General features: G+C 44.0%; 1 protein-coding gene across 2 annotated transcripts; it reads right to left on the reverse strand.

Moving 5' to 3' along the window:
* Positions 1–36,625: 36,625 nt before the first annotated feature.
* ATOH8 (atonal bHLH transcription factor 8) lies at positions 36,626–105,483 on the reverse strand. 2 transcript variants are annotated; one of them, XM_053307344.1, is made up of 4 exons: positions 104,247–105,483; positions 59,058–59,249; positions 42,977–43,138; positions 36,626–39,744 (listed from the first exon to the last, which is right to left on the reverse strand). In XM_053307344.1, the coding sequence occupies exons 1-3, from the start codon at positions 104,955–104,957 to the stop codon at positions 42,989–42,991; spliced, it is 1,053 nt and encodes a 350-aa protein (XP_053163319.1). In that variant the 5' UTR covers positions 104,958–105,483; the 3' UTR covers positions 36,626–39,744; positions 42,977–42,988. The 2 variants fall into 2 exon arrangements, with proteins under 2 accessions (XP_053163319.1, XP_053163320.1); XM_053307345.1 differs by lacking the exon at positions 42,977–43,138 and having other exon boundaries at positions 104,247–105,474.
* Between the last annotated feature and the right edge of the window lie 14,355 nt (positions 105,484–119,838).

Genomic DNA, 119,838 nt, shown 5'->3' on the forward strand with positions numbered 1-119,838 from the left:
AAAGAACACGGACCCCCAGCTCCTGAGAGCCCTCCAGCTCCACTCCTCCCTATTTTCTTCATTATCTCCCTCACTCTGGGGGGCCGCCAGAGAAAGGGATGAACACGGGCCCCCTCTCCCCTAGCTACGCCCCTGGTTAGAGGGCACACTGCTGCTAACCACCTTTCCCCATGAGCTGTGGCCCCAATCAAAATTAACCTCCTCCTCCCCGCTTGCCTGCTTTGTACTTAATGAGGCAATTCTGATTTTAAGCATGTTAAACAATGGGTTTAGCCAAATATTTAGTAAAACCCTAAGCCGTTATGTGGGATGCATTTGCCATTCTATATCTCCAGGCCTGTAGCCAGCCTTCCTTGTTAGGGCAATCACATTTTTTAGGCAGGCTTTTTTCTTTGCTGGCACATAGAACTGGGCAAGGTTTTCTTCCCCTTTAGCTGCTGGACAAGGATGTGATGCAGAAGCGAAAAGCAACAACCTCCCTTCCCTCCTCCATGCAGAGATGGACTATGTAAAAGTCAACAGAAAAGACATTGTGAACACCAGGAATTAAATAACTGTGTTTTGTTTCATAAGAAATAAGGATGTCAAGCTTGTCTTTTGACCCTGGACCAAGTATCTCAGTTTCAGATTCCATCTGAACTAGAGTTGCCATGCCCCCTGGAATTCTGGGTTTCACCCAGATTTTAAGCACCTCACCCAGATTCGCCTGGATTTCAGCTTTCATTTTTAAAAAGAAAGAAGCTAGCCCTTGTAGAAGCAGAGTTATGGAGCAAAATGTGCAGTCACTCTTGTGCTCAACCACTGGACTTGGATTAAGAGAGGAAGAGCACAGGATGCTAGCTGGAAGGGTTTCACTTTCACAAATACAGTAATCCCCTGAGGAATGTTGCCTTGTTTGTTATCAGCAGGAGGTTTCTTTTGGGCAGTTGAGAGGATAGGTTGCTTTTGGTATGAATCACTACCTGCCTACCAGGCTGTGTATGGTAATGTTTAAGGACTTGGCTTTACGTTCAATGCATGCCTACTTAGAAGTAAACACCATTGGTTTCAATCAAATCTTCTCTCAAATAAGTGTGTCCAGAATTGCAGCCTTAATTAAAAAGCTGTGCTCTTTTTTTGTTTTTTGTTGTTGTTCTATTGCTGCTGTTAATATGCTAAGGAAAATGGTCAGGCAAAGATATCTTCCCCAACTATTGTTGGCGGATAGCCAGAGCACATACAAATAAACTGGAAAGTGCAGCTATTAATCTGCATATTCAAAATTATTTTCAAGACAATTTACATAATATGCAAATTAGGCACCCGGATTTGGAAAGCCAAAATATGGCAACCCTAATCTGAACTGACTTGTTTAAACTTGAACAAACTCATCCAAGCTACAGCTCCAAATAAGTTTTGGAAGGACAGAGTGGAAATGAAGATCTTGGGATGGTGTGTCTTAAGGCCCACTCCTTCTAGTCTTGTTCCTGACTTCTCTTTAGATTTTCCTTCCTGTCAGACAACCGGGAAAATGTTCTAATGGGTTGCTATGTGAACAGGATTAGTTCAGCAATTGCAAACTAATTGTGGAAAGCAATTGGATTTTTATTGTTGTTGTTGCTGCTGCTGGGTAGATCTTTTTACCCCCAAACCCTGAAAAGACTCCATGTACATATTCAGGGGAAATCCCCCCCCCCCCGCCCCTGATCCTAGAAGCCATTGTCCAGAAATGACAGTCTCTTCCTTGAGTCCTTGCCAAAGGCATGCTGGGCCTGGGCGAAAATGTTAACTGGGCTATCCCACAGTTACAAGGAGGATGCTTGCTCATGGTTTGGAAAGCTGATTGCGAGAACCTGTATGCCTCTTCTGAGCGTAAATTGAATTGTTTCCTATTTTAAATCAGAAAAAACTCTTGTGTCCTGGGTATCCTATGCTTAGAAAACACTGCTCTACTCCTTGTGGAAGGAGACAACCAAGGACTGAGATACTGATTTTAGAATGTGTTTGGGACTGCTGGAAGGACCAGTTTCTGGAGCTGTTCAGAAACATTGTAGCAGAAAAGATGAGGGAACATTTTTAAAGTTGATTAAAATGTTCCTGAAATAGTTGTGGGAGATGAGGGTGGTGGTGGTGAGGGGAAACTAGGGATGACTCCAAAAAGGAAGCAGAATGCAGAAGTATTTGGAGTGCCGCTGTCTTCCTGGCACCCATTCAGAGTGGCACCCACTTTGGCTCTGTTTTTATATTTATGAATACAGTAAAGACACCTTACATTTCTAGTGCTCTCTTACGTAACGGGATCATGCTGTCCTTGGAATTAATTGTCACTTGAGGAAGTGGGGGAGTGTGTAACAATGGCTGGCAAAGTACATCCACCCATAGGCGGAACTGGGGTGGGGGGCAGGCAGGGCACGTGCCCTAGGCGCCACTGAGGTGGGGGTACCACGCCAGTTCCTGCCACCCCCACCCCATTGCCCACCTGCCCAGCCCCAGGGCCCCTCAGCCACTTGCCTCCAGCTCAGGCCTAGGATCGGAGCAGCCTGCAAACTGCAGAGCTCTTCTCTCCCTGCCTCTCAGCTGATCGGCGGGTGGGCGGGGCTTCCAGAGAGGCCTCCTGCAGGCCTCCCTGAAGCCTGAACTCGGCAGGCCCCAAGAAAGGCAGGAAGGAGGCTGGCAGAGCTCCCTGCAGCAGACCAGACCATCCAGCACAGCTTTTGCAAGGTAGGCTGTGAATTCCTTTTTGTGGTTACCCCACCTCCCCACAATATAAGGATCTGCTTTCCATAGGGCTTTGATATGGGTGGTGGGGCGAGACTGAGAAGTCTCTGAATATTTAATTTAAAACAGACTGAAAAATGTGCTGGCTTTAAAAACAAAAACTATCCAAGGCTATAAGTGGCTTGTTTCATGTCAGGAAATTACAAAAACTTCTGGAACAAATATTTATTTATTCATTCATTCATTTATAAATGCACTTATGTTCAAGTTGTTTTGCAACCCAGAAGGTCTGAGTGAGAACTATGAAGCATGTGTTGTGCTTTTATTTTATTTTATTTTTCTTGTGTGTGAACTGCTCTCCAATAACTCACAGGGACTTCAGGGTAAATCTGGCCAACATGTGAATGCAGCACCTCCATTACAGAGGAGATGTGTGTTAAAGGGCTTTAAAAGCCTCGTGTGAAAAACCTCCTGGAATCAAACTTTACTGAATTTGTTCAGAATTCTGAGAAAACAAACATAGGCTCACCCTGCATGGTTGAAAGTCTCCTTTGCTAATCTGCAGCGAGGGGGCCATTTTAATAATTAGCGTTGCTAGTGTGTTCTAGGCATTAAAAGTAGCACAAATATATAGTACTCAATGTATATCACTATATACTGTGAAGTGTGCATGTGTGTATTCAGTGAAATGTATTTCCAGGCAGCATACTTATTTTGAAAGATCAGACTTAAATCAGACTTAAATCCTTGGGGGCCTGGGGTGCGTGGAGGCCCTGGACTTTGAGGGGCTGGGGGCCCATTTTAAAATCTCATCTTGGCCCATTCCAACCTTGCTATGCCCCTGGCGGTCACTACACATGGGTTTCTGCACAACACTATTTGGGCAGGTGATCCTCTAGGACAAAGTCATGTTTTTTAAAAAGAATGAGATGAGACAGAGAAAATGACACTTGGAATCCTCGCATAACTCCTGACTGTTGTTCTAAGTCTTTTACAGCGATGGCTCATGTTTTCAGGTTTTGATCAACAACCATGTCTAGATGGTACAGTGTTCCTTTTAACAAGGATTTCCAGATATTGTTGACTACAAGTCCCATCATTCCTGTTTGGACAGGGGCGCAATTTCAGTGCTTGCCCTAGGCGCTATTTTCCCTAGTTACGCCTCTTTATCCACCTGAAGTATTCTCCTGACTATTAGCATTACTAGGAGGAACAGAGAAAACACATTTTTTCTGGAAGGCACACCTTCCATAGCACTTTGAAACAATAGGGGTTAATCATGTGTATAACCTGGTGAGCAGGCAGCGAAGCGGGAAAATGAGCCCGCAACTCTTATAGTACTGGCAAAAACACATACTTAGAGGAATTTCACCATCCCAAAAAGAGGGAAATTCGCCCCAAACACTTTGGAATAATGCAGAAAAAGGGTGAGGTAGGACCCTTTACAATGTACTTGAGACTTGATTGATGCAGTAGTGTCTTGCCAACATTAAAGTAAGTGTGTGTGTGTGTGTGTGTGTGTGTGAGAGAGAGAGAGAGAGAGAGAGAGAGATCCTTTTGCTAAATAATTAGGTTGTGGGACCCAGATAATGAAAGAGGGAGGAGTTAGAGGCAATCCACCCTCCTCTCTTAACTTTCTGGTGCTGCTCATGAAATTAAGGGAAAGCAAGCTTGTAATTTGGGGCAGGGTGCGGTTTGTGTTTGGATGCTTATTTTATATCTTGATTTTCATTAGCTTGCGTCATTTCATTTTGGTTTCTCTTGACCAATGACCAATGAGCGAAGGAAAAAACCAGTTACATTGGTGTGGGTGGGCTTACCGGTTTTCTTTTTCCTTGTTATCAGGAAAGTGGTGAGAGGAAAACAGCATAGAGTAGGAAGGCATGGCATCCTTCTGATCAGCTGGCTGGTCTCCACTTCTAGTTTGCAAAGATTTCCTTCTGAAATATCTCAGCAAATATGGGACAAGACAGCAGAACTAATGAGGTAATGGAGGAGGTGGGAAAGAGGCTGAGAAAGGGATGGTGAGAACAGGTAGGGCTGCCAAGAGGTAACCTTTGGCAAAACATAGTTTTGGGGCCCTCCTTCTGCACCCTATCAATGCTCTCAGTAGTTAACAGTAATATTATGTTGGAGAACTGCCACCTTTTGGGTCCCTCCAGGATGCTTCCAGATGGAATGTTTGGTCTTGGACCGCCACACCTTGCACACTTACTCTTTATGGGAGGGGGAGTTCACATTATGTTGCTTGTCATCCACCTCTTGTTCACCCGTTCCCTGCACTTAAATCATTGCATTTATTAATACAGAAAATCTGAGCTTTTTTGAGAACAGCGGTACAGTAGAAGAATGATTGAGCTGCATTTCCTCCCGACCGCTCCCCTCCCCCGGCAAATGAAGACCATATCCCTCTAAAACCTCTACCAATATTTTGTGTCAGCTTTGAGCCATTTTATGCACAAACCCTGAGTTTTGTGCTGCTTTGTTTGTTTAATTCTGTGCTGCTTCGTTTTACACCAACAGACATTTCAAACTGGAAATGCTCCAAAAATGAACATTTTCATATCATCATCATATCAATGGCAACACATCAACTGAAGTTAGTGCTACTGTTTCATCTGTTATCAAGGGTGTGGTAAAAAGGGGAGGGACAGCCTGTGTCCCAGTGATGTTCTGCTGTGCACTGCCCACTAGTGTGGATGGGACACAACACAATCCAAGACAATTGCATCTACTGTGGTATGGAAGAAACACTGCAATTCTGCATGTGACTGTAAGTGGAAAAACAACAACTGGGTGGTGCCAAAAAGAGCACATGTGGAAATGTTCACAGGCAGAGGGGGAAATCAAGATCCAGAGGCTGCAACCAGGAGGGACAGCAGAAGAAGGACCAGCAGAGTTGGGAGTTTGCATTGTTGAGCTGCTGCAAGAAGGCCCAGGACCCTCCAAAGGCCTACTGTTGGCCCCTGAGACCATCTCTGTGCCCATGCCTTGAGGGGGTGGTGGTGGAGTGGCAGGGCTCACCTATGTGGGGAACAGAGAGGGCAGTTTGTCTAAGCTGGCCCCTGAGCAGTGGAGCAGAAGCACCACCATCTGAAGGTTACACAGAAGAACACAAATTTATTATTTGTGTGTGTGCAGGGGCTGTATTTCCCCCCTTCAGATAGTGGGCAAGAACTGATGCTCCAGCATTGTTCCAGTAGGGGTGTGCAATTTGGGTTTTTGGGTGATTCGGCTCGGACCCGAACCGAATCACCCCTGTTCTGTTTTGTGCCCGAATCTGGGTCACCCGAATCACCCTTGATTCGGTTCGGATTCGGATTTAATCCGAATCCGAATCGATTCGGGGGGGTAAAAAGAGGCCCAGGGGCAAAATTTTGGGGTGGGGTGGTAGTGCCCAATGGGTAGAGTCTACCACCCCAATTTCAGGGGGATTGGGCAAAGTCCTGAGGTGTGAATTCTGAGGTGTGAATTCTCATTCTATCATAGCAAATGAGATTTTTTTCAATTAAACAGCTCTCATTACCCCACTTTCACTTTTTCACACTTTCCTTTACTATGAATAATACGAGGAAGTAATCAATTTAGCACACTTCACCTTATGAAGACAAACCTCATAAAAATAAATTCACCAAAATTCACCCCCTGCCCAATCACTCTTAAATTGGGCATGGGTGGTAGCCTCCACCCATTAGACACTATCTACCAGCCCACCCCACTCCTTTGGGGCAGATCCACTTTCTGCCCCCAATCTGCCCCAAAGACACCCAAACTTCAAAAATTCTCAAAAAATCAGCCCTCTGCCCAATCCCCCTAAAATTGGGGTGGTAGCCTCCACCCATTAGCTACTACCACCCACCCCATTATTTTGGGGCAGATCCACTTTCTGCCCCCAAACTGCCCCAAAGTCACTAAAACTTGAAAAATTCTCAAAAAATCACCCCTTTGTCCAAACCCCCTGAAATTGGGGTGGTAGCCTCCACCCATTAGGCACTACCACCCCACCCCACTACTTTGGGGCAGATCCACTTTCTGCCCCCAAACTGCCCCAAAGTCACTAAAACTTCAAAAATTCTCAAAAAATCACCCCTTTGTCCAATCCCCCTGAAATTGGGGTGTTAGCCTGCACCCATTAGGAACTACCACCCCACACCACTCCTTTTGCCCAGATCCCATGCTATGCCCCCGAACTGCTCCAAAGTCACTAAAACTTTAAAAATTCACCAAAAATCAACCATGAACCGAATCACCCGAATTTTTCAGGTCCAAAATTCGGGTGATTCGGCTCGTGCCCGAAAAATATCGGGGGACATCGGGGGTGATTCGGTTCGGCCCCAAATCACCCGAAATTGTTTGTTTCGGGCACAGATCGTTCTGTGCCAGAAATTTTTTGTACATCCCTAGGTTCCAGTGCACTGACACAAAAGCACAGATGGGCAGGCGAGAAGCCAACCTCATCTTATTTGAGAGTTAGTGCCACATGGATGCTTGCACCCTGGGCAAACTATAGAGGACATGACTGCGTGGACACCAGTGACAAAATCTGAGATCATGAGCCTTGATGCCCAACTGAGATCTGTGAAGGCCCTGGGGGAGGACCTGATTCCACTAGAGTCCATTAAAAACAATCTGGACTGGTGGACCCCCATTCTGGCTTCACTATTTACCTTCCTTATTTCACATGGCCATATCCCCAAGGACTGGGGGACAGCGATTAATGTCTTGATTTTCAAAAAGGGCAGAAAGAATGACCCTGCCAACTACAGACCCATTAGCCTGCTCAACACAATTAGCAAGCTCTATATAAGACATCTGCATTGGAAATTACAGGATTGGCTGGAGCAGGAAAATTTTCTGGAGGAGGAACAGGCTAGCTTCAGGGAAGCTCAATACACAATCAACCAGCGCCTAGTACTCCAGCACCTTATTGAAAAATACTCTTCCTGCAACACAACCTCCCTTTATGTAGCCTTTGTAGACCTTAAAGCAGCTTTTGATTCTATCTCGTGAGCCAAATTATGGGAGAAGTTGGAAGCCTCCTCGATTGACTGGCGATTGTAATACTTAATACACATGTTACATACTGGCACATCACTCAAGGTAAGGTGCAACCCATGGGGACATTTTACAAGTGCCATCGAAACACGGAAGAGTGTAGAGCAAGGCTGCATACTGGCCACACTATTATTTAACTTTTACATTAACACCATGGTGGGCCAACTCAACAACCTAGATTTCCACCCTGCTAAACTTGCAGGAGCCCATATCTCCACCCTAATATATGCTGATGATGCAGCTATACTCTCAAGGACTCCCATTGACCTTAAACGAGCATTGAGGACCTTAGCACAGTATTGCAAGGAAGATCTGCTGGGACTTAGTTATCATAAAACCAAAACTATGGCCTTTGCTAAAAGGTCCAAGATCCACACTTGGTCTATAGATGGGCACAAGGTTGAACAGGTTCCTTGCTTTAAATACCTGGGGGTAGTCCTTCACTCCACAGGCACTAGGAAGACACATGGGGACTACGCTGCATTAAATGTACAGAGGACTAATTCTGCTATCCTGAAGTTTCTCTGGACAAGAGGGGGGCATTATATACCCGCAGCGCTTAAATTGTATGAAGCCAGGCCACTAGCACAGCTATTCTACAGTGCTCAACTGCCCCCTCCCTCGGATTACCATACTTAACTATTGGCTTAGACTATCTTTCTGTCCCAAAGGTCTTGCCCCCCTAATCCTGAGTGATGATTTTCAATCCAGCTGGAAACAGTCAAGTTATTACTAAAATGCTGTCCCTGGGCCTATCCCCACCCCTCTTAGTTAACATGGGCTACGACCCGGCCAAGGCAGAGAAAGGGAGCACTTTGATGAGAAGCTGGTCAATCAATAGCCACCTGTGTCACCACAAGCCAGCCTCTGGGACTCACCCCTCTTCCAGGATCCGTGTCCATGAAGTGCAAGGCTATATCCGAACTTCCTCATAAGTCCCAAAGCACAGGAGGGCCTTCACACTGGAGCGTTGCCATGTTCTTCCCTCAGCCATGCTTGAGGGACGATATAGGAAGATCCCACTCTTGGAATGTCAATCCCCTTGTGACTCTGGGCAGGTAGAACAAGGCACATCCTCCTTCAGTGTTTGTACTACAGGGACATTTGCTCCACCTTCATTCTACCATTATTACATAAGTATCCTGCTCATACAGACCAATTTTACACCTCTTTACTGCTATCTGATAACAACCCTGCCACCACTTACAGTGTTGCCAGGTTCTGCACAGCATCGATTAAAGTCAGGCGGATTATGACCTCTGACTCGTGCCCAGCGCCCAACTTTATGGACTAACTCCAGTACATCCTCTGCCTGCTGCCTCAAAGCACTTCATGGCAGCCCTTCACTCCTATAGTTCTATAGTTCCACAGCTTCTTGGCTTTTTAGTAAAGTGTGCCGTCGAGTCGATTTTGACTCCTGGCGCCCACAGAGCCCTGTGGTTTTCTTTGGTAGAACACAGGAGGGGGTTACCATTGCCTCCTCCCATGCAGTATGTGATGATGCCTTTCAGCATCTTCCTATATTGCTGCTGCCCGATATAGGTGTTTCCCATAGTCTGGGAAACTTACCAGCGGGGATTCGAACTGGCAACCTTCTGCTTGTTAATTAAGCATTTCCCTGCTGCTCCACTTAAGGTGGATTTTTACCTTGCCTTAAATTGATAAAACTCTTACTATGTCTATGGTTGCCCTTGTATGATTTTATATGTCCTTTTATACCCACACATTTTTCATATAACCTTTGAATGTGTTTTTGCTTCTCTCTTTTATGTTTTTTTTTTTTAAATGATGCTTTTAACTACTGTTAACTGCAATTTTCAGATCTCGGCCATCAAAGGTCATTTAGTCTGCGGTCTTGCTTTGTTTTAGACAACCATAGTTTTATTTTAAATTTTACTTCTACCTTTGATTATTATAGTCTTTTATCATATGCTTGTATTATGTTACGCACCCCTAGGCTTTTAATATCTATTTTTACTTTTAATATGTAATCACCCCTTATACTTTATGCTGGTCTATGACTGTAATAAAGATTGATTGATTGGATGATTGCACTTCATGGACACGGATCCTGGAAGAGGGGCGAGTCCCAGAGGCTGGCTTGTGGTGACACAGGTGGCTATTGATTGACCAGCTTCTCATCAAAGTGCTCCCTTTCTCTGCCACTTCTCCCTCTCCAAGGCTGCTGCTGCTGCTGCTTCTTCTTCTTCTTCTTCTTCTTCTTATTATTATTATTATTATTATTATTATTAATTAATTATTTTAAAAGGAGGCATTGTGGTTCTAATCCATGTTTGTGTAGAACATGTAGTCATTCATTTGCCTCCCTCCAGTCAGTGATATAAAAGTATTAGGTAGCTTTCAAGACTGAAGTGATGCTGTTGGAGTCTATCTCCTCTTTTGTGAATTAAACCACCATCTGGAGGATTGGTTCAGGGAAGAAGATGAATTGAGTTGAGTATAGAAAGTTCAAACAGTCCAGTTCACCTCCCTCCTCTCCCAACCATCTTTGCTGGACTGTAATTCTGTCATTTCTCTTGTGGTTAACAAAAGATAGGGTTGCTATAACACCACGGTCACACCTGGATTTTGAGTAACCACACAGTTCCTGCAGAGGAATTCCTGCCGTTCATCCTCACAGGTGGAAGAAATTAACAGATATAATAGCTGGGCTTTTGTTTTCCTGAACAAATATATTTTCTAGTGTTACAGGGCCCCAGAGAGGGCAAATGTTTCCCACTTATGAGGAGCAGGCAAATTGTGATGATAAACTAGGAAACACAAATACCTGGAGTTATTTCTATATGACCTTTCTTGAAAAATGGAGTTTCTGTGAGCTTCTTGTATTGTGTTCCACAGTGCATTTTACTCAGATGACTAGAACAAGGATATTGGTGGGGGGGGAGGGGGACGACGACCAAGTGAGCCACAAATGTACAATTTAGAGAACTTCTAGGTGATAAAAACAACTGGCTAGAACTAGCATATTTAATACTGGAATGTGAGGAAATCTTTGAGGCTGTTCTCTCGAGCAGCCTAGTCTGGGCTAAGGCAGCCTAGCCTGGGCTAGGGTGCTAGTGTGGAGCTCTGGGATCCACATGGACCCTGGCGCTTCCGCCTAGCCTAACCCCACTCCTATGCCTGGCTCTTAGCTGAGATTAAAGGAGCAAGCGCCCCCTTAACCTGGCTGCTGGGCTCATGTGTCTATTCTGCTCCATGGAGCTGAGGAGATACAGAGATGGGCACCTAGAGCAGCCATCTGATGAGGAATCCCCCAAGGTACTGCATTCATTGCATGATGACTGGTGGGATTTTACAGAGGCTGGGAAAACGGGTCCTGGCCTCTGTTGCGATAGACATCCATGTTCCTCCTGGCAGCGCAGGTCATGTGGATGGATGAAGAGGGATTGTCTGCGGGAAGGTAGGATGAACCCTTCCTCTCCCCTGCCCTGGCCGCCCACCCTGCTGCCACCTGGTCATGTGAATGGACTCTTTGTCTTTGGGGATAAATAGGCTGGGTAGAATTAAGCTGGAGGCAAACAATACATTTTTAAGATACATGAAAGTGGTTTCAGAGAGGATTTGCTCCTCGTGTTATACACATTTCTTTTGTCCCACTGGTATTCTTTGCTAAGCAGACTGCAAGCAATGCAAATCCTTACCAATCATGTTTACCAGAGGTTCAGGCTGTGGGCAATCATTCTTCTTTCACAGGGCCAGCTCCAGGTATGTGGGTAGCAAGGTGACCTCGGTGTCCCTTCTCTTCCTGTGGCAGGAGACATCAAATTAATTTATTTTAAGTGGGCCAGCAGCAGCAACAGCACTATTCCAGCAAACAGCAACTGCCTGCAATCCTCCCTTCCATACAATGCCCCATTTTTGTTTCTGTTGCTGGCAGAGGCGTATCTAGGGAAAACAGCGCCTAGGGCAAGCACTGAAATTGTGCCCCCTGTCCAAACATTTGACACCCATATTTCAGATAACTTTACCATATCAGCTCAAAAATACAAGTCAAGCTAGTTAATCTTTTAATATCAAAAACTATTTAGTTGTGGATGTAGCCAGACCAAAAAGTGCTGGAAAACTACAAATTTCAGTATGGTGGGGCTCATGAAATACCCTCCTATGTGGAGGTGTACTTGGAAAACTAATGTCTAATTCTCTACTATGCATTGTAGTATCACTATTGCATAAGTTTTAAAAATAAATTGAGAATTTGGCTTTTCCCAGATACTCTGAAAATAATTAAAGGATATGCAGAGTAAACTGTGTCACTGCCTGGAATATATTCTAATATTCCAGAAAGACAGTTAAAATGAGAGAAAGAGAGCAAGAAACTCCCAGTGGGCCTTAATACTAAGGATTTCACACTGATTCAAAGACAAACTCACCATTAATAGCCATATTATTAAGACATCACATTTAACTCACTTATCACAAGAAGCAAAGTAAGAGCAAATGAATACAATCCTAGCTCATAAGCTTCAGCTATTATTCACAAGCCCTGATTGTCTGTACATAGTGCCAAACTGAATATGTGTACAGTGACTTATATTATATTAAATTAAAAAAAAATACCTATAGCCCCTTCGGGAGCTTCCTAAAAGCTGTGGGGTGGGTCTGAAAAGGTTCCCCCTCTGCTCATTGGCCTCTAGGGCTTTGCAGGGACCATTTGAGCATGTGCAGTGGCCATATATATATATATATATATATATATAGAGAGAGAGAGAGAGAGAGAGAGAGAGAGAGAGAGAGAGAGAGAGATAGCCACTGAAAATAAAATGGCTGCCATGCATGCTCAAATGGCCTCTGTGAGGCATGGCATGGCCTAGGGCCTCACAGAGACCATCTGAGCATGCACAGTGACCATTTTGTTTTCGGTGGCCATTGTTTTTTAAAATTTTAATTTAAAAAAATGGCGCCCCCTTCAAGTGGCGCCCGGGGCACGTGCCCTGCCTGCCCTACCCTAGATATGCCCCTGGTTGCTGGCCCACTAAGAATTAAAAAAACCAACACCCCACTTTGGCAGCCATGGTGAGGTGAAGGGAGGGTACCCAGGCAGTGGCCACTGGCTGCTGGCTAGTCTCAATCCTCTCCGGAAGGCTAGGGTACTAGAAGGCTCTGGGCCCTGGGCAGCTGCCCAAGGGTGCCTTGTGCTAGTGCTGACCCTGCTTTTTTAAACTACCACTAGCAATCTAATCTAGTTACCTATGTGGAAATGTTGCTGTAAACTGTCCAGCCAGTAGGTGGCACTAGCATTTGCTAGTAGTGATCGTAATTGGAGGCAGAGTCTCTTCCTACTTCCTGTTGAACTTGTCTCTTCCTGTAAGTAACTCAATAAAGTAGTCTTAGCCTATAATGGCTATTGGCTACCTTCTTCTGAACTCTCATGACATGGTTTCAGAAGTCTGTTTGAATCCACCAGACCTAGAAAATGGTTTACTTTCTTTCACCAGAAGCATTCAGCTTTGACAATCCTGTTGCCTGGCCAAAATGGAAAGAAAGATTTGCTTCCTTCAGACTAGCTACAAAGCTCCACAAAGAAGAAGGCATTGTGTAAGTAAGTTCCCTTCTTTATGCCATGGGCAAGGAAGCAAACAGCATCTATAAATCCTTTACCTTTGCTGAAGAGGGTCAAAAGAATGACTGCAAAGCTGTCTTGGCTAAATTTGATGCCAATTTCATTCCAAAATGGAATGTGCTCTATGAGAGGGCTTGCTTTTATCAAAGGACACAGCAGTCTGGGGTAAATGTTGAGTCATTGGTTAGAGGGCTGTATGAACTCTGAGCACTGTGATTTTGCAGACAGGAAGCGAGAACATCTCAGAGACAGGCTTGTCCTTGGAATTTTGGATAAAAGGCAAATGTAACTCACAGGAAAATCTAACTCTTCATAAAGCCATTGAAATGGCAAGGCAATTGGAGTTAATAAAAGCACAGTGCAGGGCGCAGAGGAAACCTGAAACCAGTTTGCAAGAAATAGCCCTTTCTCCACATAACACTAACAGCAGAAAGAGCAGCTCCATTGAAAATGAAAATTTTAAGTCTGTAGCTGCAAGAGCTTAGCAAAAGAAACCTCAAGCAAAGCAGTCCAGCCATTTCAAAAGCACACTGTAGCAAAAAGGCATACACTCCCAGTCTGCATGCATAAGTTGTGGGAGGATGCACAACATTAGAGAAATTTGTCCTGCTAGAGGAGCTTAGTGCAATAAATGTTTTAAAATAGGGCACTTTGCAATTGCATGTCATACACAGATGGTACAAGAAGTTACCACAGAAGTGGAGGATCAGTTTTTGTTAGGCTCAATTTTTTGCAAAGACTCTGAACTTGCATGGAGGATTGATTGAATGATTAATGGCAAGACTGTACATTTCAAAATAGATTCAGGTGCAGATGTCTCAGTTATCTCAGAGGAGACCTGTGTTAGCCTCCAGGATCATCCGCCACTACACAAAGCAGAGACTGTTCTGCAGTGCACAGCCCAGGCCAGGAGGTCCCTTAGACTGTATTCGGCACTTTATAACACAAACCAGTCATAAAGGCAAACAATATGAGTTTTCCGTGTATGTGATTAGAGTCCATGGCCTGGACAATCTAGCAGTCTCATCTAGTTACCCATCTCCAACTTCCAGCTGCTCTTTTGGGGCAGCTTTGCCTACTCTTTTTGACATCTTTCTTCTAGGGATGTCAACTTTTTTGTGGCAGGGCACAAAAAGAAGATTGAACGTTCGTTCATTGAACAATAGAACATTTGCATAACATCTAACAGAAAAGCAGCAGGTGAACATTCTTGCATGGCAAAAGGTTCTGCTGTTGAATTGCTGCTTGTAATGTGATGGCAGTTTTGCACTAGTTGTAGTTTTTGACCCTTTATCAAGGGTAGTCCTCTAAAACGTGCATTACAGTAATAAAGATTGGAGTTTAGAAAACTGTTACTGATGCTAGAATAGTGTTACTGATCCCCCAAATCCCACCTTTTAAATAAGGCCATATTTGCTGGATCAGGCAGTTAGTAAAACACCTCTTTTGTGGTGTGTGACCTTCTGTACATCCAAGAGCAGACCAAAATCAAAATTACACATAGACTACAGACCTGGTCTCTTAGAACTGGACAATCTACTTCAATATATGCACCCAGGAACTCACCTCTGGTGAGCAATGATTGCCAAGCAACATCACTTCTGTCTTGTTTGGACTCTTTATCTTAAAATTGAGAGGGCTATGTGGTGTTCTGACTCCTTCTATAGTGTTGTGAATATAATCCCCATTCCCTCTGTATATGAGAACCCTTCCCCGACTCCATCATGAAATACTATCAAAATTGTACAACAGTTCCCTGGAGAGTCAAGAATCCTGTTTAACAAATATAATTGAAAGGGTTTTTTCTGGGGGGGGGGTAAATTAGTGTGTGAGTAAGGGGGGAGGGGGAGAAAGAGAGAGGTATGACATTCTGCAGTCTGTAGTGGCAAATATGGTGCCTACCTTGAATGAGTACTGCAGATGAGACAACTATCCTGAAATAATATTACATCTATATTTGGCACATGGGGGGGGGGAGGGTGTATCTGAAATTGTAGCCTTGATGACACCCCCCCATGCTATATGCTCATATGGGTGGCTGGCTTCTGTGCTGCCACTCACTGAAGCACATCAGAATGCTTCATATTTCTAGTGGTTAGAGCTCTGATGCTTCAGTTCCTTTTTGACTGCTGCATTAGCAGGACCAGGCGGAACTTTGCTCCTTTTGGAGACTTTTTATCTATGGAAAAATACAGTGAGAACATTCAGCATTATATTTCAGACTTTGTGGGTAGTTCCTTTTAGAACTTTCTGTCTTGTTTTCTTGCTATTGGACTCTAAAAAGGCCAGTCACTCAATCAATATTTATAGTTCACTCCTCCAGTGCAATACTGCTTGGTACAGTTCACAAAATTAGACTCAGGGCAGCTCAAAATTTAGGCTGGGGCAGCTCACAATTTTTAAAGGTATATTAGGATTTACACCTTTAAAATGTCTAAATCCTGTGAAGCAAAGATCCCCTCAATGGATGGTCATGATCTTTGTTTGCTTCTTTGGAGGCCCACCTCCGGATGCCCTGCCGAATGAGGGGAGGCAGGTGGCTACCTGGGAGAGGGCCTTTTTGGTGGTTGCACCCCGTTTATGGAATAGCCTCCCCATGACTTCTTCACTTTGCTCTTTTAGATGCCAGGTGAAGACCTTTTGTTCACCCAGGCCTTTTAAACTTTGGTTTTCAATTTGATCTGATTTTTAACTAATTTTAAAATGAATTTTAAGCTGTTTTGTATCATATTTTGTATTTTCTTTTTTTCTTTTGTCTGTTATGATTTAATGTGTTATGTGTTTTTATTGTATGTTTTAATTCTCTGTTGTGAGCCACCCAGAGAACAATTTATTATGAGGCGGCTAACAAAGTTTATTACTATTATTTATGATGGTGATGATGATGATGCCTGGGAGAGGATCACATGGTTAATTCCTGCAGTGACTACTTTCACTATTGACCTTCAGTACCATCACATCATCATTGGCATTTTAGAAGCCCCACGGCTCCATCAGTGAGGGGTAGGGAAATCCAATCCCATGCTGGATGTGATGCGAGACTTATGCAACCCTATTCCCCTACTTCATTATTGGTGGCTGTCACATCAGCTAGGAGAGTTGGTGAACTCAGCATTTGATTTGCCCTTTCTTCAATTGTGCTCCCTACCATTTCTCCACAACCAGAGTCCAAGGTAAACAGACAACTGCACACTCTGGATATGCAAGGGGGCTGGTATTTTATCTGGACAGGGCTAAGCAGACAAGGCCTTACTGATCTACTAAGGAATGAACAAGGGTGAGGGAATGTCTAAGCAGAGACTTTCACACTGGATTGTTGATGAAACAGACAGCCAATCAAGCTACAAATCCGCTTTGAAGATAAAGGCTTCGGTGGTGGGCAGCAGTGGTGGGTCCACTGTAACCAGTTTGTTATGGTCCTCTGCATTTATTATGCAGTGTGCATTGGATGACTTATTAGCAGCTGCACCCTTTGGACAAGGGGCATCTAAACAGAATAGGGAACTACCCTTCCTCTATGTAACTAGTCCCCTGTTAATGCTAACTAGTCCCCTGTTGATATGAATGCACAAAGGACTACAACAAAGATATATGAGTTACTGCCTATAAAAGCAATGATCTCTGTGTGCGGCTTGTGCTTTCATATAACCCACCCACTGACCCCAGTGCAGGTGACTGACATTTACCTTTGTTCTCATTTACCTTTCACAGATCCTTAGTGCTTCAGGTGATTGTTGGGCTAGGGGCAGCTGTCCAGGTCCTGAGGAGCTAGTGCTCTTTCCTTTATGGCCATGCTGCCCATGTGAGGGCAATGTCAGAGAGTCTCAAGGAGCTAGATAAATTTAAGAATATAAGAACATAAGAACAGCCCTGCTGGATCAGGCCCAAGGCCCATCTAGTCCAGCATCCTGTTTCACACAGTGGCCTACCAGAGGCTGCTGGAAGCCACAGGCAGGAGTTGAGGGCGTGCCCTTTCTCCTGCCATTACTCTCCTGCAACTGGGACTCAGAGGCATCCTGCCTTTGAGGCTGGAGATGGCCTTTAGCCTTCTAACTAGTAGCCGATGATAGACCTCTCCTCCATGAAGTTATCCAAACCCTTCTTAAAGCCATCCAGGTTGTTGGCTGTCACCACATCTCATGGCAGAGAATTCTACAAGTTGATTATGCATTGTGTGAAAAAGTACTTCCGTTTGATGGTCCTAGATTTCCTGGCAATCAGTTTCATGGGATGACCCCTGGTTCTAGTGTTATGTGAGAGGGAGAAGAATTTCTCTCTATCCACTTTCTCCGCACCATGCATGATTTTATAGACCTCTATCATATCTCCCCGCAGCTGTCTGAAATTTCCTGAAGGAAATAAAGTTCTTGAAGGACACTGACTGCACAGGCACAATCCCACTAATCTGAATGCATGACGGCAACTCAGAGATAATTACTTACAGGGAAGCAATACATTTTCCCCAGGCAATTCCTCATCTCACTGAGAAGATCAGACCTACTTTGTTTCAGCAAGCTTGTGCTGTTTATCTTCAGACCAGACCCTGGGATGCTCATTGATGCAGAGACTGAAGATAATGGCACAAATCAGAAAGGACTGGGAAGAAGGCTATCTGTATGGTATACCTGTAGCATGAAGAATATACAACCACATACCTTATAGTAAAGGCTTTTCCTATGGTGAGATTAGCACTATGTTTTGAAAACCATAATATGTGAAGCAGCCCTAAAATTGCTCCAGGATTGTACACATGTGTGTTGGTGGTCTCATGTTGCCCATTGTCCATTTAGCAGGAGTGCTTTTAGTTGTATTTAGCAGGCACCACAAGATGGTGCTGTAACACACCATCTAACCATGAAGCATCAAGACTGTTGAAAAAAGCGCAGCATTTTTATTTTTAATTTTTATGTCTTATAATTTTGGAATATTTTGTAAAAAAATACAATAGATTTTACAAATATTCTGTTTAAAAAAGACAAAGAATTGACCTTCTTTTTAATCATAAAAATGCATAACTTAAAAAAACCCAAAACCTTCCCAGAACTTTTGTGGTACAAAGCACTAAAAGTCTAATATTTTTATTGTGGTATAAGCTTGGATCAAATAATTCAATCCTCTTGCAGCAAAATGGAACATGATAGATACACTATCATGTGTTCTTATATGCTTAAAAAAATTAAAAAGTAACACAAAACTATATTTAAGAGTGTTTAACAAAGGAACCCTTACCTGAGATAACTCTAGTGCTTCAGCAGTTGTAGTTTGTCCATTGACCCATTTTAAAAAACGGTCTTCATTATACACCTTCCATAACTGAGCAAAATGAAGCTACAGAAATTGAAGCATCACTGCAGCTACTAATTTCATTGTACAACTTTAATCACAACCACAGTTACAGTTATCTTAATTTTGGTAGAACATGGATTTTAGAACAGGGGAGACAAATGCAAAAGGGTGTGTGTGTGTGTGTGTGTTTACAGCTTATGACTAATACACATTTTAAAAAAGCAAGTTGGAAGTTCAGCACAAGCTACTGAAAAGGAACCCATTGCCAATGTGCAAGCAATTTTTCTCCCAAGCTTCCCTGTCAACAGCTTGAAGGAGCTTCAATGTAGCAGCTGATGGATGTAAAGGCCATAACATGTGAACAGATTGCAAGGTATCCTTCTGATCATTTAAGGGAGATCTGTCATTCTTTAACAATTAAGAAGTTCTAAATATACACTTGACTTTCAGTGGACTGCAGAGCTTCTGCTTATGGTTTTGGTTTTGAAAAAAGTCCACCAAGCAAGAGTGATTAGCCCCACTCAACTATAGATCAGTCCTAAGGATATCAGAACAGCCCTGCTGGCTCAGGCCCAAGGCCTGAGTTGAGGGCATGGCTTCACTCCTGCTCTTACTCCCTTGCAACTGGCACTCAGAGCCATCCTGCCTTTCAGGCTGGAGGTGGCCTATAGCCCACCCACTATTAGCCCTTGAGAGACCTCTCCTCCATCAAGTGATCCAAGTCCCTCTTGAAGAGATGCTTCTATAGAAGGGGCACGGGGCATCTTGGGGCCCTCTTTAGTGCCTCCCCAATCTGCTGCCTTATGCTACCACCTCACCTGGCTTCATGTCCAGGGCTCCTCCAAGACACAGCTGGCACATCTACAAAGCCTTTTCTCCTCAGAGAACCCCTCCAGAGCTACCTCAGAAGGCCAACTGCCAAAAACCAAACCATTCTCTCCCCTCCACTCCTCCAGGTTCTCTTTGTATCAGGGACCCTTCTTCTGACTGGAAGTGATTCATTCAAGAAACCGAAGCACGAGCTGAGTCTTGTGGTAGCAAGCATGACTTGTCCCCTTAGCTAAACAGGGTTCACCCTGGTTGCATATGACTTGATGTGTAAGCACTGTTAGATATTCCTCACAGGAGATGGAGCCGCTCTGGGACAAGCAGAAGGTTGCAAGTTCCCTCCCTGGCTTCTCCAAGAGAGGGCAGAGAGATTCCTGCCTGCATCCTTGGAGAAGCCACTGCCAGTCTGTGAAGACAATGCTGAGCTAGATAGACCAATGGTCCTACTCAGAATAAGTACATTTGAGATAGGAAAGGCCTATCCTAACTATGAGCTACATAGTGAATGGGGGGGGGTAGAGAGATGCTCCCATCTGCTTTCCAAGGAGAAAGCAAATAGAACTGACTCGCTACAGGAGATACCTGAGGAGTCAAGGTGAGGATCATGGAGACGCAAAGCAGGGACAGGTAAGGGGACCCTAACTAACTACCTCTACTCCCAATGCCCCTAGTGGTCATTAGGATAGTTGGTGCGAAAGGTTGATGCACTGGAACTCCATCTCCAACACTCAGCAAATAGACAATTGAATACATCAACTCTGGAAATACTGGACTACATTCTGCACAGTCCCCTGTAGATGGTAGCGCCCCCCTGGGGCCGCTGTGGAACTTCAGAGGCTGTGTAGTGACAGGGCTGTTGGGGAATGCCTCTAAAATGCTTCTTGGCAGCAGCACAGCAGCACTCTTTCTTTGGCTTCCAATGGAAACGGGTGCTGCACTGTTGCCCAGAAGTACTAGCACATCATTCCTCAGCCAGTCATGACACTGTCAGGGCTGCCTTTGAGGTTGTGCAACAGCACCGGCAGTTTGCTACTATCGACAGGAGACTGTGCAGAATCTAGCCCACTGGCTGATATCCTTATTAAATCACTCAGTAGTACTATTTTATTCATTCATTCATTCATTCATTCATTCATTTTATTACATTTCTATACTGCCCAAAACGCAAGTTCTCTGGGTGGTTTACAAAACAATAAAAACAGCCAATAAAAGATTAAAACATTTCAACAATTAAAATTAAAAAGTTAAAACTATTAAAGCCTGGGTGAACAAATGCATCTTGACTGCCCTTTTAAAAGTTGTAAGAGATGGGGAGGCTCTTATTTCAGCAGGAAGTGTGTTCCAAAGCCTCAGGGCAGCAATGGAGAAGGCCCGTCCCCGAGTAGCCACCAGGTGAGCTGGTGGCAACTGCAGACGAACCTCTCCAGATGATCTCAAGTGTACTACTCAGAAGTTACTCTAAAGGGCTACTAAATTTCAATAAGACTTCTAGTAAATTTACTTAGAATGTCAGCCATTGGGCGGAAAATAGCACTTTCTGATGCAGGAGGGGGGAAAGATCCTCTATTTAGCGAGTCAAGTGCCCATAGTATTACATTTTGCATTTCATCTAATGCTGGAGGAGGGAAAGGCTGTTTTTATAAATATTTAATCATTTGTTGACTTGCATATGTCACACATTAATCGTCACAAATATAACATTCATATCCCTGATGTCATATCATACACCATAGTTTTCAGTAGAGGCATCTTACTTGACTGGGAGTTAACGAGTGATGAGATATTTTAAAAATGCTTGTGTGAACTAGCCCCAAGACAGTTATGCCCAGGTAACACTATTGCTAGCAGGAAGTACAGCAGGAAGCATCCCAAGGGACTGAGTTGTCTGACATCGGAACTGGAAGCTTTTCCAGCTGCATCACTCCGCTAGAAAGCACTGTGCCCCCACAGTGATGTCTATGAGTACAGAGTCTGTAGAGACAAATGCTGTACTTGTGGACAGTGTGGGGGCAAAACTACAGAGCGCATTAGCATGTGTACGTAGCTTGGGAGTGCTCCTGGACCCAAAGCTCTCCCTGATTTCTCAGGGTGAGGCAATGGCCAGGAGCGTTTTATCAGCTTTGGCTGATACGACAGCTACATCCATTTCTGGAGATAAATGACCTAAAAACAGTGGTTCATATGCTGGTAACCTCGAGGCCTGACTACTGTAATGCACTCTACTTGGGGCTGCCTTTGTACATAGTCCGGAAACGACAATTGGTATAGAATGCAGCAGCCAGATTGGTCTCTTCGGACAACTCGAAGGGACCACATAACACCGGTTTTAAGGGAACTGCACTGGCTACCGATATGTTCCCAGGTGAAATACAAAGTGCTGGTTCTAACCTATAAAGCCCTTAAGAGCTTTGGTCCAGGCTATTTAAGAGAGTGCCTCCATTGTCATGAACCCTGCTGACTGTTACGATCTTCTGGAGAGTTCCAGTTTCCACCGGCTCATTTGGTGGCCACCTGGGACAGGGCCTTCTCTGTGGCTACCCCGGGGCTTTGGAATATGCCTGCTCCCTGCTGAAATAAGAGCATCTTCTTCTCTGTTTGTTTTCAGGAAGACCCTCAAGACTCACCTGTTCTCACAGGCTTTTAATTAGAAATAATTTTAATAATTTGTTTTAATAATTGTTTTATGTTACTGTTTTAATTGTGTTGTATTTTAATCTGTGCTGATTTTTAAATATTATTTTAAATTTTGTAGAGATGTACATATCAGGTGGTATAAAAATATGATAAATAAATAAGTGTGTGGGGGGCGGGGGGAGGTCTTGCTGGCCTGCTCCTGTTTCTCCTGCACCTGGCTACAGTCCCTGAATGATATGTTTTCTTAAGAGCATAATCAAGTACTCCATATACTACCGCTTGTGGTTCTTCTGTTAAACTGAAAACCCTCTAGCTGTCTCTTCAGATAACTTTGGGACAGAGTGGAAAATTCTGTGGAAAATGGCCCTGTGAAACCTCTGTTGGGTTCCCAGTCAATCCAACACATGTGCAAAATGGCCCTGCTGTAGCTCTCTTCTGCCCCTACCCCCAAAGTGATTGGAACAATGCTTAGTATGGCCCATTATTTCTTGCAGCTAAGTAAATGTGAGTTCTGAAAATAAGGAGCAAGGTAACAGACTAGTCCTGTTGATTTCAGAATGTTAACTGAACATATATAGTCCATGCCATTTGCAATTAAATTGGCTTTATTCTCTTAAGCAAAAACTCATGGAAGGGACTAGCCTTTATAAGCACTGTAGGCTCATGTAATAATTAAATATTTGTTTTAAAATAAACCCTGTATAACCTATCAGCTCAGGCTTCAATATTGTTTAAAGGTCCTAGATTATATTGTATAAGAATGCAATTGTTTCTTGCAGGAAGAAAGAAACAACCCCCTACCCTTTAAATGGGATATAACTTTATCCATCACTGAGTTCTTAATTTTCATGGAATTTCTCTCTCCCTCACAGACAGAAGTTGTATGTACAGGATTTTAGTATTTCCTCTCTGGCTCCAACCTCAATTTGAAGGACTGTAAAAGTTTGACTGGATTCCAGTAGTGTGTGGTTTGCATGGCCTCTGCTCTGCAGCAGAGTCAAAGTAGGCTGCACAGTAACAGGCATGCAGTAAATCTTCAAGGGGAGTGTTTCCTTTCTTTGCACACTCATAAGACTGAATTGTAGTTTCAAACTATTGAAGTCTCCAAGAAAGAGAGCTGCTTAATGTTCCATGGAAACCAGAGACCCTTGCATATGAACAATGTACAGCTTGCTCACCCTCCTAGATAATGAGCTTAATATGCCCAGCATTAGCTGAGCCCTACATGGGTGCTTTCATCCATAAAAATGGATGCTTTCAAGGCTCGAAAGGCGGATGAGGTGGATAAAGATCAGGGTGGCCAAATTGGTGAACAGTGTGCTGCACAAACTCATTGCCTTTTGCCACTTGAGGTGAATGAAAATGAACTCCCAGCCCTCCCTCACCAGCCCCACGCCCTGGGCTGGAGTTGGTGCTGATGCTGCCCGCCCTCCCTCCCTCCCTCCTCGCTCTTCCGCTACCACTGGCTTCAACTTCCAGGGCACACTGTTGCTTGGCTGGAGGGGCAGCATGGACGGAGCTTGTGTGCAGACAGGGCCGCTTCACCCACTGGCCTCTCCTTCTTGCTGGTGCGGGCACAGCTTGATTACATGTGCTCTCTTTCTTTCCCCCGGGGTCCTGATGCAGCAGCAGAGACAAGGAAAGGTTGGCAGGTGAAGCTGCCGATGCTGCAGGCAAACTCTATCCCTGCAGCTTCATTAGCCAGAAGGAAGTTCAAGCTGGCGAGGAGGGGCTGCATCTCGGCCTGCAACGTGGGGTGGGGCCTATGAGGGAGGTGGGGCCAATGAGGGGTTGGGGCTGGACAAAAAGAAACTGTGACGTGGGGGCAGTGGCAGCAAGCAAGTACGGTGACACTTGGGGCACTGGGTGGGATGCCTGCACTTGCCACCCGATCATACATTCACTGCCCAAGGCTACCAGCTCACTTGGCCTCCTAAGGGAGCCACCCCAGATATCATGCTTTGTGTGCCACAGGAGGATGTGGGACTCGGGAAGTGTGTGGAGATCGGGGAAGGGGTGACTTGTGACGGGGCCAGGAGATAGGAAAAGATTCCTGCATGGAGCACTTTGTGCACGGCACAGGGGTACAACTTGCCAAGTTGCCTCAGGCATTGGGTGGTCTTGGGACAGGCCTGCCTTGTGTGAAATTGGCGTGGGAGTGAATGTTGAGGGTTGAGCCTCGACTGCCATATGTCTTATGATAAACTGGATTTAAAAAAACACTCCCATTTTTGCCATTGGGCACCAAACATGAGCACTTTTTAAAAAGGCTCTTTGAAAGCATCCAGCAGCTTCCTTTCTCCTAAGAAACCAACTATAGAAAATTAGAAACTTTTAAAAAGGTCTGGAGGTGAAATATTAGAGACCAATCCCACTCAAATTAAGCACACGAAACTTTTACAGGAGCATTTATCTTTCATTCACTGAAATCAATGCAACTGGCTGGCCTTCCAGAGTTTTAAATGATTAATTGTTTTAAACTGTTTTAAACTGTTGCCCTGATTTTCAGGGCTTTTAGCTGTTTTATTGGTTTTATTGTGTTTTAATAGTTTGATTTTAATTGTTAATTTGTTTTAAATTGTTTTTATCATGTTGTGAACCTCCCTGAGCCGTTTTGGAGGACGGTATATAAATCTAATAAATAAATAATTAAATTAAATTAAATTAAATTAACTTGGTGCTTAACTTTGGCTGGTTGAGGCCTTGGTCTCCATACATTATATGAGAATTAAGTTACAGTGTATATAAGTCACATGGAAGTGTGCATAGGACCACAGTGTTACTAGATAATTGCCTGTTAGTCTGATAGGTGAATGTTGAACATTGGGAAAGAGAAGGCCCATAGCACTCCAAACTGCTAGAAGGAGTAGGACCTTACTGAGTGAGTCAGGCCCGGGTGCCAATATCATCTAGCTGCGCCCCTGCCTGCAGGTTGTATGCATGCAATTTAAAATGACTACCTGGACTGCCATTTCCCTCCTAATCCCAGACAGTGTCAAGTAGCAACTGAGGAAGGTCATTTAATGATGTTTCCTCCAGTGTGAATGGTGGTGATGATGTCAGTGTCAGGGACCGGGAGGAAAGGAGGAGGTAGTAGTGGCAAATGGGCCATGTTGCATCTTGGCCCAGGCAGCTGGTAGGGCTGCTTCTGGCAATGGCAGCAGCAATCCTGCCTTAGCAAATCAATCCCTATATGCCCTGAGCTTGCTGCCAGCCTCTAATAGATGCTCTAATTTCTAAGTGTCAGGTAAAGTCTGTGCTGTTTACTCTTGGCTACTGGTGGTTCACTGTGGTGTTAATTTCAATCAGTTGTATTCCACCCCCTAAAATTAGGAATATATTTGGTTTGGCGCAGTGACAGCCGTTGAGGGCACTGCTGCGGGGTGCCAGGAGGTACCTTTACAATTAAATTGGATAGTGCTTATCAGCATTACCGCCGTACTTGCAAGGTGCGACGAACAGCAGCACTGCACCTGGCATCCCGTGTGGTGTTGTAGTGGCTCCAAAACTCATCTGGCCTCTCCGCATGTGCGGAGGCCATTTGTGTGGTCAGCATGGTATTGCTCAAGGCAGTTTACAAAACATTTAAAACTATATAAAACAGTTAAACAATAAAAATATTAAATTGGAATATAGAAATACAAATCTAATAAAAAGTTTAAAAACATATACAATGAGACCATACAATACCGAGCAGCAGCAACAAAAATAACACTCCTATAAAAGCCTGAGTAAAAAGCCAAGATTCCACTTGCTTTCTAAAAACTGTGATGGAGACTGAGGAGCAGATGCCAGCCAGGAGAGGATTCCAAAGTCTGGGGGCAGTAACTGAGAAGGCCCTGTCCTTTGTGTTCAACACTTTATGCCCAACACTTGTTCAGTCTTGTACAGTGTACATAGATACAGATATTCACATGTTACATTGAACACATGCATAACAGTCTACTTCCTATCTGCACCATGCATTTGAGGGGCCTGTACCAAGGTTCAGTTTTCATATAAACACAGGTATAGTCCTTAACACAAAAACATGTACATGTGTACAAACATCTAAGTACAGATACAAGATAATGTCCTTGCATCCTACATAGGGCTATTGTTTCATTCTCTTTTACAGATTCCTATTTTTGGGGAGTGGTTCACTGATGGATAAAGTTCAAACTGAGTAAATCAACCATGTGATTAGGTGGCATGTGCTATCTCCATCCCTCTGTGTGAATACAGGGATAGCTAAGGAAGAGATGTGAATGATACACTAGATGGACCACACCTCCTCCTCCTCCTCCTCCTCCTCCTCCTCCTCACACAACTGGCTGGAACTGGGAAGAAAACTGTCTGATCTGGCTCTTTCTCTCTCTTCATACCTACACCTATGCAGCAACTGCTCACAAATATTTGCACAGGACAAACTGACTCAGTTGCCTAGATGAAGACCTACTGAAATTTAGTAGTCCTTGAGAGTGACTCTTGAGTAGTACGATTGAGTAATTCAGTCAGGATGTCCACTCCTTGCACCTGCTGGCTTCTGTTACTGTAGATCTCCTCAGTTTGTTGGTCATTTTTCTTTGGAAAGCAGGTTGCAAGAGGGTAATCTGTCAAACATTGATGTTCCTAAACTGCCCTTAGTTAAATCATTGATTAAAATGGGAGTTTGTACTCTCATAACTTTAGGAATACTCAGTGGATTTCACCAAACTAGCCAAAGGGAGTCTCTGGAAATATTCTTGATTTTTTTTAAAAAAAATCTAAATCAGGGCTGCACAATATTGGCTCTCCAGCTGTTGTTAGACTGCACCTCCCATCATCCCTGATTATTGGCCACTGTGGCTGGGGATGATGGGAGTTGTAGTCCAACAATAGCTGGAGAGCTGAAGTTGTACAGTCCTGATCCAAACTATCAAAAGAAGGAACCAAAAGTAATTTTGCGGTGGACACAAAAATGGTAGGAAATAGGCAGCTATTTTTCAATGAAAAATAAAAATAAACAATCAGTAATAATTCAGCCAGTCTTCACTGGATTTCTCTCAAATTTTGCTAGAGTATATCTCCCATCACACACGTTTTTCATGTTAAATTTCATACTGAGAGGACAAATTGTCTTAAATTTATAATGAATAGAAATGCCAGGTTTTATCATGATAAAAAGCCAGTTGCCTTAACAATACAGCTGCTCCTGCAGTTGTATAAATACACAAATGTGTGTGTTTGTGTGTGTGTTTACACACACACACACACACACGGATAAATAAAATATGTGTGCATACATACACAGTTCTGTACTGATGTATACATATATGTACCTAATTATAAAGCAGCACAATGAAAACTGTTGCAAAGGCTGCAAAACTGTTCAGCCTTCACAAGCAGAAAATTCACAAACTGCATTCTACATGAGTGCAACATTTTAGTGTGATGGACCAAATATTGACTATAGACAAGAGTGGCAAAACCTTGGCACAATGCACACTGCTGCAATTACTGGCAGAGTAGGTGTTTCCATCACTGAAGTGCTAGATGGCACAGTGCTGCAATTATCTACAGACTAGCACTTGCCCTGAGAATTAGGTCACCCCAGTGCTGCAACTGACAGAACTGGAAGTTTTCTGAGAATTGGATTGCACAGTACTGCAGGTACGAGGACCCGCCCTAGGCCAAATTGGGAGGGGCAGTATAAAAATGCAATAAATAAATAATAAATTTCCCTGTGAATTAGGCTGTACAGGGCTGCGATTATGTTATCACAGGAGGAAGGAAGGAAGAAAAGCCAAGATTCAGAGTCAGACTATAAGAGCAAACAAGAACCAGGAGGATGACAAATCATAGAAATCCATGGATTAAAAGGAATAAAGAAACAGACATCATGAACTTTAAAACCAGAGAAGGGATAAGAGAAAGAAAATTCTAGAGAAGAAATAAGTGAAGGAATGGACGGAAAAGAACTTGGAACTGACAGGAATAGGCGAAGAAGAGTTCACCTGGACATTTCAACAAGGTGTGCAAGGTAAAATGTAGAAATCTCAGATCAAGTAATTATTGAATTTATTTTGAATAGTCTGCCAGAAAAAAAATCCAAGTGATATGTTGTTTTGGAATAAAGGGAGGAGATTTATCTGGGATTTTTGATTTCAAGACTTCAGGACTTTGATATGAGAGATGCAGCCTCTAGTGAGCAATCTGACCAAAAGAGTCAGGTTACAGCATTTCAGACCAAACAAAAGAACAAGGTGTGTTGGCTGTGTAGGAAGCCAGGGCATTTGCAAGTCAATTGTTCTCAGAACAAAAGACCTGGCTACAGCAAAAGGGATGACTCATCAACCTGAATCTCTCCAAACCAGAAACACAGGGCTAAAATAGTTTAAAGGAAACAGCAGAAAAGGGATATGGGGTGAACTCACAAAGTTTTCAAATTGTTAAATCTGCTGAAAGTGATGATGGTGATTTGCAAAAATGACTATGGGAATATAGTTGTTGATAGTGGTGCAACAGCAAATCTGATTAAAGATAAGGAACTGTTCAATGAGCTGGACTTGAATTATAAAACCTCAGTAAGCCTGGTCAATGGCAGAAAGATCGCTGCAGAGGGCAAGTAAAAATCAGATGCAAGCTGCCAAACAGAACAAACATAACCTTGAGAACTGAAGAAGCTCTTTATGTATCTGCACTTGAAAGCTGTTTAATTTCAGTCAAATATGCCACACACAGAGGCTGTTGAGTAGAGTTCAAAGGTTATTACTGTTACATCAGAGACAAACAGGAGTTCTTAATGAGAGGTTCTTTAAAGGAAAGTGGCCTGTATGAGACTGATTGCATTAATGAAAAAGCCAGTGTTGCAAAGGGATGTCTGCATTAACAATGTGAAAAAATGTACCACCAAAGATTTGCACTTAGAGACGTTAAAGTAATTTCTCAGCTTGAGAAGGGGGATTTATCAAGAGGCTTGAAAGTTCAGCCCTGCAAAGACCATGTGTCTGTTGTCTGAAATGCAAGGGAACTAAAAGCTTTCGCCAGAAAACAGAGAGTCACAGTGCTCTCTAGAGGTGATTCATAATGCCTGTGGACCAATGCAAGTTGAATCATCAGGAGGAAACAGATATTTCTTGACTTTCATTCATGACTACTCCAGATACACTTTTACTTATATACTAAAAGAGAAAAGTCAAGTTCTGGAGAAATTTAAGGAGTTTGTTGCAATAGTGAGCAACACGTTTGGCAGAAACCCTCAGAGACTAAGATGGGATAAAGGAGGTGAATTTACATCAAAGGAAATGACCAAGGAAGGCATTGAACATGAATGCACGATGCTTTACACCCCCCCGACAGAATGGCATAGCATAAAGAAAGAATTGTTCCCTATTAAAGATGACAAGGTGACATCTACATGGAGCAGCCACTAGGATCTGAAGAATATGGAAAAGAGAGGCTTGTATGCAAACTCCAGAAAAGCATCTGTGACTTGGAGCAAGCTGCTAAAACATGGATTGAGAAGTTGAACCAGATGTTACACAAGGAAAAGCTGACCGCTGCCTATACTCAGGATTTCGAAAACTGACAGATGGATTTAAATTTTGACTTATGCTGATGACTTGATTATTTGCCAAGAAAAGAAACAAGACAGTCAAGAGATTGTGGAGAACCTGAACAAAGAACTAGAAGTGAAAGAATTAGTAAGCATTTCCTCTTATCTAGGAAATCAAATAGAAAGAGAAGATGGAAGTTACCTGCCCAATCAGAAAAAGAAGATAAAGGATCTTCTAGAATGCCTGAAACTGACAGAAGCCAAAGAGGTCAGTACACCAATGGAGACAAGCCTCCTGAAGTAAGATCAGGACAGTGAGCCATTGCAGACAAACAGAAGAGCAATTGGGAAGCTTCTGTACATAGCACCAATCACAAGACCAGACATAGCTGCAGCAATTCTGAGTAGGAGTGCACCAACTGAGAATGACTGGACTGCAGTCAAAAGGCTGAGAAGGTACCTGAAGGTTAGAGCACACTTCAAGTTCTTGATATCAGCAAACAGCAAGACTAGTGGGATACATGGATGCAGATTGGGTCGAGGACAGAACTGATCGCAAGTCAACAAGCGGGAATCTGTTTTTCTATGGAGTCAGAGCGATCAGTTGGACTAGCCAGAAGCAGTCAATTGTTGCATTTTCATCCACAGAAGCGGAGTACATATCAGCTGGCCAAGCATGTCAAGAAGCCATATGGCTACACAAGTTACTGTCAAACTTTGGAATTGATGAGCCAAAGCCAACTGAGATGTTTGAGGACAACCAAAGGGGCATCTAACTCTCTCTGATGGAAAAGACCATACTTCGAACAAAACACATAGATGCAAAGCACCACTATGTTCAAGAGGCACAAGAGAGTGGGCTAGTTAAGCTGAAGGACTGCCCAACTCAAAACATAGTAGCAGATGGGCTTTGCTACCAAGAGATCAGTTCCAGAATCTAAGAGAGAAGATGGGAGTCATAGATCGGTGCATGAGGCAATAAGAAGAGGTGTTGGAGATACAGCTCCTGATGGAATCCTGTTGACCACTATTGATGGAACCCTATTGACCACTAGGAACATTAGGGGTAGAGATAGCCGGTAAGGGCATTCCCTCTCTGACCATGCTTTCTCTACTCTGATTCCCCTTTGTTAGACTGATAGTCTCAGGTTTCATTCTCTCACCTGAGAGAGAGACTTCCTTTTTCTCCTTCCTCCACTTCCTGTATGAAGCTAGCAACCAAGCTTGTAGGTCTTATCTCCCTGTTGGATTTCCTACATAAACTACTTTATTTGGAACTTTAACCCCATCTCTCCAAACAATATTAATTAGCGGTGCTCCCTTACCCGTGCACTTCTGCTGTAGCTGGGGCAAATAAAGAATATCTCCTCCCCCTGCCCCTGAGCTCTCTAACAATCCGAATATTTGTTTGAGACCTTGGATAGCATAGGAAAGATTTGGCTAGATAGACCAACTGGTCTGTCTAGCCAAGTCTTTTCTATGCTGTCCAAGGTCTCAGACAAATATTGACTGATGCCATTTGTCCAAGGCCTGTAGCATCTCCCTAGCCATCTTCTTATGTAATTTGCCCTCTTTCTCCCTCTGCTTGTTTTAGGTTCCCATATACTCTTTTCCAGTCTTCTCAAATATTTCTCATTCTTACTGATGCAAGTCCTTCATAGTGTGTTCCTTGACTTTATTAGCCTTTCCTGAAAATGCAAGAAGCTTGAGAGTAGTTTCTATTCAAAGTTTTAAAGTGCATTCATGCCTCACATGCATTTGCTTACAGTGACACAGAAGGACCTGGCTCACTTTCATCAACATCTGGAGATAATAAATAAGCAGAGATAATTTATAAAAAAAATGGAGCCAATAGAGCAAGCTTTGCAAGAAATAGCAACAGTTGTGTCACATACTATGCAGGGTAAAAATGAATACAAGACATTTCTGCCCCCATTCTTGGACTGAAACCCTTCAGACTGCTGGTTAGGGAATGCATAATGGAAGAAGGCTCCACCAGGCCACATACAAAATGTCTGGAACATTGAAAACCAAAAGGGAAGGTTATACTGCAACTCTTCTCCTTGCCAGCTATAATTAATTATGTTCAATGAATGTTTTGACATGGAGGAGGAGCATTCTGTCATCCATTTCCTAACTTGCAGTCTGAAGTGCAGAAGAGGTCAATTGTGGGGGGGGGGGAGGAAACCCATATTACACATAGAAATACGCTGGAGTAATTTAAATGGAATAGACCTAAGATCTATCTGAGTATTCCAATCATCAGCCAATCTAATGCTCCTTTAAATCTGGAGCAATATTAATGCAAAAATATAACATTTTAAAACTGATTAATTTCCATTATCATGGCTCAAAGTATTATTTACATCCATTATTGTTCAAAGCCTAGAACAGTGTTCACTGCAAGGCCCAGGAGCCCATCTATGGTGGCTCCCATTGACCTATAATGCACTTCCTTGACAGTTTATTAAGCCTGTACAAAGTTTCAGCTGAAGCCAAATATTCTGCATAGTTCCTCCTGGCACCCCACATAGACGACCATACCCAGTGTGCAGTGCTGCACTTTCCCCAGTGCTCCTTTAAGGGACAGAGAGCCTTCTTAAGCCCCGGTACCATTTTGGAAGGTATGCATGGAGTACATGACAAGTGTATAGTCCTCACCAAGACTTCCCCCTTAGAGCTCTGTGGTGCTAGGGCTTCTAAGATGGTGCTAGGGCTTGACAGAGCTTTGTTTATCTTGAAGCGCTGGGGAAAGTGTGGCATTCGCAGAGGTCAGATTACTGGCCTAGAAAAGAGGGAAAGGTCCTCACCTGCATGCCACCCTTGCTCTCTGTCTTTTTACCATCTGTACCTTCAGTAGGATCTGCCTTTCCATCTCCAGTTTCATTTGCAGATTCAACCTCATAATCCCTGCTGGAAATCTCTTATAACGTGGTTAGAGCCATGTTATACCTTTCCGTCATTGTCAGGGAAAGATATATGGTTTAGAGTAAGAGACTGGTCGGTTGAGGAGGATTCATAACAGCTGGGATTGTACATTGAAGTGTAGAGGTGGATGCTGCAGCAATTACACAGCAGAATACTTGGCAGTTTCACTCCACTGTTATTCTCCCCCATTCAGTTCATCGTTTCTGTGACACCTGAGCCATATGCTTTATTGTAGACAATTCCCCTGAATAAGGACAACAGCTGGTCAGCCATTTGGGGGATATGGCCAGATTTGCTACTGCCCAGCTTAGTTAGCATGTGTGTGACAGTTCTGTGCACCACTGTCAGGGTACCCTGACTCATGCATTCTCTTTGCTGTTCAAGAGAAAAATTCTGTGTTTCTTCATGGGTGGACACAATGTGAAGAGCAGTCATTCCAGCCACCTGTAACCCAGGCTGTATACTGAGATCTCAGTGGTATTAGGGGGAAAGCAATAGTGCACTTTACATTTTCAGCATGTTGAATACTTTCACCCAAGATACCAAATTATTACATTGCATGCTTCTGATTTAACTCACTGGCCTGATCATTGCACATGTTCTAATGCAACCATGCATTTTGCACCCTGCATTGGTCACCCAAATGGACTTTTGAAGAGAGATCCATGAAAAGGCTACTAGGTTCATATGGACTCTTGCTCATTATACGTGGATTGCGAGTTCTAAAGTAAGCCTTTTCATACACGTATGTGCAAAGGAGTAATTCCAAAAGCCGAAAATGCCACATTGGACAGGGCCCCTGCCAGCAAAGGTTTTACTCCTTGATGCAAAGGAGTTGCCTTTAGGTGGACATCTGTGTAGTCTGATGGATTGCTAGCATTTTTGGACTTGGATGGGGTGGTTGGCAGAAGGTAAGAACTCTTGAGTATTGCTGCTTGTAAAACCACATCTTGCATAAGTAGGTGCACAACATCTTCCCCCTCTGAATCCCTGCAGACTATCTGTCAGAAGCAGAAGTATTTACTTTGGTACTACTGATACCAAACCACCATGTTTGTACATGCCTTTTCATCACTGAGATGCAATAATGTGCTCTTTGTGAGAAGAAATGAATACACACAATATTATGCAGCAGCCAGCAACGCTGCTAGAGAGAGGGAGCCAGGGTACGCAATATCCGTGCACAGTGGTCAAACAGGCTCAGACAAATGGTTTGTGCAGTAGTGTACAGAGTACTAATATGAACAAGGGAGGAAGATGGGAATTTTCTATACGATCTCTTCTTTGTATCCTTTTGAGGATGCTGTTGCATACCAATATGCAAGTTGCATGGATCCTGCTGCACGAAGAACTGGCCATTATATTGCAACTGCACAACCTTTGCCCTATCATGGCCAGTTTCAGTAAAGACAGTTAAAGCAAGATATGTTATGTTACATAAAAAGGATTGTGTGAATGGATGCACTGCAGCAGTAGTTTCCTGGGAAATGGCACAGGGTTGTATTTGGCAATTTATCAGCCAGTCAGATTTAGTGTGAGATTGTGAACCAAGAAAAGTGTCATGTGGGTGTATTCACATATCTGCTTATATACTTTAAAAAAAAGTTCTCTGCACTTTACCCAGAAAATCCCCCTCCCCTAAATGCACTATTCCGCTTAAGACTGAAATGGCTATTCTGGGTAACTAAATTTCTCACCTGTTGGCCTGGGTATGTGCTCCTGGCCATTCTATAAAGCAATCTGTGACTTGCTAAGATTCCCTTTTGCTGCTGTCTTCAAATGAAGTACGCAAACAATTGAAAAATTGTGCTGACAAAGGCTGTGGGTGGGCAGAGGAATTCAAAAGTTAAACTGCTTATCTCCAGCTTTGCCTGTAGTAATTATGCAGACATAACAAACGGAGAGCAGTTAGAGCTTTGTCCCTAGTTCCTCTTACTCTTCCTTTCAAGAGAGAAGGAGAGCTGACTTGTAACTTCTTGCTCCCTTCTCAGCTCAATTTGTGCTACTGCCACACATAATGCCTGGGGGATGGTGAAGTTGAATTTGGTGCACACCGCTCAAAACATAGATCATACTCCCTCAAGTCCAAGACATTCTTGTGCCAAATTGAGGTGAATTCCTTCACTACTGGAGGAAGTAGAGTGGATTTTGGTGGAGTGCTTGTGCTCTGAATTGATGCTGAGATCAGGAGATAGTTTGGGGACAAGCCAGATGATTACAGTGGGATAGTCAATCCTTACGATTATACTGTCTAAGCCAGATGATTATACTGGAGTGGTCCACATATATACAAATAATTCTTCTACACTTGATGACTGGCAGCTATGTGAACAGCTTCCATGGATGACGTTTGAAGAGGTGTGTGATAAGCACAGCTGTGATATATCTGTAGTCACGAAGGCATGACTGTGTACACATGACTCAGCTCTCAGTGGCTAACATTCTGCACAGGGGCATGCAGAGGAGAGGCCACTTACCAGGCTCTGCTTAGTTCTCCACTCACCAGGCTCCTCTAATCCTCTTTCCATCAGCTGGCAGCCTGGCCAATGGGAGGACTATAGGTAGAGCCCAGTGAGCCACTGAAGAAGGCAGCTAGTGGCACCCACTGCTGCCCGCCCCGCTCTGCCCAACCTCCTTCCATCGGCTGGGCTCCTGGTGATGGAAGAACAATGAGCAGAGTCAGGCAAGCTGCGGTGGGTGTTGCCAGCTGCCACCTCTGTTGGCTCACCTGGCTCTGCCCATCATCCTTCCTTCAGATGGATGAGCAGAGCTGGGCCAGCAGGGTAACCGCCGCCAACTGCCTCGTTTGGTGGCTCACCTGGCTCTGCTCATTGTCATTCCAGCCAATGGAATGAGGATGAGAAGAGTCACTCAAGCCTCCAAGGGAGGTGTCTGGTGACACATGCCCTAGCCAAGAGATGGGGTGGGGGGAGCTCAGTGGCTCCTCTCGGAGGCTTGGTGGCTCCTAAAGGCAGGGCCCGGCAGGTTCTTTAAATCCATACACACTTTTACAGCTCTGCCCCTGATAATGCACAAGTGAATGCTGGTCTTCCCAATTGGCTGGCACTGCTGTGCATGTGGAGCCAGCCGCAATGGTGTTGCACACGAACACAGTTGCACAATTACTTAAAACAGCATGCACACTTGCATATCACTTCTTACATTGGGAACAATGTAAGTTCACTGTACAAGTACAGGTGCACTGTTTTAAGTAGCTGTGCAGGTGCATTCGTGTGCAACAGTGCTGAGGTTAGCTTCCATGTACAACGCAGCACCGGCCTACTGGGAATGCTGGCAGTGCCTTGTGCAACCCGTGGGTGGGAGCTGCAGGAAAAACACAGCCTATGCCAGAAACCTGGTTGTCTGAAGCTGATATCACATGCTGAACATGGCACAAATCAGTTTTTGACACCTGACTGATCATGTGACATGGCACTAAGTAGGTCATGATGAGTCATAATCAACATTGTGACTGATTTTAAAAAATCAGAAGAAGAAGAGCTAGTAAGCTGATTCAATCTCAGAGTTCAATCTCAGGGAAAACAATTGGTCTGTTCCCCTATTGACAACCTGCAGATTTAAGGCCTTTATTTCATCCACAGCAGAACCCATGTTTTTACTTAACGTTTTGTGAAAAGAATCCTTCATTTGGAGCTTTCTGTCTTGTATGGGATAAAGAGTACATAATGGCTAACATACTGCAAAAACTTCTGCCTGCATTATAACGAAACGTGCAATTGCACAGTAGTGCTTTTCTGCAAATGTGCAAATTTGCACAACACCGTTGCACGATGGATAGTCATTCTTTCTGATGGCCGTGCCTCATGCAACTCTGCTTCCAAAATGTTATATATTTGCATAACAGCACTCTTCTGAGATTGCACACACATTTCATCACAACATAGGCAGAAGTTTGCACAATGATGTCAGCCAGTATTTTTATAGTTGTCTCCAGAATGTGCTGTTATACACAAAATGTCAAAGAATTTCTCCTTGACACCTTCTTTTCAAACTTCTGTCTGAATATTTAGGTTGAGAGACCTGGAGAAAGGGATTGGCATTGGCTGCTTAATAACCACAGTGCCAGGCCTCCAAACATGTGAGTTTTGCAGGTTAGTTTTATTGCATTTCAATAATAGAAATCAGTTAACCATTTCTCATTCATTGAGAGGTTCTTTAGGAAGAATGTACTGACCCCATTTGGAAAAGCCATGATTTGTCATTATATGCATGAGCATGTGGGAACCTTGGGCTTGTGCCTCAACTTTCCGCTTTCTTCACATGCAATCAGAAGGTGGTTTGCCAGAAACTGCAGTTTCCTGTGTCACCTGAATACAGCAAACTGGTTTGCACAAACCTAATCAAACCAGGATAGCAAACCAGGATCTGTTTGATATTCTGAGGAGAGTCTCACGATCAGCAAAAAGCGGGCTAAGGGAGCCCAGCCCACTTTTTGCTGATTGTCTGCTGCCACGGGAGCCTCTCCTAATTCCCCCTCCCCTTAGCTGAGGTTAGCAGAGTGAGTGCTCCGCTAACTCCGTCTTTTTGATCGTGTATTGCCGCGGTGCAGCTCCGCGGCAACACACGTGGAGACCCCCGGCTGAAACAAGCCTCCTGATCCCGGGAGTCTCTCCAGGATGCCCTGCGTGCTTGCGTGGGGCATCTTGGAACTTCCATGGGCCACATGGCCCCCGATCCCCACAGCCCCCGCCAACTTCGTGACAGAGCCAGCAGTCATGTGGGCAGCCTATCCAGCCGCCCTGGGCTGTCTGAGGATCGTCTGTGGGGAGAGTGGGCTAAGCCCACTCTCCCCGCAAACCCTTTAAAGGCGGGTCTCACCGATCGTGAGACTCGCCTCTCTGTGTTTTAATTAACTGTGATTTGTACAAACCACAGTTCTCCAAATTCAGCTGAAATGGAAAACTGCAGTTTATTACACAGAAACTTCTAATTGTGTGTGAAGAAGGAGAAAAGTGGGTATGGAGCACATGTGGGTATGGAGTGGGTATGGAGAAAAGTGGGTATGGAGAAAAGTGGGTATGGAGCAAGCTCACACTTGCTTGTGCACATAACAGCAAAACTTAACTGCACCAACGTTTTCAACTTATCTTTCCCATGCTAAAGAGAGAACTGAAACCAGTTTGGAGCCCTTTAGTTCTCTAAAAGCAGTGGATGGCAACTGAATAGTGAATTCTGTATTTAGGATTAGGCTTAACATTTAAAAGAATATGAACATGCTGCCCTCAATACATATAACAAAAGGTACAGATTTGTGATGTCTCCCAATCCAATAGGCATAAAGGGCTAGATTCAAATCTATTACACTTGTGTAAATTAAGCACGAATATACCTAATTTGTACAGAAATAACAGAGAGCCACATTTAATTACAATAGGTTGGTTCAGACATCACACAAAGCCAAGATTAAACATTGGTTTTGCGAGCCATCTCTCAGCCTCGGGAGTACATGCTCTCCCCTCCCCTGCCCATGTGCAAGCTGGAAGAATTCTACTTCCAACTGTGGTTAGAAACAAGCCAAAATTGGTCATGATGTCTGAACCAACCAATCCTGGCTTATTCTGACCAAAGTGCTTGAAATAAATCATGATCTGAATCCAATAAATCATGATCTGAACCACTTAAAGTTGGATTCTGATTGTGGTTTATTTCAAGCACTTTGATTAGAATATGCCAGGATTGGTCGGTTCGGATGTGATGACCAATCCTGGCTCATTTATAAACACAGTTGGAAGTTGCATTCTTCCAACTTCTGCATGGGCCGGGGAGATGGCAACGTGTGCTCCCAAGGCTAAGAGACAGTGTGTGAAGCCAAGGTTTCATCTGAATTGGCCCACTGTATAGCCATTATACTTACCATTTGAGTGAAATATGTTAATTTCTTTTCTTCAAAAGGCCATCTTACTTTACTGTAACACTGAATTATATTCTTCATTATTAGCAGATGTCTTACATATGACATGCATTATTTATGCAGCTTACTTACTCCAAGCGAGTTTCTCCATACTTTTTTTACTTCAATTTGAAGTGAAAGATACAATATAGAATTCAAATGCCTTTGCATTACATGGGTTCAAAACATTTCTAAACTCTAAAATGTGACTTTAAAAACTGTTTTGGAATAGTTCAGTTACTTTACATTCGGCCCATTCATTCATTCTTTCTTAATATGCTTCTTTAATTAGTTGGGTTAAATGGCACTTTTTTAAAAATCTGAAAAAAAGCATATCCCGTTACAGCACAGTTCACTTTGTTTCACTATTTTATCCTCTATAGGTGTGAGTGTGTGTTTGTGAGAGAAATCCAGCTCCTGCCAAATTGGACAGAACAATAAGCTTGCTGAAAAGAAAAGAAAAATCATCAACTGCGGAACAAATTTTAGTATGACTTGACTGCTTCCTGTTTCAAATCCTGCTTTCAGTGCTTCAGGCAGATCTGTACAAATGGATGGAATAATAATAATAAAAAAATACAGAAGGATTCACAAGTTCTGATTTGTGACTCCTAATGACACTACTGAAGGGAATGCTGGAGATTTCTCAGCTCCAGAATGGTGACACTTAAGGCAAAAAAAAAAAAAAAAAAAAAAAAGTACACTGCTGCCCCAATCCAAAACAGACTTCCACACACATATGGGGAACTATGAGAGAAAGATCAGAAGTGCACCTGGCTGCTCATCTAACCTTGCTGCATTATTTTCAGTGGGATGCCTTCCCCATTCACCTCCAAATGTAGATCGGAATATGCATTTGACTGGAAGGGGCCAGTGACTTCCACACTGGGATGAGCATTTGGATGTTCACCTGATTTATGCTGGCAGCTCCTAATACACGCAGAAGATTGCTTCTGCTAGCAGCTAATCTCCTCTGGATTGGGATGACAGTATAGAAACTCCATCAGATCTTTGGTATTAACAACAATATTGCAGTATACTATGAGTGGAGAGTAATATTTCCTATGGAAGCAAAGGGGGAAAGTGCTTAATACATTGCACATACTAAAGTGTGGTTGGCTTAAAAAAAATAAAGAAGAAAACATCCACATCTTCTCAGGCAGGTTTCTCACATCTTGAAAGTTCCCATTGCCAGTATCCACCTTGAAGAAAGATGTCTTCAAAAAGTTGATTTATTCATTTCAAATGAGCAATGTGTGCTTTGACAACATCAGGAGTCCTGCTGATCCACCTTGTCCGTAATCACTCCTGCAAATAAATTATATATTATCAGATTCTTTGAAACCTCTTTCTGATTATTCTAGTGATGGGGTGGGTGGGGGGCACCTCTGTTTCCTAAGAGAAGAATCAGGAATTTAGAACATGTCTCTGAATGCTCTTTGGCCATGTATCTGAGATTTTGATGGTGACTTGGGAAGAAAAGGAAAAACGATTAGCTTCACATTCTTTAGTATACTTACTTGGGATCATAGTAACATGAAAGAACTACATCTTTTAAGAAGCATGGGGCTGCAGCAGAAAATGGCAACCCCACCTCAAGCTCTCTCCTTTCCACACTGCAGTGGATACCCCTCCTTGCCCTGCTGTCATTTTGTTAAACATTTCCTTGGTGCTGCCAGCTAATGATACACAGTAGGCAGAAGGAAGTGTCTAATAACAATGTGCAATAAGAGAATTTAAAGTAGGCATATTAACTGAACTAAATTGTATTGCCATTCATATGGCAGGGAAATGGAACATGAGCAGGATACATTTACTTACTAATTTGAGGGCCTTACAAGGGGTATTCAAGGAATCTAGAACTGGCCATAGTTCCTATACTATTTAATGTCTGAGATTATGAGGTGATTCTCACAACTGCCAAAAAGCGGGCTAAGGGAGCCTAGCCCACTTTTTGGTGGCCATGTGCTGCAACGGGAACCGCACAGCTCCCAGCAGCTAGCCCTCTTAATTACCCCTCCCCTTAGCCCAGGTTAGCAGAGCGACTGCTCCGCTAACCCGGGTTTCTGGATCGTGTGCCGCCACAGCATGGCTCTGCGCTGTGGCAACACACGAGTAGACCCCCGCTGGGAGGCTGCAAGCAGCCTCCTGGGCTCAGGGGTCTCTCCAGGATGCCCCAAGCACTCGCATGGGGCATCCTGGAACTTCTTGGGGCCGCCTGGCCTCCAGTCTCCACAGCCCCCACCAGCTCCATCATGGAGCCGGCAGTCATGTGGAGAGCTGATCTGGCCGCCCAGGGCTCCGCTAGTGATCGTCTGTGGGGAGAGCAGGCTGAGCCCGCTCTCCCCGCAGACCTCATTTCGGTGAGTCTCACTGATTGTGAGACTCGCCTCTATATATCTTAACTTGCCGAGTTAAGGCTATTGTGCCGATTAGTGTGGACAGAAATGGCTCTCGTTTGTACTTTCTCATGTTAGGTATTTAAATGATCCTAACTGTGTTTTATGTTTGCATTTAACAGATGGCAGTGGGTAGAGTCCCCTCGCCCCCCCAACAACACCACCACAGTTCTACTAAAACCAAGGAACTCTCCATAAGAAGCTCATTACTGAATCACAGCCCACTTGAACCTTTCTGAAACATGAAATGTTATTCTGATTCTAACACAAGAAAACAATGTTTGGTATCAACTTTTGAATTTCAAAATCAGAAACTATCTGGGATCTAATAACAGTGACTTACATATCCAGCAGTGTAAATGGGGGTTGCAGAACCCCCTTGTGCTGCTGGGGGGCAGGGCGGCTCTAACACATGTGGCAATGTTACTGTACAAGAGTGCAGTGCCAGAACTACTGACCTCTTATGCGATATCACACTATGTACAACTTCCATTATTCCCAATGGAATTTGTGTGCAATGTGCAATTATGCAAGAAGTCAGTACCAGTACTGCCATCTTGCACAGCACTATTGCTGTGTGTGTTCTAACAGTGCCCTACAGTGACACAGGTGGTTTTGCAGTGCCTGCATCACATTGTGGGACATGTAAGTCATTGACTGGCCACAGGCAATGTGTATGTTCATTCCTGTTGTTCGGAACAGATTTTAGCTTAATTTTGACTATATTCAATCATCAGATGAATTAATTCAGTTTTCCTGCATATACACATTTCCTTCTTACAAGGGAAAACAAAGGATATATCTCAATGCAAATATTAGGAAATCATGCAGTCAAAACATCATTGTTGTACAGACAAAATACTGGTATACACATAATTTTCCAGACCTTTCCATTCCCTATCCCCAAGATTTTCTAAAACAGGAATTAACATACAAGGCTTCCAATGAAAGAAATCATCTAGCACATGTCCATATTTGCATGCATTCGTGCATGTTCATCATACAGGATACCTGTAGAAGAGTCACCATGAAAGGCAATAGTGGGTGGCTATTGCCTTTCGTGGTGACACCTCCACAGGCATCCTGCGTCCAAAGTTTGGTCTTTGACATATAGAGAGGTCTCTCCCTCACATATATTTCCATTTCTCCATTTTTTTTTCTGGAACATGAGACTGACATGAGTATTGGTGAAGTGAGGAGCTGGGGGAACAGGAAAAAGTACAAACTTCCTGTAGGTTTGAGTAACCATTTCTTGCTCTCCCTCTCTTTCATAACTTGATCAGGAATTACAATATCCTCATTAGCATAGACATCCTATCTGTGAAAGCCTATGTCGAGTCATTATTGCCGAAAACTATTCTTCGCTTCAACGACACCAGAAATCTGTGCAGAGAACTTCTCAAATGCTTGACAGGTGACAACCTGTAAGGAACCCCCAGAGCTATATGTAGGAGCTCTCAGAAGGACACTAGGACAGCAGTTTGGAGCAGTAAAATGTTCCAGGGTTATAGCTGGCCCCACCCACCCTGGCTGGCCACTTGGCCCTCCTAGATGGGAAGAGCTATATAAGACTTACTTTGGATTTTGCCATGGCAATAGTCTTCCACTCTTCCTGGTACTGTGCTGACACCAGAGTAAGAAAACAAAGAAACCAGCCCTCTGGCAAGTGTGGCTGGCTATTGTCTGCAGAGGTTATTTCCCCTCCCTCCGCTGACACCTCAGCTGGCATCACAGTGTGCCTGAAGTTGATACTAGGCTGTGTGTGGATCTGGACCATGGTGGGGGCATTTCCTGCTTTACAAGTTCAGCTTCAAGTCTTCTTGGCTGTGGTGGTTCACATGGTTGGTGGCTGTGTTTGTGTTCATAGATCACACATTTTGTTGGCCTGCTTTAGTGCATGTGTGACTGTGAGCCTCAGTGAACATGAGATCACAAAGGGAGATAGATTTCCTCCTCCCTTCTTGCTGCTATCATCAAGTACTTTTTACATCTGATCTAAATCTGATTCCCTTTCAGATGGCAGACATTTTAGAAAACACTTGTGACATTTGTGTAATTTCTGAACCTGAAAGCTATCCTATAAACCTGGAGGATTGGCAATGGTGGCGAATGTTTCACATGAATTCAGTTGGATTACTAACCCTTTGTGTTTTTTAGTGTTCAGTATTCTGCCTCTCAAGTCCTGTTTCCTGCTGAATATAGTTACGGGATTTTGGCAAGGCACAGCTTTCTCTTTCCCATTGCCATGGATGGATTTGTGGAGAGGGCACAATCCACTTAGATGTCATCCTGTAGAACCCCCACTGAAATGAAATCAGGCTTAAATATAATTAAGAACAGAAACCAGGCTTAAATATAATTAAGAACTGCCTCACCCCTAGATATACCTATATAAAAGTAATTTAATCATCATTGACCAATGGCTGCTCATATTCTTTTTCTTACATTGGTTGCTGGCTCAGCTTTTTGCAACGTCAGCACAATGACTCGGTAGTGTTGGTGCAATGTCAAGGTGACTGATACTGTGCCATCATAGCAGTACTCCATCTGAAGGATGTGTAGCAAAATATAATGAAATGCTTTTTTTAAAAAAAGGAAACCTAAACATTTATATAATTAGTGAAAATGGGAATCTGCTTCTCAGAATTGCTTCACACATTATGAACAAACTGAAACTCTTCTCATGATCGGTGAGAAGAGCTTCTTCCGGGTCTGTGGGGAGAGTGGGCTTAGCCCGCTCTCCCCGTAGACGATCAAAAGGCAGTCCTGGGCAGCCGGATTGGCTGTCCACATGACTATTGGCTCCATCATCGAGCCGGCGGGGGCTGCGGGGATCGGGGGGCCAAACAACCCCTGGAAGTTCCAGGATGCCTCATGTGAATGCGCAGGGCATCGTGGAGAGACCCCCGAGCCTGGGACGCTGCTTGCAGCCTCCCGGTTGGGGGTCTACTCATGTGTTACCGCGCACTGCAGTGACACGAGCAAAAAAATGAAGTTAATGGAGCACTCACTCCGTTAACCTCATTTAAGGGGAGAGGGAATCAGGCAGGCTAGCTGCCTTGGGAGCACTGGGCTCGCCTGTGAGCCCGGTGGTTCCCACAATCCCTGGAAAGTGGGCTAAGCTCCCTTAGCCCGCTTTCCAGTGATCGTGGGAATAGCCTCACTGGCTGACATAGCACACAGCACATCCCCCATTGAAGAAGGGCATGTGTGGCTTGCAAGCCAGCCAAGAGCCCATCCTTGCTGGTATGGAGGCTCCGTGCACAATTCAGCTAGGAGTAATTGAGAATAATGGCAGTAGCAGCACAACACCGATTATAAGTAGTAGATTGTGCATGGAGTCTCCCCCACCTCTGTTGCCAGTGAGGATGGGTTCTTGGCTGGCTCACAAGCTGTGCACATGCCTCTTTGATGGATGGTGTGTGCTGTGCACTATGTCAGCCACTGACTGAGCCAAACCTGAGCAGTTTAGATTCCACTGATCTCAGCAGAAATATCAATGGGGGCTGAAATGTTAATTTTAACACAAAAAACTGTTTTGCATGCATGTAGTATTACACTTTAATATATTTACATGTAACATCTTTACAAATGTATCACCAGGGGCGTAACTATAATAGGGCAAGGGGAGACAGTTGTCTGGGGGTCCACTGCCTTGGGCCCCCCCCCGAGGCAAGTCATATGACTGACTCCCCCAGCCACGCACCCACTAGGGATGGGCCCAGACCAGGCCATTGAAAAGGCCTCCGGACCGGTCCAGACCTGGGTGGTTCGTTTCGGGGGTGGGGGGTACCTTTAAGAGCGGCGGGAGGGTTTACTTACCCCTCCCGCTGCTTTCCCGCTCTGGCGCCGTAAAGTTACGAGTAATTGGGGCGGCAGGATACCTCCCTGCCGCCCCTTCCCCGATGTTGCTCTAAAAAAACCTCCCAGTAGTCCTTTGCGTCTCTGACGTGCGCGCGCGCAAAGGACGACTGGGAGTTTTTTAATAGCAGCATCGGGGAAGGGGTGGCAGGGAGGTATCCTGCCGCCCCAATTACTCGTAACTTTATGGTGCCAGAGCGGGAAAGTGGCGGGAGGGGTAAGTAAACCCTCCCGCCGCTCTTAAAAGTACCCCCCACCCCAGTGCCGGACCGCAGTGTGGCGGTTCTGTGCACACCCCTAGCACCCACCCGGGCTTCCTTCAGTTGTATCCATCCTCCGAAATTGATGTGAGTGTTAAGACCTGGAGCTACCAGAACAGCATGTCTTTCTCTAGTACCACTAAATGACTTGCATCATCCACAATTTACAAAACCTTTAAAAAATTAATTTAGGATGATGGTATATTGTGGAGGAGGGGGCCCATTTTAAAATCTTGTCTCTGGGCCCACTCCAACCTTGCTACGCCCCTGTGTATCACACATGTATCAGAAAGTGAGGATATTCCCACTGCTTGTATATTTGTTAGTAAGCATGCATTTACTACCATGCTAATGTGGCCTAGCAACCATATTGTGACGGATCCTAACCCAATCCAGCAAATGTTAGTTGTGATGAAGAACCTTCTCACGTGAGGCTTAAATCACTTCTCTTACATGCCATGTACCTGACCATCTGAACACTGCTCATGTTGAATGAGAATAATGTAAATTACAAACGAGCCAATGCAATTTTATTCTCACCACAAAGAAGTTTAAAACAAGAGTCATGTTTAGCTTCATGAGGGAAAGCTCTATGAAATCATACCTGCCAACCTGTCCCTATTTCCCCATTCACCTAAATGGGAAAATGGGGACAGGTTGGCAGGTATGTGAGAGCCTAACTGGACTTTACACACAAACACTGGTAACAAAATGCTAATCACCATTAAAGAAAGAAAGAAAGAAAGAACGAGGACACCTCTTTTAGGAAGAGGCATTTTGGGATAGAGAAGCTGAGGGCACACGCAGGATCAGACTCCATACAAGCTGTTGCACTGCAACAAGAGTTCTTTCCCCAATAAAACACCACTTTGGAGCTCCAAATCAACCCCCAGCCACTTCCCTCCCATAGGGATCCCATTCAAGCATATATTTGGGAGGGGAAATATGTTTGGAAGCCTTGTGAGGAAAAGTGGCTGGGGGTAATTTGGAACTAAGAGGGGGTGGGTGAGGCAGGGTCATGCAGCCCGCCCCCCTCCAACATTGGAGAGGAGAGCTGGGTCTTGTGGTAGCAAGCATGACTTGTCCCCATAGCTAAGCAGGCTCTGCCCTGGTTGCATATGAATGGGAGACTTGATGTGTGAGCACTGCAAGATATTCCCCTCAGGGGTTGAAGCCACTCTGGGAAGAGCAGAAGGTTTCAAGTTCCCTCCTTGGCTTCTTCAAGATAGGGCTGAGAGAGATTCCTGCCTGCAACCTTGGAGAAGCCGCTGCCAGTCTGTGAAGACAATACTGAGCTAGATAGACCAATGGTCTGATTCAGTATATGGCAGCTTCCTATGTTCCTATTGAAAAGACCTACTAAAATTGCTGGAACAAATGACACATTTAAATGCTTAAATTGCATTTAACCCTAATGGGATTTCATCCCAATGAATTCTGCCAGATTTGTCCCATTCTTGTCAAAGTAGGATCCCCTGAAATCAGTGGGGCTTGTCTCTGTGTAATATTTTTGGGACGTGTGTAAATAGGATTTGATTAGCTTCTAACATTTAGTAGTGTGGCTCTTGTGGTATTGCCACATATACCAATGAAAGCTATCATCTGACAGTTTTAATTTGAAAGGCTCTTAAACTGCTCAACCAGTCCGCACAAACAAGCTATAATTTCAAAGCTTGTGGAGTACAGGCAAGGTAACAGTTATTGTAAATTATAGTTAAGTTTACAAAAATGGTTTCTAGGCTTGAGAATTTGAATTCAGAAATCTTTCAAGCAAGACCCCCTTAGTACATAGTATGTAGTCCCTACACATCCTTACTTGGAAGTAAGCCCTATTAAACTCAGTGGGTCTTGCTTCTAAGTAAGTATGTACAGGCTGCAGGGCCATAGCTGTAACATGTGAGTTTGTTTTGAACCGAAGGCTTTGTGAAAATGATTATAAATCACAACTTCAACTAACTACAGCGGAATTTAGGAAATATATCTACACCAAAAATATCATTGCCAAAAGAAATTTCTCATGTTATACTCTTCTTTTGTATCATAAAAGTAAATGTTTCCATTCTTAAAAAACAGCTTTAAGGAAACCCTGATTGAAAAACTAGGTTTTATTATTTATGTTTTATTTTCGGTCAATGCAGCCTCTGAAGAGGAACAACAAAGTAATGGTTGTTATTCAGCATTACCATACTATTATTCTCCAATATAGTATCTTTACTTTTAATTCTTTACAAATGCTTGTGTGCGTAATTAAAAAACAGAAACAAATTCTAGCAGAACACTTTTTATTGAGCCTCAACTATTCTGCTGTTATTTATAAGCCAGCTTCCTCTCTCACAAAGAGACCTTTTGGAGGGTTTTTCCCCTCCTGCCTCCCTAACAGCTGCTCTCAATGTTGTATCCTGAGTGATGATGAGGTTCTGAAAGTGTTTTTTTGGAACAGATGGCTAGGAGAGTGCTGGGGAATGTGCCAGCAAAAAGCTGGGGATGTGCCAAATCCTGCAGTGACTGAGTGCTTTGGGTTCCAGCTCGCGTGCCTTTCCCCTGCCCTCTGCCCTGAGTGGCGCCAGCAGGACTTCCCAACTAGCACTCTGAACATCTGGAGTCTGCGACTGCCAGGAGAGCAAGGGGGGGATGGGGGGGAGAGGAAAACCCTCCTTGCTTCAGCTCAGCTTCCATCTACTCAACAATGTTACTCACTAGCAGAACAACTAATCAAAACCAAAAAGGAACACACACACACACACACACACACACACACACACACACACACACACACGGACACGGACACGGACACACACACACACACACCCTAACCAGCTGCAGGTCATCAACCTCCCCCAACTGCTAGTCAATGTTATGTTCAGAAAACTAATGAAGCAAGCAATATTATCTTTCAAATACTGGAGTCAGAGTGGCTGGGTGCTGTGGAGGAGGGGGAAGGACAACCACACAAAATGCATTCTCTCTATTCTTCTAAAGGTATATCCTCACCAGATGAATAATTGCAACTTACATGAGACACTTTCTGAGGGACAAATTCTGCTCTCTTATTTCTCGGGTCCAAAAAAAGAGAAGGCCAAGGCAATTCCTAGCATGTTTCAAAGCTGACTCAAAACCATACAAGACCTATACCATATTTATTATCATTTGTTTATTAAAACCATTTATTAGTCCAATATTCAAGGTGGCATATAGTAAATAAATGAAAACAAGTGTATTGTACTGCAGTACACTTTGTTCGTTCTCTCTCTCTCTCTCTCTCTCTCTCTCTCTCTCTCTCACACACACACACACACACACACACACACACACACACCATGAGGCTCTACACACGACCAGTGTGTAGAGCCTAACTGGGCTATGCAGGGAGAGCAGGCTCAGCCCGCTCTCCCCACAGATGAGCAAGGGACCCATCCCTGGAGCTGGTAGGGGCAGAAGGGATCGAGGGGCCACTAGACCACTAGGCACTAGGAAGTCCCAGGATGCCCTGCGTGAGTGCACAAGGCATCCTGGGGAGACCCCCAAGGCCGGGAAGCTTGCTATAGCCTCCTGGTCGGGGGTCTACTTGTGTGTTGCAGCACCGTGCGGTGGCAGCACACAGTCAGTAAAACATGGTTAGCGGAGCGCTCGCTCTGCTAACCTCGTTTTAGGGGAGGGGTTCTAGGTGGGCTAGCCGCCACTGAACCACCGGGCTTGCCTCTGGTCTTAGGACTGCTACAGGAAACACCCAAGTTTACACCAGCAGCAAATTTGTGGAATTAATGTGTGTCTGGGCATCTTTCAATATCTGTGTACACGTATCTGGGAACCCAAGCAAGATTCCCAGATCTGCCTACATAGGGGAGTCTGTACTTACGATCAGCCAAAACCGGGCTAAGGAAGCCAAGCCCAGTCTTGGCGGATCGTAAGAACCACTGGGAGCTGCATGGCTCACGGTGGCAGCAAACCCACCAAAGAGGCCAGCAACTTAGTCAGGGTTAAGGGTGTGAGCTAACCCGGGCTAAATGATTGTGTGTCGACACAGCAGCAGCCTGCTGGCCAGTGCCAGGGAAATCCTCATAATTCGTGGGATTAATAACTCATAATAATGCACCCATAACCCATTATGGGAGTTCCAGGGGCTGAGGCAATACATCTAGGCCCCTGACCCTCTGTGCTGCCAGAGGAGGCAGATGCATGTCTGTGCATGATTTCCATGCCCAGACCCAGACCAGGGATCATCTGCAAGGGAGGTAAACTTTTCCAGGCTTCCTCCCCTTGTACCCTCAAGACCTTTCTCACCGATTGTGAGAAAAGGCTTACGTGTTTAAAGATGTGTTATGTCTATGGAGGTGTTAGGGGATGCAACCATAGCTTAGTGGTAGAACATTTGCTTTGCATATCAAAGGTCCCAGGTTCAGTCCCTGACATCTCCAGGTAAGGCTGGGAGAGAGACTCCTGCCTGAAACCTTGAAGAGCCACTGCCAGTCAGTGTAGACAATTCTGAGCTAGATGGACCAAGGTCTCTTGACCATATAGGGCAGCTTCCTATGTTCCCTGATGTGGACAAGTATTTATTACACCCACACTTGGCAGGTTTGTTATGGGTAACAGCACCACAATATTTGAGATGTCCTGGAGCAATCCTACGGTGAAAACACGGTAAGGGTGTTTGCCTGTCCGTACATGAAATTATGAATTGTCTGTGAGTGTGCCTGAAAAGGTTCAGACAGAGAATCAACATTTAGAGGGGGAGGGAATGCTGTAAGCTGGTCTGAGCCCATGGGACAGAGCAGAATATACATCAAATAAATAATGAAATAAACATTTGCAGGGAGGAGAGAGCAAGATCATATCTGGAAATGAATAGCCGTAAGCATGTTATGATTGCAATCCTATGCACACACCACCTGGGGGGAAGCCTTGGCTTCTTTCTGTCAGTCTCTACTGGGGGGCGGGGTAGGTGGGTATCAGGTATGACTGGATTGTTCTCAGCAGAGAGAAGCAGACACATTTCTCTGCCCTCAGAGGGGGCTTGTTGAATCTCTGCATGAGCAGCCGGGCTTGCCTCCTGCCAATCAGGAAGCACACCAAAAACAGTGTTACATGCAGAAATGCTGGGCTGGGCTCTCTTCTGAGAGCAAGTAATTTGTATTCTTTCATTCTCAAAAATAAATGTTTTGGGACATAAGAGTGAAGGAAATTCCTATTTTTTTAAAAAACAACAACAACCCTGTTTCTTGTCATCCCAAATGTGGGAAATGCTCCTCTAATCATTTTTCTATTGCCATCTCTGTTGTTCATCTCTGACAACTTTTTAAAAGTCCTTAAAGACTTATTTTTTTTCTCAAGCTTTTTAACTTGACTGTGGTTTTAAATTGTTTTAAGGTTTTTATTTTTGTCTTAATTTGTTGTGTTGTGAACCACCCAGAGATGGAAGTTGAGGCAATCTATAAATTTGGTAGATGGATGGATAGATAGATAGATAGATAGAGCTATATATTATCCAGTACTGGAGGAGGGCATGTAATCAAGGTAAGGTCATGTTTGTCCAAGCTGGCTAAAAGGTGGCCCACTAACATTGAGGTCATTCACACAAACAAAAACTGTGTTCTACCCAGGTTTGGGAGATGTACATGCACCCAGTTTTAGGTTGTGTGGAAGCAAGGTAGGAGGAAAACCTGAGTAACTTTTCCTCCTACCTTGCTTCCACACAATCACTTCTACCCAGGTTTTCCTCTTACCTTGTTTCCCACACAACGGAAAATTGAGAGCACAGACAGCTCCTAAATCCAGTTAGAACACAGTGAGCCGGGTCTCACGATCAGTGAGACCCGGTTTCTGCAGCAGAGCGGGGAGAGCGGCTAAGCCTGTTCTCCCCACGCACGTTCAGAGCGGGAGCCCTGGGCGGCCGAATTGGCCACCCACACAATTGCCGGCTCCGTGATGGTGCTGGCAGGGGCTGGGGAGCTCGGGGGTCGCGCAAATGCGCAGGACATACTAGGGAGAACCCCGGAGCCGAGAGGCAGCTTTTCCCCTCCCCTCTGGGGGTCTACTCGTGAGTAGCCGCAGGGTGGAGCTGCGCCGCAGCTACTCATGATCGGGAAGCCCAGGTTTGCAGAGCACTCGCTCCGCAAACCCGGGCTTAGAGGAGGGCTACAAAAGCGGGCTAGCCGCTTGTAAGCCACCGGGCTTGCCTGCGAGCCCAGTGGTTTACATGAGCAGCAAAAATCGGGCTAGGCTCTCCTAGCCCGATTTTTGCTGCTCGTGAGAATAGCCTGATTGTGTGAATGACCTTGTTGTTTAAAAGTGGCTTATTAAGTCCTTATTTTTTATTCCCTGATTAGTGTTATGTCAAATGATCCACTCAAATTGTGATAAAATTTGGCATTTTAATTTTGGAAGAAGTGGGGGAGGAAGCACAACATTTCCCCATTGTTTCCTACTATATTAGCAATTGGGGGGGGGCAGCAGAGGTAAAGATATCCAGTCTTGATGTCAGGAACAGCAGCATCAAAAACAAAACAAAACAAAAGGTCATGCACAAGCCGGTAAATGTAACATCTGGAGAGACTGCCTGCCAGAACAAGCTTCAACCAGCTACTTTTTGAGAGTGTAAAAAGCTTGAAATGCCATGGAAAACTAGAACAAGTTCAAAAGAGACAGAGGGAGGGAGGGAGAGGGAGTAGACAGTGGGGCTACATACTTGAGTCGGGTGGGCTTGATGGAGACTGATCATGTTGGCTCACTGAATCTTTCAAGAGTACAGAAGAAAACTTCACAAAATATAATTTCCTGGGACTACTTAGAGAATAGCAGCATAAAAAGTGATTTTATCCATCCAAACCTCAGAAAACCTGCTAGTTACAAGAGAGGAAAGAGAGTGGTTTTGTTCATACTGTTTCAGGATCAAACATTTGGGGCAATGGTGTTTGTGTTACAGTAAATATGTGCTTGCCCCATTCATTCAGGGAGGATGGGTGGGAGAGGGGCTACTTTTGGCTACTTTTGAATGCCAAAAAGAACATGTGAGGGCTGGGAACTAGCCCCTTACTTTGCTGTGCTCATCTGCTTTCAGCTGTTTTCTCCCTGCTTAGCTCACTTCTTATACTGGAGCCAGGCTGGGGGGAAACTGCTGATTGAAATCAATTAGTTACATGATTACATGCATTTCTATCCTGTCCTTCCACAAAGGAGCTCATGGTAGAGTACAAGGCTCTCTCCCCATTTCATCCTCTCAACAACCCATGAGATGAGATTAGGCTGAGAAAGAAGCCCTTTTCACATGTTATGTTCAACACTCATAATCCGTGTGCAGCATACAGGTAGAGTTCAGAGGTGGCCAGTGCGGGTAGCAATGGTGCTGCTGCCCCTGCTATGGCTCTCCACTCACCTGGCCTCTGTGCACACATGGCAGCCATTCACATGGTCAGCAACACCATGCTGACTATGCAAATGGCCACTTCACATGTGCAGAGGCCAGGTGAGTGCCATGTGGGGGCAGATGTCACGTGGGATGCTGGGTGGGACACTGCTGCTCCCAAAGGCTTGTGGGTGCTAGAGTTATAGTCGGTAATGGCTTTTTAAAGGTACCTCTTGTGCCCCCCCCCCAGCACCACTCTCACCAGCCACCTCTGGTAGAGTTGTTCATGCTGGACATGGGCAGCAGTACACTTCCTATCTGTGCCCTCCCCTTAAACTGATTTTGCAGAGCGAGCGCTCCGCAAACCCGGTATTTAAAATCGTGAGTGGGCTTACTGGAGCTTCCGGGGGCCGCGCTGCCCCTGAACTCCTCAGCCCCTGCTGGCTCCGTCACGGAGCCGGCAGTCATGTGGGCGGCCAATCTGGCTGCCCAGGGCTCCCGCCCTGATCGTCTGCAGGGAGAGTGTGCTTAGCCCGCTCTCCCCGCTTCTCCTTTACAAACCGGGTCTCACTGATCGTGAGACTCGGCTCAATGACTACTAGTCATGATGACTATATGCCACCTGCCAGGTTCAGAGGCAGCATGGCTCTGTGTGCCCATTGCAGGGGAGCAACAGTAGGATTGTCATCAAATGACAACAATGACATAGCAGCAGAACAAACCAGCATGGCATCAACAGGAACACGAGTAAATGAAAAACAAATCAATTGAAGATAATAAAGGTTTAGTCACGATCAGGTCATGCTGCTAATCATGTTGCTGTCCTTTCCATTCTCTTCCCCAAAACTAAACTGGACTAGATGGCTTTACACAGTGAGGAAGTTCACAATCATCAAGGAAGTGTAACAAGATTGCATTTAAAGAAGTTCAGGCGGCAATCCTATGCACAGTTATTTGAGCTCAGTGGGATGTATTTTTGCGTAAACATGCATAGGACTGGGCTGCACAAAAAGGTTTATGGAAATCGCTGGGCAATGCAGAGGAAAAAAGGGTAATTTGCTGCCTTTCAGACTTAAAAACACTAACAGCAACCACCAAAAGTACAGATGAACCCTGTTTTAGTTAGAGTTGGCAAATGCTAGGCACAACCCACTAGGAGGTCCCACTTAGCCAAAGACTCTGGTGATCAGTAACAACCAACCATCTCGCCCTTAGGTCTTGCAAGACATGTGAGAATAAAGGGCTACCGTATGACTTTGAGACCTTTTGCCCTCTGGTGCTGAGGCACTCTTACCACTCGACTTCTGGGCCCAAGTCCAGGGCCTCCATAAGCCCTGCGGGCCCCCAAATCCTCTTTAGTCTCTCCTGGGTGGTGCGGTTGCCCGGCCGAGCAAGATGATGCTTAATTTGCAGGAGAGGGGGAGGGCCTCCAAAGGCCTTTCAGTCCAGGCTCCAAAATTACCTAGGTGCACCTCTGCCCACACACCCCTAGAGATTGCTCAGCGTGGCGTTAAGTGTGGTCACTGGATGCCTGGAGAGAAGGCACGTTTGCACTGTTTGATGGCTGTTATTTGCCCCAGTCAACAAACCTATGAGGTAGGTTAGGCAGAAAGCTTTGGACACAGGAACAGCCCCAGGTATTGCAGTGCCTAAGGCAAGGCACCAGATGTTTCCTCGCTGCACAACTTGGTCAGCACCCTTTCAAAACCAACCCTTGTGAGCTTTGAAAGTGGTGCAGAGGTGGGGAGAAGGGAAGATCCTACAAGCTTTGAAAGGAGTGTGAGGCAAGGCACTCCTTGCAAAGCTTACAAGGGTCAGGTCAATCCCAAAGAGCTCCCCTGGTGGCAGTGGTGGGGAGCATCTTACTGCCCTGCTGAAACTCCAATAATGAAACTCTGCCACCTGAGGCAACTGCCTTGCCGTGCCTCATGAAAGCACTGCTCCTCTTCTGACATGTACTCCTCCCCACCCCATAACAGCAGCAGACAGTTCCTGAGTCAAGGCCTCCTGCCCTTTCTCTCCATTCAGTCCAGTCTCTCCAATCCCAGGTAGATTGTCTCCTTCCTCTGACAGTGCTGCTGAAATGGTGGAGTGGGAAAAGCCAAGCTTGTTTTGACAAGAGAACAAATGGTGGGGGTGGGGAGGAGGGAGAAGAGAAAACCTGCACTGCTTTCCACTAGGATGGGTGTGAGGGGCAGCAGAAATGTCTGGCATTACTGCTCCCAGGCTCTTGCTTTAGCTGAAGTGGGCCCAGGGAGCTAGGAAGCTGCTCCGGGTGTTCCTTACCCTGCCTGCTGACTTGATTGCCTCCTCAGCCCTGGCTTGCTGAACCCAGAAAGTCCATGGCACTGATCAATTTTATACTCCTTAGCTGTGCCTGTATCTCTGAAACTGTCTCTTTTATTCTCTTCCTGCCCTCTTCTCTCCATTGCTGTCCCTGTCCCTTTGGTTAGTTTCTTTCTCAAGTCTGAATCCTGCTTCACCCTGCCTGGCTGCCATCCCCCTGCCTGCTTGCCCTGAGATATTCTGACCATCGCCCTATTCAAATTCATCTCCTCAACCCCCTAATCCAATTATGCCACATACACAGTGGTGAACTCCTGAAATAAGGAAGACAGGGTGTGTGGGTGGAAGAGAGGATTGATGTGTTTATCTGTAAACTGGATTCCTACAAAGTATTTGCTGGGTCAACAGGAAGAATATTGCTGTGCAGAAGAGGTTGTTCATAGTAGAGTAGAAGATGAAACGTTTTCCTTAGCTTAGCTATCCATTTATCCATTACAAACCAGCTGATTTATTATCTTGCATCACAACTGGGTCCTGAGTGCAGACGGGAAGTTCACTTGAAGTTTATAGATCCCTCTTTGTCATAAAACTCTGAACAAAGACATCAATCTCTCTTCTAATTCACCCATGTCACTTTCCGGGCGGAAAACTGGCAGAATGCTTAGCTTCCTCTCTAGCACAGCTTGATGATGATTTCAGCTAATTGGCTCAGGGTTTAAGAAACCCAAAGAAATGCAGTACATGATTAGTTTGGTTGTTGTTTCTTTAAGGTACTCCACTGGTTTCTCAGGTCATCTACTTGTGGAGCTTCAAGGGCCTATTCACATGATTTCCCAAGTCCCCACATGATTTCTTCAGGCTTGCTTGAGACTGTTCTCCATCTCTCTAAAGCAGCTTCCTTAGGGCAGAATTGTGGCCACACATAAGGACAACCCAGTTCACACATAATTTTTCTTATGTGACTGCAGTTTCCAGCAGGCCAGCTATGATCACATGGGTGAGCAAACATAGGAAGAAGCTGCAGCTCTAGGATTAGGGGCTGAAGGGTGGAGCCCTCCCTGAACAGAGGGGAGGCAGGAAGAAAAAATACAATGGAAGACAAATGTATCACTTTGTTTATAGCTTTGGCTCTCCAAACTAAATTTAGGTCATAAGAGTAGTTAGGCAGTGGGAGGGTAGCCTGCAGAGCAGATCACATGATGACTCAGGCTGCTGCATCTTTCTCTGAAATGGTACCATGACAAGTCCTCCACCACCCACCAGGAAACTGTGCTGCATAAATGATGGCTGATGTTTTTGAGCCCAAGCTGTGCAGCTATTCCTGTTAGCTCCTCCTCTTCTTACTGCCAAGGAAAACACGCTGCCTTCCATACCGCGCAGTCTACCATTGATCTAAGTGAGATGTCCACACGCTGCTGCATTCTGTTAAAATAACACACCATGGCTGCTTGCAAATGCACAGAGCCTCCATGGCTCCTGAGCCCAGCAGCATTGCGGTAGCAATGCAGATCCCATTGGGAATCATGGGAGCATTGTCACTGAAGTGATGCTGCTGTGCTTAGGAACCATGGAGGCTCTGTGGGTTTGCAAGCAGCAGCAGCAGCAGCAGCAGCATGCTTTTGAGTGGAATGCAGCAGTTTGTGGGCATCTGCTGCTTCCCCTGCTAGCTTGGCAATGGAACCCCTGCTAACTCGGCAAAGAGGCACCTTTTATCGTGGCGATTCTCTTTATTTAGCAGGAGGAGAGTAACTGGCCCTCTCCACCCCCAGCACAGTACCTCCAGTTGTTGGCTGTTGCTGGTGTCTATCTTGTGTTTCTTTTTAGACTGTGTGCCCTTTGGGGACAGGGATCCATTTTGTTTATCTTATTTATTATTTCTCTGTGTAAACCACCCTGAGCCATTTTTGGAAGGGCAGTATAGAAATCTAATTTTCTAGATTTCTATAGGGGTTAGCAGACCCCTGCTAACTTGGCAAATAGGCACCTTTTAATATGGTGATTCTCTTTATTTAGCAGGAGGAGAGTAACTGGCCCTATCCACCACCAGCACAGTACTTCCAGTGACTGTTGCTGGTGTCTGTCTTACATTTCTTTTTAGATTGTGAGCCCTTTGGGGACAGGGATCCATTTTGTTTATCTTATTTATTTGTTATTTCTCTGTGTGAACTGACCTGAGCCATTTTTGGAAGGGCAGTATAGAAATCAAATAAATAAATAAATAAATAAATAAATTAAAAAATGGGATTTCCGACTACAAACAAACATCTGCCACACAATACACCAGATATAACTGTAGTTGAGAAGAAAGAAAAACAAGTTAAAATAATTGTCATAGCAATACCAGGGGATAGCAGAATAGAAGAAAAAGAAACAGAAAAAATCTCAAAATACAAAGATCTACAAATTGAAATTGAAAGGCTGTGGCAGAAAAAGACCAAAATAATCCCAGTGGTAATTGGCGCCCTGGGTGCAATTCCAAAACACCTTGAAGAGCACCTCAACACCATAGGGGTCACAGAAATCACCATCAGCCAATTACAAAAAGCAACTTTACTGGGAACAGCCTATATTCTGCAACGATATCTATAACAACAGCAACAACACTGACAATAAAATTCAGCCATCTCAGGTCCTTCTGAAGGACTCAATGTCTGGAAAAAACAAACCAGTCAATAACACCTGTCTGACTGTGTGAATAAATAATAATTTTGCTTAGAACAATGGTAGACTGTGCAGAATGTAAGTCAATATCTGCTTCTTGGGCAGACATCAAAATCTTAGTTTGTGGCAGTGGTGGGCTTACCTGGCTGCATTTCAGTGAGAAATGAGGTAGGACTAAACACGCTCATGCCCTCTTGCATGCAAGTCCCATGGAGAAGAACAGAGGAGACCATGGCACTCTGTCCATGTTAAAGGCTTTTTTGTTTTGTTTTGTTAGTATAAATAGTGCAACTTCCTGGATTTGGGAAGCTCTCAAGCAGGGCATCCTCAGCAAGTCCCCTTAGTGTACAAGAGATGGAATGCACAAAGCAAGAATCCTTTCACACTGCCTCTGACCTTCTTGGGTACTCCACGTAAAGTGAGCAAGAGCAGCACCATGGGGTTGGTGATATCTTTTGCTGATCTTGGGGCCCTAACCAATGCCTAGCCATGTCACCCTCTGTAACCAGATGTGTGTGCAAGAGCATGTGTTTGTGCGTGTGTGAAAAACTGCACCCCCACCAAATGCAAAATAGCAATAGCAATAGCACTTACATTTATATACCGCTCTATAGCTGGAAGTTCTCTAAGCGGTTTACAATGATTTAGCATATTGCCCCCAACATTCTGGGTACTCATTTTACCGACCTCGGAAGGATGGAAGGCTGAGTCAACCTTGAGCCCCTGGTCAGGATTGAACTTGTAACCTGCTGGTTACAGGGCGGCAGTTTTACCACTGTGCCACCAGGGGCTCATCAAAAGTCAATGTTTGGCATATCATGCAGAAAACCATAGCTCAAAGAGGCACCCATGCTGTTGTAATGCACTCTCAAAAGCACACCTGCCCTGCTGTGGAGGCAACACTGCTCTGTGCCTACTAAGCGTTGCCTAATCGCAGTTGGAAAAGATGGGAGTAGCATCACAACTGTGATTAGTAAGCATGGAGCAGAATGCTTTAGAGTACATCGCAACAGCATAGGTGCTTCTCTCTTTGATCTACAACTCTCTGCATGGTATGTAAGCCGCTGCTGGTAAGGAAGGATGGTTCAGATGTGGGATGGCCCCACCTTGTTATCTGTTGCTTCCTCTCAAAAAGATATGGAGGCTATTCACACGCATGTGCAAACCCCAGCTAACTTTGTGTGTGTGTGGTGGTGGTGGTGATCTGCACTAGGGGGCTTTAGCTCTTTGCTCCACCACAATCCTGATCTGGATGGTAGAGCTGGTAGATGCAAATGGAAAGCTTCTCTCCTGTGGGAATCAGCAGCCATGTTGGGGTGAGGAGTACCAAGCCGGACTATGGTAGGAGCACAGGGTTAAAATTCTCGTGCCCTGGCCCCAATAGGGATCCTGCTCTGTCTGCTGTTTATCAAGCATGCCATTCACAATGTTAATAAAACATGCAGTTTGGTCCTTAGATTAAACAAAATGGAAGACATGGCTGAATAGCTGTGTTTGTATGGTTTGTAAATGGTAGCCAAGATATGGCTGCTTAAAAAGGATTACAGCACGAATTCAGAATCCGTTAAGTTAAGAAAAGAAAAGAAAAGAAAAGAAAAGAAAAGAAAAGAAAAGAAAAGAAAAGAAGGCTCAGTGTGGACAAAGCGAGAGATAGGGAAAAAAAGAAAGGATACAAAAATATGGACTGGAGAAAGACCTAAATGAAGGGGGGGGGGGAAGGACAGCAAGAACAAGCCAGTGTTCAGAAGATCTAAAGGAGTTGCCCATTCATTTACAACTGGCTGTTGTTTTCACCTCTTCTCTGAAACATACCTTCCTTTTTTTAGACCTTCCTTCGGCTTGCAAGGTCCTAGTGCACTGCTCCACACATTCCGAGAAGCTCATGTTACTGTGGTCAGCGCTGTAATCCAGGTCGGCTAGTCTGGCCAAGGAGAGGATATAGTTACATGCTATCCTCAGGATGGCCAGTTTGGATAACTTCTGTCCATAGGAATAGCAGGGAACCTGTAAAGGGCAACGAAAGCACATTAGACTGGATCATCAAAACTCAGTGCTTGAAAGGGTAACTAAAGCCTTACTGTGATTTTACTTGCTCATTAGCTTGTACAGTATTAAGTATGAATTGTACTGAAAGGCACACAAAGCCTTTACACATTGATCCCAGCAGCAGTGGGACTGCATATATATAAAATATATTTGCAGTAAAGGGACTTGTGTGGCTCAGCGGAACCATTTTTGCTGTTGCTACCTTGCTCAAGAGATGATCAACAAATATCACTGATGATGTAGAACAAACCTTCAGTGTATGAGCTCTGTATATCCTGGCTAGTGTATGAAACTCTAGCTATACGTCTAAAGCTCAAAGCAGTCTGCTACAGAAACCACTTACTTACTGACCCCTTCATTCCTAGCCTGCAGCTGCAGACATCTGGTGATTGCTGCAGAAACTTCCATGGTAAAGATCAAAGTATCTTTTAGATGAGCTGGTGCCATTGTGAGAACAGAAGCAGCAGAAACTTTCAAGCATATGCTCACCTCTGGCTAATCGGTGTACTGCAACTTTCTTAGTCTGTATGTGTGGAGGAATCAAAACATACAGTAGCTATGAACCAAGGCTGGAGAGGGACATTAGTTTCCCCCCACCACCACAGTGTTGAAGGCTTGAAAGAGGAATCATTCTTATAGTATGTACATTCATCCCATTTTTGCCTCCAATAAACATATTTTGCAGATTTTTAATGCTTCAAAAGCCTGCAGAACCTGTTTGACCAGAGACATTGGGATGAAAGACATATATGGGAAGCATAATTTATCTTATACCACTTTCAACTCTCTTAAAAACTACTGAGGCTATTCACACAATTGCAGAAAATCGGGCTAGAGGCTAGCCCGATTTTCTGCAATCGTGAGAACCACCGGGCTCGGCTGCGAGCCCAGTGGTTCTTGAACGGGTAACCCGCTCAAGTAGCCTGCCCCTAAAACCAGGTTTGCAGAGCGAGTGCTCCGCAAACCTGTGTTTTTTAAATTGTGAGTAGCCGCAATGCAGCTCCGTGCCGCGGCTACTCATGAGGAGACCCCCGGAGGGAAGGCGAAAAGCCGCCTCCTGGCTCCGGGGGGCTCACCAGCATGCCCTGCGTGCTCGTGCAGGGCATGCTGGGGCTTCTGGGAGCTGAGCTTCCGGGAGCCATCACAGAGCCGGCAATTGTGTGGGCGGCCGATGCCCGTGTGTGGGGAAAGCGGGCTTATCCCGCTCTCCCCACTCACTCTTGCAAACTGGGTCTCACGGATCGAGAGACCCGGCTCGTTGTCTATCTTCAGCCTACATTTGTGTGTTAGCAGTTCTGATCTTGCCTGTTGTGTTTTGCTCTGCCCTATATATGCAGAGGTATGCTTTATTAAAAAACAACTAAAGACACACTTTTTAAGGAGGCTTTTTATTGCTCCATCTCTGGTTATATCTGGTAGGTTCTTTAGGTTTTATAATTTTCAGTTTTTAGCTTTTAAAATAACTTTTAATTTGAACTTAATACTGATTATGGCTTTTAACCTGACTTTTAACTTGTTTACTCAATTTGGTTAATTTTATTACTTTTATTACTATATTGTATCTATTTTATTGTTGTGAGCCACCCAAAGCAGTAGTGTACTGGAGGGGCGGGGTATAAATATTTCAAACAAACAAACAAACAAACATTCCTGAAGCCTTTCTTTGTAGGATTATCCACAAGGCAATTCTTTGTAAATTATGGGTGGGGGGGATTGTTTGGGGATAAATAATCAATTATTATAAAATGATGTACTATTTAATCTGTCAGCTCAGACAATATTGAATATTCTGTATTTGAGGAAGATGCACCTATATATTTTAATATTTCTGTAAATTTATCTTTTGTATGTTTTCATGTCATCAAGACCAATGGCAAGCTCAACAACAACTAAGGAAATAAATCTGCTTTCTGTACTTATTGTACAAAATTGGTGCTAGGAAGGGACGAGGACAAGTAAAAAGGAGAGTTTGGATAGGACAAACTATTTCAGGATCACCTTACACAAAGAGTTAGTTCCAGCATCTGCCGGGTGGCTTTTGTAAAAGTTTCTCATGTGTGCATACTGGAGCTGACTCTGACAGGAGGGTTTTTTTGGTGAATTGCATGTGCAATGGCAGGGTTAAAGATCCCCTACCCGTCTAACATCAGACCTCCTGTCCCTGTACATATGATTTACAGGGGAAATCATCTGCCAGGCCAAACATGCAATTCAATTTTCATCTAGCTTGGCCCTTAGCCATGCAGGTAACTGGAGATAAGACTATGAACTGTCTCAATCCATATACACCAGCAGCTCTTAGAATAAAGTGCAGAAGAAATCTTATTTACTTTTGTAATTTCCTTCTCTGTGTTTTCAATAATAAATTATTTACAAACACCTATAAATTGCTTAATCGAAAGTTGATGTGCACAGCTCCCACTGATATACCTGGGCCTAATCTTGAATGGGTTGTGGCTTATAGCTTTAGAAACAGTGTGCTAGCCAACTTCTTTCCCTTTCTGCTTCTCTGAGGTCTCTATGTTATATAACAAACTACTTCTGAAACTCCCCACAGGTTCAAAAGCAGTTTGTCATGCAGCGGGAAGGGAAGCAGTATTGTTTGAGAAAAACAACTCTAAAGCTCACTTAGACTCATGGAACAACTTCCACAGTTCTTTGAATCCTGGCCAGTAAACTTGCAAATTCAAAACCAAGAGAAATCATCCCATGGTGCAGAAGACATTTACATGCCATTTTATTTAGAAGCAAAAGACTGGGAACAAATGAAACCCTTGAAATTAACATAAGTGAACATTAGCTTTTCAAGGACAACAATAATGGGATAATGATGAGGGAAGGTGGTTGTTTTTAATTCACCACATTAGTAACTGTTTCCCAGGAATACCTCCCATCTTGGCTGAGTTCCTGCCATTTTAGTGCTTCCTTTATAATAAAAATGGGAAACTGAAAGGAAAAAAAATCTGGTTTAATTATTAAAAGGGATGCACTCAAGGCACACAATTCATATTTGGATCAATGTTTTCCCAGACTGGGAATGTTCAGGTTACACTTTTGGATAAACAGTCATAATAAGATATAGAAAGATAGCAAGGAAAAATTAGTTTAGTCCTGGCAATAAGAAAAATAATAACTTAAAAAACTGATTCAGTGTACTTCTAACTTTTAGAGGCTTGCGGTCTGATATTGAATTAACATGATACAGTAGTATGTGTGGTATGTCTGCTGTCTGTTTGAGGTATATTATGGTCTTCATTAGCAATCTCATCTTGAAGTAAGGGTTTACTTCTGAGCGTAGGATTGTACTGCACTGATTAAAATTCTATACTGATGTCTTCACAGTTCTGCCTGCAGTTAAGGGTTTGGACAATGGCATTCTGACCCCTTCTAAACCTTTCCATGAGGCAGGTCTCACAATCAGTGAGACCTGCTTTGTAAGGGTGAGTGGGGAGAGCGGGCTTAGCCCGCTCTCCCCGCACACGAGCAGACAGTTTGCTCTGGGTGGCCAAACCGGCCGCCCACACAACTGCAAGCTCCCTAATGGAGCCGGCGGGTGCTGGGGGGAGCGGGGGCTGATAGGCCCCCAGAAGCTTCAGCATGCCCTGCGCGAGCACGCAGGGAATCCTGGAGAGACCCTTGGAGCTGGGAGATGGCTTTTTGCCTCTCCTCTGGGGGTCTACTCGTGAGGAGCCGTGCTACAGCAACTCACAATCAGGAAGCCTGGGTTAGCAGAGTGCTCGTTCTGCTAACCTGGGCTTAGGGGAGGGCTACAAAAGCGGATGACCTGCTTTGACTCAACTGGGCTTGGCTGTGAGCTTGGTGAGTCTCACAATGGGTGGAAAGCGGGCTAAGCACCCTCAGCCCGCTTTCCACTGATCGTCAGAATAGCTCCTATGTCTTTTATCTAGACAGGGCTTATATGTGGATGTGACAGAGTTCTAGGGAGGCCAGGGTTGTAGAACATGGGGAAAGTTCCCCATGTTCAGCACTTTCCTTTGCAAACCAGTGCTGAATGCATGGAGCCCGGAGGGTGTGGCCAGGAAGTGCATTGGCATGGGTGTATGGCTAGTCAGTGAGCTACATTCAATTAATGTAGGATAGTAATATATTGAGGTAATTCACACAATCAAAAATTGTGTTCTATCCAGGTTTGGGAACTGTGTGTACTCCCAATTTTTGATTGTGTGGAAGCAAGGCTAGAGGAAACCTGGGTAGAAGTGATTGTGGGGAAGCAAAGTAGGAGGAGAAGCTACAGTTTTTCCTCCGACCTTGCTTCCACACAATGAGGCTATTCTCATGATGGGGGGAAACTGGGCTAAGGGAGCCCAACCCAGTGTCCCATTCTGAGAATCACCGGGCTCGTGGACGAGCCCGGTGGTTCCACAGCAGCGAGCCTGCCAAAGTAGCCCTCCTCTAAAATGAAATTAGCAGAACAAGTGCTCTGCTAACCCCATTTTTCCAATCGTGAGACACCACTGTGTGGCTCCGTGCCATGGCGACTCATGGGTAGACCCCCGACCAGGAGGCTGCAGCAAGCCTCTGGGTGTCCGGGGTCCCCCCAGCAGGCTCTGCACACTCCTGTGGGGCATGCTGGAACTTCCAGGGGCAGGAAGGCCCCCGATCCCCAATGTCCCTACTGGCTCTGTGACGGAGCTGGTAATCATGTGGGTGGCTGGGGGGGGGGCAGAATGCTTGTGTGCGGGGGAGAGTGGGTCAGCCTGCTCTCCCCGCACAAGCCCTGCAGGCTCTTCAAACTGTTCGTGTGGAGAGCCTCAATCATTTCTATCCAGGTTTTCCTCCTACCTTGTTTCCACACAACTGAGAATTGGGAGCACACACAGCTCCGAAACCCAGGTAGAACACTGATTTTGATTGGGTGAATGACCTCAATGTATAATGAATGAAGAGGGGTTTTGTATGGTTGTAAGATTAAGAAATGGAAAACAATGTAAAGGTAACACTATTTAAGCATGACATCCTTTAAGTTTTAGAAATCTAATATTGATATCAATGCATAAATTTTTTTTGATACTGTAAATAAATACTGTAAATTTTCTATTTTTGCATGAAACTTTTAATAATAAAAAAAGAAAAGAGTGATACCTCAAATTAAAGCACAGAAAATATAGATTTGATGGAAAATAGTTTTGTCAGTTTGCTGAAAGTATTCATAGGAACTTCTCTGAGGCTACAGCTTAGTGTGCAGAAGTTCCAGAGACCTAAGGAACAGCTATGAAGATTCAACTTCTTACTTAATTGCCAAACTTGTCCCCATTGAACAAGGTATAGGATTTGTTCTTAAAGTCTGAATGTTTGCTTTTTTCTCATCTCATCAGGTTTCAAAATGACTGGCTGAGAACTTTCTTCATGATATCGGTTAGATATTTGCCAATGATTTGCTGAATAAGAAGACTGGATCCATGTAGGTGTATCTTGGAAGGTCCTTCTGGAATGGAGAATTATTATTTCTATTTTTAATTCATTATTATTTATTATTATTATTTCTTATTTTTCCCATATCCCTGAAGAATGCTGTGATGTGAGGTCAGAGGGTGATGTGGAGGAGAGTGATTGAGGAATTGTCTGGGGAATCCAAGAAAGATAGAATCAGCTGGTGTTGATAATTGACTTCAATGAGGCTGAGCTGATTTATACCAGCTCAAATTCTCTCCTCACAGTTCACTCTAGATTAGCAATAGGAACATTCAATAAACCTCAAAATCCCAAAGATTTCTCTTTTGACATCTGCAACCAGCTATTAGTATTTCCATCAGTACTGGCATACAAAAAGAAGCTTTTGCATCCGCTTTTGAATATTGGTGGGAATCAGAATAGATCTTATTAGTAAAGTCTGAAAGATAACACAGTAGTTAAGCCCAAGTGCTTACCGTGTAGCACAAAACAAGATCTCCTCCACATTAGGCCTCAAGACACTGCTGAATTTGCCTGTTTTCTAAGGAATCTGGTTTATTTTTTTGTGCAGGGAGTTAAAGTATTTTAAAGCCCCACTGGGAAACTAGTTGGCCAGCTATGTAATGAATCTTTTTAGAACACAGGGTGAAATGTAAATATCTCATTGTTTGCCCTCAGAAACGTGCCAAAATTTTTCCAGAAGGTGCGTGTAAATACTGAGGGCTTAAGACGGCTTTGTAATATCACATCTTCCAAACTTCTGAGACCAATCTGGCTTTTTTTCCTTCCCCTTCAGATAGCAACGAGTCACCTGAGGGTTAATGCAGATCTTCAATGAGAAGTGTGTTTTTTTAGCCCAATTGTTAGACTCAGTGGTGAGTTAAAACTTTCTCTAGAGGAAAACATCCCTCCCCATCCACCACCATGCCATGGCCTCAGGGGTTATCCCACTTTATCTTCACAACAAACATGTTAGCTAAGAGACAGCTGTTAGTGTAAGGTCACCTAGTGAATTTCATGGCTAAGTTAGAATCTGAACTCAGGCCTCCCATTTTATGTTATTGTTATTTTATTTTTTAGAGGTCAAGTCCCTTCACTACAGTAATGCTTGTGTAGCCTTTTAAAATAGAGGGGGGAAATCTAGACATCCCAGCAAATCTCTCCCCTCTCAGCAGTATCCCCCTTTATTTTTTCCATGGAAATATTTTTATATCTAGATTTTATACTCTCTCTGTCCAGTCCTGGGCCATGCATCTTCCTTGTGAAAAAAAGATAGAGAAATGAATAATCTATCTCCCTACACCATAGCTAACCTCATCCACAGCATAAGCACAGGACACAGTGTTATTAGCCCTGTGTTTCTAAGGGAGTGTAGTGGAAAGAGTGCTGGGAAGAAACTTTGGTTCACTCAGCTATGAAACTCCCTAGGTGATTACTCCAATGATGATTTCAAAGATAGACAATAATTATCCCGGAAATTGCTGGAAGTGTATAAATCCGCCAGGAACCTTTTATCACATGTGGCGGACATGCACTAAAGCTCAGAAATTTTGGAAGTTAATTCACAGTAAGATGCAACAAGTGTTAAGACTAGATTTTCACTTTTCACCAGATATTTTTATGTTAAATATTACCAAGCCTCACATACCTGCAGAATATACGGAGTTGTCTTTATACATGATAACTGCTGCTAGAATTCTTTATGCTTCTTGCTGGAAAACCTATTCATTAGGAAGTGATGGTCCTACCCAGCATTTTTATGATGTAGGAGGAAAAGCAATCCTACTCAGCACAGCACTTGTCTAGGATCATGTGAAGTGGCTTAATCTATCAGGGAATGGGGAGGAGGAAGAAATCAGTTACCCACTTATTTAAATGGCATATTGAGCGCTCTTGAATTGATCCACTTCGGTACGCCATGCTTTTGGTTTCAAAAAGATGTTGGAGTTAAAATAAAAACGCAATTTGCTTTGATTACAAGTTCCCAAATGTGTGTGGAGTAGACTTCATGTGAGTGTTCATGGAAGCAAACAACTCATTTCAGATATTGGAAATCTTGCTTCTTTCAAGATTATCTTGTAGAGGCATGATAAATTATAAGCAGGGTCTGCCCTGGTTGCATATGAATGGGAGACTAGAAGTGTGAGCACTGTAAGATATTCCCCTTAATGGATGGAGCCATTCTGGGAAGAACAAAAGGTTCCAAGTTCCCTCCCTGGCTACTCCAGAATAGGGCTGAGAGAGATTCCTGCCTGCAACCTTGAAGAAGCTGCTGCCAGTCTGTGAAGAGCTAGAGCTAGATAGACCAATGGTCTGATTCAGTATATGGCAGCTTCCTATGTTCCTATGATACCAGAGGAGTGACATCTTAAACTTTGGGAGTATGCTTCAATGGCTAGGAGTGCTTCATATATAAAAAATAAATCAGAAGATAAATTTGGCTTTACATGGGAACCTTTCATACGTTACAATTTGTCACAGGGTCGGATACCTCATCCAAGATTTGGATTTTCTCTGCTATTGAATCCTTGAGTGAGTCCCTTTTAATTTCAGCATTGCTTAACTTTGATATTTAGTTATTCAGTTGGATGTTTTGCTTGAACATTTTAGATTGGTGGCAGAAAGTTCTAACTGGAATCTTTGTGGTTAGAAGGACATATTGACATGAAAGAGAGTTGTTTCCTGGTTTGATGTACAAAATATTTATGAGATGTTATTTGCTGCACTTGTGTACTTTTCTTTTTCTGTGTTCTTTTCTCTTTATATATCAATAAAAAAAAATAAAAAGCAAAAGAAAGAAAAGAAAAGAAAAGAAAAAAGAAAAGAAAAACTCACTAGGTGAACTTGGGCCATGGCCAGCCTGCTAATGGTGTAGGGGAGGCAGCCAATGTGTTGCCTGGCCCCCTCTGTTGATCTATCTCCTTTGACCACCACACTCAGTCCTGGGCCCGCCCCCTCAAACTTTCCCAGTGGTTTCTTTACCGCCCTGTCCCACAGACAAGAGCACATGAAGTCTGGAAGGTGGCGAGGCAAGGCAGGTTGTAACACCATGGACAACTCTGTGGGACAAGTTGCTCCAACAGCAGTTAGAGGTAGGTTCTGCCTCTTTGAGCAAAGAGTGGAAGATTTAAACAGACACCTTCTGACCCTTCATCCTCTCCCTCTGATCCTGTTTTGCCTGCTGCCAGCACAAGTGTGCAAATATGAGAAAGTGCAATACTGTGGACTGGGCCAGATCCCCAGGGGACTCATTCCAAGAATGTCGCTTTGGAGAGTGGGGCTCAGGCTTTGCAGCTGCTGCTTTGAGGGCTCCAACACTGAGGCTCTCTCTGGCTCTGGCCCAGTGCCAGTCCTGCCTCCTCAGAGTCATCTCAGAGTTACTACTGAGGGTGGAGGTTATGACAGTGACCATCAGTTGCATTATGACCAAGCAGTGACATGCCAGCCATGACCATACTGCTCCTCCCTGTTCCTGGTTCCAGTGGCATCTCACCCTGCCTTTTGAAAAAGCAGAGGAGAGAGAATCACTTCCTGCTGCTCCAGTGTTCTTGCCCTCTGGGAACTGGGAACAAGAACAGGGAGAAGCAGGAAAAGAACAAGGCTAGTGACAGCAATCACTAGCTAAGGGGAAACTGCAAGGAGAAAGATAAATTAGTGGGGTGTGGGGAACACTGAAAGACTTTAAAGGGGGCAAGAAATGAGGTTGCCACACCTCCCTCCTTGCACCCTTCCTTCACCTTGCCTTGTGACCCACTGCTTGAGAGAATCAGATCGGGAACAGAACCTTGCAGGCTTTGCAAGGGGTAAGGAGGGAGGTTAGTGACAGTCCTCTCTCCTCCTCATGCCTCCTTTAAACCTGTGAGGGTTGGATTGGGAGCTCCCAGTCTAATCCTGGCAGGCTTTACAAGGAGCAAGAGTTTGCAAGGCTGAGGAAGGAGGTAACCAGGGGCTTTCCTTCCTTGCTTGCCCCTTTAAAATCTAAAAAGGGGGCAGGCACACCTGACAGTGGGGCAGAGAAAGGCAGAATTTGACACCTCACCTCAGTACCACCTTAGGCTGCCCCTAACTTTAGCCAGTCCTGGTGTTTCAGTTCAACCTACCTCATAAGGCCATTCTGAGGATAAATGGTGTGTGTATGTGCGTGCGTGTGTGTGTGCGCGCGCAATGCCCTGAATTCTTTGAATAATGGGATTAAAATGTAATAAGGAGATTAAACTTCCAGGGAGATGCTGCTCTTTGCTCTACTGCCGAGGGCAAGATAACCAGAGCCACCACTAACATCAGTGAGGAAGGAGAACATCTTCATCAAGCCCTCTCCTGTGAGGCTTCTAATTTCCATCAAGCCAGCCCAGCTGTCTCTGGGAAGAACTGTGTGGTGAGAGCAGTCCTAACATTACTACCCCTATTATGAATATATTGTGTTATATATTGTGCCTGAAATCCTCAGGCACAGATTTCAGCAAGCCGGCTTGCACCATCATCTTCCTTTTGTGCATGCTGCAGAACTAAGGCTCACCATTAGGAGCACCCAGCACAAGGCAGGCATCTGATGCCACAAAGGGAGAGACATTATCTTGAAATGGATCAGATGGCCCTGGCATGCAGAAGCTGAGCAGATAGAATGTCCACCTGGAGACAGATTTATCTTCTGCTTGAGTCAGGTGCATCCTTGAGGAAGCATAAGTTAGCATGAGTTTCTGATGGACAAAATAAATGTTAACAGGTAGAGAGTATGCAAGGCCATAGTGGGCTTTAACCCACTCAGACTCCCTGGAGTGCAATCAAGGCCAGGGACATGAACCTCAGAATGCAGTTTACAGACAAAAGATCCTTTTGTTCTGGCCATTCTCTGAATAAATGACATGCACCCATAGCTCATTCAAGCCCTCTGTCACCCGAACAGGGGCTTTAAACGAAGAATGTTCCCACCTTTGAGGGATTTGAAACTAGACAAATCCTATAAAAGGTGCTGTCTCTCACAGTCAGTTGTTTGATTGCTCTGTTCCCAGGAAGAAGATTCCTGAGAGACAGCAAGGCCTGCTCTCGCTGCAGGGAAATCACTGCTCCAGAGGATTCATAGATGAATGCTGGCATTTGTGTCCACCCCTTTCCCCTTTTGAGCTGAAATCAGAGGTCTGCTGAGCCCTAATCCGGCACAGTAGATCATGGGATCCAGAATTGCAAAGCTGAATTCTCTAGAATTCACTGAATGCAAAACTGCTGTATTGTGCCTCAGCTGCACTCAGCAACTGAGTCTATGGGATACTCTCTGTGTTGGGCTTACAGAGGGTTCTTCTGCTTTAAGTGCCTGAGAGTCCCCAGATCCCCAGAGTAGAAAACCTGGAGAGCTTTCTGAGCTGAACCCCTAGACAGAAGCCTTTGAGGCAGAGTCCTTCCCAAAGTGGGCCTGCCACGAGCTTATCTTTGTCCTTAACTACCTGGAAACCTCAGTGCTACCCTTGCTTGCTTGTTATGGGCTTGTGCACAGCCACAGCCTTGAGTACTCTGCCAGCACCCTTCTGCCCATCCTTGCCCTCCACCAGCCAAACCTAGCAAAAGAACCTAGTTTTCATTTTCCCCTGTGGGTGGGAAGTACTCCTTGGCATCACACATAAAATAGCAGACTAAAGAAAGGTAATTGAACCTCCTCTCCTCTTCCAATCTGTGTTCTTTATTTCTCTCTCCCCCCCTTCCTCTTTTTTTTTGTCTGCATGGTTTCAGGGAACTGTTTGTATTCCTGCCACTACCAACTTTGCCAAATATTTCTGTTTCCATTGTGGTTCTCTTATATAAATAAATTTTATTTCTTTGCCTTGTCAGAGAGAACTCTTGTCTCTTATATACAGCCTCAAGAGCGAAATACTGGAGAGCATTCTGTATGATTGTGTCAGCCAGTTCTAGTGGGAACTCCTCCAAGCTGGGGTGTTACATCTTGGTGGACACCTGGGTGACAAATTTTAAGACCCTTTACTTGGCCAATTATACCAGGGATATGCCCCTTTTGCTTCATTTACACTCTCTCCCTGTTTGGTCTCCTGTCACCACCCCAAAAATTGTTGGCTTAGTGTCCCAGTAAAAATCAGGCAAGGCACCTGGACTAGATCTGATTCTTGCGGAGCTATTAAAAGCAAACACTGAGTGGTGGGCCCCAGTATTGGCACATCTTTCCTCTTATATTGAGCGGGTTGCTCGCATACCAGAAGAAGGGGGTACTGCAGTTATTGTCCCTATCTATAAGAAAGTCAATCCATCTAACTATTGTCCAATAAGCTTGCTGAGCTTAGTTAGTAAAATGTATGCCAGACATCTCTGCAACAAGCTAATTGATTGGGTGGAGCAAGATAATACCTTTAAGGATGAACAGGCTGGGTTCTAAGTTGGACAAGGCCCTGGCTTTATGGTGTCTAAATGAAAAGTATGCCAGGAAACCCTCCTCCTCTCTGTATGTAGCATTTATTGATTTTAAAGCCGCTTTCAACTCCATCTCTAGATCGCGACTCTGGAACAAACTGGCCAACACCTCCATAGACCCAAGATTACTCCTGCTCATCTATATGCTATATGAAAACACTTCACTGAGAGTAAAGTGCAATAATAAAGGTCATCTGTCCGAACCGGTAGCCACATGGAAGGGGATTAAGCAAGGATGTATCCTTGCTTCTTTTCTGTTTAATTTCTACTGTATATTATAATTTTTAATTCCCCTTCTAGATAATCCCAACCTTCATCCGCCTAAGCTAGCAGACAGACCCATCTCAATCCTACTTTATGCCGACAATGCAGTTATACTATTGTGGACATTGGCTGGCATGAGGAGAGCACTACAAAGACTTACAAAGTTCTGCGAAGATGAGTCCCTAGTCATAAATACTCAAAAGATTGAGGTTATGGTATTTGCTAAAAGACTGGAAGAACACAAATGGCAAATTAACAGGAGTAGGGTTGAGCAGGTTAGGAACTACAAGTACTTGGGCATAGTTTTCCATGCAAATGGTACATGGGGTACACAATGCGAACATCTTGCAGCAAGTACACAGAGGAGTGCAACTGCTATATTAAAAAAAAATTCATACTAGAGGGGGCTATTTTATCCCAGCAGCTGTCAAGGTATACCAGGCCAAAACATTGGCACTAATGCTATACGGGGTCCAGATCTGTTCCACCTGCAACTTCAAACCCATGAAAGTTGTTCAGTCTAAATTCCTTCGTGCCATATTCCAGGTGTCTAGATGTGTTTCAAATGCCATCCTACACTTAGAAGTGGGTTTAACCAGTCAAGGCCCAGGGGTGGCTTCACACATTTAATTACTGGCTCAAATTAGATTCTTGCCATCAGAGCCTGGCCCCCCTGGTATTGAAAGATGAGTTCCATTCTAGTTGGTGTAAGAACCTTCATGATAAATTGGGCAGATATGGCCTCTCTCCACAATATCTACTTTCATTGGGACATGACACTGCCATAGAAATTACTAAACAATGTATTGTGGATATTGAGAAGTAATCTGATTTAAGTCTTGTTAACCTAGGTAGCATTCCAGGTGGTTTCTTATACTATCCTCAGCTGGCAGCATACTTTACAAATTTGACCACTCTAAACCAGAGGAAAGTGTTCTCGCTGGCACGGTTTAATTAATTTATTTTAATGCTCTGCCTTCTGCCATACTGGCTGGCAGATTTAAGAGAATACTGCTCAGGAACCGACTATATCCAAGCGGGTGGGGCAATATCGAGTCCATCTTGCATGCGCTTTTATACTGTTTATATTATAGGGATATTTACATTGCCTGGATTAAACCACTTATAAAAAACATGCCAGGTGGATCAGAAGAATATTATACTTCTTTTCTTCTGGTAGACCAGTAAACAGCAATTACAGCTGAGGTAGCAACATTCTTTGTGGCAACATGCAAACTGAGAAGGGAGAAGTTGATTTATTGTAATTGAGACCTCCACATGTATATGTTTTGATACTCTATTACCCAATCCTGTTTTTTATTTATTTTATTTTACTTTAATTTTATTTTCCATTTTATTTTCCATTTTATTTTTTGATTGCTGGTCACTGACTGTAATTAATTAATTAATTAATCTCTTGTCTCTGAGTCTATTGTTCCTCTAGAAGTACTCTTAACATTTACATTCCCCTGAGTCCAGACCACAATTTTTGTTATGCAAGATTGTTTTTTAGAGCTAATTCCACCAACTCTAGTAAATGCATAGATACAGACATGGTAGTGTACATGTGTCTGAGCAACTGTGGTTACAGCACTGTCATCTTCCCTGCTCCCACATGCAGTCTGGAGGGCAGATGCTTCCAGGGAGGGCTTGCTCTTTGCCCTACTGCTGGGATCAAGGTTTCTATAGTCTTAACTTTATTCTAACATATTTGTAATCTCATGTCAGCTATTAACTCAATGGCTGACCATGAGCAAGTTGCTCTTTCTTTGCATCAGGCTCCCAATGGGATAATAATGTGGGCCTATTTTAGGGCCATATTACACTTTACAGGGCATGAGTGGCTGTTGCCATCCCATGTCCACCCTTAATCTCCCAATATTTGGTAAAAGAAACAGGTAACATGCCATCAATGCATTCCGTGGATGGATAGTTATAGGCCGGTCTCCAATCTCCCTTGGTTGGGCAAGATGATTGAGAGTGGTGGCTAACCATCTCCAGGCAGTTTTGGAGGAAACCAGTTATCTAGATCCATTTCAAACAGGCTTTAGATCGGGCTATGGGGTTGAGTCTGCCTTGGTCGGCCTGATGGATGACCTTTACCGGGGAATTGACAGAGGGAGTATGACTCTGTTGGTTCTTTTGGATTTCTTGGCAGCATTCGATACTATCGACCATGGTACCCTTTGGGATTGCCTGAGGGAATTGGGGATAGGAGGCACTGCTTTGCAGTGGTTCTGCTCCTATCTCTCAGATTAGGTGAACAATCTCAAAACGGTGGTGCATCAGCTGGTAATCTGCAGGCTTGACTATTGCAATGCACTCTACGTGGGACTGCCTTTGTACGTAGTTCGGAAACTTCAGTTAATTCAAAATGCGGCAGCCAGACTGGTCTCTGGAGTAACCTGGAGAAACCATATTATGCCAGTTTTAAAACAGTTGCACTGGCTGCCGATATGTTTCCGGGTGAAATACAAAGTGCTGGTTATTAATTTTAAAGCCCTGAACGGCTTGGGTCCGTGCTACCTTAGAGAGCACCTTCTTTTGTATGTTCCCCATTGCACATTGAGGTCATCTGGAGAAGTCCATATCCAGTTACCACCAGTATGTCTAGTGGCGACTCAGAAGCAGGCCTTTTCTGTAGCTGCACCTGGCCTACGGAATGCACTTCTGGCAGATATCTGCAGTTTAGGCTTGCTGTTGGCCTTTAAGAGAGCCCTAAAAACTTATTTGTTTGGCCTAGCCTTCCAATGTTTTAAAAATGTTTTTAAAGTATTTTAATTGGTTTTAAATGGTTTTGAATTGTTTTTATATTGTTTTGAGCACTGTGTTAGTGTGTGTTTTTGTGTGTTTTTCAACTGGTTGTACACCGCCCAGACCCTTTGGATGGGGTGCTTTCTAAATGTAACAAATAAATAAAATAAATAGATAAATAGATAGATAAATAGATAATTCAGTGTTTTTCTCAGTCTTTGCAAGTGTCAGCCAAAGAATTGGAGCAGTGGCCAGGAAATGCTGAATGCAGAGTTCACAGACATTACTGAGATAATCTATGTGAAGCAATTAGAAAGTACTTAGGAAAATCACTCTGTAAATATTGAATCAGATACAATGCAGCATTCCGTGGGCATTTTGTGCACTCTGGGCATTGCTGTGACTTCAAATGCAAGTTGCACTAAAGCACATTTACGCAAATGCTGAAACTGTCCAAGGCAGAGTTGTGCAATCGTACAACCATTATTTCCAATGGCTGTGTGATTGTGCAATTGTCTAATGCAATTGGACATTTGCACAAGTGCAATGTGGTGCAACTTGCATTTGAAAGCCACAGCAACACTGGCAGTGTGCAAAATGCCCATGGAAAGCTACCTGGTATGAGTGCCATGAATAATTATTAATAATACTAAAAATAAGATAAAATCTGGTGCAGTTCTTTCAATCTGAAAAGATTCTAAGACTTTTTAATGAGATTGTAAAGCTTAAGAAAGTGTCTGTGTTTTAATCATTGTTTTTGCATATGACCTAATTGCTGTCATTATTGTTATTATCAATTATTAATTATTAATTATTATAAATAATTATAATTATAAATTATTTATAATTATAATTATAAATAATTATATTATTATAAGTAACAGCCAGAACAAAAGAGTGGTACAGGGTCTCAGACTTGCCTGAAAGGTACAGCTAATCCTCGGTGTGAGAAACCAGCTATGGTTATTCACTAGGGAGGAAAAAATCACTTTGCTGAGTGTATAGAAGGCCCTGCAGAACCTTTCCAGGCCGGCTAAGAGTGTAGAAAAAGAAATACAGCCAATAAGTAACATGGAAGATGGTAATGAAATCAAGTTATAGATTCAGGTCTGGTGATCCCTGCCTCAGATTAAGCCTTGACCATGTCCATGGCAAGTACAAGTTTAAGAACTTATTCCAAATATTACAATTTTAAGAAAGTTTTATCGAAAGGAAAATGTTATTCTAAAATAGTCTTAACAGGACAAATCTATTTAGGTCTGGTTGTGTATGACTGCAGTTTTGTCTCTCCCAGAGATCATCAGCCAGGAAATAATCACTACTTTCCTGCTGATTCTGTTGCCTTTTGCTATAGACTTCTTTTGCTGTATATTTATGATTGTTGACTGCCTTGAGCATCCAGTTTGATGCAGAGAATGGTATTCACATTGGTTCCAGAAAATTAAGCGTTTGTATTTTTGTTTATGTAAGGTATTTTCCACTGCTTCTATTTTCAAAATACACAAAGCAGTGACAAAAACTGGGACGGGGGGGGGGGTTTAAAATGTCAAACACCAACAATTAGGCACACCAGTTTAAAACAGCACGACAAAAATAGAAAAAAATATAAGAAAAAAGATCACTGCCCCCAAAGTATTTTCCAGAAGAAATATCTTTTCAGCCTATGCTGGCAGAACCAATGCTGAGTACGTGGCAGAATGTGCTCAAGGCAGAGCAAAATGTTATTTGTTGAATGAATGACTGAATAAATAATATATCTGTTGATGAAAGGGATTTCCATCCTATGTTTCTTGTTAAGCAGACTGTTTAAAGCTGCTTCTCTCATAAACTCAAACCAATCAGATATTGGTTTAACTAAGCTTTATTCAGAAACAACTCCATTTTTCTCCTCCTCCCTTTTTCCTCTCTTTTCTTTCTGACTCCTCCCCCACACTCTCTACAGCATCCGCACTGGGGCAAACATCCAAACAACAAAATACAAAAGATTATTGTATAGAATACAACACATCCCTCTCCTTTATAAACAACCAAAATTGAATTGATTTAAAATTTAGTGACAAAGTCTTGAAGTCTTTTTAGATGGTCTCCTGTCATGCACACTTCTTGTAAGTCCTGGGTTCTGTGGCACAGTTGCTGATTGTTCTTTGAGTACTGAGGATTGTCCATCAGTTTCATCAGCCTCATTTGTGAGGTCAGCACTGAAGGCAAGATCAAATTCCTCTCCATTTCCTCTCTGAAGATGAGACTTCCCTTCCCTCTTGTCCCATAGTATGCATACTGGAAAGTCTCAAACTGTTCCATTTCTTTCCATCATCCACTATGACAGATCTCCTCATATTTTGATTATTGATTATTTGATCTCCTCATATTTTGATTATTTGTTTTGGTCCAGAATATCAAGAATGTCCCTTTCTCACATTATAAGGCAGCCGTATTGAACAAAGTCCCCCACCTGAAATGTTTGTGTTTCACCTCCCATTTCTGATCTACACACAATTTATATTTTTGTTACTTCCTTTATCTGATCATGAATCTCTGCACCCTCAGGGTGAGAAGGCATGGAAAGCACTATCAGTTGTTGCCATTGGATAGGTTTGGTGGTAGCTTTGCATCCTTTCAGTAGTTCAAAAGCTCGTTTTCTTGCAGTAGAATGAGGAGTAGTTCAATAAGCTGGTGCCTCCATCCAGGGTTGTTGTTGCATAGTAGCCAGTTGTAAACTTTCCTTCACTATACTGTTCATTCTTTCCACTAAGCCATTCCCTCAAGGATGGTACAACAAAACAGTCTCGTATTTTATCCCATGGTTATGCAAATATTCCTTCATTTCAAATTAGGTAAGCTATGTCCCACTGTCAGTCACTAGTTCTTTAGGAAGACCTTCTCTCACAAAAACTGCAGCCATGAACTGGAACACCTTGTTTGTAGTAATGTTGTCAGCAAATGAAACTTCTGGCCACCTGAAATAGTAATCCACCATCACTATAACAAACATCTGGTTTGTGGGTGTGTTATCAAAAGGCCACATTATACCCAGAGCAAGTTTTCCCCAGGGACCATAGGGATACTCTACAAAAGGGTGGTAAAAGTCTTCTATGATTTGTCACATACAGCACAAGTCATACAGTACCTGATTACATTGGCCATACCTGGCCACAAAGAACTTTCTTTGATTCACCTTTTAGTCAAGCTCATGCCCAAGTGACCTTCATGGGCAATTTTGATCACTTTTGCTTTTAAGGAGGCTGGCAGCACTGAACGATCTGTCCTCAGCACCAGCTCACTGAGAAGGGACAGCTCATTCGCTATGTGCATGTATGGTTGAAGATGTTCAGGTACCCCTTTTTTGCATGGCCAACCATTAGTTATGTAAGGTTTCTGTTCAGTAAGCACTTGATCAGCACTGAGGCTGCTTTCCACTAAGAAGACATGATCACTCCATGAGTGGATGAAGCTATTTGTGCAATTACTGCTCCTTCATCCTCTTCTTCTGTGATCTCCTCTTGGCCTGGAAGTTGAGATAAACAATCTGCAGATATTCCACCTGGAACTCAAAGTCCATAAGTCTGGTGATCGCTTTGGCTACATCTTCTTTGATGAAGTAAACACTAGGAAAGTAAAGACAACTGTAACCTTTCTGTCCCCTTTTTGCTGGGTCAAGACAGCACCAAAATAATATGCAGAAGCTTCAGTGGTTTCAATAGTGTGCCTGTTGATGTCAAAAGAAGTGAGCTTTCAGCAATGGCTGATTTGATAGTCTGAAAACTAGCATGCAGAATGCAATCCCGGTTAAATGCTACATTCTTTTTAAAAAGAAGATGCAATGGAGCAGCTTTTGAGGAAAATTGTCTAACAAATTTAGAGTAATACAGAATCCTAAAAATGATTGAAATGCATGCTTGTTGTGTAGCTCTGGTGCTTCCCAAATAGCTTCCACCAAGTCAGTCTTGGGATGTACATCACTCTGAGATATCATGTGTCCCAAGTATGTCACTGAGTGTATGCAAAACTGACATTTCTTTGCGAAGATAGTAAGTCCTAGGGGTGTGCATGGAACCGGCTGCCCGGTTCAGTTCGAGTCCAGACCAGACTCGAACCCGACTGGGCCAGTTTGGTCTGGCACCCCATCGAACCCACCCCTGTTTGGTTCGGTTCAGGGGGGTTTGCGAACATTTTAACGTTTTCTTTTTAAAAATATTTTTACCTTACTCCCCTCGGGGGAGTTGCTGGAGGCGGGGGGGGGCTTTCTGTGGAGGCTCCCCCTCTCCCCCGCCAGCTTTAATTATGCCCCCTCCGGCCATTTCAGCGGGCTCTTAATTGGCCACGTTCTTCCTGCTTCCTCTGGTGCTTCTGTGTAACCATAGAGTTGCTGGTGGCCAGAGAAGACAGCCCTGCCTTGTTGCCAATGCCCCCACCTCCTGCGGTGCTCTCGCTCACTGCTCAGCTAGCTTAGCTATGCCAACTCCAGCCCCATGAACCCCTTCCTTAATGGCTTCCACCTTGGTGGCAGGGGGGTCTACTCCAACCCGGTCCCGGACTTGGTCTTTGCCGAGGCCATCTCACACTTGCCCAACTCTGCTGCTGTCTCTTGAACCAAGGGTTAACTCGGTAGAAGCAGCTTCCTATGTTCATCATGTATTTAGATAGAGAAGTGGCTAATTGTAGCTGAGACTGTGCCTTTTACTCAATTAGCTGATCTGCACATTTCACAGTTAATTCTTCCTGTGAGACTGTCACCTCCTTATATACTATCACTCTCCCTTGACATTCGCATGACTTTTAGCCACGGGATTCTGAACTCTTTTAGGTGGAAACAGTCAAAGGACACGGGGCGCTGAAAAGCTCTACTCTTGACCCCCTGACGCCCCCCCAAGTGTCCTTAGGATTGCAGTCTAAACAGAATGAATTGCTAAAGAAAAACAAAGACTGTTAACTAGGGGCGAGTGGGAAGGGCGGGCGGGGATGAGGTCAGAATCCCTTCTGCAAACAGAAGAATCTGCATTGATCTGAGTGGGAACCTGCCCATGTGCTGATGATGTGCCAATTAGGCAGACATTTAATGCTCTGGAATTGCGCAACCTCCATTGCGCATTTGGATCTACCCACGAGAGAAGAAAAGACAGCAGGGCTGTCTTCTCTGGCCACCAGCAACTCTATGGTTACACGGAAGCACCAGCGGAAGCAGGAAGAACGTGGCCGATTAAGAGCCTGCCGAAATGGCTGGAGGGGGCATAATTAAAACCGGCGGGGGGGGGAGCCTCCACAGAACCCCCCGCTGCCTCCAGCAACTCCCCCAAGGGGAGTAAGGTTAAAAAAAAATTAAATGTTAAAATGTTCGCGGTCCGGACCACACTGGGAGGAGTTTGGTTCGACCCCGAGCTGTCGAATCAGAATGGTTCGACATTGAACTGGTTCAGGGTCGAACCAGTTCGCACATCCCTACTAAGTCCATGTTGTCAGAATTGTCTTTTGACTTCTGTCAGTTTAGCATCGTGCTCCTCAATGGTTTTGCCATACACTAAAATGTCATCCTGAAAGCAAGTGATGCCATCCGTAATCCCAAAAATTGCATGCATCATTCTATAAAATACTGAAGCTGCAGCGGCTAATCCAAAGGGTAGTCTTTTGAACTGAAAAAGACCCTGTGGGGTAATGAAGGCTGTGTATTTGTGAGAACCTTTGAGCAGAAGAATTTGACAATATGCCGAAGACAAGTCCAAAGTTGTGAACACAGAGGCCTCTTTCAGAGTAAGAAGCATTTCATTGATAATGGGTAATGGATGGCAATCCACTACCATGTTGGAGTTAGCATCTCTTAAATCCATGTACATTCAAAGTGTACCATTCAATTTTCATACAAGAACAATGGGAGAGACCCATTCTGACCACTTCTTTAAATGGTTTGTTTGTTTGTTTATCTATCTAATTTGAGAAATTTTTATACCACCCAAAACTTACGTCTCTGGTTGGCACAATGCTATCGGTACATTCCTCACATTGTGCTGTGCAGGTATGGCATTTGCCTTCATCTGAATTTTATGTCTGACATGTATGGCAGTGTCAGGAGTATCAGTAAAAAAAAATCTGAGAAATCTGCAATCATATCAGCATATGGATGTTCCATCATCTGTAATACGGGTTCCATGCTATTTGGGTCTAACAATATTCATAGATCTTTCTGATGCTTCCAGCCCAATATCGAGACTCCTTTTTGTGACACATACTTTCCTTTCTGCAGTATATCCTTTGTATTCCAGGACAGCATTGAAGTATCAATTTATGGCAAGAGGGGAACTTCCATATCCCCATGGGTGGTAGGGATGTGCATGACCTTTAGAAATCTGCCTAATTTTTTCCAAAGCTTGTTTTGTTTTGTTTTCTGTTTTGTTTTTGGCCCGAATCCGAAACACCCCCATTTTGTTCTTTGTTCGAAATCAGCCAATCCGAAACACCCCAATTTTGTTCTTTGTTTGAAATTGCAAAATCCAAATCCGAAACATTTTGGATTTTTAAAAATGGCCCTGGGGAAAAACTAGTGGGTGGAGGTGTTAGTGCCCAATGGGTGGAAACTACCACCCAAATTTCAGAGGAATTGAGCAAAGGGCTGATTTTTGGTGAATTTTTGAAGTTTAAGATTTTTCCCATAGGGAATAATGGAGGTTTCAGCAAAAGTATAGCTTCATGTTGGGGGGGAAGGGGTGGCCCAGAGCAGAGTAGGGTGGGTGGTAGTGCCCAGTGGGGGCAAGGAAACTGCCAGAATTATTTCAAAGGAACTGGGCAGAGGGCTGATTTTTAAAGATGTAATGGAGTTTGCGCATCTGTAAAGTTCTTCCCCATAGGGAATGATGGACCTCCATAATTCCTGCCCCATAACTGCACTTGGGGGGCACCAGGGTGGTCCAGAGCAAGTGGTGGTGTAGAGCACATAGGGTGCCAACCACCCCCATGGGTTGCTAACCCATGGGGTACTGGGTTCTGTTGTTTCTGAGATGTTTTGAGTGAAACAAACAAGTAACCAATGTAGATCAAATAGGACTCAATCTATATATACATGTATCTTACACCAAAGATGTGTATCACAAAACCTAGATGGCTGCTTTTGTCAGGGCCAAACAACATGGCACATGCAAATATGCACAACTGTATCCTAACAGCCTTTTTAAAAGTTGACAATGCACTTTGGAAGGGGGACACTGAGAGCAGGGAGGAGATTGTCCTCACCCATCACTTTTCTGCTACAACTTTCCTTTCCAAGCAGCTTGTCCAACCATGGAATGTCAGAGAGGACAAACACAAATTAACCCGGAAGGAGAAAAGCAGCTTGGAGAGACAATATGAAGTGGATAATTGGCCTGCAGGGGAAGAGTTAAACTTCTTCCCCTAGCCTCTCCACTTCACACCATCCCTCCTGAAACTGCTTTTTCAAGGGGCAAAAGTGGTTTTCAGGGTAGTTACACAAGTTTGTGCATCATGTCTAGTTTAGTCCACAGCATTTCCTCCCTTATAGATAAATTAAATATTTTCAGCTTCCTCTGTCAAAGTTTCTCAGATAAGAATTTAAATCACATGGTTTGCATCCTTTTCCCTACATGAACATGCTTATCTGTGCAAGAAATTTATCATGTCTGAAGCAACCCTAAGGTATGTGAGAGATAGATATGCTGGAAATACCCAAAGAGAGAAGCATGTAGCCATGTGCTCAAAACAAACAGAAAACCCCGTTTCAGTTTATCAAGCACCACCTTTCTAGCCTGGAGCTTCAAGATCTGCCCAAGTGACACAGAAGATTCCTTCTCTTGCAACTGATTGAAAAGAGAGCTTGACAGGCTTGTCTGAACAGACAGGACTAGTGGCATTCTTATAACATTTCAATTAAAGCAAAACACCTTTGGTTTATAGCGATAGTTATGGGTATGAAAGCTCAAACAGAGATTAAAAAGTGAGGAAATTTGAAGTTCCATTATGTTCACACCATGGGGGCATGAGACCTGATATCCAGTCTGAGATATTGGACTGGAAAATCGTAATCATGGACACACAATTTGGCTAAGTCCTCCATGTTCCAGTCCACTACTTGCATACACTGGTGGCAACAGCAAAAGCTGTGGATTAGGGTGGCAGCAATGTTTAGGTGAGTGAATTACCTCAGCAGGCAACAACTACAATCAGCATGGTTAGCAGTATAAGTTAAACTTTTAGTCAGAATCTTTTGATCATAATTGGTACAAGGAAAGTTTACCATAGGGTCTAAGACCTGCACATTTATAGTACTGTTTAATAACTATCCACAACTGTATCTTCGCTTCAGAACAAAATGGAGGTACACAACTCTACTTCTGAAGATTTACAATGAAAAACAAGATGTAGCTCCTCTACTATCAGTGTGTCATCAGATGCGCAGTACGTTAGATACAGTCTCAGTGAGAGAGCAACCATCAAAATAATCTTTCTACAGTTCAAAAATAAAACAAAAACTAGCACAGTTTTATTCATGGAGTAGCAAATTCACCCCTGTGATATCCATCTCAATGGTAAACATATCAGTTTCTTCACTGGTTCCCTTTTGCTTATTGTGCTTATTATAGTTGCCTGCTGGGGTAACAGCACTCACCATATGCTCAAGATATGTTACCAAATTCTTCTTAAACATTTGCTGTAATGCTAATCCCAAGCTTTTGTTGTTGCAGCCAGTCTACTGCAGGTAGAACATGGAGGACCTAGCCAAATTGTGTTTCCATGGCTATGATTTTGGAAAGCTGTATGATATCTCAGGCTGGACATCAGCTCTCATGGCATGAACATCATTGCCCATCAAATATCCTTGCTTTCTGGAGCTCATTTGGAGTGGCCACACCCATTACTATCCTTATAATCCAAAGTTGTTTTTTTTTAAATTGAATTTCCCTGCCTTTAAAAAAATCCATTTCACTCTTCCATGTGCCACATTCAATATAAGTGTGTTGAGTACAAGGCAAGTGAAAATACTGCTTTAGCACTGTCAGGCATAATAAAGAGGCAGACCAGAGTGCTTAGGTTTAAAACAATTTGTTTGATTAACACTGGCAAATATAGCAAGCTGCTAGGCCGGTGTGGAGGGGAACAATAATCATTGCTGAATGACATGCCCCAAATGGGGTGGTGTGCATGTCCAGCTGAAATGACCAATGGGACACACCCCCTGAACCCGATTTTAATCAGGCATAAATCAGCATAAAGGGAGGTAAACATGGGTCAGGATGTTACTATCGTTACTGCTTTCAGCACTGTGGGCACTCCCATAGCCTGAGCACTGCAAAAAGCAGTGCCTTCTGAAGCCAAACAGCCTTCTGAATGCCCCGTCATCCATCATCTCACAAGGTGACCCTGACTGGCTTAATATTCACCTGCAAATATTCCCATGATTAAGTCCACACACAAACTGATCCTCCTGCCAAAGTTGTGATGAACATGCTAACTGCTAGGGGTGTGCACGGAACCGCCAACTGCGGTCCGGCACTGGGGTGGGGGGGTACCTTTAAGAGCGGCTGGAGGGTTTACTTACCCCTCCTGCCGCTTTCCCGTACTGGCGCCCATAATCCTTAGAGTAATTGGGGCGGCAGGACACCTCCCTGCCGCCCCTTCCCCGACGTTGCTTGTAAAAACTCCCAGGAGTCCTTTGCGTGCGTGCACGTCACAGAGACGAGCGCACACGCGTGCAAAGGACTCCTGGGAACTTTTACAAGCAACGTCGGGGAAGGGGCGGCAGGGAGGTGTCCTGCCGCCCCAATTACTCTAAGGATTACGGGCGCCAGAGCGGGAAAGTGGCGGGAGGGGTAAGTAAACCCTCCTGCCGCTCTTAAAGGTACCCCCCACCCGAACCGGACCGCCCAGGTCCGGACCGGTCTGGAGGCTTTTTAAATGGCCTCCGGACCGGTCCGGGCCCATCCCTACTAACTGCTAACTTTCCCAGTTACTCTCCCCCTGCTAACTGGGCAAAGAGGCATCTTTTTAATCCGGTGATTCTCTTTATTTTGCAGGGGGAGAGTAACTGGCCCTATCAACCCCCAGCACAGTACCTCCAGTGACTGTTGCTGGTGTGCATCTTATGTTTCTTTTTAGATTGTGAGCCCTTTGGGGACAGGGTTCCATCTTATTTGTTTGTTATTTCTCTGTGTAAACTGCCCTGAGCCATTTTTGGAAGGGCGGTATAGAAATTGAATTAACAACAACAACAACAACATTGATAATAAAATTCAGCCATCCCAGGTCCTTGGGAAGGACTCGATGTCTGGATAAAACAAACCAGGTAATAATACCTGTCTGACTGTGTAAACATCATCATCATCGTCATCATCATCATCATCATCATATAGCATTATTTTTATGATTTTTATGATTTTTATGATTTTAGAAAATTGCAAGAGAAGAAAAACAAATCTAAGTGTTGCATGGATTAACTACAAGAAAGCCTTCGACTCACTGCCTCACACATGGATACTAAAATGTTTAGAAACAACTGGTGTCAGCAAAAACATTCAGGTATTTATTTAAAAATCAATGAGCATGTGGAGTACACAGTTAACAATCAATGGTGAGACACTTGGACAGGTTAGCATTAGAAGAGGCATTTTCCAAGGGGACTCACTATCCCCTCTGTTGTTTGTAATTGCCATGACTCCATTTTCACAAATACTAAACAAAACAGGCCTCGGATACCAAACATCTAAAACGTCAAGTCAAATCAACCATCTGTTGTACATGGACGATCTGAAGTTGTATGGAAAGTCCCAGTCAGACTAGACAAGTGTGCTGCATTAATAATGGACAGAGGAAAAATAAGAAAAACAGAAGGAATAGAACTGCCCAATGGAAGCAAGATCAAGAACCTGGAAGAGAATGAACATTACAAATACTTGGTGATTCTACGTCTAAAATGAAGGACCTGATTCAAGGTCAAATTGAATCACACACACACCCCCAATTCGCTGTGAATTGAGTCAAGTGATTTGCATTGCGGGTTTCATTTTCTTGCTGATTGGTTTTCTGGTACTAGAATCTGATTGGCTTGAGATCTCCTTGCTTCTTGGTTGGCTTGTTGTCATTCAAATCAAATGTTGGCATGGGCAAAAATGCCAAGTATTAACAAAGAATCCAAATATCATGCACTGATATTTTAGTAGAATCTTAATAAAACCATGTGATCAAAAGACTGTGCAAATTTGAATGTGTTGTTGTTATTATTTACATTTTATATCCCGCTCTTCCTCCAAGGAGCCCAGAGTGGTGTTCTACATACTTAGGTTTCTCCTCACAACAACCCTGTGAATTAGGTTAGGCTGAGAGAGAAGTGACTGGCCCAGAGTCTCCCAGCAAGTATTATGGCTGAATGGGGATTTGAACTCGGGTCTCTCTGGTCCTAGTCCAGCACTCTAACCACTATACCACGCTGGCTCATAATAATAATAATAATAATAATAATAATAATAATAATAACAACAACAACAGCAACAGCAACAACAACAGCAACAGCAGCAACAACAACAACCATGACCCCACTTTCACAAATACTCAACAAAACAGGCCTCGGATACCAAACATCTAAAACATCAAGTAAAATCAACCATCTGCTGTACATGGACGATCTGAAGTTGTATGGAAAGTCCCAGTCAGAAATCGAATCACTGCTAAACACAGTCCGTATATTCAGTAGCGATACAGCAATGGAGTTTGGACTAGACAAGTGTGCTGCATTAATAATGGACAGAGGAAAAATAAGAAAAACAGAAGGAATAGAACTGCCCAATGGAAGCAAGATCAAGAACCTGGAAGAGAAAGAACATTACAAATACTTGGGCATTCTCCAGGCTGATAACATTGCACATGCTGAAGTTAAAAGAAAAATTGGAAGTGAGTACATCTGGAGAGTTAGAAAAATCCTCAAGTCCAAACTCAATGGCGGGAACAACATACAAGCCATAAACACCTGGGCTATAGCTGTTATCAGATACACTGCAGGAATAATAGACTGGACCCAGGCAGAGCTAGAGACGCTAGATCGTAAGACCAGGAAAATCATGACCATCAATCATGCTCTGCACCCCCGCAGTGATGTCGATAGGCTATACCTCCCTCGCAGCTCAGGTGGAAGAGGAATGCTGCAAGTCCATCAAACAATAGAGGAGGAGAAAAGAGGCCTTGAAGAATATATAAGAGACAGTAAAGCACTTAAAATGGCGAATAATTAGGAACTATTCTACACCAATGAAACAAAGCACGTCTACAAGAAAGAACAAGTCAAGAACCGAGCAGAAAAATGGGGAGAAAAAGCCACTGCATGGTCAATATTTGCACAATATAAGTGGAAAATCAGACATCACCAAGACTTGGCAATGGCTTAAGTATGGCAACTTGAAGAAAGAAACAGAGGGTTTAATACTGGCTGCACAAGAACAGGCACTAAGAACATATGCAATAAGAGCAAAAGTAGAAAAATCCACAACAAACAGCAAGTGCCACCTTTGTAAAGAAGCAGATGAAACAGTGGACCACCTAATCAGCTGTTGTAAAGAAATCACAAAGACTAACTACAAACAAAGGCATGACAAGGTAGCAGGGATGATACACTGGGACATCTGCAAAAAATACAAGCTACCTGTAGCCAAAAATTGGTGCGACCATAAAATTGAAAAAGTGGTAGAAAATGAAGATGCAAAAATATTATGGGACTTCCGACTACAAACAGACAAACATCTGCCACACAATACCCCAGATATAACTGTATTCGAGAAGAAAGAAAAACAAGTTAAAATAATTGACATAGCAATACCAGGGGATAGCAGAATAGAAGAAAAAGAAATAGAAAAAACCACAAAATACAAAGATCTACAAATTGAAATTGAAAGGCTGTGGCAGAAGAAGGCCAAAATAATCACAGTGGTAATTGGTGCAATTCCAAAACAACTTGAAGAGCACCTCAACACCATAGGGGCCACAGAAATCACCACCAGCCAATTACAAAAAGCAACTTTACTGGGAACAGCCTATATTTTGCGACGATATCTATAATAACCAACAGTACTGGACTTGATGTCTGGATAAAACAAACCAGTCAATAACACCTGTCTGACTGTGCAAACAAGAAATAATATAGCATCATAATAAAACCAAGACAGATCAGATCAGCCAAATCCAACCATATTATTTGCTAACTAACCACACTTCTTAGAATACTAGTAAAGTAGTAGGTTACTATTTATTTATTTATTTATTTATTTATTTATTTATTTATTTATTTATTTATTTATTTATTTCAATTTTTATACCGCCCTTCCGAAATGGCTCAGGGCAGTTTACAATTAAAACCAGAAACCATTAAAACCAATAACAATCAAAATGTTAAAATTAAAATATCAAATGTTTTCTTGTGTACAGTGCTATCCTAATGAGACAATATTTTTTTCCAGAGAGGTACAGTGAGATTAACTAGTTCCTAAAAGTAAATAGAAAATTATTTGCTGGACTACATTTCAGGATAGGTGAAAGCTAGAGAAGTAAATTACAGAACTGCGGATATCTTTTCAGTCATGTAAGGAAGCCTTAAACATACTCCCATTCTGCCTTGTGGTAACAAGCAGTATGTGTACTAGGGGAGGGATGGAGCGAGCATTGTATTTTGCTGAAATTCATATTTAAAGAAAAATGAGGGGCAGGTCTTCTCCATTTATCTCATAATATTGCTTAGGAGCCAAAAAGCCACCTACCTTGCAATGCTGCAGTAGAGATTACATCCACATACTTTCTTTGCATCATAGCAAATTTTATGATGCAAGTCCCCATTTATTTGTGGGTTATATGGTGATATATGAACAGCCACCTACCTTACAGAAGCCACATTCACAAATTTCATGGTAAGAACTTGCATGGTAAACACCACATGTCCATATTCTGCTTATATTTCAGCTGCTTGACAGCCAGAAGTTCAACAGGTACAGTTCCCATCTGTAAATTTTGGGGGAAATTCCACCGAGTTTCTGCAGCTATAAACATTATCATGATTCTACCACATCTGAAGCTCTGTGTTTAACAGCCGAATGACAGACAGAAACTTGTCCAGTGGAATTTCCCCCAGAATTTGGAGATGAATATCATCCTGTTGAATATTTGCCTGACAGATAAAGTCCAGGGCCCTCTAAGGGTTAAAGACAAGAGCAGAGGACACTGAACAGGCACTGTTTACTTCCCCACCCTTCTTTGCACAGTCACTCTCCCCTTTTTTAAAGAAAAGGGGGAGAAATCAAATACAAATATTTCCCCCTATACTGGCATGCCATATAAAAGCGTAATTTTTGTGGGGGGGGGAGATTTTTTTGAGTTATAACTAGCTCTAATACTAAAACTGTGGTCTTCACTCCCCTCATCTCCACTCCTACGTAACTTGCATTGCCAGCAAAAAATATATATGCTATCATGGAGAAATCTACAAATGGTATATTTCCTTTGACATATCTCCACTCATCTACTTTCTTTTCACAGTTTTATACTGTGTCTGGCTGCAGCTGATCACGTGTGAATCTGACATTACCAAAGAACCTCATGAGAGCCATTTTCTTAATTTGTAGACTCAAAACATATTTATTTTGACAAACTCATGAAAGGATCTCACATAGAAGACAGCTATCAAAAGAGACCTTTCCCAAAGAAACTGAGTTGAGTGTACTGTGCTATTAGCTAGCAAATCTCCAATTGTAAAGATGGGGGGAGAAAGACTTGGTCATGGTGTTGAGATTTCATCTGTGTTTTTCAACTTCTGCTTCTCATAAGTTAGTCATTTTTCCACGGATTCATTAAAAAACTGACACACTTGATCATCAGGTGATTCTAAGCTTTAAAAATGCCTGTTCTAGCATGAATATTGCAAAGAGAAATATTTGAGAACCCACAGAAGGTTGGGGAGGGGGTTGGGTGAAATAACATGATAGAATGAGGTTTTATCTCTCCCTCCATAATAGGCATTACCATACCTGTGTAATCAGGTATGTGTTTATTCAGAAATGTGAAGCCTGCGATGGAAATAAATGGGAATCGGCAAACTGTCAAAGACAAGAATCAGTCAAAGACAGCAGCAGAGTTCCATGAGATGCTGCTTGTCTTTCTGAAATGTTTTTTTAACAGCTCCAGACAATCTCTGAATTTAATCACACCAATTTGTGCTGCTGAAAGAACACGCAAGATTTCAATTTGTACAAATTTCTTCATCAGGCAGAAAGCAAAGACAGCCAATGTTTAGCTGCAGAAACAGCAATGTCACTTACACATGCAAAGACAAATGATAGGCAGATCACAAACTATTTAGCAATCAAATGCCTCAACATATTTTTTCCCGCTGTAGAAGACAGTCCATAAATTTAGAAACCAAACTGCCCTCTGCTCCAGGGAGGAGCGGGGACTCACCACTTGTTGCCAGCAATGCCCTTTGTGGCAGGGTGTGTGTGAGGACTCCTACCTCAAATGCCCTCACTTTGCATGCTCATTTCTCCTCCCAGTTGCAACTGTCTAATTGCAACAGGTAGTGCCATCCTTAGGGGCAGTGGATGAGGGCCATCACCCTGAACCTTCCCTGGCCCCATGCCAGCAGGGGCATGGAAATTCCTGCCTGGAATCTCCTTTTTCTCACCACTGCTGGCCTGGAGCGTGGCTTCCGCCTGCTGCAGCAGCTGTCCTCCAACTCAGTCGGACCCAGCTATGTGCTCTGCTCGGCTGTGCCGCTCTCTGAGCTAAGATGCAGTGGCAACTCTGGCTGGGCTGGGCTTCTCTCTGAGCAAACATGATTCTGCAATCATGTTGTGATGTAACATGCTTATGGAAAAGAAGAAAATGCCTTTACATATGAGCCAGGAAACATGTGCATGATGGAGATGAAGTATTAGCAAAATTATGAGGCTACTGTCTTCTTCACAGTAACAGCTGTGATGAGTTGCCCTCTCTGTACAAATTAAAGCCTAAACCTACCTGGATAGCTAGCAATGTAAGCTAAGGACTGTTTTGCTGGACCAGAAGGAGAGTCCATCATCCTGTTTCTAACAGTGGTTCACTCCAGGGAGCCTCTGCAAAACCTACAAGCAGGGCATGAAAACATACACACACACACACACACACACACACACACACACACACACACACACACACACTTTACTTGTTCAACAACTGCCTCTGAACCTGGAGGTTCCATTCAGTTGTCATCATGACTAATGGCCAGTGTCCCACCTCTCCTCCATGAATTTGTCTTACCTTTCTAAAAATCCACTAAGCCAATGGCCATCACCACATCCTGGGGTAGTTAATTCCATAATTCAGCTATGTGGAATAATACTTCCCTTTGTCTCCTGAATGTCATGCTGGTCAGTTTCATGACTCTATATCATATATTCACAAGTTAAATAGAACCAGTCCCATATATATTCTGACCTTGGGAGATCTCAGTGGTTATTCCCCTCCACTGTGAAAACTCAGATGCCCTTCCTGAAAGCAGTGGTTCAGATGGGAAACCATTCAACATAATCTTCCACAGTGAAAATTTATTTATTTATTCAATTTCTATACTGTTTTTAAATAAAATAATCCCAGAGCGGTTTACAATATAATTAAAACAATACACAATACAAATTAAAAGTAATAATATTAAAGATAAAAATAATATATCTCTATTTAAAAGTTTAAAAATCTATTTAAAACAGTAACACACAAAACACAAAACAGCAGCAGTAAAAACTGTGCTCTCATATAAAAGCCTGGGTGAAGAGCCATATTTTTACTTGTTTTCTAAAATGTGTGATGGAGGTTAAGGAGAGGATTCCAGCAAGTAGAGAAAAGAATTGATTGATCATCAAAAAATACATTGCGTTTCTCTGAATCTCCTTGTCCAGTATTTCTTTTACACATTTGTCACCTTACTGCCTCCCTGGTTAGTCCGCTGCTTCTGATGAATTTAAGAGACAGTTTGGGTTTTGTGCCTTTAGCAATTTGCCCCTCAGATTCCTTATTTACATTTGTTTTGCCAAGAGAAAGTGCGGGTACATGAGGGAACCTGTAAGTGCCTTAACTGTTCTCAACTGAAGCCTTTAAAAATACTGTATCAGTGATGGAAGTTCTATAACGAGAAATCATGTGTGAACTTCCTGTTATATTCAGAAGCTCAGACGGTTGCCAGGGCTCAAGGACTTGTGCAGTGGCAGCACCAGGAAAAAGGGGGGTGGGGCACAGAAGGGGCAAAGTGCATTTATTGGCGAGCAAGCTGTGTCTCACATATTAAATTTCTGAAACAGAGGTGGGGTGGTGGTGGAGGGGGCAAGCCTCTGTGTGTGTGTGTGTGTGTGTGTGTGTGTGTGTGTGTGTGTGTGTGTGTACACGCATTCTTCTCCCCACCCATGCACTCTCTCAGGAGCTGCCCTTCAACATGTGGCTGTAAAACATGTATAGTTCTATATCCAAAGACTGCTTCTAGGACTCAGAAACTTAGTGTGAGACTGTATCCCAAGGCCACAATAAAAACATAAAGGTAGGCATGATTAGGCCCACTGAGATCAATGGGATTAAGGATGCCTCACTCTGCACTGGATTACTGGATTATGGACCAAATCTTTGGTGACCAGGATTGCCACCCATCAATTTATTTTCATGAACTGTTCATATTATGAGATTTCTGTCAAAATTTGCGGAAAGCTTATAATGCCCAGACTCTTTCCTTGTTTTCTTGCAATTCCGAATAATATGTCTGAACAGACTTCAATCTCCATTTAAAAGTAGGTTTGTAAAAAAAGGCCTTCAGCAGGCAGTAAAGAGCAACAACAAGAATAAATAAGGTTAAATGGTTTTCGCAGAAATATTATGCATTGTCTTATTTTGTTTGTCATCCCTCTTAGGGAAAACTGAAAATGCTGTGTAGTAATGGGGGGTTATAATGACTATCAGGCATTAGCTCATTTGTTTTCCAACTCAGTATTTAATAACACAAATAAAATAATGTTATTGGATATGCACTATTGGACTCAGTTGCAGTCAGATTTTTGAAGTTTCACTTGTTTTGCAGCTATGTTCCCCCAGGTTAAAAGATGGCAACTCTGGGTAACTGTGAGGTCTCATATTTGATTCTGTCTCCTTTGCTGCTTTCCCAAAGAAGAAAGATGTGTGGGATGTTAGAGCACAGAGTCTACTACTATGATGCTCCTTTACTTCCTGACCAGCTGGCTTCTGGGATGGTATTGGTTTCAGAGCTTCAGGGAAAAACTCCCAGCTGTTTAAGAGACTGTTATATGATAACAAGGAAGGAATGGGAGATTGCCTTAAGACCAACAAGTGAGCTGGAGGCTGTATATAACTTTGTCCTAGCTGATAGCAAGGATTAACTGTTGTAAGATTTGCCAGTCCCTTTTGACCCTCCTGGAGACCTTAAAAGACTCTACCAACTTGTGATAAACTGAAAGACACACCCCACCTAACAATTTGATTTCTGTAAGTGAGTTTTCGTTGATTTTGCCTCCATTTAAGCCTTTTCCGTATGACTGGAGAGTGTTTACTTATTTATAAATAGATTTTCTAAAATCAATTATTCAAATAACTTGCAAACAAATTAAAAAATAAAGTAAATTGTGGTACTTAATTCTGATATTATTGTATGGGAAGTATTCTGAACTTCTCCTACCCCATGTAAGCAATGCTGCTGAGGACAGAAAATATTTCTGCAGCATGGAAGTGGGCCAACATGAGACTCTAGTTCCCAGTGAAACACCTAGTTGAAAATTCACTGTAGGCCAAGACTTCAGAAGAAGTAAACCGGATTATATCAACTAAATAGCTGTCCATTTTAATGAGTAGGGTGTCATGTTCTCTCTAATTTTTTCATCTGAGTGCAGAATAAGTTTTGTTCTGGGCAGCAGTATCAAAGCAGTGTGTAAAATATATACTTTTTAAATATTTACTTTCTGACCTAGATGGGTTCATTCCATTCACTTATAGGGCTGGTTCAGACGTCCCATGCACTCTTGGTACAATTTAATGTAGGTTTACAAAATAAACTGAGAGTGCCGCTGCAGATGATCTCAGCTACTTTCTTTTAATCGTAGTATGTAAGTGGCCCATCCTCCTGACTTCCCTTCCCATGAAGAGCCTGTATACAATCCCAGGCTGCTTTGCTCTGCCCTGTACTGGGAAACCATCACCCTGCCATCCACTTCCCACCCACTGGTCCTGATTTCAAAGGGGTGGGCTCATCTGGGAAGAATTCCCTTGGCTCTTTCCACCCACTTTTAGAGTTCTCTGGCTGATGCTGGACTTGTTCTACTGCAGGTTCTTGCTTGTAGGTTATCATGGCGTACTTCAGGTAATTAATGAACTCCTCATGAACCCCTGCTAACTTGGCCAAGAGGCACCTTTTAATGTGGTGATTCTCTTTATTTAGCAGGAGGAGAGTAACTGGCCCTATCCACCCCCAGCACAGCATCTCTTCAGTGACTGTTGCAGGTGTCTATCTGATGTTTCTTTTTAGATTGTGAGCCCTTTGGGGACAGGGATCCATCTTATTTATTTATTATTTCTCTATGAGCCATTTTTGGAAGGGTGGTATAGAAATCGAATGAATGAATGAATGCTCTTGGCTCCCTGCAGAAGGAAAAGGAGTGGTTACAGCATCAGACTCCTCCCATTCCCCAGCTGTAGTCTTACAGCAAGCACCATTAACGATTTCTTACCCACTCCCACATTAGCAGAAAGCAACATTAATGCCTGCTGTGGAAGCTGAGACATTTGAAAGGAGACCAAAGGGCAAGTGAAGTAAGGAAAGGATTCGCTATGAATCAGTGATCTTTGTTTAACTCGTGGGAGGTGACAGGGAAAACAGAGCCATGTTAGGTGGAAGTAAGGTAACCTGACAGAAATTGGATATCTGAGCAAAGGGGAGATGGATTGACAAGACACATTAAAAAGGGAGAGTTGAGACATGCAAGGGGAAAACAGGCAAAGATGCCTGTGGATGTAACACTGACAGGAGAGGTGGGTGGGTGGGTGGGATTTTAGGGAAGTGTTAGAACTATGGGAGGGGGAAAGGAGGCAAAGTTTGAATGGTGGAGCTTCATGGTGGCCCATGAATATGCAGAGTCCTCATTCATGAATGCTGATTCCACCTGTTCCTTGGGCTTTGTCCATATTGGTACCACAGAGGGAGCAGAAAAATATCTCTGCAGCATCTCCCCTCACACAGGTCCTCCTGGAATGGGGTGGGGATGGGGGCAGTGAGACCACCCCCTGAGCTAACTAGAAAAAAACCCAACCCAGCACGTATCAGCTGAATTCTTGTTGGTAAAACACAGAATAGAAATAGAATGGAGAGAAATATCATGTTGGGAGACAGATTTCACAGTCTGAAATGTCCGTTCCATTGTTGGGACATCAGGCTACTGCTGGACTTTGGCTCTGATGGGAAGAGGGATTAGAGTTTCAGGGGAAGAGAGTGGTCTCTAGTGGCTTCCGGATCTGAAGGGAAAGAAGAGTCCTGTAAGTGACTTTGTTGCTTGGAAAAGATTGGAGAGATGACATAAGGCAGTGATCTTCACTATTTTTCAAGTAGGGGCCACTTTGGCAAAAACCTTCCATGTGAGAGCCATTTCCCAGTGTGCTGGCCTTCACAGTACTGAATGTTTGGTAGCGCTAGGAGGGACCTTTAAGGGTGACTCTTAAGAGCTCTAGGAGGAAAGCACTGGGGAGGGTTACACTTCCCAGCACTCTGTGCATGCCTCCAAGATGGTGCAGGGGTTCAGGAGGGCTCCATTTCCTTTAAAGGAGCTTTCCCCTCCCCCAGTGATGGGCAAAGTGCAGTACTGCATGGTGAGAATGGTTGTCTCCACATGGTGCCAGGGGGACTGTGGAGGGTAGTCAGATTGGGCCAAAGCGTCATGCAAGCCTAAAAAACAGTTAGCCAGGGAACCGCACCTAGGGTTGATGGGCACTGCCACTGGCCCTTGGACCTTACAATGAAGAACACTGACATAAGGAGTTGCTGAGCAGTCATGGGAGAGGTTTCAGGGTGGCACCAGAGAGAGATGCAAGCCTAGAGCAGTCATGTTGCATGGGTAGTCTGGACTAGTGTCTCTGTGAGTGGTAGCTCTTGGAAGGAGGTGTCAAAGAAACTTCCTTTGGATGTAACAGAGAACTAAGTTTAGGCTAAACCTAGATATACAAGCCAACTTCAAACATAGCATTCAGATCTTGGTTAGATGACCATACATAAACCATGGTTAGCATCACGGTGAGGGTTCAGATGATAAAACCAGTTTAGGTTACATGAAATAAACGGAGGCTCAGCAAGATGTCTGAACCGGTCAGTAGTGGGGGGGAAAACAAAAACCCATGCACACTGCTTCAAATAAATAAGTATTTGCGTTAGAGCTCCCCTAGAGGATTTTCATGGGTTCACAAAGATCTCCATAATTTCTTCAACAACTTTCCATGAATATCACTGGGACTTGAAATCTAGTCATGCACATGTAGCAAGATGTGGGAGAGAGGTATTTTTGGTTGCCATGTAACCAACAACTTGGTTACATCAAAAATGGTTGATCACATCAAAAACTGAGCAAATTTTTTAAAAAGGTGTGTGTGTGTGTGTGTGTGTGTGTGTGTATCACACTGCAATTTACAAAGAATTCAAATATCACTTAATGGCCTAGTCCTAGTCTTGACATATTGCCTGAAAAAGTGAGGAATTATGTACTTTTTTCTGTTGAAAAAGGCAATTATATTCTGAGAATTAAGTTATGTTTTGATAGAATGAAAGGTAAAGGCAGCAGTAATATTAGCTGTAGAGCAATGAAATAGTCCCCTACTAACTTGGCAAAGAGGCACCTTTTAACGTGGTGATTCTCTTTATTTAGCAAGGGGAGAGTAACTGGCCCTATTCACCCCTAGCACGGTACCTCCAGTGACTGTTACTGGTGTCTATCTCATGTTTCTTTTTAGATTGTGAGCCCTTTGGGGACAGGGAGCCATCTTATTTATTTATTTGTTATTTCTCTATGTAAACCGCCCTGAGCCATTTTTGGATGGGTGGTATAGAAATTGAATTATTATTATTATTATTATTATTATTATTATTATTATTATTATTATTATTAACAACAACAACAACAACAACATAGGGGCCACAGAAATCACCACCAGCCAATTACAAAAAGCAGCTTTACTGGGAACAGCCTATATTCTGCGACGAAATCTATAACAACAGCAACAACATTGACAATAAAATTCTGGCATCCCAGGTCCTTGGGAAGGACTCGATGTCTGGATAAAACAAACCAGTCAATAACACCTGTCTGACTGTGTAAACAATAATAATAATAATAAATAGTTTCACTGCATTCAATCCAAAGATATCTTCCACTTGCCTGGGGAGAGTTCTGGGGGGGGGGAAACTGTCCTGCAGCTTTTCAGAGTGTTTCAGTTTGAATGGGGACAAGGCCAGCTGTGAATGAGACTGAATGGATAGTACCAGTGATGTCACTAACACTCCTATACCCAAACCCCAGAGCAGTCCAGCAACTCTTTTTCAAATGTTCATGTACTGGTATGTGCACGTACAGGGCAAGTTGCACAACCAGGCTGCAATTGGGATTTCACTACAGAAGAAGAAACTGCTTTGACCATCACTGAAGTGCTGTGCCTGTCCCTGCCAAGCCAATATGCCACAGATGCTAACTTATATGGACAGAATTTCTGTACTCCATGGGGGTTGGTTCTTCTCTCTTCACTTTTCATTCCAGCAAACATACAGTGTGCTGTCATTGGTGTCGACTTCTGGCGACCACAGAGCCCTGTGGTTGTCTTTGGTAGAATACAGGAGGGGTTTACCATTGCCTCTTCCTGCACAGTATGAGATGATGCCTTTCAGCATCTCCCTATATTGCTGCTGCCTGATATAGGTGTTTCCCATAGTCTGGGGAAACATACCAGCAGGGATTCGAACTGGCAACTTCTGGCTTGCTAGTCAAGTCATTTCCTTGCTGTACCGGTACAATATCAATATTTGCCAAAATGTTTGCCAAGGTATAACATGTGACCAAACCTTGAATCACTTGTATAAAAGCTCACCATTTTTAGACAAAGGAAAATGTGTTATAACTGAGAAAAGGACACAAGGGAGAAACATACAATACTTTGAAGGCTCTGCTCACAGAAAGTGGGCGGGCCTTTTTTAGTGCACCACTCTGGGACCAGTTTAGTTTTGAAGCACTGATCATTGGCTCTTGTCCTAAATCTGCTTCATGCTGCTCTCTCAAGTTGCATCTACGCAGGACATTTCCTATTAGGGTACAATATTACTATAGTCATAATTAATATTATGACTATAGTAAGGCATAGTATTAAGGAGGCTATTATTAGACCTTACTTGAAGAAACCTGCACTGGATGCCTCAGAGTAAGCTCTAATCTTCCATGGTCGGGCAAGGAGATTAAGGGGGTGGTGGACTTTTGCTTCCAAGCAGTCTTGGAGGAAACAGATTATCTAGACCCATTTCAAACTGTCTTTCAGGTGGGCTACGGGATTAAGACTGCCTTGGTCAGCCTGATGGGTGATTTCCAATTGGGTATTGACAGAGAGTGTGATACTGTTGATTCTTTTGGATCTCTTGGAGGCTTTCAATACCATGGTATCATGGTATCCTTCTGGGTCACCTGAGGAAGTTTTACTGGGCTTCCTGAGTTAACCAGAGTTAAATGGGGCAGAGGTTGGAACTCCATTACATCTGATTTTGTGAAACCGTGGTTTTGAGCCAAAAGTGACCTGCAGGTTGCTTCACCAAACTCCAATTTGAACTTTCAGTTTGCACAAAGGTTGCCCACTGAGATAAATTTGGCAACCTATTTGGCCACCGAAGCATTATGTCCGATTCTGGATGCTGCCAGAACCACGGTTTCATGCTGATTTTCAAACCATGATAGAGACAGCGGTGCAGACCTGCCCAGGAATGCAGCTGCTACATGGATGCAGAGCTTCTTGCTGGCCACCTGTCTGAGCACCAGACCCGCCTCTCCTGTCACCTATCCAGCTATGGAGTTGCCCAGCAACAGAGATGCTGCCACGTCCCATCCCAAGCTTGCCAGTCTGTTAAGCAGCACAGTCACACGGGGGCATTTCCTCTTCCCACTCTGTCCAGGGCTGGGCAGCAGGATCAGCCAGATTTTGCCCACAGTCTGGCTTTGGAGCTTGCTGGGATTGGCCTTGGCAGTTGAACAGCAGGGAGGGGCTCCCATCTCTTTGAACCAGAGGTTGGAATAACATCTGCAGTGCGATTTTCAGCTTCAAATTGAAACTGCAGGTTTGCCAACCTCCGGTTATGTGTTACATCTGAATTCGGCCACTGTCTCCAATATTCTTTAACATCTCCATGAAACCGCAAGGAGAGATCATCAGGAGATTTGGTTCAGGGTGTTATCAGTATGCTGATGACACCCAAATCTATTTGTCCATATCAGTGGCGGCCTGTGAACGCGCTGCTGAGGGGTGCAGCGGGAGGCACCTTTAGGAGTACATGAATTCGGTGCTTACCTCCGCTCTCGCTACACCTAAATGCTGTTCGGTGAAGCAGTGTGCTGCCCAGCAGCCCCTGCAGCAGGGAATCGCCTCCGCCACTCACCAGGCTTCCACGGAGCCGAGCCCCCGCCAGTGGCCAGGTGAGTGGCATAGGCACAGCAGTGGCTGCTGGGAGGCACGCTGCTCTGACAAACAGCGTTCAGGTGTGGTGGGAGTGGAGGCAAGCACCAAATTCATTTACTCTTAAAGGTGCCTCCCGCCGCCCCACCAGCGGCACGTTCATGGGCCGCCACTGGTCCATATGAACTTCATCAGGTAATGGCATAACTTCTCTAAATTCCTGCCTGGAGGCAGTCATGGGCTGATGAGCGATAACAACTGAAATTGAATCCAAATAAGACTGAGCTACTGACTGTGGTGGGGTCAGAACTGGCTTAGATCTGCCTGTCCTGGATGGGGTTATGCTCCCCCAGAAAGAACAAATATGTTGTTTGGAAGTGCTCCTGGATCTCAAACTCTCTCTGGTCTCTCACGTTGTGGCCTGAGGCTTAGGGGTGTGCAATTCGGATTTTCAAAGTTTTGATTTGTAACTGAATCGAAACAGCCCCAATTCTATTGGGATCTGAATCTAACCCATCTGAATCACCCGAGATTCGATTCGGATCCGAATCGCGGCTGATTTGATTCAAATTGATTCAGGTTTAATCTGTCCTATTAATTCCCTCAGATTCCCAGCTTTCATTTTAAAAAAAAAGCTAAGCTCAAGGCCTTATAGAAGTGGAGTTATGGAGCAAAATGTGTGGTCACTATTTTTCAGGTGTTCGGATTTTTTGGTGTATAATAACTTTCACTCAATGAATCCTTATGAGGATTCATTACACATCTTCATTTCTTCTATTCATTTTGACTGTGTTTTCGACAGCACCAACTGTCAACTGCCATGTGCCAACTACACCCTACTCCCATCCACAAGGCAGTGGGGTACTACTCAGTTTAAGTTAAGTGCCTAATGGGTAGAGGCTACCACCCAAATTGCAGAGAGATTGGGCAAAGGGCTGATTTTTGGTGAATTGTTGAAGTTTACACATCTTTAAGGTTTTTCCCTATAAGGTATAATGGAGGTTTCAGCAGCCCCATACTTGGGGGGTGTTGGGGTGGCCCAGAGCAAGTGGTGGTGTAGTGAACAGAGGGTGCCAGCCACTCCCATGGGTTGCTAACCCATGGGGTACAGGGTTCTGTTGTTTCTGAGGTGGTCTGAGTGTAGATTCTATGGTAGCTAATGAGAGTGGATTCATGGTTTGTATTGAAAATTTCATTTACTACCAGAGAATCTACACGCGGAACACCTAACAACAGAACCCTAAACTCCATGGGTTAGAAACCCATGGGAGTGGCTGGCACCCTCTGTTCACTACACCACCACTCACTCTGGGCCACCCCAGCGCCCCCCAAGTGCAGTTATGGGGCTGCTGAAACCTACATGATTCCCTATGGAGAAAAATCTTAAAGATGCGTAAACTTCAACAAATCACCTAAAATCAGCCCTCTGCCCAAAAATTCTGGTAGCTTCCTTGCCCCTCTTGGGCACTACCACCAACCCCACACTGCTCTAGGCTACCCCTTTGCCCCTGATGTGAAGCAATAAACCTCCACTAGTGGGCCCGGGCACAGAGCATCTGTGCCTCTAGTGCAGCCGGGCCCACCGCCGCCTGCGCTGCGGCCGGGCCCGCCGCCTTACCTCCACGGCCGGGCCCGAGGGTGCCGCCGCCGGGCCGGAGAGTGCCGCCGCCGCGGCCGGGCCGGAGAGTGCCGCCGCCGCCGGGCCCGGCCAGGCCTGCCGCCTTGCCTCCGCGGCTGGGCCCTGCAGGCCCGCCGCCTCGACTCCGCGGCCGGGCCCGCCTGGCTCCCCGGCCATGGCCGCCGCCGTTCTCCTGGGTGCGCCAGGACCAATCAGGCGCCCCCGCAGCCCAGCCAATCAGCTGGGCTGCCGGGATGCATTTCTCCTGGCCACACCCAGGAGAAATATATATATAGATTATACCTTATGGGGGAAAACCTTAAAGACACGTAAACTTCAACAATTCACCAAAAACCAGCCCTTTGCCCAATCCCTCTGCAATTTGGGTGGTAGCCTCCACCCATTAGGCACTACCACCTCACCCCACTCTTCCACCCCAGATCCTGCTTTATGCCCTGAATCTGCCCCAATGACACTAAACCTTCAACAATTCACCAAAAATCAGCCCACTGCCCAATTTCTCTGCAATTTGGGTGGTAGCCTCTACCCATTAGGCACTACCCATTAGGATTCATTGAGTGAAAGTTATTATACACCAAAGAATCTGAACACTTGAAAAATAGAGACCACACATTTTGCTCCATAACTCCACTTCTATAAGGGCTAGAGCTTAGCTTTTTTTAAAAATGAAAGCTGGGAATCTAAGGGAATTAATAGAACAGATCTGAAACTCAAATTGATTCAAATCGAATTAGCCACGATTCGACTTGTACCCGAATCTAGCCAATGGATCACAGGGGTGATTCGCTTTGTCTCCGAATCACCTGAATCAGCTAGATTCGGGTACAAATCAATTTGTATCTGAATCAATTTGCTATCAGCTTCAGCCAATATGTAAGCTATACCCATTTATGGAGGTGAATGTCCTTAAAACAGTAGTACACATGCTGGTAAATTTCAGGCTTGACTACTGTAATCCACTCTACATGGGGCTGCCTTTGTAAGGAAACTACAGTCAATGCAGAATGCAGCAGCCAGACTGGTCTCTAGGATAAACCGAAGAGACCATGTAATACAGATCTTAAAAGAACTGCATTGGCTGCCGATATGTTTCTGAGCGAAATAGAAAGTGCTAGTTATTACCTAGAAAGTTCTTAATGGCTTGGGTCCAGGGTACTTGAGAGAGCTCCTTCTTTGTCATTAACCCTCCCGCTATCAAGATCGTCTGGGAAGGTCCAATTACAGCTACCACCAGCTCATTTGGTGGCTACTTGGGACCAGGCCTTCTCTGCGGCTGCCCCAGAGCTCTGGAATGCACTCTGTTAAAATCAGAGTTTCTCCATCAATGTCTGTTTTTTAAAAGCCCCTTAAGATGCACCTGTTTTTTTGAGGCTTTTTCTTAATTTTAATTGGTTTTATATCATAAAATTGTTTTAATCATTTTATATTTGTTGTGTTTTAACTTGTGTACACTGTCTATGGATGCATATGTCAAGAGGTATAGAAATGTGATGAATAAATAAAATAATTATTTAGTCATATTTCAACTGCTGAATGAGAACAAACGGTTTTATTTTCATCTCATGATTTATTTGTTTATGCATATCCCACTCTTTCTTTGGAAGCTTAAGGAGAGCTTACATGAAGCTTCCAGTGGTTTCCCATCCAGGCATAGAACAGGGCTTCATTCATTCAGCATCAACAATGCTTCAGCATCAGGCACTCCAAAACCTAAGCAAAACCCTGATGGTTAAAAGGAATTAAACCACTTTCCTGCTTGGGGGAATAAGAGAAACTGAGATGATGCGTTCATAAGCAAATATGCCATAGTGTAACATCAAAGATCCTGCTCTTGAAAGGCACATGTATCCACTCTCATGGGTTATGTACTAAGCAAATACTTGCATATCTTGATGGGATAAGGTCAAAACATTCTCACCAGTTATTCTAGCCTTCACCTATCTGCTTGGAGAACCAAAATGTTACAGCCTTTTTTGAAGTGATACTTTCTAAAATTGTGTGATTTAAAATTCACAGGTGGACAGTCTGAAGAGGTTTTTAAAATGGCCTTTAAAAATGATCCCAAACATATCCACTCAAACAGTAAGACCCATTGCTTTCAGTGGCTGACATTCTGACTAAATTTGCTAGAGGAAGTCCTATTGTACTGAAATTTAGCAGTCCTTTAGAGTAACTCCTGAGTAGTACTATTAAGTAATTTACTGAGGATGTCAGCCAGTGGGATTTACTTTCATGACATGTTTCACGGATTGCTGCCTTACAATCTACGGTAATGATTGTAGTGCCAGACTTCAAACTTAGTGGGAGTGTCTAAAATTCTGTACACATTTATTAGAAATTAGTGTGTAGAAAGTGTGTTCACACTTATATAGACATTAGATTCAATTTTTTTAAAAAGAGAAACACCCAACTGTTGAATCCTCAGTCTGATCTGTGAAAAACTGTATCTTGCAGCTTTGGCCAAAAAGAGAGAAAAAACTCTTTGCTACATGATGCTTAAATCAGGATATGCTTATACAAGGAAGAAACATGGTTTCAAGTGTTACCAAAATGTAGAACTATCATTAATGAGTCTGGCAACTTGCCTTCTCAATCAAGCTAGTCTTGTACTGTATTCAAACAACAGCCCATGAAGCAAACGCAAGGGGACCTTTTCAACAAACAAACTTGGGTTTCAGAGCTTGCTAAGCACACACACCACATACCTCTGGAAAAAATGTTGTGTGTGACTGACAGGAAAGTGGATTTGATTAACAGGAAGATATAATTTACACCCAGCATGAGACCCGTGTGAACTTTGGATAATAGCAGTGTTTCATCCAAGTTTCGTTTTTTGGCTTAGGAGTGGGGGAGAAGGCAATTATAGGTCACCAAAAATCAGATCGTGTCAAGCAATTAGCCACATACCATTCATTGTTTAATTATCCTAGGAGAGAACTCAATGTTCTTTCAAGGTTTTCTATCCAACCCAGGCAGTTCCTTCGTTGTAACCAGATAATCAGATTAGCAATTACAACCAAAATCTTATGCACCACCAAGTGTTGAGTGGCCTTTCAATGAAGCTGGTGTTATAAAGGTCATTGACAGTATGTGCCTCCTCAGGCAATCAATGCTGCTGAATCTGAGCATTTCATTCTTGCCCCCCCTAAAAAGACAACATTGGGAGGCAGGTCTGACCTAGGGTCTGCTTAGCTCTCACTGCTGGGTCTCCATCCGGGTCGGGGTTTAACAGGACTCTGCCACGGATCATGACAGAGCAGCCTTACCATGTGGTGAGATAAGGTGTCAGGTTTGTGTTGCCATTAGAGGCAGCAGGACGGATCTGGCCCATGGGGCACAATCCGTTGGCAAGTTCTCTCACTCAGGACCACTGAAATGAGCAAGCCAGTTCATTTCAATGGGACTAGCACTGGAAAAGTTCCCACTGCACAGTGCTTTATGTTAATTAGGGGGACACATTTTCCAAAGCACCAAAATGCCTTTAACCAGCACTGGACCCATGGTTCTGTCTTGGAATGTGCAATAGAAGAGGCTGCCTCGGAGAATGCACAGAGCACATTTTCCTCACTGTGGCTAACAAGAGGCCACTGTCTACAGCTGGGATCTAGATGAACTTTCAAAGAAAAAAGGACTTTCCCCCTCCCACACTTCATTTCTGGAAGGGCCCCTTGCCCCAAACCCATCTGGGACCTGGGAAGAAGAGGAAGAGACCCCCTGCCAAATGAAGCCTCTTTGGGAAAGAACGGTAATCCGAGGTAGGCACAGCAGGCTGCTGCCCTCTCTGCTATGTCGGGATGGATTACCTGTTTCCTTAGAGCCTCAAAGGCGGCGCTGATGGTGTGCACCCTGGTCCTCTCCCGGGCATTCGCCAGCAGCCGCCTTGTCTGCTGAATGGCTTTGATCTCCGAGGAGGCTCCTGCAGCCTCCCCCAGCCGTTTCCTAGGCGATGGGGAGGAATCGGGGTTGCTGTTGTAAATTACATGGGAAACGGACGGGTAGGAACTTTCCAGTGGTCGCGGCGGCGGCTGCTGCTGCTGCTGTTGACGACACACCACGATCCTGGACGGCAGGCTCTGATCCGGGAAAGCCTGGCTTTCTGCCCCATTCAGACCGACCGAGCCGAGACACGTGTCTTTCCTCAGGGGCTGCTGCTGGGGGGACGCCAGGAGCCCCGCAGGGAAAGCTGCTTTCCTCATATCGATCGCCTCGCCGCTGCCCTCCGTGAGATCCCGGGCGGCCGCCGTCGCCTTGGAAGCGCTTGCCTGGCTGGCTGGCCGCGAGCCTGCCTTGCCCGCCAGCATCTCCCCGAGCAGCACGTGCTGCTCGTGGTGGGCTTTCAGGTGGTGCTCCGCGTGGAGACTCCTGCTGCAGCCGTTGAGCGGGAGCTTGGCGGGCTCTTTGCTCTTCCTCTTGAGCGTCTTGATGCTGCTGCTGCTGCTGCTGCCGCCGCCGAGCTCCTTGAGGCAGAGGCGTTTCCAGCGCTCCGCTTCTTCCACCAGCTGCATGTTCTTCATGGTGGAAGCCCGTCAGGGAGTTGCTTTCCCTCTCGCAAGTCGCGAAGGCTCTCCCAGCAAACAAAACAACCACCCACCCGCCACCTCCAGCCTCCCTCCCCACACACACACCCTTGAGGCGGCAGCGGCGGCTCCTGCTGCCGCCGCTGTTGCTGCTGCAGGCTTTGCAGAGCAGCTGCTGTCCTTCCAAGCCCAGATTTGTGCGAGAGAGACAGTGTGGGAGCAGCCGGATCAGAATGTCATCTCAAGTCCCTGCCGCATTGCCAGCATTTTTGCTGAATGCACGCGGAGAGACCCATCTGTGTTTGTTTAGCCTCAGTTTACACAGAAGCCCCTGTTAGCGAGATCAGTCAGCGTGCCGCCTGCCTGTTACAAGGAGACTGACTGACTGACTGCCTGCCTCACACCGCCCAGAGCCTTTCCAGCTTGTGAAAACCGCACACAGGAGCGTCTTTAAAGGAGCAGGAAGCCTTTTCCGAAACAGCTGCGCTGCCAATCTCCCCCGCCTTTGTATTCCGACGCGTCTATCTGTCTGTCTGCCTTCCCGCCCGCTGCCCTCAGTGTAATAGAATTAAAACATGTTGATAGACTGAAAAAAGGGTCTCTGGTCGATCTGGCAACGTATTAAAATACACACACACACACAGACACACTTATTTATTTATTTATTTAATACAAGTACATATTACCGAATTGTGACAGCTGGCAGCAACTCAGAAGAGGCACGCTCTCACTCACCAGAGTGAAGGCCGCCTCTTCTAAGAGGTTTCCTGCTGGCAAGAGTGATGCCCATTTGCGGGTGGGGGTTGGGCCCACATGGCACATATCTTATTTATTATTTACATTTTATATCCCGCTCTTCCTCCAAGGAGCCCAGAGCGATGAACTACATGCTTAAGTTTCTCCTCACAACAACCCTATGAAGTAGGTTAGGCTGAGAAGTGTCTGGCCCAGAGTCACCCAGCTAGTATCATGGCTGAATGGGGTTTTGAACTCTGGTCTCCCTGGTCCTAGTCCAGCACTCTAACCACTACACCACGCTGGCTCTCTTCGCAAGCCACAATGCAACTCCTCCATGGTGCTGGGTCCTAGCTGGGAAAGCCCATCAGGCAGTGGACCGTCACCCGTGCACTGCGTAGGGGGTTGGACTAGAAGACCTCCAAGGTCCCTTCTAAGCTTCTGTGGTTCTATATGTTCCTGGCTACAACTGTATTTCTCCTTTTCTCTAACCCAGGAATGATTCAAGCGTGCAAACTGAGAATAGAATGCTGAAAACTGAATTTTCCATCCCATGATTCAACACTTATATCCCACTTTTCCTCTGAGCTGGAGCTCAGAGCTGTCATGCTGGAATACTGTCCCCTGTTATGAGAAAAATGTCATGCCTTGAAGCTGAACCATTAGATGCAAAAGTGCCCTCTTATTAGACTTTCCCACACAAGTAACATGCATAGCACACTATCCCAGTCCCATATCTGCTTTATGGCTTGCTTGCCTTGCTGTTATTAACCCTTTTCCTCCAGACTCTTTGTTTGTAATCACACCCACCCACACACCCCTCGGTCAGAGATACAGCTAAAGGCATTATTAGCCAGGACTCTTGGGTTCTCTAGGATAAGCCCAAAGGCTACAACGCGGCAGTGGTGGGACTGGAGGCTGAGAACTAAGACTCTTGTGCTTTGGGGAGGGCAGTGGGCACTACAGGGTTAGAGTGAACAGAGGCTGTAAGGCTGGTTTGGGATGGAATGATGGAACAAATCCCATGACAAGTGGGTTGGATGACTAGTCTCTGGGTAAAATAAGAGGTGGGATAGGAGCACAGGGAGCAGGGACAACATAGCTATAACTGCACAAGGTGTGACAAATGTTCCTGGGCCCCTGCAGGGGGCGGTACTGGGTAACATTTATCCAACTCATTGGCACACTGTTGGGTCCTGGCTGGAGAACTTGTCTCAGGGAATCTGCTCCAGGAGGGGTGGGGGAAGAATGTCAGACAGTGTCCCTCCCTCCTGACTGGCTGGCTAGTGCTCAAGTTCAGCCCACCCCTCCCTTAGCCCGACTGGCTCAGCAATGAGGGAGATGTTGCTGAGTGTCAATCAGTCAGTCTGTCACAAGGGGAGCAGGAGGGAGGGAAAATACCTGATGCTCCTTCCCCTCCTCTTTCCCTCCTGAAGCTGAGCCCAAAATGTTTAATTAAAGGAGCTTAGGAACACTTTTTGAATCCTGCCCTCATGAAAAAGAACAGGGTAAATCCATAATACTCCTTTTCAATGCTTTCCCCCTACCCAAACATTCCTTAGCAGCAGGGTTCAGTTTACTCCTAAATCCTGGGGCAAATTCTGTGACTCAGTTTCCCATGTAAAGTAAGTGTGTGTGTGTGTGTGTGTGTCTGTGTGTGTGTGTGTGTGAGAGAGAGAGAGAGAGAGAGAGAGAGAGAGAGAGAGAGAGAGAATGGGTAACTAAAACAAAAATGTTGTTTTTGATGTTCCATGAATTATATATAAAGTTGGTGTAAGTTAAAAATGCTTCTGGGCCAAGGGAATGTGCACATGCAAGTGTGTGTACAAAAGTGTCTGTGTGATTGGGGAATGTGTGCTATTATTTGCATAGGAGCAAGAGAAAGGGTGTGCTGAGAATGTTTGCTTTTGCTGCCATGCCCTAACCATTCTTCTTCAGAGGGGAGAAGGAGGTGTGGGGGGAGGGGCCATTTTCATTTCTTTCCCCAAGGCCCGCCCCAACTGTGCCGCACCCCTGATAGGGAGCACTCCTCTCATTCCATCTAGTCCTCAGAGCCGCTTGCTCAGTGTTCCACTTTGTGTTGTCTCCCTCCTTATTATTCCACTTCTTCTCCTGTATCCGTTTTCTCATTCTAAGACTGAGGTTGAGGACAGTAATCTTTGGGTCCAGAAGAAGGTGCAGGGGGACTGTTGCTCTGCCCTATATTGGCATGTGGGGTGCCACAAGGTTCTGTCTTGTTTCCCATGCTGTTTAACACCTAAATGAAACTTCTGGGTGAGCTTGTCTGGAGATTGGGGTTGATGTGTCATCCCAGTACAGTATGCTCCCTCAGCTCCCTCTCTTATTCTTATCTGCTTCCAGGGGTGTAGTAGCTATAACTGAGCAGATGGGTTCAAGGAACCCGGGTCCCCCCCAGCTCCCAAGGCCCTCTCCCCAGCACCACTCCTCCCTATTTTCTTCATTATTTCCCTCACTTTGAGGGGCCGCCAGGGAGAGGGACTAACATGGGCCCTTCTTCCCTAGCTATGCCTCTGTCTGCTTCCATGGAGGTGAAGGAGGTCTTGAAATGGCCAGTGGTAGACTGGTTGTAGAGTGAATGAACTGAAGTTTTAATCTAGACAAGACAGCAGTATTTTTGACTGGGGGTTCTGCTGATCTGTAGTTAGATGTTTATCTTCTTTTGGATGGAACTTCTTTCCCCCTTGAGAATCAGGTACTGTACATAGTTTTGGAGTACTTCTGGATCCAGTGCTGTGCTGCTCCTGGATCCTAAGGTGCTTAGCAGTGGCCTGGAGCATTTTACAACCACTTAATTGTCTAGATTGAGCCTTTTGGGGACAGGGAGCCATCTGATTGATTGATTGATTGATTGATGGGGGGGCATGTCCCATGCTCCCTGGGACCTTCAAGATCTAAATAGACCTGGGTGCTAATGGACCTCTGTGAAGACCAATGGATGGATCAGTGGAACAGGATTATACATCCCAATGGTGTCTCCATGTGGACGAGTCTGCAGAGGAGCAAACCTCTATAAAAATCATGGGTGCAGCTAGTCCTGGCTGTGAATACCCATCAAAGGGACCCCTGACAGGTAGAGTTATTGGAGCAGCTACTCACGAGTAGGAGCGGCCACGCAAGACCAAGAGGTCTAAACATCCCTGAAGGTGGGCAGCAGCACCTATCGGTACTAGCCTGAGGTCAAAGACAAGTGATGTTGGATGGGCTCAGAGCTAGGAAGCTACAGGCATGGTCGGAGTGACACAAGTGGCTGTAGTACTGTGATGCAGATGACAATGGGAAACTGCTGCATTAATTCCCATGTATACCAGCAAACCATGATTGACACATCAAGAACCATGGCCCCTAGTCTCCATCAGGCCTTAAAAGGCCAAGGGGTGCTAAGAATCTGCAGAAAGAGCAAAATTGGAACCTGGAATGTCTGAAGCCTCTACCAAGGAGGGAAAATGCACAATATAATCAAAGAAATGGAGGAGATAGGAACTGATATCTTGGGAGTCAGGGAAGTAAGATGGACTAACTCAGGAATAATGTAAAAAGACAAACATACCATTTGGTACTTGGGAGGAGAGACTAATAATAATGGAGGAGGAATCATCTTAAGCAATAAATTGCTGAGGGCTATAAGGCTTACTCAGATAGAATAATCATTATGAAACTAGATACTAGGGATGTGCACAGAACCGGCTTGAATGGCAGGTGGTTTTGCCGGTTCAAAGGTGTGTGTGTGTGTGTGTGTGTGTGCATCTTTAAGGGTGGGGGAGGGTGCACTTAACCCTCCCCCCCCTCCCCCCCCCACTGGCGCTCTGTTTTTTAAAAGTCCATCAAGGTGGCAGCATACCTCCCTGCTGCCCTGCTGCCCCCTTTACCAGAAGTAACCAAAAGTATCCAATGCGCCTGCACATGCTGGCACAGGCACACCCCCGTCACACCTGTGGCATGCCCACGCCCATCATATGTGCACCCACCCGTGATGTGCATATGTCCGTGCCTGGCGCATGCAGGTGCGTCGGATACTTCTGGTTACTTCCGGTAATGGGGGCAATGGGGCAGCAGGGAGGTACTCTGCTGCCCTGATGGACTTTAAAAAATGGAGCGCTGGTGGGGGGAAAGCGGAGGGAGGGGTAAGTGCACCCTCCCCCACCCTTAAAGATGCAACCCCTGCCTTCGAACCATCCCTGCCCAGTTCCATGCACATCCCTACTAGATACCAAACCAATCAAAATAAACATTATGAAAATCTATGCACCAACAACAGCTGCAAGTGACAAAGAGTGTGAAGCACTCTATGAGGAAATTGAAGATGCCTTGAAGACAACTAAACCCCAAGAAATAACAATTATTATGGGAGACTGCCAAGGTGGGCAGAGGAAGAGAAGGCAATGCAGTAGGACCTTTTGGCCTTGATAACAGAAATGAAAAGGAGAAAAGCTAATTGAATTTTGTACCAAATGCAATCTAACAATAGCTAACACATAGAGTGTGTTAGCCAAGTGTGTTGGTATGTTAACTTCCAAGATTATACACATGGACCTCAACCAAGAGATGGACAAGGAAGGATAACCTGAAATCAATATTCTTATAAACCAAAGATTCAGGAATATGATTGGTAGAACAAAAACACACCCTGGTGCTGATTGTGGATCTGATCATAACCTTCTCATAAACAATATTAAACTAAAACTGAAGAAAATAGAAAAGGAATAAACAAAGAAAGCTGGATCTTGACAAACTCAAAAACAGAAGCAAAAACAAGAGCTGAATAATAAGATTGAAGAAAAAAATCAAGGATTACAAAAGTTTTAAAATGTAGAAGAACAGTGGCAAAGACTGAGAGAATAATTATAGAGATCACAGGTAAAAAGAATGGCTACAAAAACAACAACAAAAAGGAAAGAATGGATGACAGAAGATATACTAGTCCTGATGGATGAGAGGAAAAAATACAAGAGCAGAGACCAACAGAGATATAAAATATTCAACAACCAACCAAATTCAGAAACAAAACAAGTCTGTAAAGGAAAAATGGATGAAGGAGAAGCGTGAAGAGATCTTGGAACAGTTGCAAAAACATCATAATGACAGTCGCCAGAGAACTGAACAAGAGGATCAAAGAAATGACAAGGAAACAAACATACAGAACGAGATGCCTAGAGAAAAGAGATAGAAGCATTACCACCAACAAGGAAGAAATAAAGAATGAATGGGAGGAATATATCAGAACCCTTTATGAGGATAAAAGAACCAATGGAAATACAGTATAGCACCGGTGGATAAAGGGCCAGAAATACTAGAAGAGGAAGTAAGACATGCTACAAATAATATCAAAGGTGGCAAATCCATTGCACCAGATATAATTCCAACAGAGATAATTAAGAACATAGGAGAAGTAGGATAAAAGAACTAACTGCAATTTTCAGTTACATCTATAGAAATGGTAGAGTCCCAGATTTCAACAACAATTTCAAAAAAGATCAATAACAGTACCCATTTCCAAGACACCAAACACTCATAAACCTTGAGAACATTTAACGCTCACCCTAATACATAATAAAATATTCAAGAAAATTGAAAATTTGATTGGCAAAATGCAATTTTGAATCAGATCAGGGGTAGGTACAAGGGAGAAATCTTTCCGCTAACACAAATTGCTGAAAAAGCACTTGAGATGAATATACCCATTTTTCTAAGCTTTATTGACTATGAAAAAGCATTTGATAGAGTCAAATATGACAAACTAATAGAGAAGTTATATAGAATAGGACTTGATATAAGAGATATTAACATTATAAATAATGCATACTAGAACCAAAAAACAAAAATTAAAATCGGAGAAGAAGAAACAGACTGGATAGACATTAAAAGAGGAGTCAGACAAGGATGCATCCTCTCTCCCATACTCTTTAAACCTCTATTTGGAGAAAATAATACAAGAATCCATAGTCGAAACGGATGAGGGAATTAAAGTAAATGGTGTCAACATTAACAACATAAGATATGCTGATGACACAGCTATTTTAGCTACTTCCCAGGAAGATCAACAAAACCTAGTAAGAACTTAAAAACATAAGAACAGCCCTGCTGGATCAGGGCCAAGGCCCATCTAGTCCAGCATCCCGTTTCACACAGTGGCCCACCAGATGCCACTGGGAGCTTACAGCAGGAATTGAGGGCATGCCCTCTCTCCTGCTGTTAGTCCCCTGCAACTGGTCCTCAGAGGCATCTTGCCTTTGAGGCTGGAGCTGGCCTATAGCCCTCCGACTAGTAGCCAATGATAGACCTCTCCTCCATGAAGTGATCCAAACCCCTCTTAAAGCCATCCAGGTTGTTGGCTGTCACCACATCTTGTGGCAGAGAATTCCACAAGTGGATTATGTGCTGTGTGAAAAAGTACTTCCATTTGTTGGTCCTAGATTTTCTGGCAATCAATTTCATGGGATGACCCCTGGTTCTAGTGTTATGTGAGAGGAAGAATAATTTCTCTCTATCCACTTTCTCCACACCATGCATGATTTTATAGACCTCTATCATGTCTCTCCGCAGTTGTCTTTTTTCTAAACTAAAAAGCCCCAGGTGTTGTAGCCTTGCCTCATAAGGAAGGTGCTCTAGGTCCCTGTTCATCTTGGTTGCCCTTTTCTGCACCTTTTCCAGTTCTACAATGTCCTTTTTCAGATGTGGTGACCAGAACTGTACACAGTACTCCAAGTGTGGTCGCACCATAATTTTGTATAAGGGCATTATAATATTAGCTGTTTTATTTTCAACCCACTTCCTAATGATCCCTAGCATGGAATTGGCATTTTTCACAGCTGCTGCACATTGAGTCGACACTTTCAACGAGCTGTCCACCATGACCTCAAGATCCCTCTCCTGATCAGTCACCGACAGCTCAGATCCCATCAGCGTATAATTGAAGTTGGGGTTTTTCGTCCCAATGTGCATCACTTTACAATTACCAACATTAAACCGCATTTGCCACTTTGTCGCCCACAAACCCAGTTTGGAGAGATCCTTTTGGAGCTCCTCACAATCCATTTTGGATTTCACTACCCGAAAGAGTTTGGTATCATCTGCGAATTTGGCCATCTCGCTGCTTACCCCTGCTTCTAGTACTGGTCCCAGTACAGATCCCTGGGGGATCCCACTTCTTTCTTCCCGCCATTGTGAAAACTCTCCATTTATACCTACCCTCTGTTTTCTGTCTTTCAACCAGTTAGCAATCCACACATGTACTTGTCCCCTTATCCCATGACCGCTAAGTTTCCTCAGGAGTCTTTGATGAGGAACTTTGGCAAAAGCTTTTTGGAAGTCCAGGTATACTATGTCAACTGGATCACCTTGATCCACACACTTGTTGACACTCTCAAAGAACTCCAAAAAGTTGGTGAGGCAAGATTTACTTTTGCAGAAGCCATGCTGGTTCACTCCCAGCAGGGCCTGTTCTTCTAGGTGCTTTACAATTTTATCCTTGAGGATGCTTTCCATCAATTTGCCTGGAATAGACGTTAAGCTAACCAGCCTGTAATTTCCCGGATCTCCCCTGGATCCCTTTTTGAAATAGGTGTTACATTTGCTACTCTCCAGTCCTCTGGTACGGAGCCCAATTTCAGGGATACGTTATATATTTTAGCAAGGAGGTTGGCAATTTCACATTTGAGTTCTTTGAGGACTCTTGGATGGCTGCCTTCCGGCCCTGGCGATTTGCTAGTTTTCAGTTTTTCCAGACAGTTTAGAACATCATCTCTTGTCACTTCTATCTGACTCAGTTCTTTAGCCTCCATCTCTAAAAAGCCTGGTTCAGAAACAGGTATATGCTCAGTATCCTCTGCCATGAAGATGGACACAAAGAACTCATTTAGCTTCTCTGCAACCTCCATATCCTCCTTAATAATCCCTTTCACTCCCTCATTGTCTAATGGTCCAACCGCCTCCCAGGCAGGTTTCCTGCTTCTGATGTATTTAAAGAAGTTTTTATTATTCCCCTTGATACTTTTGGCTAAATGTTCCTCAAACTCTCTTTTTGCCTCCCTTATTGTCACCTTGCATTTCTTTTGCCAGAGTTTGTGTTCCTTTCTGTTCTCTTCATTTGGACAGCCGTTCTAATTTCAGAAGGAAGTCTTCTTCCCTTTTATGGCTTCCTTGATGGTACCTGTTAGCCATGCTGGCATCCTCCTGGACTTAGTGGTACTTTACCTCCTTTGGGGTGTACAGTCTGACTGGGCTTCTAGTATTGTGGTTTTGAGTAAACTCCATGCATTCTGGAGCAAAGTAACTCTCCTGATTTTCCCTTTCAGCTTTCTTTTCATTATACTCCTCATTTTGGAGAAGTTTCCTCTTCTGAAATTCAAAATGTCTGTGTTAGACTTCCTTGGTGATTCTCTCTCCGCATATATGCTGAATTTGATCACACTATGGTCACTGTTCCCTAAAAGGTCGATGACACTGACATCACGCACCAGGTCCTGGATGCCACTCAGAATTAAGTTCAAGGTCACCTCCTCTCTGGTTGGTTCCAAGACCAACTGTTCTAAGGCACAGTCATTTAGCATATCTAGAAATTTGACCTCTCTGTCATTACCTGACTGTGAATTTACCAAGTCCATGTGTGGGTAATTGAAGTCACCCATTATTACAGCCCTGCCTCTCCTTGACGCTCCCTGATTTCCTGCTGCAACTCCCAGTCACTGTCAACATTTTGATCTGGAGGGCGATTTCATGTCCCCAGTAGCATGTTCCCTTTCAAGCCTTGTATTGTCACCCACACGGTTTCTGTGGAGGACTCCAGTCCACCTAGGTTTTCTAGTTTGTTAGATTCTATGCCTTCTTTAACATACAGTGCTACTCCACCTCCAAGGCACACCTCCCTGTCCTTCCTATAGAGTTTATATCCAGGGATAACAGTGTCCCACTGGTTCTCACTGTTCCACCATGTTTCTGTTATGCCCACTATATCTATTTCTGCATTAGCAACCAAGCACTCCAGTTCACCCATCTTGGCTCGGAGGCTTCTGGCATTGGCATATACACACCTATACACTGAATTTCTCACCTGATGTGTGCTATCTTTCTTTTGACTGTTTGACCTGCTGGCACAGGCTCCTGTCTGCTCTTTATGCAGTTCTGCTCTGTCCCCTTCTGTTTTATCTGAATCCTTTGCACCCTCGCACTTTAAAGGATGGCTTTAGCCAAGCGGGATACTGCCCAGCTCCTGTCGGCTGTTCCCCAGGCTGTCCTCCAGGCCCTCGGCTGTTCCCCAGAAATAGCAACAAAAAGTGAGGAAATGAGTCTTAAAATAAATGCAAAAAAGACTGTACATAAAGAGAATTCCCCTCAAAATACAATGTGATAACAAAAACCTAGATCAAGTAGGAAATTACTGTTATCTAGGGGAAAACATTTATCATGATAATGACCAAACAAAAGAAATCCAATACTGCATAGGACAAGCAAGAACAAAATTTAACCGAATGAAGATCTTCCTCTGCTAGAGTAAACTAGATTTGCAATTCAGAATCAGAATGATGAAATGCTACATCTGGTCTCTTCTCCTATATGAATGTGAAACAAGGAGGACCATCAAGAAAGAAGCACATAAAAAACTGGAAGCTTTTGAGATATGGTGTCTCAGAAGAATACTCAAGATTAAAAGGATCAGCAGAATAACAAATGAAGAAGTACTTCAAAAAACAAAAACACATAGACGATCAAGAGATGCAAACTGGAGTATTGTGGAAGTATCCTCTACAATATGGAGGATACTCCACTTTATGTGGAGTAAAATATCAAATACCACAACTAACTCTAGAAGGAAAACTAGCAGGAAAAAGATCAAGAGGAATGAGGAGGAAGGGGATGGGTGGATGGATGACCTGAAAAAATAGCTAGAAATTCTAGGGACTGTGATTGATGGCATTTGCTGGCTGCCAACCTCCCAATCGGAGAAGGCACATGAAGAGAGATTTATTTATTTATTTATTTATTCCTCAACAGGAATGTGGCTCCTACCACCAGGTGTGACTCATGTCAGCCCTAGCTGGTTCCTTCCACTGTCTCTCAAAAACTAAAACTAAAACTAAAAGCCACACAGCCCCCCAAACAAGCCCTGGCAAAAAACAGACACATACTCTGGGACTTCTCCCTGAAAGAGAAACCAGCCCCTCATATCCCCCTCCTCCTGTTGGTTTGTTTGAAGAAAACTGGGTGGGTGGTGGGAGGGGCAGAGACCCAACTGGTCTTGAGGTTTTCATATCTGCTTTTCAACTTTTACTCCTCCTAATATAGCCATTTCACCACAAATACACTAAAAAACTGGCACACTTGTTGAGCAGGTGGTTCTGAGTATAACAATGCTCCTTCTAGCACCAATAGTGCAAACAGAACACTTTGAGAATTCATAGAAGGTTGTGGGGGCTGTTAGATGAAATAACATGACAGAATTCTGCTTTCCCTAATAGATAGATAGATAGATAGATTAAGTCGGTGTCGATTCTTAATGACCACATAGACAGATTCTCTCCAGGATGATGTGTCTTCAACTTGGCCTTTTAGGTCTCTCAGTGGTGCATTCATTGCTGTTGTAATTGAGTTCCTCCACCTTGCTGCTGATCGTCCTCTATTTTCCCTATCCACCCATAATAGGCACTCCCATGCCTGTGCAATTGTTATTATTTGTTATGGTGGTTTTGTTCATTTTATTTTGTTACTATTCTTTGTTTTTAATTTTTTTTAAAGCTGTCTGAGCACTTTCCCAAGGAAAGACAGTATATTGCAATAACATTTCTTCCCCAATCAAATTTTATGAATTTAAATCTCTGTCTCCAATTCAGGCAGAATTTCTCCTTCATTCATTCTCCTTCAGAACATCTCAATTACATGTCAGACAGCTGCTATCTTCACAACCATGTGCCTGAATACATACCACCCACCTTTCATGCTGCTTCCCCCAGTGATGTAAATGCATGGGGGAGAAGTATGAATGTGCACATCTTCCCCTGCACTCTTTGTGCCATCACCATGCGGTGGTGTTGTCTGAAATAGTATTTGAACCACCACAGAGAGGAAGTTCATACTATCTGCCTCCTGCACGATTAGGCACTGGCACACCAGTGCATACGACTGGTGGTGATGGAGATATGAACTCCCACACTCCAATACCTCCTGGATTCATTCATTCATTCATTCAATTTCTATACTGCCCTTCCAAAAATGGCAGTCGGAATAATGCCCAGTACAGTGTGAACGCACCCCATGGAGAATGCCTTTCAGCCACAACTCTCTCACATCTTCAAAACTCAGTATACCAACACATATCCTCACTATTCTCAAGAACCATCACATAACCTATTGAACTTTCCCCATTTACTCTACTGATGAATGTCTTATGAATTTGAATTTCACTGTCATTTCCCTTGTTATGAAAATTGTGCTGCTGTACCTAACAGTGGCAGCCCCTACAGCAGGAAAGCGCCTCCACCACTCACCTGGCTTCCACGGAGCCGAGCCCCCGCCAGCAGCCAGGTGAGTGGTGGAGGCGCTTCCCTGCTGTAGGGGCTGCTGGGCGGCACATTGCAGCTCCAAACAGTGTTCCAGGTGCCGCCGCAGTGGAGGTGAGCACCGAATTAATTTACTCTTAAAGGTGCCTCCCGCCACCATCCCCGGAGGCGTGTTCATGAGCCGCCACTGGTACCTACCGTAGATATAATGCCCACAAAGGTCTGACAGAAAGCTCTGGTCTCATGCTGAAACACACCCAGTTAACCCCTCTGCTCTCCATGATACAGCATTTGCCTGCAAAGACCCAGACTTCCTGATTATGGTGAGGATCTCTTTGCAAGTATAGCAGTTGCTTCTGCAGAACAATGCTGTATGAACTGGGGTGGTGGTTCTGGTGGTGAAAGGCTTGCTGTTGTATCATCATGGGTGCTGTACCTGGGTGCAGTATATGCAGTTTTAATGAAAGTTTTGTGAAAACCAATCATTTATGCATATGCAAATAATAAAAATTTAGAAAATAAGAGAAAATACATAAAAATATAACCTTGAATTTTCTATCTATTTCAATTCTTTTCAAGGGATTCAAAAATCTCCTTCAGGGCAAGGCAACAATACAAAACAAAAGAAAAGGAGGGGAAATTAACTAATGTAAGTGAGAGAGAGAAATATCCTCAGTAAAGAAAAATTCCTTCCTGATTCAGAGTATGGCAATTGGATGTGAAATCCTAGAAGACAAGAAAGAACGTGTATGTAAATCTCTAACTTCCTCCAACTACATTTATCTGACAAATGGAAACAGACAATGGGGAGGCCCAACTCAGCAGAGAGGCCAAGGCTGTCCTTTACCACCACCTTCTTCCAAGTCTCTCCCTTCCCAGGTCAGTCCCAGAATGAGCCATCCAAATGCACCATGGCCTGTTAACTAGCGCTAGGCAAAGGAAGTCAGGGAGAAGCTAGTGGCCACCATGTCCCGGCTGCACCACCCCAGGAGCACTCTATAGTGCCAACCAGTGACAGCTGCTGCCCCTTAGGGCTGCGGGGTGGGCAGAGGGGAGGGGAGTGATCCAGGGTAACCGTAGGCGGGGCTAATAGTAGGCAGGTGCAACCCTAAGTTAGAAAGAACCAGCCCATGTTTTCCCCCATCCGTAAAGCTGTTTGCTTGTCTCAGCCAAAATCATACCGGCACTTGGCAGCTGCCTATTTAGTGCTGCTGATTTAGTGCTAAATTCATCCCTTGATTGACTGTGAGTAAAGGAATCCTGCCCTTAGAGTAGTTAATTGTAGGTGTCAGTGTGGAAAATAGCAAAAAAAACCACAACCCTCTAATGGCCCATGCCTCTTCTTCCCCTCAGTAGCTCCATCCTTTCTTCTATCAGCATTGCCTCAATTTCTTCCCCTCCTTTCAATCTCAGCCCTCTCCTCACCCCATGCAGGACAAGGCTAAGAAGATCAACTGAAGGGTGTGTGTGTGGCGGGGGGAATTGGAGTCTTGAGTGGCTATTTGCAGGTAGCACCTGCATACACACATTTCACTCCACTTGAAAATACCACAATGTATTTGGCCACACACAGAGCCCACTAGTTCCTTTCTTCTCACAAATATGCACATACAGTACATACTTTTTGAAAAATATCAAGCCTTATTTCTCCCTTTCTCACAAGATAAACATTTCTGGGACATGTCATTGGGCTGCAATCCTATGCCCAAAACAGTCGCCTGGGAGGAAGCCCCACTGAGTTCATTAAGACTTTACTTGGAATAAACTATATAGAATTGGCTGCAGTTCTATGCAACTTTTAATTGAGATAATCCTTTATCAGATTTGAAACTTAAGCCACATACATCACAAACCTGTCCAAAGGTCTTATGCTGAGGACTTCTTCTTTCAATACTACTAACACTCTTTAAAAAAAAAAAAAAAAAGGTAACACACAACATAACCAACCATCAGCAAACAAAAACCGGCATAAGGACTATAGAGTGGTGGAGCTACTTGACTATTTTGGACTGGCCTGCTTTCCAAGCTGTGCCTGTTAGGTTGCCCATGAAGAGAGGGCAACAATCTCAGAATCGTTAAAAAAAGAAAAACACATATTTCTGCATTAAATACACACACATTTCAAAACAGGATAAGTTTGAAGTTTTCCAGTTAGTAATTTCAGTTAAAATGCCCTGTCTTATGTGGAAGCTCTAACCCCCTCCCTCTCTTTCGTCCTCAAGAGAGGTGGGAGAGAAAGAGAAAGAGAAAGAGAAAGGAGCTAGCAAGAGGTTTTGCTTAAAGTCCCAGAACAAAAGTGAAGACAGCGGGTGTGTGTGTGTGTGTGTGTTTGTGCGCGCGCACTGTTTGTTTGTTTGTCTGATAGTAAAATAACTACCCAGAGGAAGTGCCAGTCCACCATATCTCCCACTTCCCCCCTCATGATCTAGATCTCTGAATGTTGCCAAGATTTGCCAGTGACATTTTTTAAAAAAGAAAAAAGGAAAGGAAAAGAAGAGAGCTCCCAGCAAATGCTTGATAAATCCAATGCCTCCTGAGGGCTTGGTCACAGTGCTGAGTGAAGAGAAAAGGGCCAGCTTCCATCTGAGAAGGGGAGGCTAGAGAAAGGATCGGAAAATGATTCAGATTCTCCA

This window comes from Hemicordylus capensis, chromosome 3, assembly GCF_027244095.1.
Source record: "Hemicordylus capensis ecotype Gifberg chromosome 3, rHemCap1.1.pri, whole genome shotgun sequence".
In the NCBI taxonomy this organism is placed as follows: Eukaryota; Metazoa; Chordata; class Lepidosauria; order Squamata; family Cordylidae; genus Hemicordylus; species Hemicordylus capensis.

Coding starts and splice junctions, on each gene's coding strand:
- ATOH8 (XM_053307344.1), bottom strand. CDS start 104,957: ATGAAGAACATGCAGCTGGTGGAAGAAGCGGAGCGCTGGAAACGCCTC. Junction 59,250..104,246: donor TTGAGGCTCTAAGGAAACAG/GTAATCCATCCC, acceptor TGCCCTTTACAG/GTTCCCTGCTATTCCTATGG. Junction 43,139..59,057: donor GAAGGTCTAAAAAAAGGAAG/GTATGTTTCAGA, acceptor ATTTCATTTCAG/TGGGGGTTCTACAGGATGAC.